Source organism: Homo sapiens, chromosome 20, assembly GCF_000001405.40.
Source record: "Homo sapiens chromosome 20, GRCh38.p14 Primary Assembly".
Taxonomy (NCBI): Eukaryota; Metazoa; Chordata; class Mammalia; order Primates; family Hominidae; genus Homo; species Homo sapiens.
In genome coordinates this window covers 40,566,565-40,675,721 of record NC_000020.11, presented here as the reverse complement: position 1 = coordinate 40,675,721, position 109,157 = coordinate 40,566,565, and the positions used below count along the sequence as shown (strand labels likewise).

General features: G+C 44.0%; 2 long non-coding RNA genes across 3 annotated transcripts, besides 3 other annotated features; one reads left to right on the top strand and one right to left on the bottom strand.

Moving 5' to 3' along the window:
- Positions 6,759-7,053: an enhancer, noted in NCBI's record as "tiled region #10482; HepG2 Activating DNase matched - State 5:Enh". NCBI's record gives its function as "activates a minimal TATA promoter and a strong SV40 promoter by Sharpr-MPRA in HepG2 cells {active_cell/tissue: HepG2}" and the evidence as "EXISTENCE:reporter gene assay evidence [ECO:0000049][PMID:27701403]".
- Positions 22,368-22,867: an enhancer, noted in NCBI's record as "H3K4me1 hESC enhancer chr20:39281495-39281994 (GRCh37/hg19 assembly coordinates)". NCBI's record gives its function as "activates a minimal SCP1, AML or CMV promoter by ChIP-STARR-seq in primed H9 embryonic stem cells {active_cell/tissue: H9 hESC(primed)}" and the evidence as "EXISTENCE:reporter gene assay evidence [ECO:0000049][PMID:30033119]".
- Positions 31,632-107,152, top strand: LOC102724968 (uncharacterized). Of its 2 annotated transcripts, XR_001754596.2 has the most exons (8): positions 34,544-34,617; positions 35,098-35,188; positions 40,057-40,134; positions 56,421-56,563; positions 70,178-70,262; positions 77,784-77,874; positions 96,377-96,727; positions 102,900-107,152. It is a non-coding gene; the product is annotated as an uncharacterized LOC102724968 (long non-coding RNA). The 2 variants fall into 2 exon arrangements; XR_001754597.1 differs by lacking the exons at positions 34,544-34,617; positions 35,098-35,188; positions 40,057-40,134; positions 102,900-107,152 and adding an exon at positions 31,632-31,811 and having other exon boundaries at positions 96,377-98,928.
- Positions 31,694-31,843: a silencer, noted in NCBI's record as "fragment chr20:39272519-39272668 (GRCh37/hg19 assembly coordinates)". NCBI's record gives its function as "represses an EF-1alpha promoter that drives an FKBP-Casp9 reporter gene in an ReSE screen in HepG2 liver carcinoma cells {active_cell/tissue: HepG2}" and the evidence as "EXISTENCE:reporter gene assay evidence [ECO:0000049][PMID:32094911]".
- LOC107985435 (uncharacterized) lies at positions 85,244-91,034 on the bottom strand. The gene is made up of 3 exons (XR_001754598.2): positions 90,910-91,034; positions 88,160-88,234; positions 85,244-85,343 (listed from the first exon to the last, which is right to left on the bottom strand). It is a non-coding gene; the product is annotated as an uncharacterized LOC107985435 (long non-coding RNA).
- Positions 107,153-109,157: the final 2,005 nt, after the last annotated feature.

Genomic DNA, 109,157 nt, shown 5'->3' with positions numbered 1-109,157 from the left:
CGTCAGACTCTCAGGTGATTTGGGGAAGATTGAAGGGCAGAAGCTGAGTGCAAGAGTTTGCCCTGGCCCTCACATAATCTTCTGAAGGGGATCCATACTTGTCTGGCTGTTAGCTTGTCCAGCCTCTGTCTTCTTCAAGGTCAACAGAGAGTGACCTTGGGTTTTATATTTTTTGTATAATAGGAAAGTTACATATCATTTAGATTGTAGATACCATATGTCTCAAAGATCTTTCTTTTTCTCAAGGTCTCTGAAAAGGATGGCTCTCTTGTGTTCTTTTGGGAACTCACCTTCCTTTCTCTGTTGACATGGGGAAAGAGAGTATAAAAAAGAGAGAATGCTAAAATGGGTCAAAAACTCCAGCTCTCAAAAAAGTGGAAGCATTAGGCTGAACCCTATGAAATTGTTGATATGTAATAGGTTTATTCTGCATATGATAGACCTGTGAGCCCAAATGTTTTGAGGCATATTATCCAAGGGATTGTTTTTGGGTAGCAGAGGAATTGGTGATCACAAGGACCTAGAAATGGATCATTAAGAACACACCATGTCATACTCATTCTATTTTCATTTTGATAGGTAGATCAGGGTCTGTGAACACAAAGATCCTTATTTGACAGACACTTGCCATATGCCTGGCACTATTAAACGTTTTACCACTAACTCACATAACCTTCGTAATAACCCAGTGAGTTAGGGGGATATAATTATCCCTGTTTTCTGAATGAGGAAATGGAATCACAGAAAGGTTAAGCAACTTGCCCAAGGATGCACAGCTAGTAAATGCCAGTGCTAGAATTCAAACCCGGGAAGTCTGAATCTGGAGGCTATGTTGTTAATCTTTCTCCTTTTCTGAGGCCAGGGTTTGGATGATAGCTGAAGTTGGTGAATTTGTAACAGGCTGGAAAATGCTTCTGGGATTTTATTCAGTGGAGATTTAACTTTGAGAGGAGTGTCCCCCTTAGCCAGCTGTGCTTCCACTTCTTAAGCCATCTGTGCTTTGTTAGGGATATTGCCTTTAAATTAATTTTCTTGGCCTGGCATGGTGGCTCATACCTGTAATCCCAGCACTTTGGGAGGCTGAGGCAGGTGGATCACCTGAGGCCAGGAGTTTGAGACCAGCCTGGTCAACATGACAAAATCCTGTCTTTACTAAAAATACAAAAATTAGCCCAGTGTGGTGGCTCATGCATGTAATCCCAGGTACTTAGGAGGCTGAGAGGCAGGAGAATCACTTGAATGCAGGAGGCAAAGGTTATAGCTAGCCAAGATCGCGCCACTATACTCCAGCCTGGGTGACAGAGTGAGACTCTGTCTCCAAAAAAATATTAATTTTCTTTGGAAATACTGGCACCTGGTCCTCCTCAGAAACCACTGATTGCTCCCTATGGTAACCAGGACACATTTCCAATCCTTTAGCTTGGCCTTCAGGGCTCTGCAGCTTCAGCCCTTGCCCCTCCATTCTTTACTCTTCATCCTGTGCTCTGGCCAAACCAGTCTCCAGAAGCTGCCTGGAATTCAATGGCCTCCACACGTTTGTCTGAGTTGATTCCCCATGAAGCTCTCTGTCACTTGTAATCCTTCCCTCTTTAGGGAAGGATGCACCTTCTCCTGCATTGCTCCTAAAGGACGACATTTTCTTTCCTCTTAAATGCTCACTGGAGCCAGAATGGGGGTCTGGAAGAAATTCAGGTTGCAGAACCAGGTGAGGTAGGTATGGTAGATGTAGTTTTAAACCCAACTTCTCCTCTTCTGGCTGTGGAGACTGGAGCTGGTCACTTCATCTCTCTGAGCCTCCTTCGTTGCCTCTTGGTAAGGTGGGGAACATCTTGCTCATTTCTGATTTCAGGAGGGACCTTTGGAGACAGAACTTGTCCATGATGTTTTGTGTGTGGTGGCTGCTGTGATTGTGATGGGCATGGCTGGGCTTATCAGTGGTGTCTCCCCAGGAGGTGTAAGGGGGCTGGATCTGAGTGTATCAAAGTGTCTATGGCCAGGACTTACAGGAAGAGGCATGAGCTTAGGAAATACTCCTAGAAGCAACCTGGGAGGAAGAAAGCCCAGACTCTGCATGGCAGCTGGGGAGATTGTCAAACAGGTACAACCAGTTTTATCCTCTGGCCAAGATCTCTGGTTCAATTCACACTGAAATTAATTGGCAGGGAAGGAAGACCTTGGAAGGTGGTGTGCAAATCCCAGCAGGAGCTCCTGGGAAGTGGGATTTACAGCTGTGAATGTACATTGAAAGGAATCTGGAGTTTCAGTCCTGAGTGCAAATATTCTTACCCCCACACCCCCACAGTTTTTGTCCAGATGCTCAGAGCCCTGGCTGGGGAACGAAGATTTGCATAGTTGCAGCACAGACTTGCTTCCCACCTTGGGAACTGCTTTATGGAGTCCTGAGACCAAAGGCCTGGATCCCTAACTTATTGATGACACAGCCAGCTTTTGGTGTCCATGTTGCTGTGAGTCTGTGTGGGTTAAGTTCATCCTGGTATGCATGTGTGTGTGTGCACATGGGCTCATGGAAGAGTGTGTGTGCACATGCATATACAGCCACAGAAAAGCACTGTGCCTCAGTGGTTAAGATGGGGAGACTGAAGTCATCGTGCCTGGGTTTGACCATCACCTCTGCACTTACTGGCCCTGTGACCTCACACGTATTATGTCACCTCTCATGGTTTCAAATTTTACATCCTGTGAATGGAACTATACTACTGCCAAGTGTTAAAGCTCTTGTGAAAATTAAATGAGATAACGCAAATAAAGTGCTTAGCACAGTTTCTGATGCATAGTAAATGCTCAATAAATAGTGATTGCCATTTTCATTGTGTTGTAAATATAACATAGGCATTGTGAAGAAAAGCGCAGGCTCTGAAACTTGAGTGTTACCTCTAATACACTATTTGTGTGATCTCGGACAAATTACTTAACCATCCATGTCTCAGTCTCTTCCATAAAATGGGGATAATACTTGTGCCTACTCCATAGGATTATTATGTCATAAAGTGCTTAGAACAGTGTCTGGTGGATACATGGGCCTCTGCTATTATTGCCATCACGGTCGCCATCATTGCCACCACCCACCTTCTTCTTCTTTTTCTTCTTCTTCACTGCCATAATCATGACCTTGCCAGCCATGATTGGTGCCCACTTACTCCTCTAGAGGACAATCTGCTGGTGAGGAGATCTCTAAGGCGCTTGGTCCATGCTCAGATCTTAGAGAAGGGCCCAGTTAAGTTCCCAAGTGTCATCTAGGATAGCATGTAGCCTTGAGTTCAAGTCCTGCCCTGCTGCTTTAGGCCCTCTTTGCACAAAGTGCAGTCAGCTACAGCTGTCCTTCTCAAGGCACTCTGAATGGTGAGCAAGGAGCCGGCTCCTGACCCACACTCTGCCTTCTGGTAATGACACTTGGCTCCATCCCCTGCCAGGAGAGCTCAGCTGGCCCAGCAGCCTGGGCCCTCAGCGCTCACTGCTCACTGTTGTCCACTCTTGGCTCCTTGTAAAGGATCTTCATCCAGCACTTAGGAGAGCAGAGGCTAACCTTCCTTGGACCCAGGCAGGAGGTTCTTACTGGGGGTGGGGTGGTCCTCACTTTGGCATATTAGCAAGACCCTGGCTTCTGTAGATTGACACTCCTGGCCTGAAATTCTGGCTTCAACCCCTGAATGGCCTGGGGAGGCCGGGTAATCTCTCTAAGCCTCACTTTCTGCATATGTAACATGGATAGAATCATGGTAATCTGGTAAAGTGGTAAATGAGAAATGAGGGGTGAATGGGAAAATGCACATAAAGCATAAACACAGTGCCTGGCACAGAGGGGGTGCTCATCAGCAAATACAGCCCGCTCTCTACCTTCCCCTCCTAACATCCTTCCCATCCTAGGGGAGTTCCATGGGACAGGAGATGGTGAGAAGCTTGAAGGGGACAAGGGGGCTAAGACATGCTCCCCTAAAAGCAGGGACAAGTGTGGGTTCCTCTGAGGGTGAGATTGAGGATGGGCCAGGCCTGAGCCCAAGGTCTGTTGAGGCCTATCCCTCTCTCCAGGGTGTGTGCTCACCATGCCCTTCCTGGTGTCCCTGGGATCCAAGAAGGTCATGGACAGGTATATGGGCCACTGCCCAAGAGTTTGAGAGTGAAGTGTATATGTAAGTTACTAAGAACACGCTCAGCTTCTGGCACAAATCCACTCATTCACTCATCAAACACTCGGCGCCTGCTCCACGCTCAGCCCTTCTGCACTCCTGACTTTGCTGATTCTCGTACAACCCAACCATAACTCCATGTGACTGTGAGTGGGGGCTTCCAGAGCCTGGGAGGTTTGCCAAGTCCTCCTGCTAAGTGGCTGAGCTAGGATTTGAACTGAGATCTGTCTCACCACAAGGCATGTGGTGATGGCTCCAGAGTCTCTGTCTTCCTGGAGTCTGGCATCTTGTGAGGGATGTTTGAGCCTTATGGAAACTCAGGGTGCAGGGTCAGGAAGGTGGATAAAGGACATGGAGTGGGAGCCAAGAGGAGGATAAGAGCTGGTGGGGAGGATGGAGCAGGCTTAGGAGAGGAGGCAGCCTTTGGGTTTGTCATCAACTTAGACAGATGGAGCTGGGGGACAGGGCTCTCAGTGGAGGAATTAGCCTGGGTGAAAGCTCACAGGTGGCAATGGAGGGAGTTTCCAGAACAGCAAGTAGGCCCCATGTGGCTGGGGAGTGAGGTGCTGGATAACTGGAACTGGGAAGCAGAGGCTGCACACAGGTCCTAAGGGACCTTGAGAGCCAGGGTAAGGAGCCTGGTTATCACCCTGCAGGGATGGAATGCTGCTGCCATATTTCTGCTGTGTGACCCAGCCCATGGCCACAGTTGTTTGGAGCAAGTTGGGCCAAAAGCCTCATCTTTCCTTGGAAATTGGTGTTTGAATTCTGGGTACTGGTCAGAGTGTGGTGGGAGCTTGAATGGGAAAGGGTGAGAACAGGAAGCCAGGAAGCCTCACCCAGGCCTTGTGCATAAGGAGCCACAGAAAGGCTCTCTGCAGAGAAGGAGGGGCAAAGCAGGCATGTAGAGAATGCAGAAGAGGTTGGAGATGGCTTAATGAAACTGTATAATAGAGTGAGCCAAAGCACATTAAAAATTAGTTTAAAAAGACCCCCCAAACAGAAAACAAAAACAAAAGGCAGAAAATAAAAGCAAGGTAGATGAGTCCAGATTGAACTAGAAGTGACATGATGACATAAAAGCTGTGTTGAGATGGGCCAAGAGTTGATGCTGGGCCTCCTAGTGGCCAATGGGAAGAGGGAAAAAAGATCAACTGTGAGACCCATGGTGTTTCTCAAGGAAAAGCAAACCCACTGCTCAGGAGAGATGTAAGTATTGCTGGTTCTGGGCTGGAAAGAAATTTCTCTGGCGGCTCGTCAAATACCTGGGCAGATTTTTGTTCAGAGGGGACATGGGTAGAAGCAGCAGAATTTACTCTGGGAATCAGAAGACTAGATACTGGTTCCAACATCATACATGAACTTGGGAGGTTGCTTAGCCTGTCTGAGACTTAGTTTCCTGTACTGTAACATAGAGGCACATGCTGTAGAGGGCCATGAAGGTGATCTGACAGATGCGATGAAGTAGCAGGGACACAGCAGCTAGTCAGTAAGGCTAGCCTGCTTTATTCCCTCCCTCCAAAAGCTGCCTCTCTTTAATTAAACTTTTTATTTCTCTTTTACCCTCTCCTGCCCTGGGCCAGCTCCTCCTAAGGTCTACTCACTGCCTCTGGGACCAGGACACAGCCAGGCTGCTGCTGGCATGGTGCCTCCTCAAATCAGCAGGGCCCATAGCTCCCTCCTGGGCCTGTGTCCACAGCTGACTGCTCTGCAGAGCCAGGCTCTGCCAGCCTGCAATCTCCTAGAGCCTCCTCTGTGCCCAGCCCTGGGCGGGGCTGAGAACTGTGCCCCCAACCCAGTCCAGCCCCCATCACGTGCTCCGTTAGCACCCTGTACACCTCTTTCCTGCACAAATCCCAGGAATAGATAAATAATTATCTGCTAGAACACACGTTTCACAGGACAGGGATGTATGGGGTGCCTGGTCAGCACTTGCAGCAGAGTGGGTGCTGTATGTTGCTGGAATGAATGAATGGAATGAATTGAGTAAAATTTTGTCATGGCTGGTCCTGTGGGGTCAGGAGATCGCTGTTTCCATTTTATAGTTAAGAAACTTCATTTCCACCTCTTTACCCATTTCTACTTGCCTTTCAGGCTACTGCCAAAATGTTATTCCCTTAGGAAGGCAAGGACTAAAGCTTTAGATTGGGTCAGCTACTCCCCACCTCCACCATGGTTAAACCCCCATGTTTCCAAGATTTGCTCTGATTCCCTTGTAGATATATTCATCTGCTGGGCACTGTTAATTTGGATTTATGACCTCTTAACTCCTAACACCACCACTTACATAATGTGCAGGGCCCAGTGCAAAATGGAAATAAAATAAAATTTTGTTTAAAAAGTATTAAGACATTCAAGATGGCCAAAGCAGAACATTAAACCAGGCATTGCCCTTTCTAACTGCAGAGTCCTGTGTGACTATGCAGGTCGCATGCCGGTGAAGCTGGTCCTGTCTCTGTGGCAGCATGGACATTGTAGGTCTGGTTTACTGCTGTCTCCTCCTGGCCCAAGCCTCATGCAGTGCCTACTTCTCACACACATCTCATTTAAACATCAAATGAATCAATGACAGAAGATGTAAAAATAGAAGTTAAATAACCTTAGTTTTAGCTTTCCCATCTGCAAAAGGGGATTATCTTTCTTCCCTCATAGGTAAGCAGTGATGACTCTGAGCCTTGGGGCCACCAGATCATGTTACACATGTACTGATTCATCTGGGACCACATGTCTGGGTGGCTAGAGGACAGAAGTCAGCTCTGCGTGGGGCAGAGTGAGGCTGACCTGATAAGATCAGTGGACTCTGCTCTCTCCAGGCGGCCAGCAGGCCTCCTATGACATACTCCTATCTGGCTGGAGCCCAGGGAGCGGGGATGGGCTGTGGGCTTCCTCTTCTTCATAAACCCTATTTAGTGAGCACCTACCATGTATCAGGTCCTGCAATAGGCACTTTGGATGCATTATCTTTTATCTGACTTCATTTTGCAGAGGGGCAAGTCAAGGGTCAGAAAGTAACAATGCCATGTCCAGGGTCAGGGGCAGTCAGCTGTGGAAGCCGGATCTGCCACGGCCTAGACCAGGGCTTGCTGAGAACAAATAATGTGCACTGAAAGGGGGATTTGTGCATAGAGCTCTGTGTGTGTTGCTTGTGCCTGTGTGCAGGACTCCAGAAAACATCCCGTGTTTTGGCTTTAGATGCTGCTGACTTTCTCTGGGGCCCAAGCAGCGACTCTCCAGGCAGACCTGCTATGTCCCTGGGGCTGGAGGGAGCACAGATTTCCCACCAGCCTTGACTCGAGTCAGTATCAGGAATACCCAGTGGTACTGAAACTGTAAGACAAACATTGCTGATTTTCCTGGTGTAACGTTTTTACACAGACTTTTGTCATATATTTCCTTTTTTGTCTTTGTTTTTTTCTGATTAAAGGAGTAATAGTTTGTTAAGCTTAAACTTGCATTAAGACTTTTGGGATACTTGTATAAGCTTGTTTTAAAAAACTAAGAAAATGTACAATGTAAACAGAAAAAAAAAGACTCAGAGTCCTGAAACTCTTTTCTCCCACTACAAAGCCATCATGAACTTGTATATGCACACACGCACTATTACACATATACCACACACATGCACATATACACCCCCCACATGCACACACACCACAGAAACAGACACCATGTATACAATCCACATAAACCACACACTCTCACATACATCATCCCTTCACACACACATATATGTGTACACACACCATGTGCACACACACTATTACACACACCACACACATGCACACATGCACCCCTCCACATGCACACACACACCACAGAAACAGACACCATGTATACAATCCACATACACCACACACAGTCTCACATACACCATCCCCCAACACACATTTTTGTACACACACACCATGTGCACACACACACTATTACACACACCACGCACATGCAAGTGTACCACAAACACTACACACACGCACACACACTATGACACACCATACACACGCACACACACCACACACATGCCACTTGCACATACACATTATACACACATACCACATACATAAGCCACATACATACCACACATATACACACATATATGCACACATATACACCACAGATGCATACATACTGGACATGCACACACACACCCCACATGCACACACACCCCATACACACACAAACACGCAGCACCTGCATACCCACACATACCACATTTTTTTCACTCTCTTTTCTTTTTTTTTTCTTTTTTTTTTTTTTTTTGAGACGGAGTCTCGCTCTGTCGCCCAGGCTGGAGTGCAGTGGCGGGATCTCGGCTCACTGCAAGCTCCGCTTCCCGGGTTCACGCCATTCTCCTGCCTCAGCCTCCCAAGTAGCTGGGACTACAGGCGCCCACCACTACGCCCGGCTAATTTTTTGTATTTTTAGTAGAGACGGGGTTTCACCGTTTTAGCCGGGATGGTCTCGATCTCCTGACCTCGTGATCCGCCCGCCTCGGCCTCCCAAAGTGCTGGGATTACAGGCGTGAGCCACCGCGCCCGGCCTTCACTCTCTTTTCAAAGACTATAGAGGTCAAAAGCTGACTGCCTGCTTTGAAAACTGGGATTTGAATGTTTTTACACGGAGCTTACGCTGTGCAGTTTGACACAGGCCTCACTTCTCCCTGGAGCCTCACATCTGTCCACTTTCTACCTTGTGCCTTGAAAACATTTGCATTTTAAAACTTGGCAAGATGGCTACTTTAAAAAAAATGGGTCCAATCCATACTTGATGCTATGACACCCACTTTTTTCTTTTGCTTAACAATGTGTTTGGGACATCTCGTCTGTACAGAGTCTGACCTCATGCTTTTTCACAGCCGCTCGGTGTTCTGAGAATTTGCAATGTGAAACATTGCCCTTTATTATACAACAGCAGTGGGCATCCTCTGGATTAGGAAGTGTAAAACAGGAGACTTCAAAGCCATGCCTTGCACTGTGCACCGTGGTCAGGCTCGCAGAACTGTGGGGGGCTGTGTGCGCTGGCTTTAACTTTCAGGTGAACCTGGGTGGGAGGCTCTGGGCCCTCGGGAAGGGGCACGGGGCTGGGTTCTGCATGCCGGGACGCCCTCTCTTACACACTGATTTCCACTTTCTTGCTCCCACATCCACACTCTTTCCTACCCACAACACAGTCCCCCACCAGAACCTAGTCACAGTCCCTGATACCAGTATGGGTTTCCTTGCCACACACCTGCCTGCTGTGGTAATTGTGCACCTGACCTCCAGGTTGTGGAGAGGGCAGATTGAAACTTACCGAGCCCCTACTGCATGCCCCGCTGTCCTAGGAGCCTCGTGTGTTATTGTGTGGTCCTCAAAAGGTTTACAGACAAGGAATCTTAGAGGCTTAGACAGGGAGCTGCTTCCACACAGACACACAGCGGGTCAGTGGCAGAGCCTGGTCCACACCTTGCTGCCCTTTTGGATCTGGGAGAAGTTGCCAAACCTGGCCAGATATGGGATCTGGGGCCCTTAGTGGAGCTGTCGCTTGTCCATCGTGGGTCCAGCTGTCTTCAGCCTCTTTTAGCGCCCAAAGCCCCAGAAGAGACACTCACTGATGCGATTCCACCACAACAAATTGAGAGCCATGAGGGCCTGTTTCCATTATCCCCCTAGGCTAGGGGCAGAATAATGGTTTTCCAAAGATGTCCACATCCTAATCCCCAGAACCTGTGAATATGTTGCCTTATTGTGGCAAACAAGGACTTTGCAGATGTGATTAAAGTCAATGACTTTGAGATTGGAAAGATTGCCTGGATTATTTGGGTGGAACAAATGTCATCAACATGGTTCTCAAAAGTGGAGAACTTTCCCAGGTGTGGTCAAAGGGAGATGTGGCCAGGGAAGCTGGGTTAGAGAATGCAATGGTACTGGCTTTGAAGATGGAGGAAGGGAGGCACGAACCAAGGAACGCAGGTGGTCTCTATAAGCTTGAAACAGCAAGGAAATGAATTTCCCCCTACAGCCTCCAGAATTGAAGGTTGCACTGATGACACCATGAATTTAGCCCAGTGAGACCTGTGCCAAACATCCAACCTATAGAATTGTAAGGAAAGCTATAATATAGAGCTACCATTTATCCAGAAAGATTTGCTCATCCACGGGGCCCTTCTCCTATCATACCGCACACATGTGCATGAATACAATTAGTGCTACCAGTGAACTTGGAATGAATGCTTATGGGGTCAGGCATGTTTCTAAGTAGTAATCATGGTCATGATAATATTATTAATACTAATTCTATTAATACAGATACTAATGATAGTAATGATGTTGAACACTTCAGTCATGCCCACCACCTGCCTTCTGCTAAGTGCTACGCATTTATTAAATCATTCAATCCTTATTGCCATGCTAGGAGGCAGGTTACTCTTCCTTTATCCATTTTATATCTACTCATTTTACAGGTGGGGAAACCAAGACACAGAGAGGTTAAGTAACTTGCCCAGGGTCACACAGCTGAGAAGAAGTGGAGCTGGGATTTGAACCGAAGCCATCTGGGTTACATTTACTTACTCATACAGTTACAGACACGCATCCCTATACATTCACACTCACAATCACGCACACACATTTCATGCTGTTCCAACCAGCCTCCCTTCCCAGACTCTGCTCCCCTCCCCCGCCTTCCCCCCAACAACCTCTATCACTGGCTAAGGGGCATGAAGCACCAGGTAGATAAAACAGTCTGGAATCCCTGGCTCTGAAAGGGGTTTTCTAAGACAGGTCATGTCAAAGCTTCAAACAATGTATCTGTCAAGAAAAAAAGTTGCTATTTTTTTTCCTGAATTTTACATCTCCTTTTATGAAACTTCACTCATTTCAACCAGATGATTGGTTCCATGTGTAATTTAAACGTGAGTCAATGTGTCAGATTTGGCAGAATTGTTTAGACCTGTCAGCTCACAGAAGAGGGAGGGACATTTTGGGATGTCGTGTCCCTGCACTGTGGTAGGGTCTGAAATGCAGTCCCCTTGTCCGGAACAGCCTGCCCTGCCCGCCTCCCCCCCTCCCAACCCCAGGGCCCCTTGCTGGGCTGGCTGGGCAGGCCAGCGGACTGCAGAGGTAATTGGTGCTTTCAGACACTCCAGGAGTCGCCGCCCCACCTCCTTACCTGCCTCTGGGGCAGGGACAGGCCAGGCCAGGCCAGGCCAGGCCATCAGGTCCTCTGGGACCGGTTGGGCCGGTTTGGAGGTGATTATTACCAGGGCTCTCTGGGAAGAGATGGAGACCCAGAGGAGGAGGAGGGAGGGGATGGAGGAAGGGGTGATGGGGATGGGGAGGATGGAGACGGGGAGGGTGTGAGGAGGGCAAGGGGGATAGGAATTGGGTAGGAATGGAGAAGACAGAAAGCCATTTTGAAAAGCTCCCCCTAAATCACCAGCAGCCCACAAGATGAGAGTTGAGCCCCGCCCTGCTTCTGAGGCTTTCCACTCAGTCCAGTCCGGGGTGTGGGGGACCCTAATTGAGTCTGAGATGCCTTGCGGGTAGGAGGTAAGTGGGGCATGGAGTCCAGTCCACGGGGATCCTGACAAGTGATGGGCCTGCCTACACAGCCAGTTACCTGGGCAATCTGGCTGAACACAGTCACCTGCCTTCCTGTTTCGAGCCACTTTGGACCTAATTACCAAATAATTAAGGCCCAAGTCATTTTCCACTATTATTCTCCATTGTCCAATCTCATTTATCAACCCCCAGCTGCCTTCTTCTGACCCACTTAATTTTTTCCTCTCCCTCCCTTCTCTCTTCTTCCAACACACACCACACAGCTGGCCCTGTGCTGGGGCTCACAGCCCAGGGGCCAGCGCTCAGCCTCCCTGGTCGAGGGACTCACAGAAGGCATCTCAGGGGTGGGGATGTTTGAGCTGAAAGATGAACGAATGTGGAGAGAGGGTGACCACATGGGGCCAGCACAGGGAATATCCACTGAGTTCTCACTCCATGCCTGTCGCGCCTCATATCCCTTCTCAGGGAATTCCTTTGAAAACAGTATGAAGTAGGCCTGGTGGCTCCAGTTTTACAGTTGAGGAAATCAGTGTTCAGAGAGAGGGGATGACGTGCCCAAGGTGACACAGTTGGACCCAGGGACAGCGGTGGGATTCAGATCCCCATAGGGCTGACTCAAAACCCCATTGCCCAATCCACTGGAGATCCTCCACTGGGAAGGGTGTTCCAGGCTGGGGAAACTGAATGCACAAAGGCACAGGAGGGTGAAACCACGCGGGAGTTTAGAGAAGCTCCAGTGGTTCTGGACTGTTGGAGTGTGCCTTCTCCCCTGTGGGAGAGCAGTGTGTGTGAGGGCCATTACAGGGTAGAGGCCAGAGTAAGACAGACCTTGACAGCCAGACTACAGAGTTTGGGCTTTGTCCAAGAGGCACCAGGGAGTTTAACCTGAAAGCACTGGAGGCCTAAGAGGCAGGATGCCTGGTGCTTGGAGGCAGACAGGCAGGGTTTGAATCCTGACACAGCCTGTCTTACACACTTACTGCTGCTCGACCATCAGCAAGTCTCTTCATCTCATATTGCTCCCCATGAGGCGATAATAGCACCTACTTCCTGGAGTTGTCCTGAGCATTGAAGAAGTGTGGTGTTCAGCACAGAGCCTGGCGTACAGTAAGGGCTGACAGTTATTTTTTCAGAAAGCTAACAACAGGGGCTGGTATGGGGAGTTGTCAGGAAGCCCTAGGAAGGGTGGTTTTGATTTCCAGAAGAGAGATACCGAGGCCTCTGGAGGCTGAGATGGGGAGACTTCTACAGCTCAGGGTGAGAGTGGGCCTGCAGGTTCTGAGAGGCTGGGCTGGGGACAGTTGTCTCCCAACCCCTGTGCCCAGTCTTCTTGCCAGGAGTGATGGGGGGAAAGACAGAGATGCCAAAGGTCATCCATGGGGACCCAGCTCTTCCCAGGGAGCAGATGTCAGTTGCTGGAGCTGACAGTTCCAGGAGGAGGGCAGAGAGCAGCCGGAGCCTCTGTTCACCTCCAGTGCTGGGGGAGGGGCAGAGCTGGTGCTTCAGGTAGGCTGGATATTCCTGCCCTTGCTCTGTGTGCACAAATTTGGCCTGGTCTGAGTTTCATGGCCGCTGGACCTTTTCTGTCTCTGCCTGTTCAGTTGAAGAGGTGGAGATGTTTCAAGAAGTGCCATGGCAGCTGGGTGTGGTGGCTCACACCCGTAATCCCAGAACTCTGGGAGGCCAAGGCGGGTGGATCACGTGAGCCTAGTAGTTCGAGACCAGCCTGGCCAACGTGGTGAAACCCCATCTCTACAAAAATGCAGAAAAATTAGCCAGGCATAGTGGTGCATGCCTGTAATCCCAGCTATTCAGGAGGCGGAGGCAGGAGAATCGCTTGAACCTGGGAGGCAGAGGTTGCAGTAAGCCAAGATCACTCCTCTGTTCTCCAGCCTGGGCGACAGAGCAAGATTCTGTCCCCCCTCCAAAAAAACCAAGGCAATGCCATGGTCAGGAGGCTGGCCTCCTGCAGGGGTCCCTGGCATGTGCCACAGGAGCACCCCTGATCCACTGGGTAGCTCCCGAGGGCTACATCCTCACAGAGTGGCTTTGGTTAGTTTGAAAGGGGACTGACTGCTTGCTTAAGTACAGAGATCACACCCATGAAGCATCTTTGACCAGGGCCAACTTCACCAGCAGGCACAGTAGGCACTGTACCTACAGCCTGCAATACTTTCAGGGGTCCAAGGAATTGTTTCTATTTCTTTAAAATCAGCAGAAAAAATGTTAATATAATGCATCCTGGATTATATTCATCTTTATATTAATAGCCATAAATTAGAATTTTAGCATATTTTCATAAAGAAAGGGGTCCATAAAAACAAAAGTTCCTAAGGGCCCATGAAAATCATATGCAGCCTGGTCTTTGCACTTCCTTCTCCTGCAGGACAAGATCCCAAGAGAGACAAAGAACTCAGGTGTTGGATTCACATGGAACTGGGTTCAAGCCATGATTCTATTACTTACAAGCTTTGTGACCCTGGCTAAGCCACTTAACCTCTCTGAGCCTCTGTTTCTTCATCTGTAAAATGAGATAAAGAATGAATGGAAGGCCTTTAGCAAGGGTGCCCCTGAGTACATAAAAAGGATCCAAAGTACCAAAGCTGCCAAAAAGCTATCAAACCTATCAAAAAAGGCCATCAGCCTGGTGGCCAAGACCATTCTGAGCATCTGCTATGGGTCAAGCTGTATCCTGGGTACTCTTATCATTTGGCCCCTGCCTGTTCCTGTCTCTGCAGACCCTGGTCCCCAGCCCGCCCATGTCTGGATCTTCATCACCCCACTCACCATTCCTGTCTTACAAAGACCCTAAGATTCCTTGTCTAATTTCCCTTTCTTTTCTTTATCTTCACTTCCTTACTTGCCACTGGATCCTTGGAATCTTCTCCCTGACCTGGGCAGGCAGCCCTACCTGACCCAATGGAGATCAGCTATCATCTTCTCACCTTTTTCTCACTGCAGGAGGAGCTGCCCCAAACTGTATTCCACCCTCACTCCCACATCCCAGTGAGTCCCAGCTGGACACAAGACCCACCACTTCCTTCTCTTCTGCAGAGCCACATCCAAATTCACCCCCAAAGTTGTCTTCTTTAACTTTTCCCCAACAATCTGCAGAAACGTGGGTCAGGTAACCTCCCATTTGAAATGTTGACAACTCCACTTCTTAATAAAATAAAAGCCTGCTTTCTATCTTTTTCCTGCCAAAGGCATCATGAATGATTGATTGATTGATTTAAAGAAATTAAAACATGTCACATAATTTTATAAGCAACTTAACCACCCGTACTGGAGTCTGGACACCTGACGTAAAAAAAAAAAGCTTTATTTTTTTATTTTTTATTTCATTTATTTATTTAGTATTATTATTTTTTGAGACGGAGTTTTGCTCTTGTTGCCCAGGCTGGAGTATAATAGCGCTATCTTGGCTCACTGCAAACTCCAGCTCCTAGGTTCAAGCGATTCTCCTGCCTCAGCCTCCAGAGTAGCTAAGATTACAAGCATGGGCTAGCTACCATGCCCGGCAAATTTTGTATTTTTAGTAGAGATGGGGTTTCCCCCTGTTGGTTGGGCTGGTCTCAAACTCCTGATCTCAGGTGATCCACCTGCCTCGGCCTCCCAAAGTGCTGAGATTACAGGAGTGAGCCACTGCACCTGGCAGATTCCAGCTTTAAATGTGGAAATAAATATTTTTCAATACCAAAATCATATAAGATATGAAAAAGGTGAATAATGAGCAAAAATAACTTTTTTTCCCTTTTAAATGGCACTAAGAACTTGTTTCTGGAGCTGAAGATTTTTCATGGCTGTATCTATGACTTAAAATAGAAGAAAAACACAAAAAGTAGGTATACAAAAGTAACCATGAATGCAGTCAAGGACACTAGGTCAATGAGTTGGAAGTTGACTTTTCCCCTTGACACATGTACAGCCAAATCTAAAACCCTCCCCTCATTCTCATCTGCTCTTAGGCACTCAGAGCCCTCTAGACCCTGGTCCAATTCATCAGCAGCTTCTTCTCAACTTGCACTTCATACATGCTCCACTTGATGAACCCCATATTCTTCCTTCCCAAGACAAACCTCTTTTCCCTCCCTGCTCTACATGCTCCGCCTGGAACAACCTCACTCCCTGGTCCTCTTAAATATAAGTCCCCTGAGGACAAAAATCTTACATCCTCACTGATGGATCCCAATCTCCTAGAACAGTACCAGGCATGTGATAGATGGTTATTAAATATTTGGAGAATGAATGGCCAGCCCAGAAAACTCCTATGTAAGCTTCAAAACCTCAATCAAATGGAGTCTGCTTTTTGTGCTACCCTTGGCCCCCTGGCAATGCCTGACACTGTAGTTTCTGTTTCCACACTGCTTTGTGTTGACTCCTCTTAGTGCACATTTTACGTGTCTGCAAATTAAGAGACATCTTGGCCGTTGGAGCAGACAGACCCCACTTCCAGTCCTGCTTCTGACACTTCATTCATTTATTCAACTCACTCATTCAACAAAGATTTACTGGGCATCTACATCTGTTGTACCAACCATTGGGAATTAAATGGTGAGCAAAGGCAGATTAGCACCTGCTCCTCATGGAGCTTCCCATAGGCATGCCCATTAGCCTTGCTGTGTCTCTGTTTCCTCAGCTGTGACACAAGTAATGGCCCCTTCCTGAGAGGATTGTTGAGCAGATTAAATTGGGAGGTGCAATAAGGCACTCAGTGCATGGTAGGTGCTCAGTAGATTTTGCCCTCATTGGGGACTGAGCTATTCCTCAGGGTCAAGGAAGGATTCCCATTTCTTTCCTCTTTCCGTGGGCACAGAGGAGGTAGCAGTAGATGCTGGCTAGTAATGAGGACGGTGGAGCTGCACTTGGTGCCTGTCTCTCTGTGGCTCTCTCTGGCACACACACACCTACACAGACACACAGACCCACACACGCATACAGAGAAAGAGAGAGAGAGAGAAAGAGTCAGATCCAGCCTGTCCTTACCACACTAGCTCTTGCAAGGCCCAGAACAATCCTTCACCTCTGAGTGGGCCAGTGCTAGGGACAAACAAGAGTCTCTAGCACATTGGGACAAAAACCCAGGATTCCCAGGCCTGGAAAGGTGCAGGATTGACCAGGGGGCATAGTATGCCGCATCCCTGACCCAGGTGGCTGAGGCTCCAGAGATGGTGCGCTTTCACCCAATTTCTCAGTATCTCTGGGGACAGTGATGCAGAGCAGTTTAAAAAATTACCCTCCATCCTGCGATCCACCCCCACACCTATGCCTCTGTCTGGCCATTCACACTCCAATGCCTGACATGTGACCAGATGGCCACAGGCCTGTTCCCTTGAGCAAACAGCAGTGCATGTGAGCAGTGTCTGGCCTCAGGCTTGGACATGGCCAGCTGGCCACTCAGGACTCTTGCCCCACTCTGCAGGAGTGGAGGGGTAGATGGAGCACTGGGACACCTGGTTTCTAGCCCTAAGCTCAACCTCAAGGCAAGGTCTGATGTGTATCCCTTTTTGTCTCTAGGTCTCCTCAGTTTCCCTATCTGTATCAGGCAGGGTCTGGCTGGCTGGTTGGAGAAGTAAGCCTGAGAGCCTTTTTAGCCCCTGTGTTTTTCTATCGTATTCTTGGGTTCAGGGCAGAAATAAATGCATGGGCCTTTCAGATTTAGATTCTGGGCACCTTGGACACCTGCCATAGGCCATTCTCAGCAATTGCTGGGATCATCTCCAAACTTATTTCATTCTGAGTTTCAACCTCTCCAACCTGCTGTTTTCCTCAATTCCCTCTAAGACTTTTAATGTTCTTAGGAACCTTCCAGTGGATGTGGAAGAGTCTGAAAAGATGAGGGTGGTGAGAACCCTCTGGACCAAAATGGAGCAGTGTCTCATATCTAGGAGTTGGGGTTGAGGCCTTGGGAGGTGTGGTTAGAGGGGCATGGTGGAATTCAAAGGGTTCAGATTACATAATTTTATTTGAAATTATTATATAATTTCATATTTGGAAAGATTTGAAAATGACAAACCTCAGAAAATAATAAAGTCAAGACTTTCTCTGCTGATTGGGACACTGCAGAAGATAACTTGAAAGGGGCAATAGCTTAAAATTAAGCTGAACCATTGAAATTGCTGGGTGATGTTTTTTCTTAAGTCACACATGGTCAAATATTGCCATTCCCTGTGTTTCAACTTAATATTTTGGGGTTATCAGAAGAGCGCATGAGCAACTGAGAACTATGAGTGTTTTGTGAGGAGGGAATGCTCACATGTGGCAATGATTGGAGAACGAGAAGGCAGCCAAGGAAACGGAGAAGGAACAGTCAGAGATGAGAGGAAAGCCAGGGGACTCCAAGAAGCAGACGTGGTCAGCTGGCCAGCAGTTTGGGACTGGGGCTGGATGGGGACCTAGGCTGGGATAACCCATCCATTTCCACCCAGCAGCCCTGTCCAGCATCTCCTCTCACCACTCTGCCTCAGTGTCTTCATTCCAGCCACACCAGATATCTGTTGTGTCCTTGAATGCCTCATGCATTCTCTCAGCACAGCCTCCCCTCCGGCTGTTCTCTCTGCCTGCAGTTCTTGTCTCTGCCTCTTCCACATCAGATGGGCACTGCCTCTGTTGTTCAGCCCTCGGATGGTCACCTTCTTAGGCCAGTCCTGCTCCCTTGGCCACACATGGTTAGATGACCCTAAGGCTGTGCATCTCCATTTTTAACTTAAAATTTCTTATGTGGTATCTGTCTCCCCCACTGGAGTGTGAGCTCCTGTGGGCAAGGCCGATGTCCATTTTGTTTATCGTGGTATCTCCATGCCTAGCACAGTGCCTGGCACAAGGTGGCAATGCAATAACTACTAATAAATGAACAGATGGGACACCAAAATTATCAGGACGCTGAAGTCCAGGTCTCTAGCAAGCCTAGCCTCTTACTCAGCCAAAGTATCTGGGTCAGATATGACTTTCTGAATGGTCCATATGGAACTTCTGACTTTGAAAATCAAAGTGCATTTCCATCAACAAGTTCAGAGCATTGAGAAATGAGCTGTTGGGTCAGATGGTGTTCTGATTATCTCTTTTTTGCTGCAGAACAAACCACCCCACAACTTGCTGGTATAAAACAACACCCCTTTCAGTACACTCACAAGTTCAGTGGGTCAGGAATTAGGAAAGTCACAGAAGAGACAGCTCATCTCTGCTTCATGACATCTGGGGACCTCACCTGGGATGACTTGAATGGCTGGGGCTGGGGAATCCACTTTCAAGATGGCTTCTTCATTCTTATTTCTGGTGCCTGGGTTGGTCTGGTTGAAGTCAGGGCTCACATGCAACTGTCAGCTAGAACACCTACATATAGCTTCCAGCATTGTGGTCTCAGGTTAGTAGAGCATTAGAGTTTCTTAATAGCAGTCTCCTGACTCTCAGTACAATGGCTCCATTAAATAAGGTAGATGCCTCATGGCATGTTATGATATAGCCTAGGAAATCATATAGTGTCACTTCTGTACTCTATTGGTCAAAGCAGTCATAAGTCCCTCTGGTTCACGGGGAGGGACCATAGGTGCACATCCTACTGGGAGTAGTGTCACAGGATTTATGGCTATGTTTTAAAACTGCCATAGATGGTTTATGCTGTTGCAGCTCTCTGGGATCAGGCCTGTGAGCTGAACTGCATGACCAAATACATTTTCCCCTCAACTTTTAGCATTAGAAAAGCACTTTAAAATCTTCCAGGTCACCACGTGTGGTGGCTCACGCCTGTAATCCCAGGACTTTGGGAGGCCAAGGTGTGTGGATCACCTGGGGTCAGGAGTTCGAGATCACCCTGGCCAACATGGTAAAACCCCGTCTCTCTAAAAATACAAAAAATTAGCCCGGCGTGGTGGCACATGCCTGTCGTTCCAGCTACTCTGGATGCCGAGGCAGGAGAATCGCTTGAACCCGGGAGGCGGAGATTGCAGTGAGTGAAGATAGCGCCATTGCACTACGGCCTGGGCAACAAGACCAAAACTCTGTCTCAAAAAATAATAATAATAATAAAAATAAAAAATAAAAAAATTCTTCCAGGTAGAGGAGGAAGGTGGCTTGTAGCTTTATAGGCCTGGGTTCAAATCTTGCTTCTATCACTTTGTGTCCATGGGGTCTTGGGCAAATCACTTAATTCATCTGAGTCTCAGTTTCCTTACCTGAATAGTGGAGGCAGCAATGATGCCGTAGTGAGGATTTGGTGAGCCAGTACAGGAAGATCTGATGCCTGCTGAATGCCTATAACAGCTACCTTTGTGATCATTAATGCTGTTTCATGTAAAATGAGAATAAAAATAGAGACCTCACAAAAACTGTCTTCCTGGCTCTAGGCCATCTGTGAATAGGGGAAATTCAATTCATGTTCTTGGGCCAGTCACTCGGCAAGAATCTGGAGACACAGAGATGAACGCAACAGCGTGGTCAGCCCTTGGATCTCCACATCCAGGGGACAGGGGAGGCATAGCGAGGCTGAGGGAGGTGATAGGGGGCAGAGCATTCATTCCCACGGAATGGTCATCAGTGCACTCATGGCACTCTTGATGGGGAGTCTCTGGACCATGCCAAGGGGTCTTCTTTGGTCCATTCTTAGTCAACATATTTAACATGGACTCAGTTAAAGTCTGACAAAGTCTTGCTGACTTTGTTGGAAAAGACCAAAGATGGGAAAAACCCAGTTTCAAAAGACCTCATGTGAAAGAGGCATAGCTATGGCTTTTAGCCGGCTCCCAATATTACCTACACTTTTTCAGTATTGTGTTAAGAGCTTTTCGTGTATCATTCCATTTAATCATCCCAACAGCTTTATGAGTTAGGTGCCTGTATTGTCTTTACTTTATGGATAGACACTGAGACTCAGAGAAACCAAATGGTTTGCCCAGGGCCACATGCTGTGTTCCAGCTGCCAAAATGCTGATGCAACCCCTGACTGCATGAATAGAAGAAAGTGTCCCGAGCAGGGGATGAGATACATTGTGTTCTGCACTGCTTAGATCACCCTCACGGGTGGCTCTCATTTAATTCAGAGGTACTGGAGACCTTCCAGTGGAGGGAAAGAGTGAGACCTTGGAGACATAGGACCTCACAGTCATGTTCTGTGAGGGAACACGCTCCTGATGTGGGAGAGAGAAAGCTGACATCAGGACCACTCCCTCATATTTCCAAGAGGCTGTTGTGGGCAAAGAGAGCTCCATGTTTCCTGTGAGCATGGTTCTGTATTAGACATTTAGAGCTGTTTGAAAATCTATCTGGTTCCCTTGTGATGTAGTGAGTATCCTATCACTAGAGGTGTTCAAAGCACAATAGGTTAGAAGTGCCATTGAAGGCAGGCCCGTAGTGGATGGGCTGCTGGACGTGTGTAATGCCTCTAGCACAATGCCTGGCATAGGGTAGGTGCGTGTATCAGGGAACCCTTAAGGTTTAGGATTAAACCTGGCTTTTCTGTAAAAATCATTTTTTTTAAAATCCAGGCAGCTCATTATATACTTAGGAGGTAAGAATCATTTTAATGATGACCAAACATATTACATACACAATTTCATTAGAATTTTGTAATAATGCTATTAATTGTGCCTACCTTATGGAGTTACTATAGTTGAGGAAACTGAAGTACAGACAGATTGAGCAACTTGCCCAAGGCCACACAGTAATTGGCAGATCTGGGATTTGAATCCAGGCCTCTGGCTCTGCCTGCGGTTGTCCTTGCCCATGGATCTTCCAGGGGCAAGCTTGACCCTCGAAGTTTCTGGCCAACACTTATAATAATGGAAGGTGCTCCAAGTTTCTTCTCAAGGCTCTGCCTCTGGGATCTTTGGGTTTACTAGCTGGAAAAGTGAGGACATGTGATAGAATCCCTCAACCAGTGGTTGGCTTGTGGACCCACCCCAAGCAGGACATAATTTTGATTCACCCAATGTGCCTATGTAGAGAATGCAGTCATAAACAAAATTGAAGAGATGCCTGTCTGCCTGAAGCTTATTTTCTGGTTGAAGAGACAGCAGAGAAGAGGCAACTGCAGTGTGGGCTGGTGGGGCTGTGAGTAGAGCAGATGTCAGGGCCTACTTATCTCCCTTTGGACCTCACCGTTGTAGTCCTGACTTCCCCCTGACTACTCAGTCCCAGCCCAGGGACTTTCTCTCCCTGCCCAAGCCCACTGTGCCTACACTTGGGGCAAGCTAGAAAATTGACGTCCATCTGGAATAGCTCCAACCAATGATTGATGGGCCTGGTGGATTAATACCACGGCTCCTTCCCTCTAGGCTGAGATAACTCAGAGCTGTGTGTTCTACACTGAACTCTGGAGCTCCTAGCAGAATGAACCTCTAGTTGCCCATGGTGGGAACTTGCCTGATAATATTCTTTATTGGCTGCCTTCCTGTCCCTGCCTCATTTCTCATTTCCCTGCCAGCAGATGTTGCGTTCACCTTCCACATAAATTACCTTCAATCTTCATTGTAGAGTTTACTTCCAGAGGGACCCAAATGACCATGGCATAGGACAAAGCTCGGGGGCTCTGTGAGCCTAGAAGAGGAGGCACTGAGCCCAGCTGGGACAGAGGTCCACAGAAGATCCCTGAAGGAAAAGAATGGAAGGAAAAGAATGGAGACCTCAAGGGTGAGTGGGAGTTAGTCGGCTAAAATGGGGTGAGCAGAGAGAGAAGAGAGACAAGTGTTCCAGTAGGGGGACCGGCATTTGAGGAAGCTCAGAAGCAAGGAAGGGTGGTGTGTCTGTGAATGGTGGGTGGACCATTACAGCTGGTCTGTGGGGGTGGGGGTGGGGGATTGTGAGTGATGAGGCAGACCCCAGACTTGGAAGCCACAGGGAATGATTTTTATTTTATTCTAAGAGTCCCCAGGGACAACTGAAAGATTGTCGGCAAGGGAGTGCCAGCCAGTGGGCCAGGTAAGAAGACCTGGGAGCTGGGAGGGTGTCTGAGGAGGCCAGGCCCCACAATGCCTCCTGGCTCTGCTTTCAAAGCCTCTCAGAGAGCAGGGAGAAAGAGGCCCTTCTGGAAAGATTCCTGGGTCCCTTTCAAGGAACCTCCTCTTGCTGCAAAGTCCCCCTCGCTGGAGCCCATAAAGCAGGGCACTGAAAGTAATTACAGGCTGGGAGAGGCCAGGGCAGAGACGCTGGGGATGTGCAGGGGGCAGGGAGGCGGACAGGAGCCGTCATGCTGGCCTGGCTGCCAGGGAGGGAGCATGCAGACACCAAAGCCCCCATAAAGTCGCCCAGAGTAGGCCCTCTTACAGGCATTCTGGGCTGGGGCATGACATCACCAGCAGCCAGTCAGAGGCTCCCCCAAGCCCCTTTTTCTTCTTTGGGGCCTGTTTCTGTGGTTATTGAGGTACATTCTTGGTGAAGGGGGTGTTTTCTTTTGGAATGCTTGAACCCAATAGGTTTTGCAGCCGCTGGCTGGGCCAGTCCTCCTCCTTCAGGCAAAGCCAGCCAACTGTATGTTCCCTTTCAAGACAGAAGGGCCTCCCAGGCAGCCTGAATGGGCTGCCGGGAGTTCCCTTCAAGCCACAACTTCGAACTTATTTTAGTGAATCAACTTCTTTTAAACTATATCCATTTGAGAAAAATAATCAACATGAATTGGGAAACACAACAACAAAACAGGCTATGGAGTGAAGAGTTGTGGATTTGAATCCTGGCTCCTCTCCTTACCACCTGTGTTGTTCCTGGACAACCTTCAGTTTTCCCATTTGTAAAATGGGGATGATACAATCCACTATGCAGGGTTGTAGAGGACCAATTTTTTTTCTGACAGAGTTTTGCTTTTGTTGCCCAGGCTAGAGTGCAATGGCACAATCTTGGCTCACCGCAACCTCCACCTCTCAGGTTCAAGAGATTCTCCTGCTTCAGCCTCCCGAGTAGCTGGGATTACAGGCATGCGCCACCACGCCTGGCTAATTCTTGTATTTTTAGTAGAGACGGGGTTTCACCATGTTGGCCAGGCTGATCTCCAACTCCTGACCTCAGGTGATCTGCCTGCCTCGGTTCCCAAAGTGCTGGGATTACAGGCGTGAGCCACCACGCCCGGCCCATGAGGACCAAATTTAATGGATGGGTATGAAGTGCTCAACTACCATCAGCCATTGTTTTGACAAATCCATTCTTCCTCACAGCACTGGACTTAGAGACTTAAAAAGACTTGCCAGGCCCGTCTATTTCCCACACTACATTTATGGGGCAAAGGATCTTAAGGAACATGGAAATGAAGCCTAGACAGGCTGAGGGTCTTGTGAAAGCTGCTGTGTCTAATTAGGCACTGTTTGTAGTTCTTTCGTGAAGCATGATCATTTGTCAGCTCCAGTTAAAAGAAACTATAAAACCATATAGAACCCAACTGGAAGTTTAGAAAACAAGGGCAAAAACCTTCTCCATAAGGCTACCAGCCTCCCATTGCAAGTACAGTGACTTATATGTTAATATGTAGTTTGTACATGCTGGTCTTAAACTTGAAAGGTGAATACAGTATACGTGTGCCTTTGCTTGCTCCACCAATATTACAGATTATCATGTTAATGGTTCCCTATTATTTCATCAAATTGATGTTGAGTATTGTTGAATTTTACTTTCAATTTCCCCCTATTTGAAATATTGCTTCAATGAACTCTTCTCCTTTTCCACAGAGTGTTTCTCTTTGTCTCATTTCCTTAGGATAAATTCCCAGAAGCAGAATCAGTGGGTCTCAGGGTAGGAACATTTTTGTGGTTTGTGATACATATTTTCCAATTTACTTTCCATAAAGGATGTCCTCATTTACATTGCCTCCAGCAAAGTTTGTCCGTTTAGCCACTTCAAGGAAACCTTACCAGCATTAGGTATTATTGTTTATTATTTTGTTTGCTGCTGGATAAACAGTTATTCCTTATTCTTCTAAAATAAAATAAAATGATTGATTTGTGGATTCAAAGATGTATACATATATAGAATATGTATCAATAGATTTATATTCTCTTTTTAACATTATTTGATATTTGGGGAGGTATTGAGTCAGGTGAGTCTTTTGCTACAAAATGCAAGAATGCCATTCCTATGTGTGAAAGGCAAGTATATTCTCTCCCATCCCAGACAGTGATAACTGTAATAAACCGGGGCTGCCGCCAAAGTTGAAATAAACAAATGGTTACAGCAGACAATGGAAGCTCAATCCTGACCCTGATGAATGAAGTTGCTAATGTGACTTCCTGGAGTGGATGTCAGCCAATGGCCTCCCCTCTGACTTACATTAGGTCCTAGTGACAGTGGTAAGTGGTTTGAGGAGGTAAAAACGTGCTTATGGGGCTGAGGAGGGGGTGCTATTTGGGGTGAGTGCGCAGTCTGGTTTCTATAGCCAGCAGAAAAGGACTGATTTGGAAGAACTTCACAGGGAAAGTTTACAGAGTGTTCATGAAAAGACAGAAAATGAGAGTATTTGAGGTAGGGGCATGTGGTGGTGAGGTTAGCCACCTCAAACTGAGGCTCATAACCCAGCCCAGAACTGAGCACCTCTGTTGAGTCTGACAGAGTGTCATGAACAGCCAGATACAGGTTCCAATCTTGGCTCTGCAATTGACACTTGTGGAAGATGTCGCTGTGGATTGAGGGACCACTGAGAACTCAGGCAACACATTCTGCCCTTTTGCTCCTCCTGGTTCCAAGGCCGAGCCTGAGTCCAGCTGGCTCCAAGCTTCTCAGATTTCTGTCCTCAGAACTCCACCACTTCTCTGTACACTGGATGGGTAATGAGTAAAATCTGCCTGTGTCCACCCCTTCTTGTGTCACTGAAGACATTCTGATTCTCTTATTAGAGTGTAAGCTTGCTCAGACTTAAAAGGTGAAGCTTCAATGCCCATTCATCCTTGCAGCACCAATGCTAACTCTTTTTCTTCCAGGAAGCTTTCCTTGACGTCACCAGTTAGCTAATGACCACCTCCTTTGCCCTCCTCTGTAGAAGCTTTTGTGGCTGTTCTTATTGCATCAGGATCATAATTGATCTTCATTCCCAGATGCCGGACTCTGTAGCCACATCTGTGTTTCCCTTACCTCTTGCTCCTGTTTGATAATCTCATTCCTAGCTGTAGCCTTGGCCCTTTGCAGGCTGTCAAGGAATGGTTAGCTGAATGAATGAGTGATAAAATAAGCACTCCACCATTTATAAAGCACACTTACCACACATGATCTTATTTGATACAACTTCATTATAAAGGTGGAGAGGCTGGGTATTGTTATACCCATTTTACAGAAGTGATCAATGACACCAGCTGGCACTCACTGAGAGTCTCAATGCAGCAGGCCCAGGGCTCAGCACTTTACAAGCAATGTCCCATGTCATCTCCCCAACAACCAAAGGAGGTAGGCACCATCATCATCCTCAGTCCACTTAATGGGGACTGAGACTTGCTGAAGACAAGTCACTTGCTGGGGTTGCGTTTCTGGGAAGGGACAGATCTGAAATCTGACCCCAGTTTGTGTGTTGCCAAAGTTTCCACTCTGCTACGCTGCCCCTCCTGATGATATCACCTCCACTGTCTCCACCTCTGGCACTCGAGTTCTTAGAAACAGTGTCTTATTTGTCCATTCACTTCCAGTGCCAGGTACGAGGCTGGGCATAGGTAGGCATCCATAAATGCTGATGAAATGGAAGGATAGATGGATGAATGGACAGTTGGTGTCGACAGACACTCAGACAGGTGACTTGCCCAGGGTCACACAGCTCTGAGCAGAAAAGTCAGAATCTAAACCCAAGTCCTGCTAACTCTGATATCCATGCTGTTAAGCACTTTGAGATATCAACAGCTTAGAAGAGAAATTCCGTGTAAAGTGCTTGACACGGAGCAAATGCACAATAAATGTTAGCTCTGCTCATTTCTATCATTGCCCATCTTGGAATCCACAGACGGTCTCATAAACAAAGTTGTGTGCTCTGATGGGAAAACCAGATAAGACACACGTGAAAACCAGTGCCCTGTGTTTTGCACTGGGACCTTGGGTGCAGATCAAAAACTAAGCTCCATGTCCAGCCAGGTAGGCCCCACACTCCATTCTTAGAGCAGAAGAACTAATTCCAGCTCTACCTTCCATGGCTGGAGTCTGCTAGCCAGCCCTTCAGGCTCTGCCCAGAGCTGGGTGAAGAGGCAAATACTGACCCTGGCAGGCCCTCTCTGACATTACAGCCCTGGGATATGGGATCCTGCTTCCCTCAAGAGTCTGCAACCTGGAAAGACATGGAACCCACTTCATCCAGACACATAGGCCATTGCAGCTCCCACTACATTTACGACAGCTGTCCCCGTACTCAGGGACACACATGGAACACATTATCTCCCAAGGCCATCAGCAGGGAGAGGACAGGAATGCTTGTGTAGACAGAGCAAAATGATTCTGCTCTCCTGGCACAGGAGGGAGGCGGCTGTTTGCTCTCCCAAGACATTTCATTTTGCCCTCAGAGATTGGCAAGACATATCTGATGCACTGGAAAGCAGGCACATGGCTCACCATGTCCCCAAAAAGACACACCCTCATGTTTTATGACCAGAAGAACTCAGGTACAAGATTAGCCCCAAGCTAAACCCAACTCCCATCCCCTGACTGCACTGCATGAAAGCAGAAACTCCCTCCATTTGCAACAGAGCTGGAGCAGACCTCCTCACCCTGAAGCATGTTTTGACTAGTGACGGCCCTCGTGCCTTGCAGGTTGACAGAGAGCCTGCATGTGTGTGTTTCTGTTCAGGACAGTATGGTGTTGGTGGGCAGGCATCATCATTCCACGAGGCCTGCCACTCTGCTGTTCCCTGAGATCTCTGCTCTCCTAACTGTGAACCCAGGCTGCTTCCTGGCCAGGGTTCTGACCTTCCTTGCCCTGTCCCGGTCAGCTCCCTCTTGCTGTAGCCTCTGGCCTGGAAGTCCTTTTCGCCTTCTCTCCTCACTTGCATCTTGGATGAGGGCTTCCTTCTTTGGTGCTGTTGAGGACTCTGTCTGGGAGGGCTTTCCTCTGCTGCCTGCTTCATTCCCTGCCCGCTCCATTCCCTGCCTGCTCCATTCCCATGTGCTGTCTCCATCATGAGACTCTGGGTGTGTGAAGGGGTGAGAAATTCGTGTGAGTGCCTGTGACTGTGAGGGTTGTATCCATGGCTGATATCTGGCTGTTTGTGCGTGTGTATGTGTGAGTCTGTGCCGGCATGGGGAGGAGCACGGATATCTATGGTGGTGAATGTGCAGGTGTGACACCCTGTGTGCCCATGAGTGAGACCAGGGAGGGATGCAGGACTCTCACTTGTGGCATTAAGCCCACATGTGTGCAGCCTGCGGACATGTGATGTCGGAATGTGCCAGTGAGGGGCTGTGTGTGAGATACACACATATGCACATACACACAAGCACTGTGTGAAGAGGTGTGCAGGACCGTGGGCAAGGACATCTGCCTGTCAGGGCCCCACTCTGCACTGCTGGGGGCTCATTCTCAGCTCTTTACGAAGTCCAGGGCAGGGGCAAACCCTCCCTGGTGGGCCAAACCTGTCTGCTCTCTTTCTGTCCCACATAGGCTGGACTAGAGACAGTTCTGGGATTTGCTGAGGGAGAGGCAGGCCTAGGGCCTGGGAGAGTTGGTAAGAAGAGGAGGCCTGGCCTAGGGCAGGTGGATGGAGGAAAGAAGAGACCCCCTCAACCTGGCCTCTGGAGCCCTAGAGGGGACCAGAGCTTGCCTGGTCACACTTAGGTCTGAATTCAGCTCTTGTATTCCCAGCCATGCTCTCTCCAATTCTCTATGCTGCTTCCCCAAACTGGGGTAGGAATCACAAAGCAGGTGACAATGACTTTTCTTCCCCAGCTGTATGCAGAAGACCAGGGATGTCTCTCATCCTTATCACCAGTGTCCTAATGAAGCTTCAAGAAAAATGTTTGTTGAATGAATTAATGAAATGAGAGAGAATGCTTATGGTTGCTGGGGGAAGGAGAGAATATTTGAAACAAACTCACCCTACAACATGTGGGACAGGGCATGTGGTCGTGCAGGGTAGAGTGTGCGTGCATGTGTGCATGTGTGTGTGTGTGGATATGGGTGTGTGGAGGGAAAGAATCAGATAGCCACTCCCTCTGACCATAGCTGCCCCTAGAGCTGAAGTTTCCCAGGCGGGATTACAATCTACACGTTTCACCTTCCGGCTACTAGGAGGATGGCATGGGGGCTTTGGGGGGCTGAATGTCAGTCTGGGGCTCCGGTCTTCCTGGGAGGGGGCACAAGTCCTCAGCGGGGGATTTGTACCAGCCGCTAAGCAGATAATTGCTTGTCAGATTGATTGAAGGCTTTTCAAAATGTCTTTTCCTTGGAACACCCTCCCATTCCCCCCACCCCCCGATGAGTGGATTATTTGAGTTGGAACTGTTCCCCCTCAGTTTTTTTCCCCTCCTTTCTCAAAGTAGTAATTACTGCCGAGTAGCCCTCCGTGGCGTTTCCTGTCATTTGGAGGCTGAAGCCAGCGGCTGTTTCCTCTGCTGGGTGAAGGACGAGCAGGCCAATTAGGGAAATACCCCACCCCCTAGCCTGGCCCTGAGCCCCTGGGGCCCCTGGCGGCCTCGATGGGGCTAATGGGGCCTGGCAGGTGGAAAGGAACTGGTGGACTGATCAACTGAGGTAGTCCTGGCTCTCTTCCAAATCCTGAGACTGTCTTCATCCTTTGTGTCCTTGCTCCCTTGTGTGTGTGCGCGCACACACTCACGTGCGTCTAACTGTGTGTGTACATGTAAACTGTGCACAGGCTCTTGGGCCCCAGTAAAAATCTCAACCTGCGTCACCCACAGTGATTTTCCCAAGGGAGCTTAGCCTTGACCATTTCTTCAGATTTGAAGAAGTCTGCAAAGTATCTGCATTGTAAGTGGATCGATGGCTTGCAAGATGCATAGACAGGAGATAAAGCAAGAATAGTGAGAGGCTCATTGCTAAATCAAGGTAGTGGGTTTAGGGGCGCTCATGGCACAGTGCTTTCAACTCTTCCATGCTTTCAGAATATTCACAATAAAATGTGGGTAAAAAGTTTACAAGGTCGCTCTACAATCCTCCTATCCACCCCACCCACACTCAGGATTCGTAATCTCCGCTAGCCTTGAGTTTTGTTTTAATGCTGCTCCTCTTCCTCCTCCTCCTCCTCCTCCCTTCCATCTTCTCCTCTTCCTCCCTCTGAGACTTTGTTCTCAGTCACAGAAGCCAAAGCTGAGCAGGACGCAGACTAAGATGAGATGAAGAGTTGAGGCTCATGAGTCAAGATGGTTTGAGTCCATTCCAAGCTCTCCCTCTTTGTGACCTTGCGGGAGTGACTTAACAACTTTGTGCCTCAGTTTACTCATCTGTGAAATGAGGCTAATAACAATAGGACATTCATAAGGTTGTAGTGAGGGTTGAATGAGAGAATGCACGTAAAATGCTAAGCACAAAGCCTCAGTCCATAATCTGTGCTTAACAAATGTTTGGTAAACAAATAATAAAACGGACCTCATAAGGAGATGTGGACCTCGGAAAGAGATGGAAGGGAACATGTCAGAGAGATGAGCATGGCAGCGAATTGTGTGTTTGGGGGATCCCACGGGTTTCAACGTGTCTGGACCACGGATGGGTGGTGAAGTGTGGAGGGCTGGGAGTGAGAGGGAGGCTGAGAAGGATACTGGGACCGCTTTGCTTTAGTGATTATCAGCATGGTCTCTGGGATCAGGTGGCCCAGATCAAATCCCACCCCTACCACTTCCTAACTATATGACTTTGGATAACTGACTCATCTCCATGGCTTAGTTTTCTTATCTGTAGAAATGGGAATCCCAATAGTTCCTACCTTAGAGGGCTGAATTAACTGAGTTAATAAATGCAGAGAACTGCCATCTGGCCTGTGGGAAAGTCGGATAAAAGTGTTTGCTATGATTATCATTCTTAGACATGTGGACATGGGCTGCATGTGGTTGCACATGTGTGGTTGTCTCACATGTGTGTGAGTGTCTGTGTGCACGTGGGCATCTGCAGCCAGCACTTGTTTGTGGGTGTGTTTGTGTCTATATGTAAGGGTGTGGTGGGGACTGGGGTCAGGGAATCCATGGAGCAATTAAACCTCTGGGAGAAGATCCATCCATCCTGGGCAAAGAAGCCCTTTGGTGAGAAGTAGATGGCATCACTTAGAAATAATAATCAATATTACTTCCTTACTGAAAAGCCTCCAGAAGTTCCCCTTCATTCATTCAGTCGACAAACATTTGCAGAGCTCCTACTATGCAGCAGCCCCAGCCTCCCTTTCCATTTGCTTTTGGTTACATATAGCTTGTTCTTCCATGCACATTTCTCTTTGGCCTGCTAGACCCAAGTCAGATGCCGCTTTCTCTGAGAAGCTTTCCTGACTACAGAAGCCCATGCTGACGAGTTCCCTTGGCACCCAGGTTTTTATGCCCACAGCAAGGTCAGCGACTCTTGTCTAGTCACCACTGAATCCCCAGCACCAGGTGAGAGCCTCAGCCCAAGTGTTTTGAATGAGTGGATGAGTGAATTGTTCAACAGGAGGACACCCACAAGGGGTCCCGATTCTGCGGTCCAGTTCAACCAAGAGCCTGGGAGCTGGGGTTCACCAGCTTCTTAATTCCTGCCACTGTCACTTCCATCTGTGCCACTGGCTCCCCACTAGGAAGGCAGCAGAGCCTGGATGCAGACGGCTCAGTAAGAGTTAAAAGAGCAGTAGTAGGCGTTGGCTGCTGGGGACAGTGAGCTCCCCAAGGCTGCTAGAAATGTTGGAAGCAGAGGGAAGCAGGGCAGGAAAGTGGTCAGCGTCCTTCAGATAAAGAGGGCATTTGACCTTGGGTGCAGTCCAAGGCCCTTCCCTGGAGGCCCCTAGCATGCCAGGCCCTGACCCCAAGGGGAGGCCAAGGAAGCTGCCTTGACTGCAGGAGCCACACATGGGGCTGGACACTAAGCCTCGCATTATCTCCTCAGGCCACACGTTGGCTAGGAGTGTTGGGCACACAGCAGGAATGGCTCACAGGAAGCTGGAGGAGTTTCTGTCTTTCTAAGGGTCAGAGGTGGCTGAGATTTGGCAGTCAGGGAAATGGGAATTTCCTGTGTCCCTCCCCGGAGCTGAGACTGGCAGCAGGAACCCAGACGGAACTGGTAGGCCAGAAATGCAAAGATGTGATTTTCACGGCCTGTTCCCCCTGCAAGACGTAGCGGGATTGGATTTCACTGTATATACATGCATAGCATGTGTGCATGTGTGTGCGTGCTCACATGTGCATAGTGTGGGCATGTGCACATACATGTGCATAGTGTGTGTGTGCATGCACACATGTATAGTAGCTGTGGGGCAAAAATTCGGGGTTTGTGTGTCTCTAGATGAATCTGTTTTTGTGCCCAAATTTGTCTGCCTTGTTGTGAATACTCTTGGTATATGTGTGAAGCAGGAATTTGTGTGTGTCCATGTGTGCTTATATATGTAAACATACATCTACCTGAGGTGTATGTAAGCCTGTGTGCTGAACACATGTGTATGAATGCATAGGGGGCCTGATTTTAACATATGTATGTGTGTGTTGGGGCGGGGTGCACATCCTGAAAAACAGTTTTGGAGCCTAGCAAGATGGAACCACCGAAGGAGGGGACACAAAGCCATGATGCTGGAAACATCTGTCCCTTCTTTTGGCCCTGGGGTCTCTGGAGAGGGTTTTATGTTTCCTTCTTGCCAAGAAGGAAAATGTGACGCTTCTAACTCAAATATACGAGCACAGTCACTCTCTATTAAATAAGATGCCCAGTTTGGCTCACCCTGGGTTATAATTGGAGACAAGTTATTGGAAGGAGTGGCAGGAGGATCATCTTTAAGGATGAGGGGTGAGCAGAACTTCCCTTCTGCTAGGGAGGGGTCCTAAACAAGGTCCACCCCAGCCCAGCCCCATCTGGCCCCAGAGGGACACCTCAGGCAGGAGTAGGTGCAGCATCAGCAGTGGGTCTTAAGGCATCTGGTTGGAAAGGTGGTCCCTGCCTTGAATGACCACACATGAGCCCCCTAAACTCAGGAGCTCTGAAAGCACAGAGGAAGAGGCCACTGCTAAAAGATCTCACAGAGTGGGGAGAGTTTGAGTAGAATCTTCGCCTTCACAGGATTGAAGAAATTTGTTAAATCCGGCATTTGTGTGATATTTGCTCAATGTCCGTTTTGAACAGACCAGGAGTTGGTGAACTAGAATCAATAGGCCAAATGTGGCCTACTGCCTTTTTTTGTAAATAAAGTTTTATGGGAACACAGCCATACCCAGCTAATACCGTCTATGACTGCACCCACACTACAACAGCAGAGTGGAGTAGTTGTGACACAGACCCTATGGCCTGCAAAGCCTAACTATTTACGATCTGTCTCTTTACAGACAAAAATTTGCTGACCCCTGCACTAGACTGTTGATTTCATAAGGGCAGGAAGGATAAGCTCAACACATAGCAAGTGCTTAATAAGTATCAATTGAATGAATGAATGACTTAATTTTGGAGGATGATTCCAGGAAGAGGAAATAGTGTATGCTGAGGCATGGGGCCAAGAAACAACCCTAGGTGTACTGGTGATGGGAGGGTGGAGCACAGAGAAAATACGCACACACAAACACACACACACTCACACACAGTACACACATGCACACACACGCACACACAAATGCACGCGTGAATGCACACACACACACACATGCATGCAAGCATGCTGGGGAATGTGGCAGCACAGAGGTTAACACAGCAGAACGAGTGTTTGGCCAGGGAAGGCATCTCTGAGGAGGTGACACTGGACAGTATCCTGCAGACCTGCAGGCATTTTGCAGGAGAAGATGGAGGAACAGCATTCCAGGTGGTTGGACCGGCAGAGGCAAAGGCCTGGAGGCCTGACGGAAGGAAGTGTGGGTGCTGGGCACCACTAATTACACTGAATCTATTGCATATGCCTGTGATGGGACCCTTGGGCTGACATGAAGCTAGAGAGGACTTTAGGGGCAGATTTGCAGGGCCTGGAAGGGCTGTCCTCAGGGAGTGTGGACTTTGGTCTCTGGGCACTGGGGAATCAATCACTGGGGGTGTCAGTGGAGACTCCAGGGAGACCCAGGTAGGTGAGGAATTCAGGACTCTGGGCAGGCCGCTTTTCTTCTCTAGACTAGTTTTCGTGGCAAAATGGGAGTGATAATGCCTGCCTCCCAGAGTAGGGGAAGGATTACCTGAGATCAGAGATGTGAGAAATTCAGCCTGTGCCTGGCACAGAGTGGCTAACAAGCAGGGTTGTTGGACAAAACGCAGGACACCCAGTTAAAGTTGAATTTCAGATAAATAACAAACCATGTTTTAGTATAACCATGTTCCAAATATTGCACGAGACATGCTTATACTGAAAAATTCTTCATTGTTTTTCTGAAATTCAAAAATTTCAGAAATTCAAAAGTTCTAACTCAGTGGCTTGTATTATTCTTTGCTAAATCTGGCAACCTAACTGCCCAGGGATGCTGGCTGAACCTGGGTCTTTGTTGGTGGCTTCAAGGCCCTGAAAACCTGCCAGTGATGCAAGAAACAGGATGACAAGCTTGTGGGGCTGAACACTGGGGAGGTGAGGTGTCATGGAACCCAGTCATCTTGGCTAATGGGGAAGGAAGTAAAGGCTCAGAGAGGGGAAGGAACTAGCTGAAGGTCACCCAGCCAGATGAGGTCCTAGTGTTCTGCTTTTCTCCGTGGCTGGTCAAGAGAGAACTTTGACTCATGGGGGTGTTCCTTGGGACAGCTTAGAGGGATTCTACCAGACAGATGTGAGAATTCCGAGTACAGCTTCTAGAATCTTCAGGGCCATCCCAGTCTTGGCAGCAGATGCAGCGTGTGATCTTCCCCACATCCCTCACCCCATCCATGCCTCAATTCATCCAGCCATAAATTGGGTCTAATTACACCCACCTCACAGGTGAGTTGTGAGGATTAATTAATGTTTGTAAAGGCTTTGTAATCCTTGGATGAAAGATGCTCCTTACATACAAAGGGTCATTATTTTTATTATTATACAAGTGCCAAGTATTATTACCTTAATTAGCTTTTCTAGATATCAAAAGCAATTAGGCAGATCACTTGTTGAATGCCATTTTGGAAACCCAAGTCACAGAAACTCACACATTCACCTGTCATCTCACATTTTTGGCAAGGGGCCAACCTAGGCCAAAAGGTAGGGCTGAGATTTGCAAAAAAAAAATTTGTTTCTCTTTCTGGCCAAGTTTTACCCCATTGCAAAATTTTCCAGGCATTTAAAAGTACCTAAAAAACAGAGGCTTTCGTTTTTGTTTTTGTGGAAATTCTTATAAAGGGGGTTTTTCGGGGAGAAGGCTTAGTTTTGCAGCACAGGCAACCTGGTCTAAGAATGTCAATTTGTCCTGTTTTCCCTGATGTACAGAGAAGACCAGGACTTAGCCACCAGAGCCAGTCCAAGTGAGGTGAAGGCATCTCTCGATGGGGGACTACTGTGTTTCAAGCTCTATCCCAATGTATGTATATTTTAAAATTATAATCCCATGCAGTAGGTAGGAGCTTTCTGACCTTCATTTTACAAACAAGGACACTGTGGCTCAGAGATATTAAGTGACACAGCCAGGAAGTACAAGAAGAATACAAACCCAGGTCTTGCTGATTCCATAACCTACATCTAGGTTTGATGCAGTTTCTACCTCTCTGTGTTACCTGGAATCTACCTGGCCTGGGTCTAAACTGACTCATAAGTAGTCAAGAGGTTTTCTGGTATTTAAGAGATGGGACCATATAGACTGAGTAGGCCACTGTGGTGCTGGGGGCCACCTGCAACCTCAGCCTGGTGAATCTGCTCAGGCCTTGGTTCAACATGGCTTTGGCTGGTCAGGGTCTTTGGAGTTGGCTCAAAACCCCGGGGTTTAGGCAGAGGAGGGGACTGTGGCCTGGTTGTGTCCATTAGGGCAGGCAGAACAGGTCAGGGCAGAAATCAGGGGGGTGAGCCTCCCTCTGTACTGTCCAGTTAGTTGGGGTGGGTGGAGAGGGGTGAGGAGCTGGCTGTAATTAACTTTACCAGCGTCCTTAACAGAGGTGAGAGAACCTTTCCCCTACTTCCCTTTCTACTCTGTCCAGCTTCCTCAATGGCCTTGAGGACCTTCCCAAAGCTGTGACTAGGCCAGGGAGCACTGAATTGAGCCATGCTGCCAGTGTGTTCCAAACCAAGATTATATCCCAGCTCTGCAGTTCTGCAAAACCATTTTCTTTTTACAGAACTTCCCTGAGGGCTGGGTTGGGGCCTTTGTGAAGTCAGTGGGTGCATTAAGAGATTGTTGGAGTGTTGGGGGATTGAAGGATGGAAGGAGGGAGGAGTTGACAGTGTAGGAAGAGGTTGACATATTGGAATGGAATGGAAGGGTTGCTGAATGGACAGATGAATGAGATGGTAGATGGGGTTAGGTATTGGTGGATTAGACATGGAATTGTATGTATAAATGGAAGGGAGCATGGCTCCCTGAAGGGATGGGTTAGCATGTGAATGTAGGAATTGATGAGGGTGGAAGTAAATGTAGAGAGGGGTTGGAAATTTTGGTGGTTGGATGGAGGATTTGGAAAAAGAAGGGATGGTAGGTGAAGAGTTGGAGGAAGGGGGAGGGGTTGACAAATGTATGGACAAGTTGGCAGATGGGTGGAGGGATTGGTGGATGGATGAAGGAGTTTGGAAGATAAGTGGAGAATGGTGCATGGATAGAGAGAAGGTCAGATGGAGAGGAGCTGGGAAATACAGGGGCTGATTCATGGATGGAAGGATTGGCATGTGGATAGTGGAAATGGTGGTGACTGAAGGTTCTGTGGAGGTTGAAGGAGTTAGAGGAAGGGTGGAAAAGTTGGCCTATAAAGAAACATGAATCGATGGAAGAGTGTTTGGCAGGTGGGTAGGCAGTTGGTAGAAGGATGAGGAGTGGGATTTTGGAGCTTCCGGTGGGTGAAAGTTTAGATGGATGGGTGGAGGTGGGTAAATGGAAGACGGTAGATACAGGAGGAGATGTCAGATAGGAGAAAGGATTGGCAGATGGGGAGAGGAGGTGGTAAAGGGGCAGAAAAAAATGGCAGACTGGCAAAACCCTCTGGGGAAAGTTATAGGGATAGGTAGAAGTGTGGGAAAGCTGTCTAAATCCATAATGGAAGAATTGGCTTTGTGGCTTAGGCATTAGCCCCGACAGACCTCCCCTTATTTCCTTGGGCCTCAGACACCTTTTGCCTGTGGGTGCTTAGGGACCATTCCAGGTAGTAGAAACCTTCAGTGCCCAGCTCAGTAGGTGACCCTGACCGTCCTCTCCCTCCCCTCTTCCCTCCGCCTTCAGAACCAGGCTCTCCTGAGGCTCATATATCCCCAGTCTGGCAGGCTTTCTGTAATTAACTCTGCAACATTAGCCCAAAAGGTGGGGCAGGTGGGGCTGTGAAGAAAGGAGCTGACTCAGAGGCAGATGTCTATCTCCTGCTGCTGTGTCAAGTGTGGCCACTGTCCAGCACAATGGGGGCAGTGGCCAGGGTGCCTCCCTTCCCCACCAGCTGTCTTGGGTTCCACTCTGGTCTCCCCCCAAAAACTTGGGACCAAGGGAGAAAGTTAATTATGTAGGAACCTGGCAGTCACCTCTCTCTCTCTCTGTCTGTCTTTCCCTTTCTCTGTCTCTCTCATTCTGACTCTCCCTTCTATTCTCACCTCTTTCATCCATCTTTTTCTCTTCTTCTATACCTATTTCTCCCATTTATTCTCTGTTTCTATTTTTCTTTGTCTCTGATTCTTTCTCATTTTATGTCTTGTTCCCTTTCTCTCCCTCCTTTATATCTAGGTTACTTCCCGCTTGCTGTTTTTGGTGGTTCCCCCTCCCCCTTTCCTCTGTCATTTTCTCCATTTTCATCTGTTTTCTTTTCTGCCTTTCTTTGCCTCTCTCATGGGCAGGTCTCCACACCTCGCAATGGAAGCCTGTTTCTTTCTTCTGCACCGTCTCTCCTATCATATGTGTCTTTACACAAGAGCAGAATAGTTTTGAGGGATGTTCTCTCCTGGGTTTGTGTTTTTTTTTGAGATGGAGTCTTGCTCTACCGCCCAGGCTGGAGTGCAGTGGTGCGATCTTGGCTCACTGCAACCTCTGCTTCCTGGGTTCAAGCAATTCTCCTGCCTCAGCCTCCCTAGAAGCTGGGATTATAGGCACCTGCCACCATGCCTGGCTAATTTTTGTGTTTTTAGTAGAGGCGGGATTTCACCATCTTGGCCAGGTTGGTCTTGAACTCCTGACATCAGGTGATCTGCCTGCCTCGGCCTCCCAAAGTGCTGGGATTATAGGCATGAGCCATCATGTCCAGCCCTCTCCTGGGTTTTTAATTAGGCTTAGAATCTTCTCAGAAAGCTTTTCTCCTTTTCCTATTGATTTGTAATAAAAATGGGATAATCAACCCACTGGGAACCTCTGGCCAGAGCTAGAGGGGAAACAGGGGAGAGAAAATAGTGGCCACTCTGCAGACAACAGGCCCTTGTCAAGGAAGCCTCTTCCCGTGTCACAGTGGATGAGCCTTTGTTGGGGGCACAGAGGAGCAGGATCCTGGCATGGACACAGGGGAAAACCTGATATTGCGTTGACCATCTCATGGGGCCCAGTTTTCTTCTGAAGGAGCTCACAAAATACCATAGTGGTCAAAGTACTGGTGTTTGAGAGGCCCGGGTTCAAGTCTCAGCCCCAACACCACTCACTAGCTGTGGAATCTCAGACAGGTGACTTAGCCTCTCTGATTCTCACTTTGCTCATCTCTAAAATAAGACTAACAAGAATGTTCTTGTGGAGTTGTTCAGAAAATTAAATGAGAATGTTGGAAGAAAAGCACCCGTATCAGTCATGATTCAGCCAGAGAAGCAAAACCACTAAGAATGGCATAAACTGAGGGCTTTCTTATGAGGGTTTGATCCTGTGCAGTTGTGGAAGCTGGTTCAACCATCTACAGGGGGCCATTGCTTCGGTGTCTGGGCCTACAGTCAACAGAACAAGCAGGTGGGGAAGGAAGGATTGACAGGAACTGTAGGGCAAGGGCAAAGCAGAATGTGAGCTGGATTATATAAGGAGGCATTGAATCTGCATAGGTCTCTTATCTCCTCGAACTCCCCAACTTTGATGATGTGAGTAACCTGCTGGAGAAGTGATGGCTATTGTCACATTGCTGCACACATTCATGGCCAGGAGTTGAGGAGGCTGGAGGAGGAGGCCTGGCAGGAAGTGGAGGAGCTACAATCTGGGTGCTGCCCTATGTCAACCAGCAATACCTACCAGGGGCAGAGAGGCCTAAAGTTACACAGCTGGTGAGTGATGGCTCTTCCATCCGACTGCAAGTCCATGGTTCCACTGTACACACTGTGCCCTCAGTGGGAGTGGAGACATTCATGGACTTGTGTCATTGAGAAGCAGTCTAAGGAAGATGAGGCCCAGGTATCCATCTTTCCATAGGTCCTGCTTCCCCTTCTCCCATGACTTCCAGAGCATGTTCTGTTCACAGTACATTTTTAGCTCTCGGAATCTGAATTGAGGTTGTGGCTGGGCTAACCCACATCTTGGTGGCAAGGCCCAAGATTTGGAGATGAGGTGATGACTTGTCATGTACGGCAGTGGCAGTGGCTCAACACTAAGTGATCTGTGACCCCTTTGCATGCCTGGGAAGAAAGTGGCTTACTAAGAAGGAGCCCATCCAAGGACTAAATTTCCCAGGTCCTTTTGCAAAGGTGGGGCCTATGACATGTGAGTGGAAGGAATGTGCATCACTTTCTGGCCAGGGAGCTTAAGAAGAAGGTGGAGTTTCTTCATTTGTTTGCTCTCCTGCCAGTGGGATGTCAACACTCAGTGTAATCTTAGAAACCAAGTGTTGATTATGGTGGAGACTTCATCAGCCTGGGTCATTGACCTAACCCAGTGGTTCTCAAAGTGTGATCCCCAGACCAGCAGCATCAGCATTGTCTGGGAATGTGTTAGAGATGAAAAATCTCAGGCACCACCCTAGATCTACTTAATCTGAAAACTCTGGGGTGGGGCTCAGTCATCTGTGCTTTAAAAAACTTCCAGGGGAATCTAATGCATGCTCAAGCTTGAAACACCCTGCTCCTCTTAGTTACCATTCCATTCATAGCTCCTGAATGGACAGCCAGGCTCATGACGGCTCAGGAGCTTTACTGCTTACTCCCATGGCCATCCTCACCTTCCACCCCACCCTTGCCTCTCAGGGGGTTTCATGAAGAAGACAGCAGTGGCACATGCTCTATATAATTCTTAACATGAAAGAAGCAGAGGAAAATGGCATTCTCATGAAATAATTCATTAATTCCTTCCTCATTTTTTCATTCCCTGAACAGCCATAGAGAAGCATTAGGTTGACTGGAAAACTTCCCTGGAGGAGCTACAAAATACAGTTTGGATCAACAGCCCTATAGGTAGGTTTTATTATCACCACAGTTTTATAGATGCAAAACTTGAGGTTCAGGGAGTGTGGGTGAGAGGTGGGGCCAGGATTCAAGTCTGGTTCTCTCTGCCTCCATCTTCCACATTTTTTGGCACTCTCATGGCTTCCACGCTTGCATTTCCAGGTGGTTGGTCTTTTGCAAACAGAACTCACCAATTGCAACCTCTTTGCACCTAAGGAAGAATCACATCAGGCATCCAGATCATTTGAGAAAAATCTGCTTGTCACATTTCCCCAAATATGTTACACAGGGGCATATGTTTGCATTATGCCTGTGACTATAAATTCAATACATCCTGAAAGAGTGAATTAATGAGTTAATTAGCAACTGGGTAGCTAGCTTGTCCTCATCTAAGTTTGCTTATCTAGAAACTTCTTGTATTTTTCCAGCTTGAGAAAATATTTTCTGCAAAGAAGCTGGCATCCAGCTGTAATTGCTGCAATTGTTTGTGGAGGGCAAACAAATGGACATAGTCCTCGTGGAAGATGAATGACATGGTACAGGTTAGGGCAGTGGTTCTCAAACTTTAACATGTGTTCAAGAATCACCTGTAGAACGCCAGAACACAGATTTCCGTGACCCACCCCAGAGTTTAAGATGTGGTAGTTCTGGGACAGACCCCCAAATTTGCATTTCTAACAATTTCCTAGATGATGCTGATGCTGCTTCTGTGGGAACCACACTTTGAGAACCACTGGATTAGGGTAATCTAGATCCTGCAACAAAACGGCAATGGCTTAACGCTGTGAGCATGTATTTCCCACTTCCTTACAGGGGAATGACTGAATATGGTGTGATATGACATAGGATACAGCTATGAAATGAATCAAATATAAGTGGATTGATCTGAAGTGATAGCTGTGGTCTGATGACTGAGATAAGCAACTTGCCAAGAAATTTATATAGCATAATCTCATTTTCGTAAAACAAAACAAAAAACTAAACCAAAACCAAAATAAAACAACCTACTTCTCCAAACCTCAAGCCGTATCTATGTTTTATAAATATAGGACAAAATACATAAGACTATACCTGATTATTAACATAAGGGTACCTCTGAAAGTTAAGGGACATTATTAGCTTTCTAATAATATTCCCTTATTATTGATTCATTCATCAAAACTGCCATGGTTCTGACATCATGGGCATCCTAAGAGGAGGTAATGTTTAAAATAATTCTAAAATGCAAGAAATAATGAAAATCACTCAGCTCATAAAAGGGTGGATTCAAGGCTGCTTTGTTTCTTTGTATGTGTAGCCCCCGACAGGGATGGGGCAGTGTTTCTTCTGTCTAGAGGGCACATGATGCTGGAATCATGGCAGTTTTGTTGAATGAATGAATGACCATGTCAGTGACCACATGCATGCACTGAGAATCTAACTTTTGGGGGCCAAGGCATGCCTACGAGAGCAAACCATCTAGGAGCCCCCAAATGGGGGTGTATTGAGAAGGCAGCTACTCCAGGATGTACTCCATGATGCCCTGGCTTTAGATGGGTGAGTATTGCACCAGCTTAACCCTCCCTTCTTGAGTCTAAGTCTCTGTTGGATCCCAGAGGTTCATCCTCGAAACTGATAGTAAGCGGTAGAGGCTTCAGCACTGATAAGCAAGGACGTATTTCTCCCAAAGGAGGGAAGTAGAGATGTGACTCAATAGACACCAAAATCAGAGTCTTTGGGCCCAAAGTGTCCCAAATAAAGCCAGGGTAGGATTCCAGACTCTACGCTCACAGGCTGCAGTCTCTTCCTCCTTGGTGAATGGCTAGGCTGACTTTCACAGGGATATTAGAGACCGGGTTCCTTGGGGTTTGTGAGCCCACAGTGGGAGGGCTGCTTTCAAAGTTCACTTAATTACACCTCCGAGCAGGTTCAGGGGGCTCTTGGGCACAGGGGCCTTGGGCCATGTGTTGGGGTCTCTGATAGCCCTCCTTGGTGCTGGCTTTCAGGGAGGCTGAGGCTGAGTTATACCCTGCAGCTATGCCTAGTGATCTGGTTCCTTATGGGAAGTTGGGAGGACAAATCAGCTTGAGAGCCACTTGCAGTTATTCAGTGGGGGAAGAGAGGAGATCATTTCATGTGGCGGAGACGGTGGGGGGAGGAGGGAAGGGAGTTCTTAGGGGGAGAATCTCTGAGGAAAGGATCCAGTCCACAAGGTTAAGACAGGAAGTCCCTTCATGAGAACTAAAATCATCAGCAACTTGATTCAGGCTGCTTGGCACAGGGTAATAAGCACCAAATAGGAAATTTGGATCCCAGTTCAGCCAATGTTTAGCTGTGTGGCCATGTGCCAGGCTTTTTGCTTAGTTAAATGTCAGAAATAGTGGCTGCATTCATCTTCACAACAGTCCTATGCAGTAGGTGTAGTCACCATCCACATCTGCATATGGGAAAACAGAGGCTCAGAAGATCTCACAGCTAGAAAATATCAGAGTTAGACCTGAGCTCAGGCTCTGTGCTGGTGTTTTCATTACTGGCATTTCTTTTTTCTTTCTTTTTTTTGGTTGAGTACTCATATTTCTATATCTTCTCTCTTAAATTCTCTGAACCTCACTTTAGGGTTCACCTATAAAAAGGGTTTGTATTCATCAATTGCCAGCCAAGAAATGGGAATTGCTCAAGGTTTTTCAAACAAAGAAAATTTAATACAGGGAGTTAGTCACACAAATGACTGAAGACACTGAGAGGCAATTCAGATTTTAGTAAGAGCCGGAAGCTGCACCTGCCCCCTTAGGGCTGCAGGAACAATGGGAGGAGGTATTGTTATCAGATTCTAGGAGTCTGGCCATTGGCAGAAGCTAAGACCATGTTGGTTTTTGCCCCGTGGGTGTGGCACCATAGCAGTAATTACTGCCAGAGATGTCACTAGGAGCAGAGGGGAAGGGAGAAACATATCCTGGCTTCTCCCTTGTAGTCTTGCTCACATGCTTCCCATTGGTTAAAATTACCCTGATGCCGGAGGACAAGGGACCCTGGGGAGCGTAGATCCCACAGGAGGTCAGAGGAAGGGTGCCAAATGGATCTAAGACCAGACAGGCTGTTGACGAGTTCAGAGCTAAGGGTCGTTGGGAGTACTAAAGAAGACCATGTGGGACACAACGTGACATAGGGTGACAAAACTTGTAGGGCACTGCGTGTGTGACCAATCCGGTTGATTACCGGCTACCACTGTCAGATAGGAACAGAATAATAGACTAAACCCCAGAAAGGTTTAGAACATAGGAAGGAAATAACAAAATAAGAGCAAAAGTTAATAATACAAACATAAGGCCTGTTAGGGAGGTTCAACAAACCCAAATGGACTCTACAAAAAAAGCTAGAAATGAAAAGGAAAGTCTCGCTACATATACAGCAGACAGACATTACAAATAACAAAACGATAGGTGAATAATTTTATACCAAAACATTGGACATACATTTTTTTTTTTTTTTCTGAGATGGAGTCTCACTCTGTTGCCCAGGCTAGAGTGCAGTGGCGTGATCTTGGCTCACTGCAACCTCTGCCTCCCGGGTTCAAGCAATTCTCCTGCCTCAGCCTCCTGAGTAGCTGGGATTACAGGCATGTGCCACCACGCCCAGCTAATTTTTGTATTGTTAGTAGAGACAGGGTTTTACAGTGTTGGTCAGGCTGGTCTTGAACTCCTGACCTCATGTGATCTGCCCACTTCGGCCTCCCAAAGTGTTGGGATTACAGGTGTGAGCCACTGTGCCTGGTCACCAAAACATTGGACATCTTTATGAAGGGAATGCTTCTAGGAAAAATATAATTTGCCAAAACTGACTTAAGTAAAAATAAACAATTCAAATAGATCTATGGCCATTATCTTATTATTCCAGACAAAATAGTATAATTCCTATTTTATGAATAAGGAAATTGAGGCCTAGAGAGGTGAAGAAAATTGCTTAAGAATCTGCAGGTTGGAAGGGGCGGAGGCAGAGCCAGGTGTGTCTGGATGGCAGGATTCTTTCTCCTGTGCTGGGAGGTGGGAGGAGGTGATAGGGCGAGGCCCCTGCTGGGAAATTCCCCAGAGATGCCTGCTATTTGGGTTGGTCAACTACTAGACACTTTTAATGCGCCTCTAGGAGAGGCATTTGGCACCTGAATTTCCCCTGAAGGTTTCACCATCACCGTCTCCAATTAAAGTAGCACAGCAGCCCTGCATCGCCTGGAGAACATTCAGTACCACCCATCTGAGGGGAGCAGGATAGGGCAGCCCGTGCCTTGGCCCTCGGCCCTTTGACTCAGCAACTGCCCAGGCCCAAGAATGCCCAGTGCCTGACTGGGCGCCCACAGCCGCAGCCCAGGCCTCTGAGCGAGTTTGCCTCTTATGAAGAAGCAGGTGGCGGCTTGCTGCAGAGTCCATGTGGGTGACAGACTCCCACCATTTGAGGCCTCCAAGAAGCCCACACCCTGTGGGTGGGAAATGAGTCTTGAAATGGAAATTGTGATTGAAGATGCAATGGCTGACCTTGGCCATGAGAACCCTTGTCAAGTGGCATCTCTCTGTCTGTTTTGCATCCCTTCACCCTTTCTCTTGGGAATATCACCTCACCCTTCCCTTCTTAGGGTTCTGGTGAGGTTGCCAAGGACAATATCCTACCATCTGTGGCCACATGAGGCAAGCTGACGAGCTCTTCCCTTGGTTGATGCTAAACAGCAATGATGTCAGCCTGGGGTTGTCTGGGGACATGCCCACTGCCCTCTGCATCACGATAGCTAGAGGAGAAAATGAGGAAATGTACAGAGGGACACAAAGCTGAGAGAAAGTGGAGATGCCTGACAATATTATTTGAGCTCCTTGATCCAGATAAGCATGCAGTACCATTACCCCATTTCCCTTCTGTCGTAGGGGACAATACTGTCTTTAAAAAAATTTTTTTTGAAACAGAGTCTCATTCTGTGGCCCAGGCTGGAGTGCAGTCGTGCGATCTCAGCTCACTGCAACCTCTGCCTCTGGGATTCAAGCAATTCTCCTGCCTCAGCCTCCCGAGTAGCTGGGACTACAGGCGCCCTCCACCATGCCTAGCTAATTTTTGTGTTTTTAGTAGAAACAGGGTTTAGCTATGTTGGGCAGGCTGGTCTCAATCTCCTGACCTCAAGGGATCTGCCTGCCTTGGCCTCCCAAAGTGCGGGATTGCAGTCGTGAGCCTCCATGCTCTGCCAATCTTGCCTTTTTATTCTTAAATATGTTTGAGTTGGGCTTTTTTCTATTGAAACCCAAAGAGTCCTGACTAACACAGTTTGTCTTGGCTTCCCTCTTTCTGTGTCCCTTCTCAGTGACTAATTTCTCCGACACCCTACGACTCCCCTCAAGTGCTCTCAGGAAACGGGCCACACAACGCATTCAACTAGCTGTTTTTAGTTGAAATGTTTCGCTTGGCCCTGAATATTTTAATGGTTGGCATAATGATAAAGAATCATGAAAAAGAGCCTGCAGAGGTGGAGACTCAATAAAACATATCTGCCTGGGGAAGGGGTAGACAGAAATATTCATCACTGCTAACATTGATTGAGTCAGAAATGGTGCCCTGTGCTCCCAGTGAATCAGCTCATTTCATCTGCACAGTGACTCTACACTTAGCTTCTATTGTTTTTTCTGTTTTACAGATGAGGAAACTGAGGTTGCAGAGCTTAGATAATTTGCCTAGAGTCACAGAGTTAGGAAGCGGTGGTGCCAAATTTTGAAGTGAGGAATTTTACTTTGCAGTGTATGTTCTGAACCACTTTGTTCACTTAGATAATTAAGTGACTTAAACAAGTTTAGCTTGGTGAAATTGGTTGGCCGCGGTAGGGGGGAGTTCTGGGCTTTTTTCAAAATTATCTTTAATGTATTTAATACAGTTTTCTTAATTTAAAGACACTTAAATAGAAAAGGTATTTTTATTTTGAGGGGGGTTGCATAAGAAATGCTGTGAGTTAAAAGAAGAAACTAAAACAAACAAACAGTAAACCCTGAAGCAACCCTTTCCATGGCTGCCAGAGTTCCCCCACCAACACAAAGTGATTCTGTTCTCTTCGTTAAAGGAAAAGCCCCTCTGCCTGGAGGTTAAAGGCTGTATTTCAGCACCTGACTGAAAGCTCTCCAAATCTGGTCCCGACCACTTTCCCAAAACTACCCACGGCAGCCACTGCCCTGAGGCAGCCTCACTGAGCAGCCCCTGAGGTTTTTCAGCTTTAGAGTCCTTGCTAGCAGTCCTAGCAATGTATTCCCATGGCCATGTGGTTCTGCCAAATTTGTGAAAATAAGATATTTAAACTGATATAGGTTAAGGCCACTCTCTCTTCTTCTCTGATATTTGTACCATTCCTCTGTCTCTTCTGTACTGTTAGAGCGGTCCCAAGGACTTTGGGAATCTGGCTAAGAAGATACTGAGTTGGGGATACACTTAGTTTGGGCTTATAGCTGTGTGATTTGCAGTCGCTTCCATATACGGGTAAGTAATTGCTAATCATCCCAGTGTCGAAATCTGCTTCCAAGGACACTGGTACCACCTACTGTGCCGACTCACATGTGATGTGTGAATGTTGCCAAGTGAAGGTTTGGGGCCAGAGGCTGTTTCACGACGTGAACGTGTTCTGTGGTGCCCAAAGTATGGCGGAGAAACCAAGTTTGAAATGTACAGAGCTGGAAGCTAGTCTGTGGACAATCCTTACAAGTTCCAGAGCTCAAATACGAAAAAAATTCATGGAGGTTTTGCCAAACTTTGTGACAATCCTTAAAAAATACAAAGGATATGAACAAAGAGTTAGGAAGTGGAGAGACATTTTCTAAATTATCAGTAATAAAAGTCAAACTGATCAACCATTAATATTATAAAACTTGTTATACTACTACTGACATGGGAAGAGACAAAGAGAATGAAGCCAAAACAAGTAGGAAAAACAATGTTATCAAAGTAGGTCGGCAGTTCATTAATGCACAAAATGGCTATTTTTCTGAATGGCTGAGATGTTTCTGGTACTATTCAGCTTTTTATTGACAAAATTTATAATTAGTTGTAATTTCTTTTCTCATTCTAAGTGAATATTCCCTTTTGCTCCTACATTTTTAAAAATCATCTTTATTGAGGTATAAATATACAATGAAATCCACACACCTAAGGGGACTGTTTGTGAGTTTTGACAAATGTATATACTTGGGTAACCATCACTGCAATCAAAGCATAGAACATTTCTGTCACCCGGACCACTCCTTCCTGTCTCTTTACACGCAACCTCCCTGCACACTTTGCCCCAGACAAGCACTAACTTGCTTTTTTTTTTTTTTTTAATCACTATAGATTTGGATTGTTCTAGAAACGTCACTTAAATGGAATCATGCAGTACCCTTTTATGTCTGGCCTTTACTGAGGGAGAGATCGGCATTTTGGTGGGGGACTCGGAACTGTACCTCATTTTGTGTTATTCACAAATTTATCTTATTTTCTTTCAATAAGACTTTCTAATTGGGATACTCTGCGTATGGCCCTACTGCTGCTTTGCACTCTGGGTATGTTGGACATCCCACCTCCTCAATAAACTTCCCATGCACACTTCTGAGTCTATGCCTAGAACACACTGTTCCCTCTGCCTGGAATGCCCTTCCCTCCTGAGCCACTGGATGGATCAATGATCATCCCTCCTTGTCCACGTCCAGTGTCTCCTCCCTCCTGGCTTTTCTCAGGCAGAATAGCACACTCCTTTCTTAGATGCCCTAGGATGTTTGGCTTATATTTCTCATCAATGTTCAGTTTATATTGAAATCGTTTTATTTTTGTCATTCTTTCCCTCATAGAATCTGAGTTTTTTAACGGAGGTTTTTGATGGGGGCATTGTGTGTTCAACATGTGACACCTGCTCCTCTCTGCCCCCCTGCTCACCCTAAGTCAGTAGACTGTCCTATGCATTGCAACAAATGTTCATTGTATATGAAAAAAAAGTGAAACTCTTCACATGACATTATAGAAACAAGACAAACAATTCCTTTATTTAGTTGTAGCCATTACTATTTGCTTTCTCATGTGTCAAGAGAAACCAAATAGTGGGGGCAGTAGCACTCACCATTCAGCTAATGGAATGGAAGTGAACTGACTCCATGGGGAACTTCAAAGGAGCCGGGCTCTGGAGGCATAATGGACTGAAAACTGTTCCCTAAGGGATATGTCCAGTCCTAGCCCCTGGAACCTGTGAATGTGACCTTATTTGGAAATGAGATGTTTGCAGCTATAATTAAGGTAAGGAGCTTGAGGTGAGATCATCCTGGATTAGGGTGGGCCCTAAATCCAATGACAAGTGTCCTTCTAAGGGACAGAAAAGGAGAAGATGCAAAGAGACCCAAGGAAGAAGGTCATGTAAAGACAGAGGCAGACATTGGGATGATGCTGCCACCAGCCAAGGAATGTTAGGAGCCATCAGAAGTTGGAAGAGCCAAGGCAGGATCCTACACTAGAACCTTTGGAGGAAGCATAACTTTGCTGGCACCTTGATTTTGGACTGCTGGCCTCCAGAATTATGAGAGAATAAAATTCTGTTGTTTTAAGCCACCAACTTTGGGGTAAGTTGTTGTGGAAGCTGTAGGCAACTAATATAGAGTTGGCAATCTTAAAAAACTACATATATGGAGAGCATGACAAAAGTCAGTTGAGATGTGATAGAGAAACTCTATGGAATTGAAAGTTTGAATGAAGAACCAAAACTCCCGAGGGCTCTGTGAACATTTCAAATATCCAGTCAGCAGGGCAGAAGGCTCTCCTTGTTTTAAAATACTTTTTTTTTTTGAAATAATTTAAATAATTGTTGAAATGGTGAAAAAAATAAAAATTAAGTAAAAAGATATCATTTTCACCCATCAAATAGACAAATATATTAAAAAAAAGATAATCCCTAGTTCTTGCCATGGTATGGGGAAAAATGAAATTTTATTCCTAATGTTGGGAGTCTACCTCCTGAATTTCTCAACAGATGTAAAAGAATCTTAAAAGATACATATCCCTTGACCAGTTAATTCTGCTTCTCAGAATTTATTGCTAAGGAAATATCAGAGATATGAATGATATAAAGATACATTCAAGCTTATTCATTATAGCACTGTTATGGTTTGGCTGTGTCCCCACCCAAATCTCATTTTGAATTGTAGCTCCTACAATTCCCACGTGTGTGGGAGGCAATTGAATCATGTGGACATGCGTTTCCTTGCTATTCTCATGGTAGTGAATAATCCTCATGAGATCTGATGGTATTATGAAGAGAAATTCCCCTGCACAAGCTCATTCTGTCTCTTGCCTGCCATTTTGTAAGACATGCCTTTTGTCTTCTGCCATGATTGTGAGGCCTTCTCAGCCACATGGAACTGTGAGCCCATTAAATCTCTTTTTCTTTATAAATCACCCAGTCTCAGTCTCAGGTATGTCTTTATCAGCAGCGTAACAATAGACTAATACAGTTGAGGTGAGATCATCCTGGATTAGGGTGGGCCCTAAATCCAATCACAGGTGTCCTTCTAAGAGACAGAAAAGGAGAAGATGCAAAGAGACCCAAGGAAGAAGACCATGTGAAGACAGAGGCAGGCATTGGAGTGACACTGCTACCAGCCAAGGAATGTCAGGAGCCACCAGAAGCTGGAAGAGCCTAGGCAGGATCCTACACTAAACCTCTGGAGGAAGCATGACTTTGCTGACACTGACTCAACTGACTTGTGACTTACTACAAGTAAGAGTAGAAAGTTAGAGTAGAAAGTTAGTAGAAAGTTAGAAACAATTTGATATACTCTAAGAGTGGATTGGTTAAATACATGTTGGTATAGTGGCAGAAGTGGAAAAATGCAGCCCTCAAACTTCTTATTTATATTATAGTGAGATACCTAATAACTTGACGAAATGCTTAAGATAAAATATTATATACATATACCCACATACATATCATGAAATATAATAAATTATCCCTGTTTTAATGGTAATAAATTTTGGGTAAAGAGAAGGGACATTTCTTTCTGAGGATCATATAGCTAGTAAATACTGAACACAAGTTCCAAACCCAGGACAATGTCATGCTGTTATGGGCTGACTTGTATCCCCCCAAATTCCTGTTCTTGCAACCCTAAACCCCTAGTACCTCAGAACGTAATCGCTTTTGGAGATAGGATTTTTAAAGAGGTAATTAAGATTAAATGAGGCCTTTCTTTCCTGTGGGCCTTCATCCAATATGACTGATGTCCTTCTTTTTTTTTTTTTCTTTTATTATTATACTTTAAGTTTTAGGGTACATGTGCACATTGTGCAGGTTAGTTACATATGTATACATACGCCACGCTGGTGCGCTGCACCCACTAACTCGTCATCTAGCATTAGGTATATCTCCCAATGCTATCCCTCCCCCCTCCCCCCACCCCACAACAGTCCCCAGAGTGTGATGTTCCCCTTCCTGTGTCCATGTGATCTCATTGTTCAATTCCCACCTATGAGTGAGAATATGCGGTGTTTGGTTTTTTGTTCTTGCAATAGTTTACTGAGAATGATGATTTCCAATTTCATCCATGTCCCTACAAAGGACATGAACTCATCATTTTTTATGGCTGCATAGTATTCCATGGTGTATATGTGCCACATTTTCTTAATCCAGTCTATCATTGTTGGACATTTGGGTTGGTTCCAAGTCTTTGCTATTGTGAATAGTGCCGCAATAAACATACGTGTGCATGTGTCTTTATAGCAGCATGATTTATAGTCCTTTGGGTATATACCCAGTAATGGGATGGCTGGGTCAAATGGTATTTCTAGTTCTAGATCCCTGAGGAATCGCCACACTGACTTCCACAATGGTTGAACTAGTTTACAGTCCCACCAACAGTGTAAAAGTGTTCCTATTTCTCCACATCCTCTCCAGCACCTGTTGTTTCCTGACTTTTTAATGATTGCCATTCTAACTGGTGTGAGATGGTATCTCATTGTGGTTTTGATTTGCATTTCTCTGATGGCCAGTGATGGTGAGCATTTTTTCATGTGTTTTTTGGCTGCATAAATATCTTCTTTTGAGAAGTGTCTGTTCATGTCCTTCGCCCACTTTTTGATGGGGTTGTTTTTTTCTTGTAAATTTGTTTGAGTTCATTGTAGATTCTGGATATTAGCCCTTTGTCAGATGAGTAGGTGGCAAAAATTTTCTCCCATTTTGTAGGTTGCCTGTTCACTCTGATGGTAGTTTCTTTTGCTGTACAGAAGCTCTTTAGTTTAATTAGATCCCATTTGTCAATTTTGTCTTATGTTGCCATTGCTTTTGGTGTTTTAGACATGAAGTCCTTGCCCATGCCTATGTCCTGAATGGTATTGCCTAGGTTTTCTTCTAGGGTTTTTATGGTTTTAGGTCTAACGTTTAAGTCTTTAATCCATCTTGAATTGATTTTTGTATAAGGTGTAAGGAAGGGATCCAGTTTCAGCTTTCTACATATGGCTAGCCAGTTTTCCCAGCACCATTTATTAAATAGGTAATCCTTTCCCCATTGCTTGTTTTTCTCAGGTTTGTCAAAGATCAGATAGTTGTAGATATGCGGCGTTATTTCTGAGGGCTCTGTTCTGTTCCATTGATCTATATCTCTGTTTTGGTACCAGTACCATGCTGTTTTGGTTACTGTAGCCTTGTAGTATAGTTTGAAGTCAGGTAGTGTGATGCCTCCAGCTTTGTTCTTTTGGCTTAGGATTGACTTGGCGATGCGGGCTCTTTTTTGGTTCCATATGAACTTTAAAGTAGTTTTTTCCAAATCTGTGAAGAAAGGCATTGGTAGCTCGATGGGGATGGCATTGAATCTGTAAATTACCTTGGGCAGTATGGCCATTTTCACGATATTGATTCTTCCTACCCATGAGCATGGAATGTTCTTCCATTTGTTTGTATCCTCTTCTATTTCATTGAGCAGTGGTTTGTAGTTCTCCTTGAAGAGGTCCTTCACATCCCTTGTAAGTTGGATTCCTAGGTATTTTATTCTTTGAAGCAATTGTGAATGGGAGTTCACTCATGATTTGGCTCTCTGTTTGTCTGTTGTTGGTGTATAAGAATGCTTGTGATTTTTGTACATTGGTTTTGTATCCTGAGGCTTTGCTGAAGTTGCTTATCAGCTTAAGGAGATTTTGGGCTGAGACAATGGGGTTTTCTAGATATACAATCATGTCGTCTGCAAACAGGGACAATTTGACTTCCTCTTTTCCTAATTGAATACGCTTTATTTCCTTCTCCTGCCTAATTGCCCTGGCCAGAACTTCCAACACTATGTTGAATAGGAGTGGTGAGAGAGGGCATCCCTGTCTTGTGCCAGTTTTCAAAGGGAATGCTTCCAGTTTTTGCCCATTCAGTATGATATTGGCTGTGGGTTTGTCATAGATAGCTCTTATTATTTTGAAATACATCCCATCAATACCTCATTTATTGAGAGTTTTTAGCATGAAGGGTTGTTGAATTTTGTCAAAGGCCTTTTCTGCATCTATTGAGATAATCATGTGGTTTTTGTCTTTGGCTCTGTTTATATGCTGGATTACATTTATTGATTTGCGTATATTGAACCAGTCTTGCATCCCAGGGATGAAGCCCACTTGATCATGGTGTATAAGCTTTTTGATGTGCTGCTGGATTCGTTTTGCCAGTATTTTATTGAGGATTTTTGCATCAATGTTCATCAAGGATATTGGTCTAAAATTCTCTTTTTTGGTTGTGTCTCTGCCAGGCTTTGGTATCAGAATGATGCTGGCCTCATAAAATGAGTTAGGGAGGATTCCCTCTTTTTCTATTGATTGGAATAGTTTCAGAAGAAATGGTACCAGTTCCTCCTTGTACCTCTGGTAGAATTCGGCTGTGAATCCATCTGGTCCTGGACTCTTTTTGGTTGGTAAGCTATTGATTATTGCCACAATTTCAGATCCTGTTATTGGTCTATTCAGAGATTCAACTTCTTCCTGGTTTAGTCTTGGGAGAGTGTATGTGTCCAGGAATTTATCCATTTCTTCTAGATTTTCTAGTTTATTTGCGTAGAGGTGTTTGTAGTATTCTCTGATGGTAGTTTGTATTTGTGTGGGATCAGTGGTGATATCCCCTTTATCATTTTTTATTGTGTCTATTTGATTCTTCTCTCTTTTTTTCTTTATTAGTCTTGCTAGTGGTCTATCTATTTTGTTGATCCTTTCAAAAAACCAGCTCCTGGATTCATTAATTTTTTGAAGGGTTTTTTGTGTCTCTATTTCCTTCAGTTCTGCTCTGATTTTAGTTATTTCTTGCCTTCTGCTAGCTTTTGAATGTGTTTGCTCTTGCTTTTCTAGTTCTTTTAATTGTGATGTTAGGGTGTCAATTTTGGATCTTTCCTGCTTTCTCTTGTGGGCATTTAGTGCTATAAATTTCCCTGTACACACTGCTTTGAATGCGTCCCAGAGATTCTGGTATGTTGTGTCTTTGTTCTCGTTGGTTTCGAAGAACATCTTTATTTCTGCCTTCATTTCGTTATGTACCCAGTAGTCATTCAGGAGCAGGTTGTTCAGTTTCCATGTAGTTGAGCGGTTTTGAGTGAGATTCTGAATCTTGAGTTCTAGTTTGATTGCACTGGGGTCTGGGAGATAGTTTGTTATAATTTCTGTTCTTTTACATTTGCTGAGGAGAGCTTTACTTCCAAGTATGTGGTCAATTTTGGAATAGGTGTGGTGTGGTGCTGAAAAAAATGTATATTCTGTTGATTTGGGGTGGAGAGTTCTGTAGATGTCTATTAGGTCCGCTTGGTGCAGAGCTGAGTTCAATTCCTGGGTATCCTTGTTGACTTTCTGTCTTGTTGATCTGTCTAATGTTGACAGTGGGGTGTTAAAGTCTCCTATTATTAATGTGTGGGAGTCTAAGTGTCTTTGTAGGTCACTCAGGACTTGCTTTATGAATCTGGGTGCTCCTGTATTGGGTGTATATATATTTAGGATAGTTAGCTCTTCTTGTTGAATTGATCCCTTTACCATTATGTAATTGCCTTCTTTGTCTCTTTTGATCTTTGTTGGTTTAAAGTCTGTTTTATCAGAGACTAGGATTGCAACCCCTGCCTTTTTTTGTTTTCCATTTGCTTGGTAGATCTTCCTCCATCCTTTTATTTTGAGCCTATGTGTGTCTCTGCACATGAGATGGGTTTCCTGAATACAGCACACTGATGGATCTTGACTCTTTATCCAATTTGCCAGTCTGTGTCTTTTAATTGGAGCATTTAGTCCATTTACATTTAAAGTTAATATTGTTATGTGTGAATTTGATCCTGTCATTATGATGTTAGCTGGTTATTTTGCTCGTTAGTTGATGCAGTTTCTTCCTAGTCTCGATGGTCTTTACATTTTGGCATGATTTTGCAGCAGCTGGTACCAGTTGTTCCTTTCCATGTTTAGCACTTCCTTCAGGAGCTCTTTTAGGGCAGGCCTGGTGGTGACAAAATCTCTCAGCATTTGCTTGTCTGTAAAGTATTTTATTTCTCCTTCACTTATGAAGCTTAGTTTGGCTGGATATGAATTTCTGGGTTGAAAATTCTTTTCTTTAAGAATGTTGAATATTGGCCCCCACTCTCTTCTGGCTTGTAGGGTTTCTGCCGAGAGATCCGCTGTTAGTCTGATGGGCTTCCCTTTGAGGGTAACCCGACCTTTCTCTCTGGCTGCCCTTAACATTTTTTCCTTCATTTCAACTTTGGTGAATCTGACAATTATGTGTCTTGGAGTTGCTCTTCTCGAGGAGTATCTTTGTGGAGTTCTCTGTATTTCCTGAATCTTAACGTTGGCCTGCCTTGCTAGATTGGGGAAGTTCTCCTGGATAATATCCTGCAGAGTGTTTTCCAACTTGGTTCCATTCTCCCCGTCACTTTCAGGTACACCAATCAGACGTAGATTTGGTCTTTTCACATAGTCCCATATTTCTTGGAGGCTTTGCTCATTTCTTTTTATTCTTTTTTCTCTAAACTTCCCTTCTTGCTTCATTTCATTCATTTCATCTTCCATCGCTGATACCCTTTCTTCCAGTTGATCGCAGCGGCTCCTGAGGCTTCTGCATTCTTCACGTAGTTCTCGAGCCTTGGTTTTCAGCTCCATCAGCTCCTTTAAGCACTTCTCTGTATTGGTTATTCTAGTTATACATTCTTCTAAATTTTTTTCAAAGTTTTCAACTTCTTTGCCTTTGGTTTGAATGTCCTCCCGTAGCTCAGAGTAATTTGATCGTCTGAAGCCTTCTCTCAGCTCGTCAAAGTCGTTCTCCGTCCAGCTTTGTTCCATTGCTGGTGAGGAACTGCGTTCCTTTGGAGGAGGAGAGGCGCTCTGCTTTTTAGAGTTTCCAGTTTTTCTGTTCTGTTTTTTCCCCATCTTTGTGGTTTTATCTACTTTTGGTCTTTGATGATGGTGATGTACAGATGGGTTTTTGGTGTGGATGTCCTTTCTGTTTGTTAGTTTTCCTTCTAACAGACAGGACCCTCAGCTGCAGGTGTGTTGGAGTACCCTGCCGTGTGAGGTGTCAGTGTGCCCCTGCAGGGGGGTGCCTCCCAGTTAGGCTGCTCGGGGGTCAGGGGTCAGGGACTCATTTGAGGAGGCAGTCTGCCCGTTCTCAGATCTCCAGCTGCTCTCCAGCTGCGTACTGGGAGAACCACTGCTCTCTTCAAAGCTGTCAGACAGGGACATTTAAGTCTGCAGAGGTTACTGCTGTCTTTTTGTTTGTCTGTGCCCTGCCCCCAGAGGTGGAGCCTACAGAGGCAGGCAGGCCTCCTTGAGTTGTGGTGGGCTCCACCCAGTTCGAGCTTCCTGGCTGCTTCGCTTACCTAAGCAAGCCTGGGCAATGGCGGGCGCCCCTCCCCCAGCCTCGCTGCCGCTTTGCAGTTTGATCTCAGACTGCTGTGCTAGCAATCAGTGAGACTCCGTGGGCGTAGAACCCTCCGAGCCAGGTGTGGGATATAATCTCGTGGCGCGCCGTTTTTTAAGCCCGTCGGAAAAGCGCAGTATTCGGGTGGGAGTGACCCGATTTTCCAGGTGCCGTCCGTCACCCCTTTCTTTGACTAGGAAAGGGAACTCCCTGACCCCTTGCGCTTCCCGAGTGAGGCAATGCCTCACCCTGCTTCGGCTCGCGCACGGTGCGCGCACCCACTGACCTGCGCCCACTGTCTGGCACTCCCTAGTGAGATGAACCCGGTACCTCAGATGGAAATGCAGAAATCACCCGTCTTCTGCGTCGCTCACGCTGGGAGCTGTAGACCGGAGCTGTTCCTATTCAGCCATCTTGGCTCCTCCCCTGACTGATGTCCTCCTTATAGGAATGGGAAATTCAGATGCAGACAGGTGCTGAAGACCATGTGAAGGCACAGGGAGGAGGTGGCCATCTGCAAGCCAAGGAGAGAAGCCTCAGAAGAAACCAACCCTGCCAACACCGTGACCTCAGACTCCAGCCCCCAGAACTGTGAGAAATACATTTCTATTATTTATGTCAATCTGTGGTACTTTGCTATGGCAGCCCTGGTGAACTAATATACATGCACAAGAACTTTTTCCAGTATGCCATTATTTTAATTGTTTAGAGCTGTCTAATAGAAATCTACTATGAGCCACATATGTAATTTAAAATTTTCTAGGAACCACATTAAACAAGTAAAAACAGAGGTAAAATTAATTTTAATAACACATTTTCTTTAATCCAATAAATCTAAAATATGATTATTTTAACATGCAACTTCTCAGAGACATTATTAGTAAAATACGTTCCTTTTTTCATACTATGTCTTTGTCTTTGTACTTGTATCTGGTGTGTGTTATATACTTACAGCACATATTAATTTGGATTAGCCACATTTCACATGGGTTAATAGCCCCATGTGGCTAGTTGTTACCATGTTAGACATGACAGGTATAGATAAGCCATTTTTTTCTGCAGATCAATTTTAAAAAATCCTTGTTCTATTCTGTCAATACATGATCATTGTTAAAACGCATTTAAAAATTGAGCAAGTTTGCTCTGGAACATTATTCCTGGGAATTTTGTCTTTGCTTTGACATTAGCAACTCAAATAGCTGAGTTAGTTGTTCATCAAAAGACTAAGCTATTTAAATATTTTGGCCATTAGCTTTCTTCCTTGGCATTAGACTGTAAGTATTCAGAAGCTGATCCTAATCCTGGAAGATACAATCTTAATGCCGTAATTGCAAATGTTGAAATCCCAAAAGATCAAAATCCTGAAAATATGATTCTGGAAAAAATAATAAAATATTCTTTAAAAAACATTTATTTACATGTTAAAATGGGTTTTCCTGAGAAACATATAAAAACATGACAGAACACTTCCTAGGCCAGTTTACACAATGAAATAGGGAATAATAACATACATTTTTTATAAGCATAAACACCCAGGTATACTAAAAACATTTACAGGAGTGTAACAGTTATGATCAGACAAATGTATTCATAAAGAAATAGGTCAAAAAGCGAAATGTATGAATGCATATCATCATGGTTGGTAATTGGCTGCACCCGGCTTTATAACTGTGGTCACTTGAAATATCGTGTCAGACAACCTGTATTTTGATGAGACTGACCAAAACCCTCAATGGGTCACCACTGCATATGCAGTCTTGCAAAGAGCTGAGATCTCAATAAATTTTAGCTTTCAAAAACGAAAACGAACAAAAATAACATCTCTTACACTACAGAGGAAATTTCAATGTTTTTATGTTGAGAACCAGAGAAGCTTATGGTCTATCAGTCAAGAACCGAAAGCTTCACTACCTGCGGGGCTGTAGGTATAACAACTGAAGTCCAAAGGCCAGCAAGCCTGGAGTACTGATGTCCAAAGCAGCAGAAGAGAGTCTGCCCCAGCTCTCAGAGAGAAATTGATTCGCCTTCTGTGCCCTGGCTGATTGGAGGGTGCCTGACAAGGTTGAGGGCAGATCTTCCCTACGGAGTTCACTCAGACTCACACTCATCTCATCTGGAAACAACCTCACAGACACTCCCAAAATAATGCTTTATCAGGTTTCTAGGGACTCCTTAATCTAGTCAAGGTGACACCTAAAATTAAATTCACAAGTCCACCTCTTGTCAACTTGGCACCCATATGCATCTCCTTAAACCATACTTAACTTCCAAACAAAGACACTAACAGAGTAATCGTTCTCCCTAACCTGATGCAACTATCCTGTGTTTGTGATTTTTGGGATTTTAGACCTTAGGAATTTTAGACTTTAGAAATGTGGATGTCAGGGATTTCAACATTTGGGTTATGGCATTTGGCATTGTGTCTTGTGGGATTATAATCCACAGGAAAGCATCAAATTCAGAATGTTCCTAGGCCTAGAGGGAGATCCTTTTTGCCCCTCATCCCTTTTATGACATACCTCTGCTAGCTCACTTGCATATTATTTGTAGCAGTTAAGGGACCATGCTTCTCTTTCCTTCACTGACATCTCACATCCAAGTTTTAATTTGCTGATGGATGAGGTGCATGAGCCAGAGATAACTGAATGGGTTCAAATAGCCTGGTATTTCCAGGATCTTATAAAAACTTTGCAGTAACCAGGAATGCAGATAAGTTGAGGAAGACTCAGTCGGAACTCTTAGCCATTGCTCTCAACCCTTACTGATTCATGAAGGGAATCCCTCATTTCTGAGTATAATTGAGGACATGATCAGCTGAAGGAGCAGAAGGAAGGGAAAAATGAACTACTAAATGCTGAATGTGTGCTTACGTACCAGTCATTTCCTTGGTGCCAGCCAGCAGTGTGTCTATTGAGCAAAGCATGGTAGATTTTCAAAGAAATCAGCTGGATAAATTCCAGTTTAAAATGGCATCTGGCTAGCTATTGCTGCCCGTGACACAGCCTCTCTTGATTTCCAATTAACCTCTCTAATGAAGACACAGAAACAGTGCAGCCCTGCCATCGTAAAAGTGGAGACGCTCTTTCCCTCTCCCTCTCTTTGCATTGGCTCAGAGACATAGCATCTGCAGCAATTAAAAAATTGGATGGCCATCTCTCAAGTCTGTGAGTTGCTTTTTAAGGCAGCCAAATCTTGCCATCCTCAATATATTTGTTGAAGATCATATGTTTTGTAAAATGACAGGGTAGAAAGTTGTGACCTTAATACATGGATCCTGGGAGGAATAGATACTATAAGTAAAGTTGTGTGATGAGGACAGAGACAAGGACAGACTGAGCAGCAGGGCCTGCTGGACACTGTAGACTTTCATATGTTCTGCTGATTTTGAATGTTAAAGAATAAGGCAAGAAAATTTGGAAGCGATTCCACCTCAGTAGAGCAGAGCTCCATTAGATAAAAAGCTGAAAAAAAAAAAGAATAAAAAAGAATAATAGGGTTTAAAATAACCCCCTTCCCCAACACACAAATAAACACATACCAAATTCTCCAAGTAAATGTGGAGTCAAAGAAGTTAATAAACATCTTCCCTCAAAGAAAATTCTAGGTCTCAATATTTTCACAAGTGAATTCTCTCAATATTTAAGAAGAAATAACATCGTTTACAAACTCTTTTCAGAAAAGAGAGGAGGAAGAAACACTCCCTAATTCATTTCATGACCCTCATTTATGAAACTATAATGCCCAAATCTGACAGATATTTCCTCTTGTTCCAAAAAATTAAAGGAAGATAGAAAGAATTACTGACAAAAAGTCCTGGATGAACAGAGCCTCAAAAACCCTTAACAAAATATTAGCAAACCCAATCCAGTAGTGTATATGAAAAGAATGACACATTCTGACTTTTTTATTATGTCAGAATTATCTCAGAAATATAAAGTTCATTTAACACTTAAAAATCCAACAGTATAATCCACTGCATTAACAGAACTAGGAAGAAACATGCATCAAGGAGAAAAGAGACTTGACAGAAAATGAACATCCCATTGATAAAAACAATCTAGTCATTAATCTAGCAATAAAACCATCTAGTAATAAAAGAGAAACTTCTCAATCGATAAAGATTATTTATTAAAAAGATACATCAAACATCATACTTATTGGTGAAATATTGAACACTTTCTCACTAAGATTGGAAACAAGGCAAAGATGCCCTCTCTCACCATTCTATTTAACATTGTACTGCGATTGCAGCCATTGCAAAAGGAGAAAAACCAAAAATAAAAAAAATGCATACAGATAGGAAGAGGTAAAATTGTACTTATTTGCTGGTGTCATGATTGTTTACATATAAAATCTTAATAAATCTATGAAACAACTACTAGAAGTAATCCGTGAATTTAGAGAGCTCGTAAGATTCAAGGTAAACATACACAAATCAATTTTATTATTTATATACTAGCAACAAATGTTTGGGAAGTAAAATTTTAAGAAACCCTTTACAGATTATCAAAAACAAAAAATACTGGGGATTAGATTTAACAGTATATGTACAAGACCTCTACACTGAAAACTATAAAACATTGCTGAGAGTAAATAAAGAAGACCCAAATCAATGGGTGGTTATGGATACGAAGATATAATGTTGTCAAGATGTTAATCCTCTCCCAACCGACCAATAGATTCAACATAATCACAATAGAAAGACTTTTGCAGAAACTGAAAAAAATGACTCTACTATTTATATATAAATGCAAGCACATAGAATACTTTGATAAAACAATCTTGATAAAGAAGAACAGTTAGTCAACTTATACTATCTGATTTCAAGACTCATTTTAAAGCTAAAGCAATTAAGACAATGTGGTACTGGCATAACCATCAACAAATGATTAGTGGAACAGAACAGAAAGCTCATAAACACACTCCACTGGCCAACTAATTTTTGATAGAATCATCAAAGCAATTCAATACAGAAAGAAAAGTCTTCTAACTAAGGATGCTGCAATAGCCAGTTATTCTCGTGAGAAAAAGGACTTTAACTGCCACTTTATACAATATACAAACCACACAGTTTTCAATAGAAATATAGGATAGTATCTTTATGACTTAGGGATAGACTAAGTTTTCTTTGACAAGACTCAGAAAAACTGATAAATTAGACTTCATCAAAGCTTGAAACTTCTGCTCATAAATAGACGTTATTAAGAAAACTTCTGCTCATAGATAGACACTGTTAGGTAGGCAATCTACAAACTGGATAAAATTATAAGTAAAACAGATGTTATCTGACAATAGACTGGTATCCAGGATGTATAAAGAACTCCTGCAATTTAATAATAAAGGAGTAAAAATGAGCAAATTAACTGGACAGGCATTTCACAAAATATATACACCTGGCCAATGACCAGATATAAAAATACTCAATATCATTACTTATCAGGAAAATTCAAACCACAATGTGACATCCTTATTCACCCTTCAGAAGTTCTAAAATGAAAGATGGAAACAATCCCAATTGTCAAGAATGTGGAGCAACTGGAACTGTCATACATTGTTAGTGGGCGTTTGGCAAAATGTCTCATAATTTTTCATAAATCTGAACACATATCTACCCTGTGACCCAGAAATTTGAATCCCAGGTAATTAACCAAGAAAACTGAAAATATATGCCTACAAAAAGGTTTGTACAAGTATGTTCCTAGCAAGACCTTATTAGTATATAATAATAATAATTATAAACTGGAAACAGCCCAGGTGTCTATCAATAGGAGAATGAATAAACACATTACAGTATATTCATGCAATGGAATACTACTTAGGAATAGAAAGGAACAAATTATTGAACATGCAACAGCACAGAGGAATCTCAAAAGGTTTTGTCATGTGAAAGAAGTCATCTACAAGAGTACACATGGGAACGGTATTCCATAATATGTTGTTCTAAAATAGGCAAAACTAATTCATGGTGGAGAAAAACAGAATAGTGATTTACTCTGGGGGAAGAAATGGTTATTGATGAAAAAGGGACATGAGGGAATTTCCTGGAATGATGCAATGTTTACATCTTGATGGAGGTTTGGGTACATAGATGTAAGCATTTGTCAAAACTCAGCCAATATATAGTTAAGATTTTTGTCTTTCATTGTGTGTAAATTTTACCACAAAAACCTGTAAACAAATACTGAACTGCAGTTAATGATATGTATTCTGAAATATTTAAGAGGATATGTACTGATATATATATATACACACACACACACATATACACATACATGTGTATATATATACATAATTTAAAGTGTATAAAAATCTCAAGATGGATTGAGATAAAGGAATTAAGGTGTCAATGAGATAATCTGTGTAAGTGCTCACTATAAAATTCTTTCAACTTTTTTGTATACCTGAAACTTTATTATAACATATTGGAAAGAAACCAAAATCAGATCTGAAACTTCAACTTAGAAATATAAAAAAAGAATGAATAGAAAGACAACTATATATCTAGTTGGAAAGATTGTATATTGCAAAGATATTAATTAGTCCCTCATTCATTCATACATTTAACATGGTTTGGAATTTTGATTTTGAAAGTGATTCTGAATTTCATTAGACAAAACAAGCATTGCCTCCTGCAACAGAAGTAAAAATGTCATTCTTATGTATTTGACATATATACTACTGTAGTTGAAACAATATGGCATTATACAACAATTAAAATATGATGTCATGAAATAGAAGGGATAGTCTTGAATTGCATGCTAGAATACCTATAAGCTTAATAGAAGATAAAAGAAATGTTAATTATTTGGAAAGGGGTGAATTTTTTAATGAGTGTTGGAATAAAATAAAATGAGAACCTTACCTCACATTATCTCCTAAATTAAATTATAAATGGATTAAAGAGTTACTTTTTAAAATACAGGCAGTTATTGCTTTGGGCAGTTATGATATACACAAATTTTACTTAACACAGCATAGTGAAAAGTTAAGATTGCCAGTATGAAATACTAGAATAATATATAATAAATATTTAATTGAGTTTCAGATGATGAAAGATATTTTAAGCCTCAGAGCAATAGAAGAGATCTTAAGGATAAGAATAATATATTTGGCCACTGAAAAAAAAATCCATATCTTTAAAAATATTATAAGCAACAGTAAAAGAAAAATGTCCAAATTGGAAAAGTACTTACAATATATACGGCAGAATGGTTACTGTCCTTAATACGTGCAGAGATTTTAAAAAATCACCATATAAAAAAGAAAACCAGAGAAAAAGTGCCCATAAGACTTGCACATATAATTTGCTGAGGCATCAAAAGATAATACATTTGTAAAAATATCTCATTATTATCAAAAACTTTACATTAAAAATGAAAGATACTTTTTTTTTTTTACATTCACAAAGATGAAAAAAAAAAAAACCTTCGCTGAGATAGTTTTGTTAAGTTTGTGTTTCCCTTGGAGATGAAGTCTCGCTCTCTCACCCAGGCTGGAGTGCAGTGGGGTGATCTCGGCTCACTGCAATCTCCACCTGCTGGGTTCAAGCGATTCTCCCACCTCAGCCTCCCAAGTAGCTGGGATTACAGGCACCTGCCACCACACCTGGCTAATGTTTGTATTTTTAGTAGAGATGGGGTTTCACCATGTTGGTCAGGCTGGTCTCAAACTCCTGACTTCAGGTAATCCACCCCCCATTGGCCTCCCAGAGTGCTGGGATTTACAGGTGTGAGCCACTGCACCCAGCCAGTGTTTTCCTTGTTTTACCGTTAAGGGTGGTGCTGGGGTGAGCATCCTATACATCTTGGATAACCTCTGATTATTTCCTCAAGATAATTATGCATGTAGATGGTGTTTTCTTCTATTGATGTTGTTTTATTCCTTAAATTGCTTGGTAAGCATGTAAGGGTTTGTTAATATAAATATATTTTAAGATGTTCAAAATGGCATCCAATACATTAAAAGGATTTTGAATGGAAGAAACAGAGAAAATGCATGAAAAATATAAATAATGGCTGTCACTGGAGGTATGATTATAGATGATTTCTCTTTTCTTCCTTATAGTTTTTCTTAATTTTCTAAAAATTGAGGAAGAATCATTTAAAAAACAAAGAAGACACTCAGTTTATGTATTTGACATGGCTTTTATATCAGCACCTGTATGGTGCCTGGGAGGTACTTGGTACCCAGTACACTTAGTAAAGCAGCTTCATTGAGATATAATTTACATATCATAAAATTCATTCATTTAAAGAGTACAATTCAATGGTTTTTAGTATAGTTACAGATATGTTCAGCTATCATTACAGTCAATTTTAGAATATATTCCTCACTTCACAAAGAAACTCTGCATCCTTTATCAATCACTCCCCTACCCCGCTATCTTCCCCAGCCCTAAGCAAGCACTAATCTACTTCCTATCTCTATAGATTTACCTATTCTGGCCATTACATTTAAGTATAATTATATAATACGTGATATTTTGTGACTGTCTTCTTTCATGTACTTTAACTTTTTCAAAGTTCATCTATGTGGTAGGATATATCAACATTTCATTCATTGTGGCTGAATTTTATTCCAGTGTATGGATATACCATATATTGTCTATAATAAGTTGATTTATATTAATATTTGGGTTATTTCTACTTTTTGACTAATTAATTCATAATATAATTTATTATTATGAGTAATTACATAAACACTTGTGTGAAAGTTTTTTATGTGACGTATGTATTCATTTTTCTTGGTTATCTACTGTGAGTGAAATTGCTGGGTCATATGGTAACTCTGTGTTGAACTTTTTGAGGAACTTTCAGGCTGTTTCCCAAAGCGGTTTCACCATTTTATATTCCATCAGCAGTGTATGAGAGTTGCAATTTCTGCATAGCTCCAACACTGATGTTTTGTTCTTTCTGATTTTGTTGCTATCTAGGCAATCCTATCTAGGCAATTTTGTTGTCGTGAAGTGGTATCCCATTGTGGTTTTGATTTGCATTTCCCTGCTTAATGGTTGAGCATCTTTTTATGTGTTTATTGGCTATTTGTATATCTTCTTTGGATAAAGGCCAATCCAAATCCTTTGCCTATCTTTAAATTGGGTTATTTGTCTTTTTATTACCCAGTTTTAAGAGCTCTTTACATGTTCTAGAACAAGTCTCTCATCAGAGACAGCATTTGAATATATCTTCTTTCATTCTGTGGGTTGCCTTTTCATTTTTGTTTCTTTTCTTTTTCTTAAATTTTATTTTTTATTATACTTTAAGTTCTGGGGTACATGTGCAGAACATGCAGTTTTGTTTTAAATTTTACTTTAAGTTCTGGGATACGTGTGCAGAACGTGGAGGTTTGTTACGTAGGTATACGTGTGCCATGGTGGTTTGTTGCACCTATTGACCCATCCTCTAAGTTCCCTCCCCTTATCTCCCACCCCCTAATAGGCCCTGGTGTGTGCTGTTCCCCTCCTTGTGTCCATGTGTTCTCATTGTTCAACTCCCATTTATGAGTGAGAACATGCGGTGTTTGGTTTTCTGTTCCTGTGTTAGTTTGCTGAGGATGATGGCTTCCAGCTTCATCTACATCCCTGCAAAGGACATGATCTCATTCCTTTTTATGGCAATGTAGTATTCCATGGTGTATATGTACCACATTTTCTTTATCCAGTCTATAATTGATGGGCATTTGGGAAAACTTTGTTTTCTTCAAGATGATTTTGACTATTCTGAGACCTTTGAAATTACATATGAATTTTATAATCAGTTTCAATTTCTACAAAGAAGCAAGCTGGGATTCTGATAGGGATTGTGTTAAATTTGTAGATCAATTTGAGGAATATTGCCATCTTAACAATATTAAGTTTCCCAATCCATGAACCTCGAATGTTTTTAGAGTTTTATAGGTCTTTTTAAATTTCTTTCAACAACGTTTTGAAGTTTTCAGAGTTAAGTTTTATATTTTTTGTTAAATTACTTTCTATTTTACTACTTTGTTTTTTTTAAATTTTATTATTATTATACTTTAAGTTTTAGGGTACATGTGCACAATGTGCAGGTTAGTTACATATGTATACATGTGCCATGTTGGTGTGCTGCACCCATTAACTCGTCATTTAGCATTAGGTATACCTCCTAATGCTATCCCTCCCCCTCCCCCCACCCCACAACCCTCCCCCAACCCCACAACAGTCCCCAGAGTGTGATGTTCCCCTTCCTGTGTCCATGTGTTCTCATTGTTCAATTCCCACTATGAGTGAGAATATGTGGTGTTTGGTTTTCTGTTCTTGCTATAGTTTACTGAGAATGATGATTTCCAATTTCATCCATGTCCCTACAAAGGACATGAACTCATCATTTTTTATGGCTGCATAGTATTCCATGGTGTATATGTGCCACATTTGCTTAATCCAGTCTATCATTGTTGGACATTTGGGTTGATTCCAAGTCTTTGCTTTTGTGAATAGTGCCACAATAAACATAAGTGTGCATGTGTCTTTATAGCAGCATGATTTATAGTCCTTTGGGTATATACCCAGTAATGGGATGGCTGGGTCAAATGGTATTTCCAGTTCTAGATCCCTGAGGAATTGCCACACTGACTTCCACAATGGTTGAACTAGTTTACAGTCCCACCAACCATTGCATATTAAATTATTTTCTTAACTTTATTTTTAGATTTCTCATTGCAAGTGTATAGAAATACAGTTGATTTTTGTAGATTGATCTTGTATCCTGCAACCTTGTTGAATTCATTTATTAGTTCTATTTTTTAGTGGATTCCTTCGGATTTTATATATATGAGATCATGTCACATAAAAATAGAGATAGTTTTACTTCTTTCTTTCCAAGCTGAATGTCTGTATTTCTTTTTCTTTTTCAATTGCCTGCGACAGAACCTCCAGAACAATGCTGAATTGAAGTGTTAAGGGCAGACATCCTTGTCATGTTCCTGATCTTAGGGAGAAAGCATCTCCTTAGGGAGAAAGTTTCTCACCACTGAGTATGACGTAGCTATGGGTTTCTCATAGATGCTCTTTATCAGGTTGAGGAAGTTCTCTTCTATCCCTAGTTTGTTGAGTGTTTTTATTAAAAAAAGAGTGTTGGATTTTGTCAAAAGTTTTTTTCTGCATCTATTGGAATGATCATGTGATTTTTTATTTTTATTTTTTTACTCCTTTGTTTTTGCTTTCTATTCTATTGATGATTACATTAGTTGATTTTTAGATGCTATCACTACACTTTTGCTGAGTGTGTCCTGGGCTAATTAGGTACATTTGGAATTGAAATTGAACCCACAATGTGGTCTGAGGGGTACAGGCTGTGTGTAGCAGTTTTTGGAGGGCAAATGCCCTATCTGAATCCCTAATAGACCTTTCCTTGCTCTGTTTTTGGTGCCGATGCAGTGCCCTGAACTAGTCAAGTCCAAACTCACACCTCCAGCCAGGTAGACGTGTTTCAGGTTAATTAGGGGCCTCAGTCAATTTAGTTCATGGGCTGTAATTACAAGCACCTAAGACCTGCAATTTCTGTTTTAATTAAAATAAACAATGTGGAGGGGCTGACATCACACCAGGGCAACTGGTGTGCAAGGAATAGGTAATTACACCAAAGCGGAGTCTCTTGCTGTGAGGCAGGCTGTTGGGATCCACAGTGGAAGCTGGGCTTGGCCATCCTGGTGAATGCTAATTATTTGCTGCCAACCACAGCTCAAAACAGATGGGTGGGTGGGTCATGGCGATGACATTCGAACATGCTTACTTCAAGTTGGGACTTAGCTGTGATCTTTGGGGCATGTGTGTGTATGAGAGTGTGTGGGTATTTACATGTGCGATGTCCCTTTAAATGTATTTAACATATAATATACTTCTATGTATAAGTGCAATAGGATGAAAAAATTCTGATTTCAACTGCAGTATTAGGGATCCTCTTGGGGAGGAAGTTACCCTTGCTTAGGAAATTAACACCTCTCTCAGCTTTAGAGGCCAGAAATTAACATTTATCACCTGGAGAGGGTAAGACATATCTTAACTGCTCAGTCTGAGAAATTGCAGGAATTTCCGGATGGGGTAGAGCAGAGAAAAGGAAAATAATAAAAAAAGAATGAAAATAAGCAGTCTGGGAACATGGTAGAAGGGGAAAGTCTAGAAAGAAGGTAGCCAGGGTGGGTCAAGGATGCATCAAAATGAGATATTTAATGCTTAATTTAAAATTGTTTGCATTCTATGATGTCAACTCAGTCTGACATTACAAACCTTTAGTAAAGTCATCGACACACAAAAATGTCTTGTGTGAGTGAATTTTTTTGGGGGGAGGGGGTAAAGATCAAGGAAGAATATTTTAATTCTGCATTTGAGCAGAAGTGCAGGAGATCATAGGTAAGAGGGAAAGAAAGGGAGCTAGGAGTGACAAAATAGTGAAAGCCTCTGGGACTTTTCAGAAACCTCGAGCAGGGAGTGGATTTGCCACAGGCCATGAGAGAGTCCACATTTATTTCAGGAAATAGATCTCATCATGGCACTCTGCCACCAGAGACCTTCCAATGGCTCCTTGGTGCCACCAAGATGTAGTATCAGCTTATTTAGATGGTGTAGTAGGCTGAAAATGCCCCCGAAAGATAATTGTTCCTAATCCCTGTAAATATTCCTTTATTTTTTCTTTTGGAAAAAGACTGTTTGCAGATGTGATTAAGTTGAGGATTTTAAGGTGGGTAGATTATCCTGGCTTATACAGGTGTGCCCTAAATACCATCACATGTCTCTTTATAAGAGGGAGACAGAAGGAGGTTTTACCACACACAGACTGAGAAGCAAAGTGATCACGGGGGCAGATACTGGAACAATGCAACTGAGATCAAGGGAAGCTGGCAGCCCCCAGAAGCTGGAAAAGGCAAGGAACAGATTCTCCTCTAGAGCCTCCAGAGGGAGCACAGCCCTGCCAACACCTTGATATTGGCCCACTGAAACTCGTTTTGGATTTCTGGCCTCTAAAGCTGAGAAATAATAAATGTTTGTTGTTTTAGGCTGCCAAGTTCAGGAAACTAATACAGATGGCTTCACTAGACCTTCAGGACCTGGCCTCTGCCTTCTTTCTATCCCCACTGCCTGATGTTCATGGGTCTTCATCTCTGGTCCACACACCTGTATGTGCTGATCTCCCCACACTCTTCTGGTCTCCACTGATCCTGAGAGGTGTGGCGTGCTAGACCAATTTGCAGATAAGGAAACAGTGTGCAGGCAGGATGATACCCCTTACACAACTGCTAAGCTGGTCTCTTGAGTCTGCACCCTTTCCCTGGCACAATTTCAGGCAGAGACAGTGCTTTCTTGCTCAGTCACCCTGGCTAAGGCTATGTGTTAAGGCAGATTGGGAAATCCCAGCTGCCTCACCTATGACCTTGCCAGGTGCACCAGTTTGATACCTTCGTGGGCACAGTGGAATAAGCGCAGGTTTTGGTGTAGGATGGAGCTGCTCCAGGATCCTGTCTTTGCTGCTTATGTGCCCTGTGACCTTGTGTCAATTACTTAAACATTTTGAACCTCAGTTCTCTTATCTGTAAAATGGGTCTTATAAAAGTGACTATTGATGGTTGTTGATGTCTTTAATTTATATTTATGTAGCACTCACTCTATGTGGAAAAGCCAAAGTCCCCTCCTTTGTCACGGCGCGTTTGCTTAGGTATTGAGAGAGGAAAATAAGACCTGGAGCAGGTATCCTCTCCCCTGGCCCCTCCACATTGTCTGAGGCTCCTTTTTCCCAGGTGGCTATAACTGGCTTCCTTACTCAGCCTAAGGGAAATCTCTGAGAGGACAGTTTTGGGCCAAGAGTTGACAAATGGGCAGAGCGAGGGACTGAGCATGCATTTGGGAGTGGAAGCAGCCTTGATCTTCCACTCATGCCATAACCCAGACTTTCAACAGCTGGGAGGGAGCCATAACTTCGGTAGAAAATAAAGTTTCTAAGTACAACAGGCAAATGGGTATAATGAGTGAGGTCTGGATACCTTTTCCGGACCCACAGTGCATAACCAGGGGCTCTCAAGAGAGGAAACAGACATGATTCTGCTACGCATGCTCACGTGTAAAAGCATTTACACACAAATGCACAGACCTGCCCAGGGAGCTGCCACATACACAGACACACATGGGCCACACAAGTGTCTATGTATACTCACTCATGCTTTGTATTTCTATTGCATTTGTGCTTGTTATTTCAGAGCCATAGTTTGTCTTCCACAACTGGAGGTTTGAAAAGAAGGATGAGGACACTGAATCTCAGAGACGTCAAGTTCTTTCATCGAGGTAACACAGCTTTCATATAGCAGAATTAAGCTTGGAGCCCAAGGTTCCTAAATGTCTCTACTAAATATCTCCACCAAATTAGGCTGCCTTTCTAAACACACCCACACACACACACACACACTCTTTCACCTATTTTATACAACACAGTATCATGGTGGGACTGTCTGAGCATAGACTGCAGTCAAATCCTAGCTCTGCTGCTTTTTCATTATGTGACCTTGAGCTAAGTCACTTCACCTTTCAAAGTCTCAGTTTTCTCATCTGTAAAATGGAGATAATAAGAGAATATATTTCATAGGGTTGTAGTGAGCATTAAAGGTGATAGATAAAGAATGTAAAGTTCATGGTGCCTTGCCTATCACATAGTAAGTGCTCAATAAATATTTGTTATTTCTAGTACATACCAAGCATCTTTCTAGGCACTGGGGATCCCCAGCGAGTCAAGTACCTTGTGTTAGGGTGATTACTGAAAAGTTATTTTTAATGTGACTTAAAAGGAAAGGCAATAAACCATCCAGCAGGTCCTAGTTCTGGAAGCCAGATGAAAGGAAGCTTAGAACAAAGGCTTATGGTGGCGCTAAAATTCCCACCAGGGTCTGCTATCTGGGGACCCTTTTCTATCCACCTCCTCAACCTATAGACCTGTGCATGGTTCAGTTCAAGGTCCTGGGTCTGGGCAGGCCTGGAGAGATGAGCCCTATGGCACACAGGGCAGTTTCCTCATGAGCACTTGGGACAGGGGGGCCAGTCCTTGATCATCTCATCCCAGAGATCTGCACACGCAAGCTGCTACAAGTTTGTAGAGGACAGGAGACAGCAGCGCCCCAGACGCTTCTGCGGTTTGTCTGGGCAGAATGTCTCCCTTGCCTGGGTTGGGCTGGGCTGTCTGCTCCCTGGGGCTGCCTCGGGGTCTGAGAAGCCAGGATCTGCTGTGGGGCAGTCTGTTTCCAGCCTGTCCTGCATGCCAACCTCCAGCCCCAAGCCCCAGTAGGATTATTATTGCTCACAGTGACAATTTGAGCCCCTTTTACACTCATGGCTGAAGAGGGGTTTATGATAGCCCTACCTTATTGTGTTGTCATGAGAATTAAGTGAGGCAATGCATGAAATGCACCAATTTTGGCATATTATAGGCACCCCATAAACGTAGCAGCAGTCACTGTTGTTGTTACCATCACTGTTACTATCCCTGTCACATCATCATCAACATTATCATCATTGGATCCTTAAGGCAGGCTGGCCTGGGATTAGAACCAGTCACTAACCATGTGACGTTAGGCGAGTAACATCTCTGTGCCTCAGTTTCCCGTAATGCAAACTGGTTGCTCTTTTTGAAGCCTTCTCCCTCCAGCCCTGTTCAGGATCTCTTGCTGAATGATTCTAATAGCCAGCCCTGTGGGAAGTGGAAAGTGACCTTACTTTTTTGAACCTCAGCAATAATGGGACAAATATAATAAGTCACTCATAGTGCAATTGATAGAATTAAAAAGGACAATCAATGTAAATTGCCTTGCTCAGTGCCTAGCGCGCAGTAGATGCTCATAAATGTCTGCAGCTTGGTCAAGAGGCCTGCCTTTCATGATCATTCACAGCAAGGAGCCGGGAAGGTAAGTGTTTTGGCCCATGCACTGTGGAAATGGAAACAGAAGCAGAAAGATTTCTTGTTTTCACCTGGTCCAGTCACCACTGGCCTTTGATGACATGTGGGTCCACAAAGCTCAGCTGAACTTCTGGCAGTTTTCCTCAGTGTCTTTTGTGAGCAACTCCTCAAGTTATCTCCTAAATGCTGGTACTTTTCAGAATTTCATTCATTGTCATTTCTTCTTTGCACTAGGGCATTTCTTCCATTTGCAAAACTCACTTACTCCTCTGTCTGGGTCACCCGCAAGTCATCTACTGCCCTGAGTTTCCTGTTGAACTCTGGATCTAAATATCCAGCAAACTACTGAAAATCTGTACTTGGATGTACTGGAGGAAACTTGAATCCAGCGGTCCCAAACCTGACTCATCATTTTCTCAAACCTGCTCTGTCTTCTGCCTTTCATGTCTCAGTGATAGCACTACCATCCACAAAGTTGTCTAATCTGTATATCATCCTACACTCCTTCATCTCTCATATTACATACACTCTGTTTATCCTTCCCTTCATCCTTCTTTTCTTCCCCCTTCCCTCTCTCCGTCCCTTCCCTCCTCCCTCCCTTCCCTCATTCCCTCCTTCCCTCCCTTCCCTTTCCTTCCCTTTGCTTCCCTTCCCTTCCCTTCCCTTCCCTTTCCTTCCCTTCCCTTCCCTTCCCTTCCCTTCCCTTCCCTTCCCTTTCCTTCTTGCCTGCCTTCCTGCCTTCCTGCCTCTCAACAAGTATTTGAGGTATACTGAATGTCTGCTATGTGTCAGTCACTGTTCTAGTAGTTGGGCTAATAGGTCACTAAATCCTCTTAATATTACCCATAAATAACCAAGAATTGTATCAGCCAGTTTCTCGGTTGCAAATGACAGAATACAAAACTAGGAAGAAAAGTAATTTAGCAAAATATGTCAAGTAGCCCCCATAGTTGATGGAGGAGACGGAGAAACTGGCTTGAGGCCAAGCTTCTAAGAACATCCGAAACCACGTAGCAGCTCTAGCTTAATGTTGAGACTTTGATTGCTGTTGCTGAAGCTGCCACTGAATACTAGATGCCAGAAAACTGACTTTATTGCAATGTTACCAGCATTAATGTCACTTCTGGGTTGGCAATTTGGCTTGGCAAACATGCTGCCCTGAAAGCTGGTGACTTGGTTGTTTCCTACACCAGCAAAACTGTGCGTGAGCTCCAAATAGACCAATTCCTCAAATTGACCACTTCCCAACTGGAGTGTCTAGTTGATGAAGGCTGGTTATGTGCTCATGGCATAGCAGCAAATGAGTCTGGAAATCACTTGAGTTCTGATTTCTACATCAGAAAATTTCCAGTGGAACTCATTATGTTCTATTTCCCCCAAATTGCAAAAGGCTGTTAAAAAGATAATGAAAAAAAAGCTGGGCTTTGTGGACCTGTAATCTCAGCTACTTGGGAGGGTGAAGTGGGAGGATCTCCTGTTCAAGAGGGGCCTGGGCAACACAGTGAGGCCCCCATCTCTACAAAAAATTTAAAAAATTTGCTAGAAGTGGTGGTGCAGGTCTGTGGTCCCAGCTACTTGGGGGACTGGTGCAGGGGGATCACTTGAGCCCAGGAGTTTGAGGCTGCAGTGAGCTGTGATCATGCCACTGTACTCAGCCTGGGCAACAGAGCAAGACCCTCTCTCTAAAACAACAAACAAATAAAAACATTAATGGGCAGCCACACATGTAAAATAATAAATATCAGCCATAGAAATCTATCTCCTATCCTCCGTCATCACTGCTGATGCCCCAGGCCCATCTTGAGATCTCTCACCCTGGTCTGTGTCTGGTCCAGTCCTCACTCTGGCTGCTGGAGCATTTTAATCTAAAACACAGTATTTTTTGTTTTTTTTTTTTTGAGACGGAGTCTCACTCTGTCACCCAGGCTGGAGTGTAGTGGCCTGATCTCAGCTCACTGCAAGCTCCGCCTCCTGGGTTCACGCCATTCTCCTGTCTTAGTAGCTGGGACTACAGGCGCCTGCTGCCACGTCCAGCTAATTTTTTTTTAATTTTTATTTTTAGTAGAGATGGGGTTTCACCTTGTTAGCCAGGATGGTCTCGATCTCCTGACCTCGTGATCCGCCTGCCTCGGCCTCCCAAAGTGCTGGGATTACAGGGGTGAGCCACGGTGCCCGGCCTAAAACACAGTTCTAACACTGGCTGCTCAGCATTCTTCTGTGCCACCCCATTGTCTTAGTACTTCAGTCACCCACTGTGGTCTGTCAGCCTTATCCTCTGCCACTACACTTTCTGCCTCCCCCTACTTCCACTCTTCCAGAAGAAATAAAGAGGGGAAAACCATGACAGTCATTGGATGACAGTTTCTCAGTGGCATTTTGAGGATGACATGGTGACTCCTCTCATGGATCCAACATAACTTAGAGTCTTAGAGGAGGGTGGGGAAGATTTTGTTGACTGAGGGCACATACAGAGCCTGCCTGTGGCTGTCTTGGTAACATTTTAAGTAACGACTTTCAGATGTTTCCACTGGACCAGAAATCTCATCACTGGGGCTCACATGTCTGGGTACAGCAACTCTGTGTATGTTCCTATAAATAGTAACCTATTGAGAAGGGCCCCTTATGCCTAAGACTTTGAAAACAGGAGTGTTTCTGTATCTGTCTTCATCTTTTTGCTTCCTTCTCTCTCTGGCCTCTCTCAACTTCTTAATTCCCAAGCTGGGGCCCAGCCCTCACCCCTCCTCCCCTGCCTTAACCTGATGCAATTGCACCTGACAAAGCCAACAGGGCAGTGAGCCATGAGAGAACTGGTGGGGAGAGGGATTAGGGGGAGAGCTCATCACCCAGTGAGCACGGGCCACCAAGCTTAAGTAGAACAGGATGAATAATTGTTTCAGGACCAAAGTCATGACTACAGGGTGTGATCTCACCCTTCATAACAGCAGACTCAGAGAAGCAGGGGAATTTTCAAAGAAAACCTTTCCTGGTGTTAAAAAGAGGGAGAATCTGAGGTTAGAAGCAGCCATGTGCAAACTTTTCATTCTGCTAGGAGTGACTGGTCTCAGATTGACTAGGGGCCAGAGAAGACAGCCACACTGGTCAACCAGGCTCTTCAGATTGGCCTCCAACCCCACCCAGCCCTGCCCAATCCTTGACCCACCCTGACATGTACAGGAAGTGCGTTAGGAACCTTAGCCCCACCCTGGGTGGGGTTCAGAGTTTTCTCTCTTACTTGGAGCCCCAGGCCTGATGTGTGTGTGTGTTTCTTGGATGCTCATGTCCTTCATGGTTTAGCCTATGTGCACACCTTCCCTTCAGTTTCCCTACCCAGCTCTCTTTTGGCTGAGGCCTATGATAGCATTTGTCTGATCCAGCTGGGGTGCTGACATTCTCTCCAGTCCCTGACTGGGCTGTCCTTCAAGTTAAAGATACCCCACTTGCCCATGATATTGACATTCCCAGGGGTGGACTTGAAGTACCACCTCTGCAAATAACAATACAAGCACATTATTAGTAACAATCATTTATGTACTGATAATTACTCAAGTGTACACAGAGAAATTTTCCCATGCTTTGAAAGCCATATATTCGCTGATTAAGACTACCTAAATTCTAATCCTGGATTGCTTATTAGTGGGGAACGTTGGTTACATTATTTCACATTCTTCCATGAGCCTCTGTTTTCTCCTCTGTAAAATGGGCATGATGTTAGTGTGCGTAGATCAGAGGGCTGTTGAGAGGATTGAATAAGATGGTACACATAAAGGGCTTAGCAGAGTTCCTGGGAGATAGTAAATAATAATAATAAAACCAATAGCTTTCATTATTTGTTTTTTTTTAAATTATTTTATTAATAATTAAGGTATAATTATCACATGACAAAATGCACTCATTTTAAATGACCAATACAATAAATTTTGACAAATGGATATACTCATTAACACACTAACTACAATCATAATCAATATATGGAACATTTCCATCTCTCCTAAATGTCTCCTTGTGATACTTCCCAGGGACTCCCTCCCTATTCCCCACCCCTATCTCCCACCACTGGACCCAGGCAACCACTGATTTTTCTTCTATTACTTTAGATTAAACTTAGTCTTTCTAGAACTTATAAATAAAATCATATAGATTTATTCTTTTGTATTCTGGCTCATTTTGCTCAGTAAGGTGTTTTTCAGATTTATACTTGTGATGGCATGTATCAGTACAGTATTTTGCTTCTTTTTATTGCTGAGTATGATGCTATTAATATGGATGATACAAAAACTTGTGTGTCTGTTCACCAGTTGATGGGAATTTGTGTGGTTTCCAGTGTTTGGTTACTATGAATAAATTTGTGCTAAACATTTGCACACAAGTGTTTGTATGGGCATCTGTGTTCATTTCTCATGGGTAAATAGGTACAAGTAAGATTACTAGGTTATATAGTAGACATATGTTTAACATTGTAAGAAACTGCCTGAATTTTTTCCAAAGTGGTTGTACTGTTTTGTATTTCTCACCACAGCGTATGAGAGTTCCAGTTGCTCCACCTACTTGTCAACGCTTTTTGTTGTCAGTCTTTTTAATTTTAGTCATCCTAATTGACATACCATATGATCTCATTTTGCTTTTTACTTCCAATCCCTGATTACTAATGATTTTTTAATGTGAACTTTGACAGTTTGTGTATCTTGAGAAACATTTTGCCTACTTACAAAATTTAGGCTGTTCTTTTTACTATTGAGTTGGAAGAGTTCTTTAAATACTCTGGATATAAGTCTCTTGTCAAGCATATGTGTTGTAAATATTTTTTCCCATATGTAGCCTGTTATGTTAATGGTGCCTTTTAAAGAGAAGACATTTTTGCATTTTGATGAAGACCAATTTATCATTTTTTTACAATGGGTCCTTTTTTCAGGTTCTATATAAGAAATATTTGCCTATCCCAATCTTGTAAAGATCTTCTGTTACTTTTAGAACATTTACAGTCTTAACTCTTAAAGTTAAGTCTGTGATCAATTATTTGAATTAATTATTATCTGTTGCATGAGGTAGAGGACAAGATTCTTCTTTTTTATATTTACTTATTCTTTATGCATATGTATGTTCAGTTATTCCAACACCATTTGTAGAAACAGTTATCCCTGTCCCATTGGATGACTTGGCATATTTGTCTAAAACCAAAGGGACCGTATATGTGTGAGTTTATTTCTGTACTCTCTGTTGTGTTTCATTGATCTGTATGCCTATTCTTTTTTTTTCTTAGCAAGATGGAGTCTTGCTATGTTGCCCAGGCTGGTCGCAAACTCCTGGGCTCAAGTGACGCTTCCACTTCAGCCTCTTGAGTAGCTGGGATTACAGACCTGTGCTACTGCACCCAGCTTTTCTATTCTTATGCCAATACCACTGCCTAGATTCCAGTAGCTTTACTGGAAGTCTTGAAACCAGGTGTTGAAAGTCCTCAAAATGTTCTTCTTTTGCAAAATTGTTTTGGCTCTTCTAGGGCCTTTGTTTTTTTACACACATTTTAGAATCAATTTTTCAATTTACTTTTAAAAGTCTGCTGGAGTTTTGATTGGGATTACCCTAAAATTATAGGTTAGTTAGGAATAAATTTATATTTTAACAATCTTGAGTCTTCCAACCCATGAATACAGTATATACTTTCACTTATTTAAATCTTCTAAAATTTTCTTTTAGCTATGCCTTATAATTTTGATTGTGTAGTTTTTATATATATTTTGTTAAATTTATCCCTAAGTATTTCATGGTTTTAAAATGTATGTATAAATATTTTGTAAATAATATTTTAAATTTCAATTTTTAATGGTCTGTTGCTAGTATTTAGAAATGCAACTGATTTCTGTATTTTGACTTTGTATGCTGTGATCTTGCTAAACTTACTTGCAGTTCTACCTGCATTTTTGCAGATTCCATAGAATGTTCCCTGTTTCTTCATCTATGACATGGGGATAATGTGAGTATACCTACATCAGAGGGCTGCGATGAAGACTAAATAAGGTAACACACCCAAAGAATGTGTGCATATTCCTGGTGCATTTTAAATTATAGTTAACAAAACAAATGGTAGCATCTTTTTTTAAAAATCAACTTTTATTTTAGATATAGAGGATACATGTGTAGATTTGTTATCTGGGGATATTGTGGGATGCTGAGGTTTGGAGTACAAATCTCGTCACCCAGGTAGTGAGCAGAGTATCCAATAAATACTTATAAAAATTCCCCATCCCCCCTGCTCCCTCCACCCTCTAGTAGTCCACAATGTCTATTGTTCTCATATTTATAATATGTCTGTATGTGCTTAATGTTTAGCTTCCACTTATAAGTGAGGACATGTGGTATTTGGTTTTCTGTTCCTGCATTAATTTGCTTAATATTATAGCCTCCAACTTCATGTTGCTGCAAAAAACATGATTTCATTCCTTTTTATGGCTGCCTGGTATTCCTGGAGTATATGTACCATATTTTCTTTATCCAGTTTATCATTGATGGGCATCTGGGTTGATTCCATGTCTTTGCTCAAGTAGTACCATCTTTAATACAGGTGAAATTTATCTATGCTGTAAGAAGTAAGGATGGGGTTATTCTTGGGAGGAAATAGTAACCAGAAGGTATAGTCGGGGTGTAGTGCTGAGAATTCTGTTTCTTGAATTGGGTGCTGCTTCCACAGGTGTGTTCAATTTGTCCAAAACAGTGAGCTATGCACTTATGCATTTTCTGGTATGTTCATTATACTTCAATAAAAAGCAAAAATGGAGACAAGTGACTAGTGTTTCCTGAGCACTTGTCATGTAACTGTCCCTGGCAAGACTCTCTTTTCATTTAACCCTGTGTGCTGGGTGCTACTATCATCCTCATCTCACAGAAGACAACACAGGTTCTAAGAGATGGAGCCACTGTCCAAGTTCAGAGTGAGTGAGTAGTGCCCTTCACCACTATGCTGTATGGCCTTGTGTTAGAGTTGGGTTGGAAAGCATGTAAAATCCTTAGTTCCAGGGTCCTGCCTGGACCCTGGTGGTGGATCCTGCCTCACCCAGGCAGGATGGGCAGTGGGGGCAGGTTTCTGAGTGGAAAGGGCAGTGGGAGAAGGGCACGAGGGGTCCTGGGAAGACCCAACTGAGCCAGCTGGGTTTTCTCTGCTATCACCCCTCCCTATCAGCTTGGTCTCTCAGAACCAGTCCTCTTCCCACACAAACACTGTGTAATTGCTTGATCTGGCCTAGTGCACAGGGTAGGGGTGGACAGACGTTTATTTTTCATTAAAATGTTGGAATGAAATTGTGGGAGGTGGTGCTCAGCAAGGGGAGCTGCCTCAGAAAATGTGCTGACGGGCCCAACCTTATCAGCTGGAAACACCTGTTTCTGGTACCTTCTGCCACCTATCCAAGCCTTGCTTTTTTTTATCTGAAACTACTAATATTGCCAACCTTACCATGGCTCTCGAGATGGTGACATAAGATAATGCAGGGATGGAAGTGAGAGGAAGCAGGAGGTCAGGATTTAAATTCTCCTTCTGTCACTCAACAAGGTGGATTTTGAGCAAGTTTCTTACACCTCCCTGGGCCTCAATTTCCTGATCTGAAAGCTGGGATATATTACTTATCCTGTAGGGCTGTCATGAGAAGCCAACTTCATGCTAGATATTAAAATACCTAGCAGAAGCCTGGTGCACAAGTGCTCAGTAAACCTCAAGATGTTTGTAAACCATGAAATATTGTTCAAGAACTTTGCCCTTCTTCCAATCCCAGGTTGAAACAACACACATTCCTTAGGAGATGCCTCTTGGCTGTTGAGTGGAGTAATCACTTCCAGGAGGCTGTCTGGGGCACCTGCCCCAGACGGATACCTCTACCTATTGTGGAGGCTTGTAAACCTCTACGACGTCTACAAACCTCCAGAAAATGTGACTGAAATTCAGCCAATTGTCTCTTTTTTTGATCACATGGTGACAACCAGCTTCTTTGACTGTATTGGACAGGTGTTTGGGTCTCCCTCCCCAACACCCACCCCATCCCACCCCAATGTCCATTCCCATTCAAGATGGCAACCTTCTTGCTGAGATGAAGCCACCACAGAGCAGGAAACCAGGCAGGGCAAAGAAGGGTCTCGGGTCATGGCTGCAACTTTCCTCTTACTCTTCCTTACGTCATGAAGCCTGGGAGATTCTGAGCTGCTGGGCTTGGGGGTTCAAGGACCATTTGGCCTTGCAGCCCTGGTGAAGCTGAAACTTCACATCCACAATTGAGGTGAGAATGGAGTATCAGGTGGGGGCTGATCCTGAGCTGTGCCCCCAAATTTCTGGTCTCTTCCTTGGTAACACATGTATAGATGGGCTGAACTGGGCTGGGCCCATACTTGGACTTGTCCTGCTCTTCTCATTTTCCCTTAACAGGCCACACTGTCTCTCAACTTCAGGTCTTGGCACATGCAGTTGCCTAGCTTATATGCCTGGAGCATGCCTTGTTTTCCGTTTCCCTTCACGTTGTCTAATGGGATGTCTCAGCATGGACATCATTTCTCCAGTAAGCCTTTCCTGACCCTACTGGTCTAAAGTAGAGTCTCTGTGGCCCCCTCTAATGCCCCATCACAGTACAGAGTATTGTGCATAGACTGTATTGCAAGCCCTGGCTGCTTGTCAGTGTCCCTTTTCCCCTTAGACTATCAACTCCCAGAACACAGGGTCTCTTGTTTATTATTATACTCCCAGTATCTGGTGCATAGTAGGCACTCAACAAATACTTGTTAAATGAAGGAATGTCCATGTGGGCATCCAAATCTTGTTTTCATGTGTCAGGTCAGAGGCACTCAGGTCGGGTATCCTTATGTAGTAGCTGGAGAGACTGCAATTTAGGACTTTAACCACAAAAATGTTAATAGAGAATACTGAGCTCATGTTCTAGAATGAGAAACCTATGTGGACAACTTGAGGACACTAGTACAGAAAAAACTACCCATGATATAGTATGGGGTATACAAGAGCCTGATATAAGCTGCCATTTCACTGTCCCTATGGGTGAAAACCCAAGGCTAGAAACAGCCCAGAGAATGGATTATATTCTGGTTCTTCCTGGAAATACTGCTGACTTCCTTCTGAAGATACCTTGCTCTTCTTGCCTACACATGTCTGGCCTCACATTACTGTTTGTTTGCAGAAAATCTCCAGCTTCTGCTATGTTTTGACCAAAGTTTACTTTATGGAACATCAATGGCATTCCCCAGTATTCATAAGGAGATATGCTTCTAATTTATTCTGGGAAATAGTTGCCCTGGCTTTCTGTTCGAGGGACCACCCCTATCTCCCTACCCAGTGTGCCCAGAGCTACATTTACAACTCATAAACTTAACCTGGGCTTCTAAACTCCCTGTGGTCCATCCATTATTCAAGTTGTTGGGAGGGATTAATGAAGGGGATTATTCTTAGCCTGCCACCTCTCTGGTAGGAAAAGTAACTTCTCGAGGATGGTTTGAGTTAAAAATGGATTCCTCCACCAGGTGGAAACATGGCCACTGTGTCAATTCATGGTAACTCTGTTGATGCTCCCCCTCTTTCACACTCATAAGGAGGTTCATCTTGTACTATTCACAGCTACTCCAGCCTTCCTCTTCCTCCTGACTGTGGCAAGTAGTCTGATTGGCTCATAGGCATTCATTCCAACATGTTGACAAATCCTGAACTATGTGCTGGGGATAACAAGGTGATTATGACACCAGTTACTGTTTTTGAGGAATTCAAAGTCTGGATGCAAAAAATTTAAATAAATAAGAATACATGGGAGTTGCTTTCAGTGGATAACAAGGAAAACGGTATTCCAGGAAACATGTGCAAAGGCACTGGGGCCTAAAAATACCTCTTGTGCTCAGGGAACTGGAAGACACCCAAAGTGACAGAACTTGAGGGAACCAAAAAGAAGCAATGGCTGGAAAAGCTGTAGGCTCAGGCTGTGGCTAGGATGTCTACTAAGTTGCATGTAGGTGGAGGAGAGCACTGGGTTCTCCCGAGCAGAGAGTGATATTGTCAAAAGGGGGTTTCAGAAAGACCCATCTGGATCCATCCATCTAAAGGGGAAGTCCTGAACCAAGGTCAGACCAGAAGCCGATGCCTAGAAGAGAGCTGTGAAAATGCAAACCCATGGACAGCTATTTTTGGGAAGGAAAATTCTGACACAGGCTAGTTTTGAAGACAATCACTTTTTCAAGACAAGTTTGGATTCCCTCGTTGGGTCCCCTTGGTATGATAATTAAATGACCCCAAAGCCCCTGCCCAGGACAAATTCAGATCCCAGTGGCCTCAGAGAGGGAGGGATATGTGACAACCACAGTCCATTAAGCCCTATGAAGGGTGATAACTTCTACCTTTTCTTCAGTCTCCCATGCCTTACCAGGATTGAGTCTTATCCCAGGAGCTTCTGAATGAGCTGGAGGAATTGCAGACTCATTAGTTTCTGAAGTGTGCCCATGGTGCCTGGTTGCATTGGCAGAAACTTTAGAAATGTGCTGCCCATTAGGACATTTTAACCAACATGACATAATTTAGTCACACTGATCTGGTCAACTGGTTTCACTGCTGACCTTGGACAAAATCCTTTCATTCTCTGGGTATCAGTTTCTCTGCCTGAAAATGGGGAAGAGAAAAATAAATTGAAGATCTTTCTACCCTTAATTGCTTACAGGTCTAAACTCTAGGTTCCTGGACTCATGTCCTTCAGGGCTGGTGGCTGTGACTGATTGGCTCTCATGACCAGTCCTTTGGCAATATCCTACTGTGAGCATGTGTCATGTTCTTGAAGTCAACTTTCTACAAACTTACTGGCAGTGTTCATTCTTGTTGACTCAAGAGGGCACCCATGTTAGGCTCTAGAGAAATTTTGTACGAGGACTTTGTACATGTGGTGAGGATGCAGGTTGTGTTTTTACTTGTCATTGGAAAAGAAAAGAGGGAATATGGGTGTGTGTGGATAGTGGATTGTGAAAACTTGGCCAAGGAATTGGGCGTGGTTTCCAATACTTGGAAGATGGACTTTCCTCCTAGGGTCTTCTGTATTTCAATTCTTGAGTTTTATACCATAACCATTTCTTAAATTGTAGTGTTTCTTAGGTTTTCCTCTTAGCTCTCTTCTCATTCCAGAATCCTCTCTGGGTTCCATGACTTTCTCGAGGCCAAACTTCACTCCCAACTTTTGAATCTGTTCCTTGTCTTCTGGGAGCCTCCTGTTCTATGTCCTGCAGCTCCTTTAACTCAGCAAGTTCCAGCCTGAATTGATCCCCTTTCCTGCCAAACTTGCTCCTTCTGTGTTCCCTGTTTCAGGAATGACACTGCTCTCCACCCAGGCACCATGGGTAGAAGCTGGGAGTCATCCTGGACTCCTCCCCAATCCTCATTCCTACATTCATCAATCACAACATCCTGTCTGTTTGGCCCCTGAAACATGTTAGAGTCTACTGTGTTCTCTCCAGCCCAACAGCTCCTTTCCCAAGTTCAGTTGGTATCGAGTTCAGAGACAATCCTCATCATCTCCTGGTTAATTAAAATAACCTCTTTCTATTTGGTTTCTCTGTCTTCCAGTTTGACTTTCCCATTGCTGCCACAGTGTTTTTCCTGAAACCCCAATTCCAGCCATGTCTATCTTTTACTTAAGATATTCCATGAAGTCTTCATGACTTACAGATAGAGCTCAAATTCTCTTGCTTGACATATGAAGCTAATGAACTCTGGGTTTGCTCTTGTGCCCAACTTTCTATCATGACATTCCATAAATGCATGTTATTTCAGCCACAAGGGAGCAACCGATGTTTCCTGGATGCACCTTCTCCTTTCAAAGCTCCATGCCTTTCCACACATAGTTCCTGCTGCTTGGGTTGCCCATCCTTCCAGCCCTTTTTTTACTTGACCCTGCTGATCTATGACCCCTGTTGACCTCTCAAACCTCACTCCTTACCACTATTCCCCTACTTTTGTGCAACTTTCACTGCTGACACCCAAGGCAGTCACCTTACCCCACTGAATGGGCTCCTTAATACATGTCAGGATGGCTGCCAGAGGTGGCCATGACTATCTACTCCAAGGGCTTTTGAGATGGGCCAATGAATCCTTCTCACCAATGCCCTATTTTGCAATGCCCTATTACACATCTGATGTGTAATGTGGCCTTCTGGGTTGATCGTAAGCCATGTGGCAAGGGGTAGATATTTCTTGTGTAAATAAAGCCACTCTTCTTACTTCTTCCATAAGCCCCCACCTGTGCTCCCACTGATGCCTGTGAATGAAAGACAGTAATGTGGTCAACACTGAAAGAGATCACATTCTAAAAATGCAGTGATTGTAGACCAGAGAGTTCCAGACATGGTTGGAAGATACATTTTTTCTATGTGTAAAATTCTGAGTGGCAAATTTGACATAAGTGAAAAATGAATTATCATTCACATTTTCCTACATATTCTGAGTAAGACTTGCATTTGTAGTCTTAATCAATGAAGCTTAGTAACAACTTCTTGAGTCACTGGAAGCCAGTATTCATAGGTGGCACAGCAGATGATGCAGCATTGTGAGTAATGATGTAACTGGCATTAAAAAATGCTACTAGGGAACTGCATAGGCATGGAAATATATATTGTTCCCGAACAAACAGGTTCTGAAGTGCCATGGCATCATGAGTAAATATAGCATTGATACTTTTTTCTCATAGTGGGGCATATAAAACTAGCCAGAATCAGTATATGTGAAAATAAAGTACACAAAGAGATGTTATTAGGATTCTCCAGAGAAACAGAACAAATATACAAGACATATATATTCATATATATGTCACACACACAGGTATTTTATGTTGGGTTATCTCAAAGAACCCTCTAAATTTGGTAGCTTTCTGTCCATCTGCTTTTAAGGGATGTGAAAACAGGAGTTTCGACAAACGGGTAAAACTGTATGTTTACTAAAGGGAAAAAACCCAAGAAAACCTCAATAAAAGCATGCCCACAAGGTACTGCCGCAAAGATATCCAGTTGTGAAGCTCTGTAAGAGTGAGCAGGAATTATTACCTTAATTTTAGAGATAAGGCTCACACTGCTAGTAAGAGATATAGGTAGGATTCAAGTACTCTAAATCTGATCTCAACATCCATGTTCCTTCCATTGTATAGTCCAGAGATGAGTGAACTAGAAAGCAATGTGACTCCATAGCATCATCTCTGATGGGTGTGGGTGTTACAGACACAAATATTAAGAAAGCGAATACAGCAAAACCCCAGGAGAAATGACCCATGTTTATAAGAATCATGTCAGAAAGCCTAGGCTCAAGAAGAGTGAAGGCTTTTGAAAAACCACTAAAAATAAAAATAAGGATTTTTATTGCACTGTTTGGAGATACATCGTGGGAACAGGAGAGTCCACAGCATGGGCATGACGGTGTAATGTTGAGAGTAATCAGAGAGATCACCAAGCTGCTCAATTCATCAAGGCAAATGGCCTTTAATCTGGAAAGATTGAAACTCAAGATAAGAGATAGGAGAGATGCAAACACCTCACTGCTCTTAATTAATTCAGCTCTTCAGTTCTATATGAATTATAGCCCAGGGTTCTGAAAAGACTTGCACAATTCTTTGTGGAATCCCTGTCAGCCTTATTTGAAAAATGGGGAGGGAGAGGGATGCCAGAAGACTAGGGATGGGCATGTCTTATCTTGATCTTTAAAACCTGGATTCTAGAAATTGTGGGTTCAGGCCAGTTTCTGGCAAAGAACTAGAAATGATTACTTAAGTGGTATATGGGTTATGTGTATTTAGAAAGAGAAGTAGGGATCAGTAGGAATAAGAGCCATGATAGATTCACCAAGAACTAGTAATTCCAAAATGTCCTTATTTCTCTTTTAAAAAATAAGCTTCCTAGGCTGGTGCTGTAGATATTTGCTATTATCATAATTATGTCTCCACCATTTGGACTTATATAGGGGAACTTGCCCCTTAATGGATCTTGGTGAGATGTGGAGCCCATCTTTTACCATAAAACAGAAAATGTCACGTGCTCCATTTCCCAGCCTCTCTGGCAGGACTCTGGCAGGTGTTCAAGGTTTCAGAGCATCTGCCAGAGTTCTCTGGCCAGAGAGGCTGGGAAATGGAACATGTAGAATTTTCAGTCCTCTTCTGACGTACCTCTCCCTCCAAGTTTTTCAAATAAGACTGACAGGGAAACCACAAAGACATAACATAGAGGCAGCCACCTATGACTTCAAGTTGGGTTTAAGAAATGCCAAAGAGCAGTGACTGTAGGTGAAGAATCAAACCTATCAATTGAATTTCTAGGGGTGATGGTAGTAGCAACACTCAAGGCAGAATCCTCTGTCTATGCCAGTGGGTTTTGAGGGACACTAGCAACAATTTCTGCCCAGATGGGTTCTACCATATAACTTGGGGGGCTGTTCTTGGCTGCCTGATCTCTCACTGGTTCTCCATCCCTCCAGAGGCTTTGCAAGGTTCAAAATAACCTTTTATCAAATGCCTTCTATGCCTAAACTAGCCAGTCATTTTCTGTTGCTTGCAACAAATCTCCCTGAAAGGATGGTCATATCTGGTAAGTCTGGGTAATGCCAGACAGAGTATCTTGACTGTAGCAAGATTTGTCAAAGATCCTCATGTTAAAATTAAGAACAAGATGAAGAATAGTGGGCTGCAAACTATTGTAGCGAGGTGAATAGGACGTTTATGTCTCCAAATGTTGAGTAATTTTTCCAGGCTGGTCTCTAAGGACCTCTCTAGTGACTGCTATGGCAGGCAGAAAGATTCTCCAAAGACGTCTTTGTCCTAATCCTCAGAAATGTGAATGTGTTATGTAAGGTTACACAAGAAGGGGAATTAGGTTGCCGATGGAATTAATGTGTTAACCAGCTGTCCTTAAAATAGGGAACTTATTCTGGATTATCTGGGTGGGACCAATATAATTACATGGGTCCTTATAAGTAGGAGAAGGAGGTGGAAGAGAGAGTTGGCGAGGGGGGTCTGAGACATGCCGTATTACTGGTTTTGAAGATGGAGGAACGGGGCTGTGAGCCAAGGAATGTGGGTAGCTTCTAGGACTTGAATAAAACAAGAAAAGAGATCTCCCCTAGAGCCTCCAGAAGGAACACAGCCCTGCTGACACCTGGATTTTAGCCTAGTGAGATCTTCATTGAGCATCTGATCTACAAAACTGTAAGATAATAATTTGTGTATTTTTAAGCCATTAAGTTTGTGACAGAAGCAATAGGAAAGTAATACATATTCCTGTGTTTCTGCAATTGCCTTTTCCTGGTATGACATTTTATTTATTTATTTATATCTCATTTATTTTCAAACTATACTGGGAAGAGTCCTAAGGTTCCATAGGGGTGTCTCACCCCTTCATGGCACAGGGGTGCCATGAAGAAGAGGAAATAGGGACAGGAAAGGCAGAGGCAATGGGACCCTGGGATGCCCGCCCATGCTGCCATCAGAGCCATACTGCATCTATTTTGAATATTGGGATTCTAGGAAAAAATGTTCGAAAGCCATCACTGACATCATAGAGAAAAGTTTCACTTTAAATAATAAAAAATAACATTTATTGATCACTTATATGTGCCAGATGCTGTGCTTAGCAGCTTATATAATATCTTATTTAGTCCCCATAATAGCTAAAGGAGGTAGGTATCATCTTTACAGATGGGGAATCTGAGGTTTAAAGAAATTAGGTAACTCAACCAAGTTTCCACAGCTTGCAAATGGCAGAGATGATATTTTAACTTAGACTATCTGTAACTGTCTCTAGAGTCTGCACCCTTGGGCAAGTGGGTGAAACTTCTGACTGGAAAACAACTGAGAGGAGTACCACATTGGTATAATCCAGAAACCAAACATATTTTTTATGGTGGAAGATATTTATGTGGGAAAGAGGCAAAAGCCTGCATTTGGATTCCAGAACACAATTACATCACAGTGTGGATATTTCAAGAAAATTGATCAGGTTATTTGCTCATTTATTGCAGAGAAGTGTTTCCACTGGGTGGAAGAATAACACCTTCTGAGTGTGTTACAAATCTGAGAGTCTAGGATCCTGTGATAAGAAAGTTCTTTACACAGCAGAATGGGCTGTCTCACTACATCGTGAGTGCCTCGTCACTGGTGGCGATCAGGAAAAGAGCTAGTGTGCATGGGGACAGGTTGATTTAGGGTCGTTTTTAGATGTAAGATTCTACCATCTAAAGGTTGCTGAGCATAAGGCCAAATGTCTCAAAGCCCTAGTGTTTGACTTTAAGCAACATCATCTTCCCTAGACTCACCTGGCAGAAGAAATCCTAGTCTGATAGATTCAGCTTCAGGGTGGGACCCTCAATCCATGGGGCTTGGGTTTTATCCTAGAAGAAATGGGAATACACAGCAGGTGTTTAAGCAATAACCTGATATTAACATATTTGCATTTTTGAGAGGTAAGTATATCAGGGACAAGAAATTTGATTGAGAAAAGCAGCTGTTACAAAGGCCCAAGTGAGAGAGACATTTCTAGGCCAGAGCAGATGGAGCCAGAAGTCTTGGGCTGAGATGGGGAAGGGGAGGGTGGAGTCCAGGACAACACCCAGGTGAGGGCTGGGCTGGGCGGAGCTGTCCAGAACAGGCGGTGCTTGTGCCCGCAGGCTGCAGGAACACTAGGGCACAAGACCGTCCACAGGGAAGCTTGTCTGGGGAGGAGCACTGTGGGAAGTGGGTCATAGTCTTGGATGGCTCCACAGATGGATTAGTCGGAAGTGGATCAGGAGCTGGAGGTCGGGCGTCAAGACAGATGGAGCCCTGTAGTCCCTACCCCACCTGTGATTTAGGAAACAGGTGAGGACAAATGAGAGTCTGGCTATACAGACCTCTGGGTGGACTGGAGGCCGCAGAGAGGGAGATGTCATTGCATGGCTGTGAATCCCATTGACCAAGAAGCCCAGCATCACTACCCTCCCATTCCCCATCCACTTGGTGATCCCATATTTACCAGACATGAAGGAAAAACACAATTCTGGGAGACTTCGCCAGCTGCCACTTCCCCCTGGACTTCAGACTAAACTAGTTCATTCTCTTTAGAAATTCAACCACATCTACCTATTACTCTAGGAAAATCATGTTTCCCCCTAGTTAGTGTTTTGATATGTTAGTCTCTTTTAATTCTACTTATTAACACTCTGCCTCTCCTTTCCTGTACATGAAACTGAGGCTTAGTTTCATTATCTATAAAATGGAGATAATAGTAGTGACTGTTATTATATAGATAGGTAATGCATATTCAATTCTTAGCACATAGTACATATCCAGTGCAAGTTAGTTGTTGTCAGGAAGGAGATGCTAAACCAAATGAGGAGGAATCTGGCTACTCTCATGGGATCAGATGAGTCTGATACAGGGTTTTTTGGAGAGGAGAGTAGAGAGAAGAAAGAGGCATAAAAATGGAAGCGAGGCCAGGAACACAGGGTAGCAGAGTCAAGAGGGTTAGGATGACTGTTTGGGGGATGCCAAGGCCAGAAGGCAGGGAGTAGCACAATACCACATTACTCAGATGCACCTGCTCATGATTTTATTCAGCTGCTGAGTCTGACTCTCAGGTAACTCAAGTGTGCTGGTCTTAGGACAGAGCCATCTACGTGTGTATATCTATGTGCACTGTAGCCACCTGTAGAGTCTGGAAAACCTAGTTCTAATTTTAGTTTTTGGCATTTACATACTGTGTGATTTTTCCCAATCTACTTCTCCTCTCTCCATGTAAATGTCTTCAGCTGTAAAATGAAGGAGCTGGGTCACATTGTCTCAATGATCGCTCCCACCTCTGACGTAGAATGCTGAGCCAATTCCATCTGGTCCAGTATTCTCCCTGACAAAAAATGTCAACCTGAATGATAGTTTTATATGACCTTTATTGAGGGTCTACAATTTGCCAGGTCATGGGCTAGGCACTTTTACATCCATAAACACATTTGGTCTTCAGAACACATCTACCATCATGGGTTCTGAGTGCCATGTTGACAGTACCAATAGTATATTATCATCTCTATTTCTTTTATGTCTTATTACATTGGTTGAATGCTATCATTTTCCTTATGCTCTTTAGTACTTTCAACACCAATTTTCATTCTCTTTCTGAGCCCTAAATTGCTTTGGGAAACTGTCTCCCTGATTCTCCTGTCCTCCTCCAATTCTTTCCTTTATATTCCCAGGGAGACAGATCTTGTATGGCATAGATACATTTCTAGTCATTGTCAGGCTATTGACTGTGCCATAATTCCAAATACCTTGAATCAGGGTCCTCCTAGTACATAGAAAATTGTGGTTGAGGATAAGCCTTAGGCTATGGAGCTGGTGAGGGCTGGACAGGGCCAGAGACCATCCAAGCAGACTGGGTTCCAGTGGGCAATAATAATAATAGCTAACATTAATTGAACTTGTTATTTTTCTGGCATTAGGTTAACCAGTGGTTCTCAAGCAGGGCTGATGTCAGGAGATTTTGAGAAATATCTGGAGACACTGAGTTGTCACAACTGAGCAGGAGGTGGGCTGCTGGCCTATAGAAGATAGGGGCCAGAGATCCTGCTAAGTGTCCTACAAAGCACAGGATACTCCATACAACCAAAAATTATCTGGACTGAAATGTCAATAGTTTTGAAGTTGAGAAACTTTGGGTAAAACTCTCTTTGTGTGATTATTTCATTTAATCATCAAACTAAGCCTGTGAAGCAGGTACTACAATTATTATTACCATCCCTATTTTACAGATGGGGAAACTGAGGATTAGATGCATAAAGCGATTTGTCCAAATTCACCAAACTAGAAGATGACAGAGTTAGGCTATGGTCCCAAGTTTGGCTGACTCCATGTGCACACCATTACTTTGCTGGAGACTAAAAGGTCAGGTCAACTGAGCATGTAGGTCAGGACAAAGAGTATGGTCTGGGGATTGATTCTTAGAGGTATCTCAGGAGTCCAGGGCTCCCTTTAGCCCAGTAACTACCCAGCCTTGCTGCCTGTGCAAGAGAACAAGCAATGTTCTCTGAGCCCTTACCTGTTGGGGGCAGAGTCTCCCAAGGGTCCTTGGGTTGATCTGGGAGCTGACCTGACCTTGATTGTTCTTAGCTGAGCTGAGCTGAGCTGAGCTGGAGAAGGCAGGGCCACCATCCCAGTGTCTTAAGCCTCCCAGTCCTATAACTCTGACCTCTGCAGCTTTGGAATCAAGCGCAGGGAGGAGCCTGACTGACAGCTGGAGACACATGCTCTCAGTCAAGTGAGCAATGCGGCAACTGGCCAGGAGGCAGATCTCCTCCTCCAATTTTATCTGCAAACGTACTCAGAATATCAGCACAATGGGGAATCCACAAATGCATGCATGATAGTAGGACCCTGATAATGAGTGAAAGAATAAATAAAATGGGTGAATACATACATTTTCTATGAGGTCAAGCCTTGAAATACAGTGAATGAGCTGGGCATGGGTGGAAGAGGGGAAGGCAGGGCTGGGCCAGTGAAGTGATACATTCCTGGGTGGGATGGTGCCAAGTCCTCAGGATGGGCCAGCAGAGCAGCAGCTGGATCTGCATCTTATAGAACACAAGCCATGGGGGACTGCAGGGAGGTTGTGTTCTGAGCACTTTGTAGGCTTTACTAATTTCTGGACTTCATTGTTGAGATCTGTTGGCAACCAGGCTTTAAACTTAGTAACCTCCAGCCCCAGAGGAAGCAGAGCCTAGAGCCATCTGCCCCAGGACCTCCCCTGGGTTAAGGTTGAGGCCTCAGTTGGACTCACCAATTTGACTTATTATTATTAAGGTGGGAATAATTCTCAATATTCTGATTTCCCCTTCTAGGTCCTTTCAAAGACTATATTTATACAGAAAAAGTGGCTTCATGAAATCCAGGGAAACCGGCTCGAGTCACAGCACTCTGGGATCTTTGTTGTTTTGTTTCCTCTATGGAGAAAGGAGAGGAGGGGACGAAGGGAGAAAAGAAACTGAAATTCACTAAAGGTTTATTTTGGGCTGAGAACTTGTCATGATTACATAAGGGAGGTGGTGAAGTGCTGTGCCTCAAAGCGTGTTGTCAGGCAGACCCGGGTTGCCAGCGACTTGGGTAGGTGTCTTCATCTCCCTAAACCTTAGTTTATTCATTGGTAACGTGGGGATATTTGTATCTACTTTCTAGAGTTGTGATGAAGAGTTGATGAGCTAATGCACAAGATGTGCTTAGCCCAATGGCTGGTACAAAATAGGTGATCATTAAGTATTAGCCAGCGATTATGATTTTGAATCAGATACTCTTAAGCCCCTTGGGAAGTGGGACTCACTGTCTCCACTTTACATATGAGGAAGTCGAGGCTCGGAGGGGTTATTGCGATGCAGCTTTGCTCTCAGTTCCTCTGGCACGTCGTGGCTGACCTCCAAGGCCAGGTCAGGTGCCCCTTCTCTGTGCTGCCCTGGCCCCTGCACTTCCATCTCAGCTTTGTTTACACCACAGTGTGAGCCTGTTCAAAGTTACAGCCCCCACCACTCTGTAGTCCATGGGCACAGGCTCTGGGCCTAGAGGCCCGTTCTCTGTTGCATTCTCAGCACCTAGCAGGGTGCCTGGTATGTGGTGAAAACTGCCACTATATCAGCTGGCTGATAGGTAATTCAGGACCATTTGCTTTAGTGGTCTGAATGATTTGCTTCTTTCTCATAGCAATAGTGTGTGTGTGTGTGTGTGTGTGTGTGTGTGTGTGTGTGTTCATAGGAATGATGATTAAAGTGAGTGTCTGGGAACATCCCTTAGATCTTACCAGGTCTCTTCTCTTTGGCATATTGACAATGGCAAACCCCGTTTGTTTTACCTATCCTTGCTTCCCACCTCTCTCCGCCAATTTCTAAGGAATCCAGGATGCAACATAAAATTCCCAAAGAGAGACAGTAAATGTGTCATCCATCTAGAAGGGATTGGGAGTCAGTTACACGCTATGTTCGTGCAGAAATATGTAAATTACAGTGGGTTCTTGCAAGTTACATGGAAACAAGGGCAGATTCAGCATGGGGTTCTTAATCTTTCAACGACTCAGTTTATTTCTTCCACTTTTCACTCCTAGCTTATCTACCCCTCCCATCTCTCATGAGGATTGCTAAATATGGGACTTTGGCCAGCTGCTGGAGGGTGAGCTGAACTCCACAGAATAGCTGTTCCTAGTTCCTTGATTCATTCATGCATTCACTCGTTCATTGTTTTCAGCATCTATCCTGTGCCAGGTACTGTGCTAAGCATTGGGCATACAAAGCAGCACAAAGGGAGACAAGTCTCTGCCCTCTGGAGTTTATAGTCATATAGTTATGCCAAGAATCCATAATTATAAACAGATATAAGTGTTTTAAAGGAAAAACTATCATTCTTTGGAGACTTGTCCTAGACCGGATGGCCAGGGAAGACTTTCCCATGGAAGTAAAACTGAGCAGGGATCTGAAGAATGGACAAGAAGGTGGCTCATGGTTGGTAGTGGGAGATGGTTTCATACAAAGTAACCAGTATGTGCAAAGTCTTTGTAAAGAGAGTTGGAACTAAAAAAGAGAATTAGAACTAAAAGGAGGCCCTTAGGGTGAGGACATGGAAGTTGGAGGACCACAGAGTGTGAGCCAGGCTGAACAGATGGGCAGTGGTAGACTATATGGGGCTTTACAGGCTAAGGTGAGGGTTTACCCTCTATTCTAAGAAAAATGGAAGGCATAGCAGGCACTTAAGAAGCTGTAGGACATGCTTATTATTAGTTTTTAAAATATTGTTCTGGCTGCTGCGGGGAGAATGAAGGATGTCTGAGTAGATGTGGGGAGACCAGCAATGAGACAAATGTGATTGTCTAGGGGGCAGACAATAATGACTGTTTGGACACAGTGGGAGTATGGAGATGGGAACCAGAACATGGGCTTAGAGGGGAGGATGAGGAGGATGTGGGACTTGAGGCAAAGGGAATTGTCCACGGAGACTTCTAGGTTTCTGGTTTGGTAACTGGAAGATGTTGGCTACTCAGAGACATCAGTGACACTGACAAAGGGAGAAGTTGGGTGGGTGTAGGGAGGAAGATAATGAACCTGCCTTGTACCCAGATAATGAACCTGCCTTGTACCCAGTGAGTCTCAGACCCTGTGGGACATGCAAGTGTAGCTGCTGGTGGGCATTAGATATATGTGTGCATCTCTCCCATGCTGGGGTCTTTAGAGAGCCAATTCCAGAACTCATTTAAGCTGCTTTATTTCTTTGTTGTCAAGTTTTGATCAGGCCATAGTTAAGGCACCTGAGTTCCATTTCTTTCATAGTAAAGTTTTTGAGTGAGAAAATTTGGTCCTACCAATAAGAGGGGAACCTGGCTCTACTTATCACCGTGGTTAAAGAGATATAATGAAAAGCCAGCTTGAAAGGGCTTCACCTGAGCCCTAAGACAACATATTCTCTCGAGAGGCCTCTGAGCCTGGAGCTGGGAGGGGTTTCTCTCACCTGTGTAGAGGTGGTAGGCGGGTTCTATTGAGTTAGAGGTGGCATTTATCTTTATTCTGATTAAGTACTTACCTATCTTTCTTTCATAATTGTTAGTAGTGTCGTTCATTTGTTTATTGATTCCTTTAGCCAACTTTTATTGAGTATACTGTTTTGGATGTTGAAGATGTACAGAGAGTAAGCTTGGGTCTCAGGTCTCATGGAGATTGCACTCCAGTTGGGGAGGTAGGCAATAGTCAAGGAAACAAACTTGCAAACAGTGTTAGTTTTCAATGACATTGGGGAAGGGCTCTCTGAGGGGTCACATTTGAGGGGGACCTGGTGGAGCCAGACAGTTATGCAAAAGTCCAGATGGTGATTGGGGGCAGCTGTGGGATCAGCCACGTGTGGGTCCTGTGAATGCATTTTTGAGGAATAGAAAGAAGTCCAGGGTGTTGGTTCAGCAAGTGACGGGGAGAGTGATAGATGAGACTGTGGAGGCCACAGGGGCAGATTGTGTAGGACTTTGTAGGCTATGGAAGAGTTTGCTCTCAGTGCATTGGGGAAGTACTGCAGGTTTTAGAGCATGAAGGTGATCTGCCCTGATTTGTTACCTAAAAGGATCACTCTAGTTACCATGTGTAGAACGGATTGTTGAAAGGTGAAGAGTAGAAGTGAGGAGTCCAGTGAGAAGGATGTTGCAGTTGCCCACTGGAGAGGTACTGAGGGCTGGTTCCAGATGATAGTGGCGGTCAGTGGCTCTCAAGTTTTCATCTATGGGCTCAGATGAATAACAAATGTCTTACGCCCAGAAGGACTCTATAATTCTGTCATCAATTGCTTGCCCTAGTACCACTGTAACTATTTTCCAGAACTAACAAGGGTGAGTAGGGAGTTGTCCCTTGGTATCCATGGGGGAATGGTTCCAGGATCCCTTTCAGATGTCAAATCTGAGGATGCTCAAATTTCTTACATAAAATGGTGTAGCTATTTGCATATAAGCTGCCCGCATCCTCCTGTATACTATAAATCATCTCTAGATTACTTATAATACTTAATACAATGTTAAGTACAAAATAGTTGTTACACTATGTTGTTTTTCTATTTGTGTCATTTTTATTGATGTCTTGTTATTTTTAATTAATTAATTTTCAAATATTTTTGGTCAGAGGTTCGTTGAATCTGTGGATATGGGACTCTTGGATACAGAAGGCTGACTATAAATAACTTTTTCCATTAAGCAATCTGTATGCTTGATTTATCTTTTAGCATCATCGTTGTTGTTTTCACCAACAAAGTCATTGAACAATAAATGGTTTGTGTTATCTTTGGGGATATCCAATAACAGAGATAGAAAGATGTACAAGTAGATAGTCCTCTAGGCATGCAGGTGAGTTTGCAGTCTAGCTTTAACTGATAACAGATATCTAGGTCTTGGGAAACATTCCTGTAAGTTTGAGTTGCATTTTCAAATGCATGAAAAGCCATGATTTGTTTAAGAAAAGCTAAATAGTTCACTCTGCCCAGAACATAGTTTAGGTGCCACAGTAGTGATTTGGCGGTGGTGATGAAGGTGGAATATCTGGAGTAGAAAGTAGAAAGGCTTTGATAGGTAGAATTTGGCAGCAGTAAAGAGCTAATCAAGTCTTCAGTAAAGAGAGTGACATGTTCAAATGCATGCTTTAGAAGGATCATCCTGGCTGTGGGGAGGAGAATGGATTAGAGAGGGTGAGGCTGGAGGTGGGGAGCATGAATAGGAATAATCCCAGGGAATTATGTGATGAATGTTTAGATGGTGGAGATGGCAGGGCCTGGTTGGGTGTAGAGGGAGCAGGAATGAGGCAGAGACCGGTTGGGAGAATTCCAAGGTTTCTGGCTTGAGTGACTAGAGAGATGGCAATGATATAGCAATAGATTGTTATAGCTACTGAAGTACCTTGTTTCTATGTTTTATAAAATAAAAAGGAAGATACTGTCAATTGCAAAAATTATTGGAGTTCTCCCCCTCACCTCCTATATCTTCGCCCCTCTGAAATATATCTCTGCAGCTCCTGCCATCAAAAGTTGGAGTCTGTTTCCCCACGCCTTGAATCTGGGCTGGCTCTATGATCCACTTTGGACAACAGAATTTGGTGGAAGTGATGCTATGCCAATGCTGAGGTGAGGCCTCAAGAGGCCTTGTGGGCTGTGACTCTTTTGGAACGCTGCCTAGCTGTCACGTGAACAAGGCTACTGCATGATGAGAGACCATATGGAGCCAAAACATGCCTTTCCAGCTGAGGCCCTCCTAGTCCAGCCAGCCCTAGATGCACAAGCTGGTGACCAAAGATACATGAGTGAGTCCAGATGAGAAGTCCCTCGTTGAGCCCAGCCCAATTGCTGATCCACTGACTTGTGAGGTACATAAATGACTGTTGTTTTAAGCCATTATGCTTTTGGGTGCCCTGTTAGCAAAAGTGAAGTGATGCCGGTATTTATGAAATAGATGTAAAGCTTTACTGAACTCTCCAGTGTGAATGGAGGACTAAATTAGAATAAGAAAGCCTCTTGCTTAACCCTCTCATAAAATTCTCAGGATATTTTGTTTAGTGAATCAGTCAGTGTGCATTTTTCCAGAAAATGCATTATACCCCTTTGACGACCTTAGTTCTTATCCCTGTCATGATGGGGTTTTGCTAGCTTTGGGTGACATAGGGTGATCCACACTCCTGGTTTGTCTGGAACTCTCCTGAAAGTCCCACATCCTGGGAAACTCTTCAGTCCCAGGTGAGCCTGGACAGTTGATTACTCTACATCTGCACTTCACTTTGTTGTTTGCAAGTCAGATGTGCCCACATTCACCTATGGGCTTCTGATGACAAGGCAGGCTTTAATCTGGCCTGTTTTACAGATGGTAAACCTGAGATCCAGCAGGTTCAAGGTGCCCACCCAGGATCACTGAGCTAGACGGCAGAGAAGAGAGGAGTTGAACCCAGGTCAGCCTAATGCTGTTCCTCCCCACCTGCTGCTTCCAGGGTGGTTACACCAACTCTTTATTACTGGGCTGTGAAGTGAGGGGCTGCATCTCAGGTCCATTCCCCAGCAGCACAAATGCTTTTCCATTTTGATGATTTACAAACACCAGTGAGGTCTGACACCAAGAGAGAAGAGACTCTGGCTTATTCTGTAGCTCACACTTTGTAGAGATGACTTGGGCCACTGGCAGTCTTGACCTAACCCTCTGAGGCCAGAAGAGCTGCCACCCCAGATCTGCAAATGGCAATATAAGTGAGACTCAGCTCCAGAGAAAGACCTTGGAGAATCCAGAAAAAGACGAGACGTGGGAGGGGAAAGGGATGGGAATAGAGAACTGGTTTCATCTCTTTTAGGAACCTTGTTGATGCTTTATCGTGAACTCTTTGTTTAAAAAAAATCATTTTTCATACATTCAGAATTCCAAGCTGCTGAAAATTTCCTCCTGTGATGAGACGCATTCAGAACAAAACGTGCAGCCTGATTTGTCTTTCCCCAAAATCAAAGGCAGTATTCTAAAGAGACTGCATTTGCCACACAAAGGTGGCAGATGTTTGCTGAGATTATAGCTGCACAAGCGTTCCGCACGTTCAATCTTGGGAGCATTTCAGTTTTTGAAAAGAGAAACAGTTTTGTGTCATTCCTGGATGCCCAGGAAGCTTCTGGTACCTACAGTGTGGAGCTCTGGTGGGGTGTGGACAAAGGCGGGTTTGCTCACCTGGCTTTCCATGATCTGGATGTCTTGCAGAGCAGTTGCTGAGTAAGACTGGGCTGAAGCACAGTGTGGTAGGAAGTCAGCTCATCAAGTATTCCTTAGCACCTATGTGTACCCCCATAATGGTGTTAGGTCCTCCAGGCAGGGATGTGTGCCCTTCAAGGTGCTGCAATTCTTATTCTTGCCCTCATGGCCTTTGTAGTCTGAAGGCTTTCTAGGCCCACAAACTTAGAAAGTTGATTTTAAAGTTGAGCTAGTTTTTAACTTTCCAAACATATTTACTCTCATTCATTCCCCTCTCTTGATTTCCTATGCTGGAGATCTGACAGTTTCCCAGATTTCTCTTTCCCCCATCCCTGGAATATAATCAGTCACAGAATCTTAAATCTTCTATCCCCCAAAATGGAACTCAAAACCCACCCTCTTTTTCCATCTGCAATGCAGATAGAATCCCTTCTCCTCACCCCCATCCACTGGAAACACCCTTGTCACACCTCCCATACTGTCCCACAAGTACCCAGGGAGCTACTGGAAGTTAGAATCAGCTTTGCTTTCTTAGTAAGCTAGCACAGGGTCAGCATGTATTTGGCATTCACTGACTTTTTTGAATGAACAAATGAATGAATGAATGAATGAATAGGTAATGATGTAAATGATGGGCTATTCCTCAGCCGTGTCCCTTTAGATTTCTCTGTCTGTTGGTCTCTGTTGGTGCATATCTCTCGCCCTCTCTTTTTTAAATTAATTTATTTTTTAACATGGCCAACCCCTATTTATCCTTCAAGACCCAGTGCCCATGTTAACTCCTCCAGGAAGCCTTCTCTGAGACAGTCTGCCTGTGTGGCTGATTCACTTTTTCTTTTCTTTTTCTTTCTTTCTTTTTTTTTTTTTTTTTGAGACTGAGTCTTGCTCTGTTGCCCCGGCTGGAGTGCAATGGTGCAATCTCAGCTCACTGCAACCTCCACGTCCTGGGTTCAAGTGATTCTTCTGCCTCAGCCTCCCAAGTAGCTGGGACTGAGGCACGCACCACCATGCCTGGGCTAATTTTTGTATTTTTAGTAGGGCTGGGGTTTCACCATATTGGCCAGGCTGGTCTCGAACTCCTGACCTCGCAATCTGCCTGCGTTGGCCTCCCAAAGTGCTGGGATTACAGGCTGATTCACTTTTTCTTCTGTGCTTCCACAGAGCTTGTGCTTGTGCACATAAGAATCAATATTTCAATGTCTATATGTATGTTTTTTCTTGTTTGTCTCTTCCAGGGATAGCAAGTAGATTTAATTTCACACTTTTGTTTTGCCTATTGTTGCTGCTTGAAACAGTGTTGAGCTGGAGACTGAGGGTAGCTTTTCATCATTATATTGTCTGATTTCTGTCTATCAGAGGGAGTGGGCTTATTTCCTCAGCAGCAGTAACTATGAAGAACATGATGTTAGTAAGAAATCTGTGTGTGTGGATCAGCCTGCCAGCTGCTGTGGCTTCTGAAACTTTAAGCATGGTTGGTTCAGAGGGGCTAAAGCCTATTGATCTCAAAGCTTGGATGGAGAAGGGGCTTGAAGCTGTCCTTCAGCCTCGATTCTGTTCCCTGTGCTAGATGACTGATAGAAGAGGAAGTTCTCTGCATTCGCAGCCTCCTGTATGGCAAACAGATGCGAGGCATGAAACGTTGTGCTCTGATGGTTAAGGTCATGCATGGACTTTGGGTTGGACTGAGTTGAAATTCCCACATCACCACTTACTTACTAGCTGTATGATTTGGGGCATGTTACTCAGCCTCTTAAAACTCCTGTTTCCTTAATTAGGAAAAGAGATTTGTATAAAAGTCAGCCTTTATAGAATCTCTATTATATGCCAGGTGCAGTGTTTTATTTTTATTTTAAAAATTATTTTTAAAGACAAGATCTCGTTCTGCTGCCCAGGCTGAAGTGCTGTGGTGCGATTGTCACTCACTACAGCCTCAAACTCCTGGCCTCAAGCAATCCTCTGACCTCAGCCTCCCAAAGCTCTGGGATTACAGGCATGAACCATCATGACCTACCTTATTGTTATTTTTGATTGTGGTTAAAAAACCTATAACATAAAATTTACCATCTTAACCAGTTTTAAGTGTATATTTCAGTATTTTTAAACACATTTACATTGTTGTGTAATGGACCTCCAGAACTTTTTTATTTTACTAAACTGAAACTCTATACACATTGAGAAACTCTCCATTTTCCCCTTCCCTCAGCCCCTGGCAACCACCATTCTAATTTTTGTCTCCATGAATTTGACTACTTTAGATACCTCATATAAATAGAATCATATAGTAGTTGTTTTATTATGACTGGCTTATTTCATTTAGCATAATGTCTCAAGGTTCATCCATAGGGTAGCATGTGTCAGGATTTCCTTTTTTAAGGATGAACAGTATTTCATTGTATGTGTATCCATTCTTCTGTTGTTGGACATTTGGGTTGCTTATGCTTCTTGGCTATTGGGAATAATGCTGCTTTGAGCTCTTGCTTTCAATTGTTTGGGATATATACCCAGAAGTAGGATTGCTGGATTATATGATAATTTTAATTTTATTTTTTTTTAGGAATCATCATACTGTTTTCCATAGCAGTTATACTATTTTGTATTCCCACCAATAGTGCACAAGTGTTCTAATATCTCCACATCCTTACCAACATTCATTAATTTCTGCTTTTTTAAAAAAAAGTTTAGCCATCTTAGTGGGTGTAAGGTGATATCTCATTGCAATTTTTATTTGCATTTCCCTAATAATTAGTGATGTTGAGCATCTTTTTATATGCTTTTTCTTTGGAGAAACGTTAAATTAAATTTTTTGCCCATTTTAAATCAGGTTTCTTGTTTTGCTTTGTTTTTTGTTGAGTTGTAGGAGTTCTGTATATATTCTGGATATAAACCCCATAACAGATATATGATTTGCAAGTATTTCCTCCCATTCTGTGGGTTGCCTTTTCACTCTGTCGATTGTGTCTTTTGATGCACAAAAGTTTTGAAATTTGATATAGTCCCATTCATTTATTTTTGCTTTTGTTGCCTGTGCTTTTGGTGTCATATCCTGGGAATCCTTGCCAATCCCAATGTCATGAACTTTTCTCCCTGTTTTCATCTACGAGTTTTAGAGTTTAGAGTTTCAAACATATTGAGTTTCAGTTGTATCTTGGGAATCCTTGCCAAACTCAATGTCATGAAGCTTTTCTCCCTGTTTTCTTCTGAGAGTTTTAGAGTTTCAGAGCCTATGTTTAGGTCTTTATTTTGAGTTAATTTTTATATATGGTATAAGGTAACGGTACAACTTCATTCTTTTGCATTTGAATATCCAGATTCCCCAGCACCATTTACTGAAGAGATTGCTCTTTCCTCACTGAATGCTCTTGGCACGCTTGTTGAAGATCACTTGACCCACATGAGAGGATTTATTTCTGGCTCTTTATTTTATTCCATTTGTCTATGTGTCTTGTCTTTATGTCAGTACAACACTGTTTTGATTACTGTAGCTTTGTAATATGTTTTGAAATCAGACCTCCAACTTTGTTTTTCTGTTATAAGGTTGTTTTGACTGTTCAGGGTCCCTTGAGATTCCCTATGAATTTTAAGATGAGTTTTTTCATTTCTGCCAAAAAAATGCCATTAGGATTTTGATAGCGATTTCATTGAATCTGTAGATTGCTTTGAGTAGTATTGACATTTGGACAATATTAAGTCTTCTAATCCATGAGCAAGAGATGTCTATCCATTTATTTGCATCTTCTTTAATTTCTTTCAGCAATGTTTTGGGGTTTTCAGTATACAAATCTTTTGCTTCTTTGGTTAAGTTTATTCCTAAGTATTTTATCCATTTTGTTTTTTTGAGACACAGTCTTGCTCTGTTGCCCAGGCTGGAGTACAATGGCATGATCTCAGCTCACTGCAACCTCTGCCTCCTGGGTTCAAGTGATTCTGGTGTCTACCAAGTAGCTGGGACTAACAGGTGTACACCACCATGCCCAGCTAATTTTTGTATTTTTAGTGGAGACAGGGTTTTGCCATGTTGGCCAGGCTGATCTTGAACTGCTGACCTCAAGTGATCCTCCCGCCTTGGCCTCCCAAAGTGCTGGGACTACAGGTGTGAGCCACTGCACTTGATCCATTTTATCCTTTTTGATATCATTGTAAATATAAATGGAATTGTTTTCTTAATTTCTTTTTGGATATTTCATCATTAGTGTATAGTAATGCAACTGATTTTTGTGTGTTGATTTTGTATACTGCACCTTTGGGGAATTTGTTTATTATGGGGGAATTTGTTTATTATTATTAAACATTTGTTTAAATGTTTTACTTGTGTAACCTCATTTAGTCTTTAGGGCCGCCCAATGAGGTAGGTATCATTACTACCCTCATCATACAGATTAGAACACTGAGGCTCAGAGTGCTTGGGTAACATGCCCCAGGTGACCTGGTTGGAAAGGCTCCTACCAGACCTTTCCTGGATGGAAACTCAGACATCCATTACTTTTAGTCATGATACTTATTAATCACTTTTTGATAAGGAGTTTTTAAGATTTACATGAGTTAATCTATAAAAGTGCCTCACATAAGACTCTGAATGCTTAATAAGTGATAGTTTTTTTTAATACTTAAATAAAACTTCATTGAGCATGCAAAATGAAAAGATTCACAACATTCCAAGTAAAAATAAATTCAAAGGAATTCTCACCTGAAACATTCTGGCAAAAATATTTCAATTATGAAGATAATTTATTTTTATATTAGAAGCATCAAGGAAGAAAAAATGCTCCTTAAAAAGAATATAAAAAATTGGCTATCTACAGACTTTTCTTTTGTTCTTCTAGATGGAGAAGCCGCTACGAGGTTTTGAAGGGAGAAATTTGGAACCTAAAAATTTTGAAGACTTCATAGTAAAAGCAATGAAGTACAAGCAATAGATAGACACTCTTAGAGATCTAGAGACTTGAAATAGAGATGTAAGACAAATCAATGCTAAGAATATGAGAATGGGGGACTTCTGGTATGAAAGGGCATGTAGTTCTTCTTTTACAAAACTTAGACCCCAAGATTCAGCAATTCAGCTGGATGCTATGTTATCAGGTAATAATAATTCTGCACCCTTGAGCTTAGTCCTCACAACTTCCCTCAGCTGCTCTTCTGCAACTTCACTGAGACCAAGAATTAGATTTCCCTATTTGTATGTTTCTTAATACAAGTTACATCACTTAATTCAGAAAAATAAGGATCAGGAGAACCAAAGTCATTTGTGGACTTGCATGGGTCTCACAATAATTGAGTAGCATTGTGGAATTCCTACTGAGTTTGTCGAAATGCAGCCTTGGCCTGACACCAGAGTCCACTACACCAGAGCACAGCTGGGACTGACAGAGGCTTCTGGACCTGTGCTGCCATTTCCCCTGGCGCTTGGATTTTCTGTGTCTTGAGGGCAATGGGCTGTACCAGGAGGCATCCACAGATGCCTGCCTTTCTCTAATAATTTCTTCTGGGCAATACCAGAGTAAGGCCGAAGAGTCCTGACTTGATAGTCCCTGTGAGGTTGCAGTGCAGAGTAGGGGCCCAGCCTTCCCAGGCATGCCCAGCCCCAGAACCTTCCTGCCTGGCGCTTTTCTTTAGGGAAGTCTCTCAGATCCTTGGTTAGAAAACCAAGAGTGAGCACATCTTCCTCTTTCAAGATAGCTCTTTCCATTGGTGAAAAGGCCAAGACAAAAGGAAACGCTGAGGTAGAAAGGGCCCTGACATTTCACACTCATGTTTCTGGCCCTGCTTTTTTTAGAAAAGTAACTCTTTCCCATGGTTAGGGGAGAAGTCAGACCTTCCTGTTCCTCTTGAGCAGGGCATGAAGCAATTTTCAGCCCTGATGTTGACACCAGGTCATACCCCCACACCTTCTCCCTGGGCCAGGCTCTTTGGACTTCTGAGCTCTGGCCTTTCCAATAGGAAAGTGACCAACTGGCCACAGAAACAAGATCTGCATAGCTTTTGCAGAGGAAAAGAAGTAGCAGGGAATAGAAGCAAGGACTCAGACCCTTGGGCTGCCCAGCTTCGCTTCTCTCCCAGCTCGGCTTCTCTCCCAGCTCCATTGCTTATTATCTGGGAGGAATCAGACAAGTTACTTAACCTTTCTTAGTCTTGGTCTTCCCACTAGAAAAGTATGGAGATAGTGCTATATGCACAAGGGGATTGTTTATAGGAATAAATGAGAAGATCTACACAGAGAGTTTAGTGTAGGGCTTGGAACATAGTAAATATTCCACAGACATTAATTACTCTCAAGATTATTGAAGGTTGTATCTAAATCCTTAGTTTGAGCAGCCATTTGAATACACAGTGTACAGGAGGCAGGATTGTGCACCTAGAGAGGGAGGACTCTGGATTCAACGAGATCTGGGTTCAAATCCCCACTCCAATAATTACCAGTAAGCAGAATGAACATGGAAAAGTTAATTCTCTTCTTTGAGCTTGATTTCTCACCTTGTGCTTTCCTTGCATGGTTCTTGTTGAGGGCTGGTGGTGGGGAGATTATGTGAAATCATGTATGCCAGACACACAGTGGATGTGCAATAATGGTTCCCATTATTACTAAGGAATCAAGTCAAATCCATTCAAAGGATGGCCTGAACCTTTATGGGTCTGATCACCATTAAACATGTGAAGGCGGGTTAGTCCGCTGGCATTTTGTGTGTGGAGTGAATCAAAAGAAAAATTAAGGTCAAAATGGCTTTCTTCATTTGATCATTCACTTTTTCATACCCCCAGTGCCTGGCACGGTGTCTGGCTTATTTTAGGTCATCAATACATATTTGCTAATTTAAATAAAGCTTTATTAATGCCAACATATTTTGTATGGGCAGGGCTGGCTCCATGGGCAGCCATGTTGGCATGGCTATGCTTGGGAGGGCCCCATGACATCTTCAAAGTCTTAATAATTTTTAAATAAGGGCCCTTCATTTTTATTTTGCACTGGGCCCCACAAATTATGCAATAAGTCTTGTGTACAGGCAAATAAAATGCAATGTAAAAAGGCTGATATTTTCCTTCTAAAAATTCTCCATTGGCTCCTCATTGCACCTAGAAGAAATCCAAGCTCCTTATATGGCTTACCAGTCCTTATATGACTTACATGGTCTCTGTAGTCACACACACCTTGATTCCTAAACTCCAGCCACCCAGGCCTGCTCATTTAACAGTCTGAGCTCTCTACCTGCTCCCCATTTGGGTCTCAGCTCCTAAATCACTTCCATAGCAAGATCCCTCCCTGACCATCCTCCTAGCCACTCTGTCTTTTTAAAAAATTTATTTTATAATTTCAACTTTTATTTTAGATTTGGGGGTATATGTGCAAGTTTGTTACATGGGTATGTTGCGTGATGCTGAGGTTTGAGGTATGGATCTCACCACTCAGGTAGTGAGCATAGTACCCAATAGGTAGTTTTTCAACCCCCAGGCCCCATTTCCCTTCCGCTTCTAGTAGTCTTCAGTGTTGAGTGTTCCCATCTTTATGTCCATGTGTACTCAATGTTTAGCACCCATTTATAAGTGAGAACATGCAGTATTTGGTTTTCTGTTTCTGCATTAATTTGCTTAGGATTATGGCCTCCAGCTGCATCCCTGTTGCTGCTGCAAAGGACATGATTTCATTATTTTTTATGGCTGTGTAGTATTCTTTTTTTTTTTTTTTTTTTTTTGAGATGGAGTCTCACTCTGTCATCCCAGGCTGGAGTGCAGTGGCGCGATCTTGGTTCACTGCAAGCTCTGCCTCCCGGGTTCACACCATTCTCCTGCCTCAGCCTCCTGAGTAGCTGGGACTACAGGCGCCCACCACCACGTCCTGCTAATTTTTTGTATTTTTAGTAGAGATGGGGTTTCACTGTGTTAGCCGGGATGGTCTCGATCTCTTGACCTCGTGATCCGCCCGTCTTGGCCTCCCAAAGTACTGAGATTACAGGCAAGAGCCACTGCACCCGGCCACGACTGTGTAGTATTCTATGGCATATACATACCACATTTTCTTTATGTAATCTGCTTGTGGTGGGCCCCTAGGCTGATTCCATGCCTTTGCTATTGTGAATAGCCCAATCCATTTTCTTAGCCTGCTTTACACTCTTCGTAGCTTCTGATGCTTTCTGAAAGGAGTTAGAGTTTACTTTTATGTTGACTTGTTTATTTTCTGTTTCCCCCACTGTACTAAACTTGATGGAGCAGCCATCTTCCTGTCTCATTCCCTCCCTTGTTCCCAAAGCATTGCCCAGCCCTCAGCACACAGTGGGTGCTCTGAATACTTATGGACTGAAGAATGAATGAACTTGGCAGTTCTGGGATTTTAATCTTAAAATGCCGATCCTTCAGGACTTTCTCCAATGGGAAAGTGAGACCAGAATTGGCACCATATACCCTAGTTGGGGATGAGTGACCATTTGTCTCCATAGCCTCCCAGTTGAGCAAGATGTCCACCATTTCCATGTTCTCCTGGTAACACAAGCTGTGAAGGGCTGGAAGTTGGGGCTTGGCTCCTAAGCCCAGTCTCCCGGGTCAGGTCCCTGCAGTAGGATCCAGTCTGCAGATGGAGATGTAGAAAGGTCTGGATAGCTGGTGTGAACCAAGAGGCAGGAAACAGGAGATTGATAGCAATGAAAACATTGGATGAGAAGTCACTTAACCCAATGCCCCATTTTACGGAAAAGAATATTGAGATTAAACGAGAGGAAGAAACTTATTTTGTAATAATAATAATAACAGCAAAAATCCAACCCAACTCAAACCAATCCAAATAAAATCAATGAAACAAATGAAAAGAAAAAAAAACAATGAGAGGCAGTATAGTGTAGCATTAAGACCTCAATACAAGCATGATATTAAATGAGTTAATACTCCTAAGGGGCTTAAGGCACAAAGTTCCTGGCACAACAAGTTTGCTATATAAGTATTCACAAATTAAAGGCTAAATCTATTGTGCTCTTTTGCTGTTCCAGGAAATTTGCAAGCCTCTTACTTACACAATTTCATTTGATTCTTCCAGTCACCTGTTGAGGTAGGTGCTATGATGATTTGTCCCCATTTTACAGATGATGAAATGAAGGCCCAGGTAGCAAAGCTGGGATGTGGCCCCAGTCTGGCTGACTCTAGGGCTGGGTTCTTGGCCACTACCCTGGATTGCAGTCAAGGGTACAGCTGGCCTGGTACCTCTGTGCTCTTTCCCAGTGCCAGGCCTGAGACTGGCCTGAGTGGGAAATACTGCTGATTCACATGTGCTCTGCTGGGAAGCTGCCTTACTCATTGGCTCGTTCATGCTGCAAGCATTCCCTGCATCTGCCTTGCTCAGGCTTTGTGCTGGGTGCTGCAGACAGGTGAAGTCAGGTGTCTCCTGTTAGGACAGCAGGCTTCCAGGCTGGAGGGGCTGGCAGAAGGTCGGACACACGTTGGAGAGCTGATGAGTACAGGCTTGCTGAGCTTGCTTTTCTCCAGGTCCTTGGCCACCCCTACGTAGGGAGTGCAGCTGGCCTGGGTGTCAGGAATTGTTGGGATCCCAGATATACCAGAGCAGATTGGGCAAACCTTTGAACCTAGGTGGCCTGCTCAGCCCTCCATGCAAAGCCTCATGTGGAGGGCTGGGATAGAGAACTCTGCTGGCTTTGGATGTGTCTGAGAGCCCCACCTGCCAGGGGGCCAACTGTGCTGTAGGGAGGGGATAAAGCCCTAACAGGGGCTACCCCTGGGAGCCCAAGAGCCTTCAGCAATGATTCCAGATTCATATCCCTTACCACTTTCTGGCTTCTCCAGCCTGGAACCTCTGGGCCTGTTCTGCTCCCACCCCTGTCATAAGCACCCCAACAAGACTTGTGGCATTCAACATGGGTCACTCAAGATGAGTGTTCCCTCTTCAGTCCACAGGAGGCATGCCCAACCCTATTGACCTCATTTGCCCATGCATTCATGCATTTATGCCTTCATTCAACAAATAGTTATTGGATTCCTATTGTAGGTTAGGTATTGTGCTGGTTTCTAAGAACACAGCTGAGAAAAAAAGAGTCATAGCTTCTACCCTCAAGGAACCCACATTCTAGAAGGCTCTCATAAAAAGAGTAAAGCAAGGATGAAAAATAATTACATTTTAAGAAGTGCACACAGGTGATATAAGTTGGTGATATGAATTGGCGCTGATTCATATTAGCTCATGAGAGCCAATTGTTAAATTTTCAGGGGTTTTTGTGAGCTAGTAGTTAAACACAGCCATTATAAACATTAAATTATATAAATAATATGTATTTTAATAAATAATATATAATATAATAAATAAATAATATATAATATAATAAATCATATAAATTATATAAAAATCAAAATGAAAAATGAAATGCATGACTCAATTATTTTACTTCTATTGTATCTATACGATGAAAATAATATATAATAGTTTGTGCATTGTTGTACTTCTTTGCCTAAAACCATATTCAGTGACCACATGTTGCTAGCTTGATATTGACCATGATGGGAATATTTACATTATGAAAATTAGGAGACACAACAAATGAGGGCTTTTGTTTTTCTTTGAGAACGATTTGTTAACATTTACTAGCACGTTCCTGGGATATGGGAGAGAATACAGGGGGATTTGACCTCAGGTAGATTCATTTATCGGGGAGATCTCACTAAGGGGGGGGATAGTTTTCTGAGACCTGAGGTTGAGAAGGAGTTGACCATTGTAACCATGTGTTGCAGAGTTTCATGCAAAGTCTCTGGAGCATGGTAGTTTCTGGGAATGGAAAGGGGACCAGTATGGCTGTTCATCAGTACCTGTAGCTATGACATTATGAGCAAGGGGGAGGGAGGAGGGAGATGGGGTTGGAAAAGCAGGCAGGGGCCAGGGCTTAAATTGACTTGTAAGCCATGGGAAGGAGTCTGAAGTTTATTTCAAGCCATGGGAGGGGTGCACAGCTGTGAGAGGGCAGCACAGCCTGACTCCCACCTCCAGTGCACTCCACATCTTTCCTCATCCTGCCCCACAGCTTTCTCCAGAGTTACAGGGGAGGGGATGGCAGGAAGTGAGCCCTCTTGGGGGCAGCCTTCAACCATAAAGCCATGGA